Source organism: Enoplosus armatus, chromosome 5, assembly GCF_043641665.1.
Source record: "Enoplosus armatus isolate fEnoArm2 chromosome 5, fEnoArm2.hap1, whole genome shotgun sequence".
NCBI classification, from domain to species: domain Eukaryota; kingdom Metazoa; phylum Chordata; class Actinopteri; order Centrarchiformes; family Enoplosidae; genus Enoplosus; species Enoplosus armatus.
Window position 1 is genome coordinate 12,241,796 of NC_092184.1, and position 137,026 is coordinate 12,378,821.

Sequence of the window (137,026 nt, forward strand, 5' to 3'; positions counted from 1 at the left end):
GCTAATAACATGGTGATCCATGACAGAAATACAGCAATGCTCAAACATTCACATTATCTTTAAACCATCTCAAAAACTTATATGGCCAGGTGAGCACCCTCAAAAGGTGACAGTCAGATGTCGGGGTAGCACGTCAAAGCATAAGGCATCAGGATTGCCCAAACAGGAACAGTCTGCTGACTAGCCAACTCAGGATGGGCAGATAGCAGCCAGCTCAGGACAGGTAAAGGTAAGTGCCAGACCAGATGGGTGGATCCCCTCTGGAGGTCGGTGACAAAGGAAGATCCCCACTGGAGATCGCCAACAAAGGCAGGACCTCTCTGAGGATCGGTCCGACAACCGATGATCCAGCCATAGGTCAAGGCATGGTGCAGGATGGGCGGACCAGTGGAGAGCTGAACAGGAGGTTGGTGACAGGAGTGCTGAGAAGGAGACTGGCAGTTGGAGTGTTGAACAGGGGCTGGCGGCTGGAGTGCAGCACCAGGGCTGCAGCTGGAGTGCTGGACTGTGGGCTAGCAACAGGGCTACAGGACTGGGGCTCGGCGACAGGGCTTCAGGACAGTGGTCCAGTGACAGGGCTGCAGGACCTGGGCCCGGTGACAGCTGGGAAATAGGTGACCTATGGAGCCAGTGAAATATGATGCTGCTTCTGCTCAGAAACTGGTGACTGCTGCAGTTCAGGAACAGAGAGCTACTGCAGTTTGCGAGTTCATGACTCTTGCAGCCCAATTGGGAGCAAGTGTCGGCCAGGGCCACCGACTGGATCCCTAACCCAGGAACAAGAGTTCATATAAGGATTGAAGGATTCAGGGAAGGCAGGCATCAAGATAAGGCAGCTGGCTAACCGACTCAGTAAAGGCAGGGTCAGGACAGACAGGTGGCGGACTAGCTACCTCAAGACAGGAAGACCACAGTCTCACGAACCCGAGCCTAATTTACTTAAGTGCAGGCTGGTTGCTAGTTTGCTGGAGACTAGCAGACTGGAGGCTAGCAGGCCAGGGTGCAGACCGGAGGCTAGGGGGTTGGAGGTAGCAGGCTATGGCTTGGGCTGGTAACTGGGAACCTGGGGCTGAGGCTTGGGCTGACAGCTGGGAACCATCGGCTGAGGCTTGAGCTGGAAGCTGGGAATCTGGGCCTGAGGCTTCAGCTGGTAGCTGGGAACCTTGGGCTTGGGCTGAGGCTTAGGTGCAGAAGAGACTGGAGTGATCGGCTCATGAGAAGCAGGATGAGGGGAGGTGCTGGGATACAGCTTCCACCTGTTAAATGCCACTATTTGAGTAAATTCACGGTCCCACTTCCAGAAGATGATGGCCTTCGGTCTGAGTCCTCAAAAAGGACCTCCTTTGGCAAAGTCTTTCCCGATAAAGAACTGGCTGGGAAGGCGAGAATCTGCTGAGTCCAAGTTTTGCCTGTTCATTCTGTCACAACTCAGGAAAAGTAGGCAGACAATATAGGACTGGATGCAGACAATGCAAGCAGGGTGGTAGAGTTAATATATTTATTTTTCAATAGGTGGCTTACAGGCAGGTGCAGGCAGGTACTGGTAGGTAGGCAGGTAGGCATATAGACAGGCAGACAAGCACAGGAAGACAAGCAACAGGCAGACAGGCAGGCAGGTTCTGGTACAGGATCGGGTGACGAAAACTCCAAAAGCAAAAACTCAAAGGACGATAGTAACTGAAATGAACTGGTACTGGAACAAAGGATGTGGACCGGTATTTGTAGTTAGTGGCTGATGAGGGGAGTGAGAAAAGGTGAGCAGGTGAACAAACAGAAGTGAAAAGAAGTGAGAACAGGCACATTCAATCTGAAAACGGTGTGCACTGTTTTGCTACGTTTTCTGGATTGAATGACATGTTTCCTTGAAACTGTGTGAAATGGTGTGCAAGGGGCTTAGAGGTGCGTTTTCTCTCATTTGATGGGTATGTCAGAGGTGTTACCCAATCAGCAGTGAGGTGCAATTTAAGATAAGCAAAGAATGGCTTTCTCAGCTGTACATCTTAATGTCCTTGTTACAGTTAACACAGTGACATTTTATGAAAGGATTAAAACAGACAGTAATTCAAAATATAACTCATCCCACCTCTGCCATCTTTGGGCAGACATGAAAACACTGGAGCGTACATGTCCAAAAACATGTGGCAAAATGAGTGCCACTATGAGGGGCATAATGAGATTATACAGAAAACGACATGTGCCGTAACCGTCTCTTTAAATGTTTTCTTGCAAGTTATATTATAATTCTTGATACTATCAAGAAATGTGCCCAGTAAAAAATAGTTTTTGACAATTGTTGAATTCCAAGGTAACCAAGGGGTGCTACTGTAAAGACTAACAACACATGTACAGAGAAACAATGTTCTAGATTTGAAGTGTGGTACCCTGGAGAAACGTTATGTCCTCGTACAATCTATACTTCTTATATATGCAGCTCATGCACATCTTCTATACTGGACCACTGGATGCACAATAAAGTTTATCAACTGCTTTGCTAAAGGACACTTAAATGGCAGTTGATGATAGGGGAGATACTGTTTTGGGTTTCCTATTTGTTCACTTTTACAATATTTCTTACTCTGTCCTAAACTGAAGTTAACCCTAACCCACTAAATAGTTTTATGACAAGTTGAAAGATTTTGGCAGAATGTCATTAATGAAGCATATACAGAAACAAACTTTGTGTCCAACATAAATGTAGTGCAATTACAAACTAAATCCTATAATCAAATGATCAAATGAAAATGGGGGGAAAATGCAACAATATCGTGTATTTCTACATTATCTATTTGAATATACAATAATGTTGGTTTATTTGTTGTCACACGGCCATTTGATGGACACTTTAATTAAGATAGAGTTCTTGCTGGTATTTTCACCATCAAATGTTTTTTTGAGTTTAGTTCTGGCCTAAAGATAATAATATAGCATTTCGGGAAGAAAATGCATGCCAACAAACCAAAACTGGAAGCCAGGATGGCAAATATCTCCACAGCTACAGTGAACTTCCCAGGAGAGCTGACATATGCTGGGATAAATGTGATCCAGACTGCACAGAATATCAACATGCTGAAGGTGATCAGTTTGGCTTCATTAAAGCTGTCTGGCAGCTTCCTCGCAAGAAAAGCAAGTAAAAAACACAAGAAAGCAAGAAGTCCGATGTAACCCAACACAGCCCAGAATCCAACAGCTGAACCCAGGGCACACTCTAAGATGATCTTTTCTTTATAGTACTTCATGTTCTTCTTTGGGAATGGGGGGTTGATTGTTAGCCAAAGTATACAAATCACAACCTGAATGAGGGTGAAAGTCAGAACAGTGAGTCTCTGCTGTGTAGGACCAAACCATTTCATGACATTACTGCCTGGAAATGTGGCTCTGAAGGCCATTAAAACCACTATAGTTTTCCCGAGAACACAAGAGATACAGAGGACAAAGGTGATCCCAAATGCTGTGTGTCGCAGCATGCAGGACCACCCAGATGGCCGGCCGATGAAGGTCAGAGAACACAGGAAACACAGAGTCAAAGAGAAAAGCAGCAGGAAACTCAGCTCAGAGTTGTTGGCTTTTACAATGGGAGTCTCTTTGTGAGTCAAAATAATTATTGATGTCAGAACAGATAGAAATACGCCAACACAGCCAAATGTAGTTAAAAGTGCCCCCATGATCTCTTTGTAGGAAAGGTATTCAGTAGGTTTTGGAAGACAATTATTTTTCTTTTCATTTGGCCAAAATTCAGGTGGACAGATCAAACAGTCTGGAGAATCTGTAAAGGAAGTGAAATCATACAGAAATACAATCATTACATTAAAACATAACAAATATTTTTCGATCTATATTTTCCTATCACTCTTTTCATTGATCCTTGCTACAATACACATGAATTAATTCAATTTTGAAATCCTTACTTGTCTGATTACTTATTGTCCCCTCAGGGCAATCAAAGCAGTCAAAGCAGCACACAGGCTTAAACTTGTTCATGGCCTTACGAGCCCCTGGTGGGCACGGTTCTCTGCAGACAGACCTGGGAACCTGATTAGGCAAAACACAGAATGTAAAAACTCTGACAACCTGGGTTACACAAGCAACCTTCCATTCACTTTACCTTATTACTGTTTCCTCCCCAAACTATTTTGGTGTTGTCTTTTAGTTTGAATTTTTCCCCCTCTGGAAAAGAGGTATCATATTGACCAATACTGACAATCTCAACAGAGCCATCTTCTTTCATCTGCCAGTTAACTAGGTCATACTGGGCAACCGAGTCTCCATTTTCATCAAAGAAAACCTTGGCCCCATTCTGTGTCGTAAAGTTCACAAATTTAATGTGTTCCAACACCTATAAAGATACATTTTACCATACATATAACTTACAAGCAAAATAGAAACCATCAAAACACTTCACATTCAAATGAAACCCTAAATAAATACATAACATTTTATTTTTTGCATTAACCACAAAAATAGAAACACTAAATGCTAAATAAGTATACTATGCCTGGATAAATTTACTAAAACTTACTAGCTTAGGCTGAACTTCACTCTTGTTCACACAGGACTTTCCAGTGGTGGGATTTGAGCCATTTTTACATTGCAATAGTGCATGAAGGGCATATGCCACCAAGTACACAGCTTTGTACACATTATTCTCAGCTCTGAAATGTGTCACGTCTGTGTAGTAACTGGAGACTGTCCTGAGATCTTCTGTGCCAGTGCACAAAGCAGAGGTATTTGATGGAGAGAAGCTGCAGTCAAAGAATTTCTCCCAGAAAGCTTTAACTATAACACTCTGTGGCTCATCAGAAGGTTTAAAGCTGAGTAAGAATTCACCAAGACCTGGTATGGATGCCTGAGGGAGGGCAAAGCCCATTGCCCCCTGTAAAATGCTCTTTCTCTCGACAGAAGCCAAGTCTGCTTGTGTGATCCAAGACTCGCTGCCAAGCCATTGCTTTCCAGTTATGTTATAAGTCTCCATTGCTGACAGGAACAATTTGGTGACAGACAAGGACATAAACAACAGGACCACCTTTGATGAGGATTCCCTTATGGTCTCTACAATACCTTCCACCTTGTTGATTTTATACGTCTTAGAGTAAGGTAATGTGTATTCAACACATATGCCCTCTTTCTTTGCTTCCTTAGTGAATTCAGCTGTACCTTTTTCTGAGTACAGACCTTTAGAGAAAATAATGCCCAACCAGCGCCAGCCAAAGTGTTTCATAAGCTGCACCAGACCGATGATTTGGAAGCGGTCACTTGGCACAGTTCTGAAGAATGTGGGGTAAAGTCTTTTGTCACTCAAACAAGCACATGTTGAAAGATGGCTTACCTTCAAAATGAAAAAAAAACTTCAAACATCAATCCATATATTTTTTCAAGATGAAATCTAAAACAAAAAGCACAATGAAAAGTGGACAGTTTGCAGGTATTTCTCAATCATTTCTTCTCACCTGTGGAATGGATAGCGGGCTTAGTATAAGGTTTATGTCTTCACTCACTCCAGAGGATGAATGGCCTAAGAGAGCCTGGACCTGACCCCTGCAGCCCTTTGAATCATCTCCATTTACAGCTTCTACGGCTGCTCGTATCAGGTTTTCACTCCCACAGCCATTGTACAGCCTATAGCCCAGACTCACTCCCGGAAGAAGCTTAGTATTTCTGTTGATCTCCTCCACAGTAAAAATCACTGTCCGGGCAAATTTCAACTCCCTGTCATTCCACCTGCAAACACAGTGTTAAGTGTTGATACACAAGTTATTACAGCTGATCATTTTGCAACACATCAGATCACCACATAAAACATGCTATTTTCATTGCATTGCAAACAATTTTTACATATTTTAAGTCAATAGTCACTTACTTTTTGCAGTACGTAGATGGTAAAGCCTGGTAGCCATTATGTATCAGTGAGCGTGTACTAGTCATAGAGAAAACTCCCCCTATAATAAGATCACCGTCTTGTGAAAATTCCATGAACCCTGTCTGCCCAATCACTTTGCATGTTTGGTTTTCTGACTGTGTCCTTGTCAGCAGAATGAATAAGATAATAATGATCCAACCCATCATGAGCCACCCTCCCCTTCACTGAAGCAATTCTGACCTGGGAGCTGACCTTTATAGCTTTTTCTACCATAAGAGAAACATCATCAGACAATGTGAGCACACTCTCAATTCTCGAAAGATTAATTTAGTTTTTCATCGCATTGCATTTCTAAGAAACTGATCAGAAGGCCTGATTTAGTATTGAATATGTTGTGGGAACACGCTGTACTGTACAGTATTTTGTACAGTACATTTTATTTAATATGATGTGACCAGTTCTGTATGAGATGTCAAGCTTTGCTATATAATCATGTATTTGATTACCTGAATGTGCAGAATCAATGTTTTCTGTCTCTCTGAGATCTACTCCTCAGTTTGATGTACCACTTTACCTGCGGGTGCACAAACTATTATTAAATAATTAGTAATGAATGAATGGCTACAAGTTCAGAACTAATCAGGAACGACTAATGAAGAAAGTGATCATTGTTATTATACATCAAATCATTACTTAATAATTCATTAATATAGCATCACTCAGTTTGTTCTTTAGTAACTCATCATCATCTACTATATAGTCCCCAATTCAGAGTTATTCAAGAACTACTCATTAACAATTCATTAATTATCAGGTTCTGTCTTATTTGGTCCTCTCTCGTTCCTTAGTAACTACTCATATTTTTGTGTACCGTATTGTAACATGTACTGTAAGTTAATTTGTTTTATTAGACCTCTTAATACTGCAATAATAAAAAGTTTGTGTTCTGCCTTCTCTATGTAGTGTAGGCTAGGTGTTAGTATCCATAATACTGCAAGAACCTGCACAGGAGCATGAAGGCTCCCCTTAATGGCCTCATTCAAACCACAGCATCTTTGAAAATGTACCCTAAACTTGATATGGGTGAGTGAAATTATATAAAATGTGATTCATATCAGTGACAAAATTGTGGCTGTTAATCAAATAAATGCCAAGAAAATCTGCCCACTGCTTCAGGGGATGGTTGTATAAATGTCATCAGATCATGCAGTTAACATCCTCAACCACATCAATTTTACACATTGCAAGTGCATTGATACTTTGACCCAAACCTCATGCCAGTGTACCACACCAGAATCAACCACATAACCTTTACTACATTTACCCTGTATACTGCAGGAATAGTTGGTTTTATTTTAAATAAAACAGTTCCACATAAACACAGTGAGTAATCTGCCAAATAAAAAGACTTCCATGCCTATAGAACAATCATCATTAACAGCTTGGTATAAGAAGCTAACACTTTCAATTCAGTGAATCCCCTTTTAAAAGGATCATCTTTGTGCTCAAAACCACCACAACTTTTTTCTGGTCCTTGCCATGGCGTCTGTATTCCTGTGTCATGCTCCATGCCCCTCCCATCTCTTAATTTCATCCCCAGGTCATGATCTAAAAGCTTTCTTTCTTTCTATCTTTCTTTTTTTAAATCAATCTAAGTTTCTCTACAAACAATTAACTAATAACTGAAATCCCTACACATTTTTGTCTCGAGTTCCCTCAGGACAGGGGCCTGACCGTGTTATAATACATTAGTACACAGTATTTTGTAAATGTCAGTGTCTTTTGGGACAGCTTAATCAATAATTGTGTCATTATTATATTATAGGTTTTCTTGTCTCATGTGTACATTTCTCAACCCACTGACCTTGGATGAATTCAAAATCTAAGTTCACCACAAAAAAATCTTTATTTCTTCAAAATGCACATTAAAATGATAAGCTTCTTGTAAGTATACTCATTTATTCCATTGTACACTCCTCTACACCTGCAATGCTGCAATATTAGTTGCATACAACTGTCAATAAAAAAAAAAGCAAAATAAATCATAATTTGTGAAGACTACTTTTAAACAAACATTGAACATTAACATTTGCCAAAGGTTAACTTATGGTGTGTTACTTCTTTTCTTTTCCCATTAGATGCAATTTTGTATTCTTTTCTGGCTTCAGTAAAATAATGTAACACTTTGGAGCAAACAGGCAGAACAACAAGCCAAAGCTTGAAGCCAGAATGGCAAATGACTCCACTGCATCTGCATAATTTCCAGGGGAGCTGATATAAGCAGGGATGAATGCCAGCCACACAGCACAGAAGATCAGCATGCTAAAAGTAATGAACTTGGCTTCGTTGAAGTTGCCTGGCAACTTCCGGGCCAGAAAAGCTAATACAAAGGACAGACAGGCCTGAAGACCAATATATCCCAGAACGCACCAGAATGCGAGGCTGGAGCCCACACTACACTCCAGTATGATCTTTGAGTGTTCATATTGGGTATTTCGGGATGGAAAAGGGGGAGCATCAATGAGCCAGGCAGCGCAGATAACCACCTGAACCAGAGTGCAACTGAAGATAATGACCCTCTGCTGCTTGGGCCCCAGCCACTTCATGATGTTGTCCCCTGGCCTGGTGGCAGTGAAAGCAGCTAACACCACCAGAGTCTTCCCCAGAATGCAGGAGATGCAGAGTGAAAATGTGATGCTAAAGGCAGTGTGGCGTAGCATGCAGGACCAAGATGTTGGCTCTCCAATGAACACCAATGAACACAGGAAACACAGAGTCAGCGCAAACAGGATGAAGAAGCTGAGTTCAGAGTTATTCACACGGACAATGGCCGTATTTCTATGATAGAAAAAGACTGCAAAGACAGCTATAGTGAGGCAGGCACCCACCACAGAGATCACTGTCAGGGCTATACCCAAGGAATCATAGGCCAAGAACTCCACCTTCTTGGGGATGCAGGCTGTTCTGTCTTTGTTTGACCAGAAGTCCTCGGGACAAAATATGCACTCTATTGAATCTAAAGGGAGGAGGGACAAAAAAAGAGTAAACCATCTGAAATATTCTGTATTCAAATATTACCTGATTACCTGTAATATAAAATATTTTAATTGTTGTGATTTGTATCGCTTGGTTTTGATGTGTATTATTTGATACTAATCATAAAAGGAATCTTTTCATAAAATGATATACAGTACAAAGTTGTCACGTATGCAATGTTCCAGGTAAATAACTAGCAGATGTTGGGGCCCCATACTGATAAGATTCATTATCGTTTGGGTGTCTCCCTTGGAATGTGGGAGTTATGCGATAGAGGTCTCTTTTCCTTGACCCCTAGACTGCTGTCCAAATAACTTGTATATCATAGGTTTTGGGGTACTGAGGGACCCTAGGGAAATATAAGTTTATAGATTCATGAGTTATAGTAGGACCCGATGTATGTCTAAATGTATAAAGGACGAGGTTGAACAGTGTTCGAGGCAGCAGTACTGATTCGGCTACGGGTGCTGTACAGGTCAAGATGCGCATGCCTGTTGATCCTGATCTTTGATGCAAATAAAGAATATTATGTGAAAAGTCAGTATCAGCGGAGTCTCCTTCCATCATCGAATCATCGCCTACATCTGGGGAATGAAGAAGAAATTGACGACAGTTTTAAGCTCACTTGTCTGATTGCTAATTTTGCCACTGTCACATGGTACACAGTCAAAGCAGCACACAGGCTCCCCACGACGGACAGCCTTCCGGGACCCTGGAAAACAGCTGGCACTGCATACAGACACCGGCACCTGGGGAACAGGTAATGGATTTCAGCTATGCAGTGAAATAAGTGTGCTGAAATTATTAGTCAATTACTTGATTAGTCTATTTTCCACAAAAAAGAGACTATTTGTTGTTTATCATATGTAATCACATAAAGTACAATCACAGTGAAATGTAATCCTGCCAGTTCCTTCAATTTGTGTATTCTTTTAAGATCCTAGTGGTATGTTGGTAAAAGCTGCTCCTGGGCCTCTCAATGTTGGCTTGGTGTATCTGGTACCTTCATGATTTTCCTAGCCTTATTCTTGTAGCGCCTGGTGTAAATATCCTTTAGGCAGGGTAGAGCACTGCATGTACGTTTTGCTGAACAAACCAGTCTTTGCAGGGTCTTGCTGTCCTGTTCGGTGCTGTTTCCATACCAGGCAGTGATGTTCCCTGTCAGGACACTCTCGATGGTGCAGGAGTACAAATTCCTCAGTACTTGAGGGGATACCCTGAATTTCCTCAAGCATTTCTGCCTTGTCTTTCTCACCACTGAGTCAGTATGAATTGTCCAGGCAGGCCTTTTCATTGGTATCTGTGATCAGGCGCGCCAAAGATGTGTCGTCAGAAAACTTGATGATGGTGTTGGAGTTGAAAGTGGCTACACAGTTGTGTGTGTACAAGACGTATAGCAGGGGGCTCAAAATGCAGCCCTGTGATGATGGTTGAAGAGGTGTGTTCACCCACCCTTGCCACCTGGGGTCTGCCTGTCAGGAAGTCAAGGATCCACATGCACAGTGACGTGTTTAAACCCAGGTCCTTGAGCTTTGTGTCTGGAGGGAATTATGGTGTTAAACACTGAACTGTAATCAATGAACTTAACTTATCTATTAAGCAAAAACACCAAAATTTGCTGTTTCCAGCTCTGCAAGTGTGAGTATGTGCTGCTTTGTTGAACATCATTGTGAATTGAATGTCTTTGCATTTTGTACTGTTGGTTGAACATATGGGCATTTTGATGGGCATTTTTCAATTTTCTGACATTTTATAGACGAAACAATCAACAGATTAATCAAAAAAATGATTTCCTGATTAATCGTCATGATGTACATTATAATTAGTTGCCACCTAAGAAATGTTCCTAAAAAACTTGAAAACTAAAAAAAAAACAAAAAAACACAGCCAGGAAGAAACAGTGGAGAGGCTTAGCTGTAAATTTGTGCACTAATGACGGGGTTATTGTCCATAAGCTATCTAAGAATATTTAGTTCTATTCAATATGTGTAAAAATAAATATAAAAAGGAAACAATTGACTAATCGTGGTTGTTTCAGAAACATGTAGCCTAAAATTCAGTGTCAGGATTTAACGTGACTTTGTATGTTTGTGTTACAAATGCAGTGTTTAATTTCCACGGTGTCAGTATTCAAATGAAACATGACTAATGCTTTGATTTTAGAAGAATTCCACCATAATGAATGCAACTTAACTCATGAAACATGACATACTGTATGGCAGGCTTTGAATTTCTACTGTTTACTGTATGAATGCAAGGGAACTATCAGATCCAGCTTGTCCTGCCCACCTGACTTACCTCCATCTCAACCTACAGAACTTCAACAGTTGGCATCTGATGAAGGTAAAAACATAGTGTGAGCAGCTTGCCTCACTCTGATGCCCTGCCCACATTATCTTGTCCTCCTGGATCACCAGCTCCTCTCCGGCAGACTTGGTTCCATCAAACAACCCCACGTTGACAAACTCAATGTTCCCGCCTGTGCCTCTCTGCCAGTTGATGATATCATAATAGGGTATGGAGTCGCCCTTCAGGTCAAAGTTCACCTCCTCCCCGGCAATGTTAAATGTCACCTCCTGGAGGTAATATTGGAGCTTGAAAACCAATAGATAATATGAATTACTCTGAAATACTCAATACCTCAATGTAATACTGTAACAGTAGGTGCACTGGATTATACCTGCCAGGGGTGTATGTTGTTTCTTTGAGCACATGAGTTGTTTTGGAAAGGCCCACTGCCTGGTTGACAGAGAAGAAGGTTGTGGAGGGAATGAGCAATTGCATATACAGCCTTATAGACATTATAGGCAACTCGAGGGCTGGATGTATTCATATAGGCTGAATGCTGGTCCAACAGGGACTCCTGCCCTGAGCAGGGGGGCAACTGGGAACCAGAGGGCAGAGAGGGACTGCAACCATACAGAGCCTCCCACAGCTCCTTAACCAGAAGACTACTGGGATACATCTGAGGGTTTACTGTCTGCAGGTAGCCACTGAGTCTGGATATATGACCTTTTCTGATGCCAAACCCAATGGTGCCCCCCATGTAGGGGTAATACTCGCTCCCTGTGAAGACAGATGCTGTGACCCAGGCCTCGCTCGCCACCCACTGGATTCCAGTGATGTTCTGCACCATGTAATCTCTCAGGAAAGGTGTCATCTCCCCCTCGGCTGAAAATACTACCACCACTTTTGCCGAAGAGCTACGCATCACCTTTACAGAGAGGCAGATGATGAAGGGGGAAAGAGTTTCACAAGGAAGAGGTATAACTGTATTTGTGTAAGTCCCTATATTAAGGAGTTGAAAAATTCTGAATCTGTTGACATCTAGTGGTAATATAAAGACAAGACAATGTGGCAGACAGCAGTGCACACAAATACCCCCTTCCCCTCCCCTCCATGGATCCAACCTGGCAACACTGAGATAGGCTGAAAGTAACACATACACTGCAACAATTTTCACTAGGATTGTCACATTGTTATGACAAAATAACATACAGATTCCACACATAGAGGGTTTAGTGGCACTGATATGTAATCAGCACCTATTATAAAAGGGTCTTGAGGTGAAATAAAAAATTTCTGTTGCTATAAAACTTAATTCAACGTGTATTTGTATCTACCTGCATGATCTCCAGTGCCCTCTGGCGATTGTAGAGCAGAGGGATCATTTCTTGGTATGCTACACACACTTTGGTACCCTGTAATTCACTCAGTAAACCTTGCACAGCGAAGCGTCCATATTCATGGTCCCCTCGTACCAGCCCAACCCAAGTCCAGTTGAAGTGTACCAGCAGCTGAGCAATGGCCTTCACCTGGGTTCAACAAATATGTGGCTACTCACTTGGTCTCAAATCACAGACATTTTGAAAAAAAAAGACAGGTAACTGACCTTATTTTAATAATGTACAACACTGTAAGGTAATATGAACAGGTACTATATGATTGCAGTTTAGTGAGAAGATAAATAAATAAGTAAATCTGGTGATTAGCTGCTTTGTTGGTTGAAAAAGTTTTACAAAACTACTGCATAAACTCTAATACATGATAGATAGATAGTATAAAAACAAAGCAGTGATCTTAATAAAAAGTTGATATAATTGGAATTTTGGGGGGTATAATATTTTCACTTGACAACACAGAAATATATTACATTTTCAAAATATGTCTTTTTACTGCTACAGTACTGTACGGTTATTAAACTCTTTTAAATAAGGCCAAATTCTCACCTGATAGTCATCATTAGGGATTACTCTGAAGAAGGTGGGATATTTTCTTCTATCAGAGAGACACGCACACGAAGAAAAGTAGCTGATCTGTGTAAAGCAAGAAAAAAAGAGTACAATACAGTGCAGTGAAACAGATTATATGATGACAAGTTAATGTTTCTTGAGGGGTATAGAGGAATGGAGCCATCATTACCATTGGGATTCTGAATGGCTGCAGGATTCTTGACACCACGATAGACTGAGCAGAACCAGATTCCCCAATAACAGCGAGGAGCGGAGAGGCACCGCTGCACATGGGAGATTTGTCCTCGCTCAGCCCGTTCAGCACAGCTAGAGCAGCCCTCTGGCCGGTCAGTGGATATGCACACGAATCAAAGATTTTGTACCCAAGGGTTATATTGGGCAATAGCTCTGTACTTTGGTTTATCTCCTCCACTGCCAGCCTCATAGTCTGAGCCCAGCGGAAAGCCCTGGGATCAAATCTGTAGTCCAGCAGACACAGATGAACACGCACATTGAACACAGCAGGTATGGAGATTGAAGGTAAAATTAAAGTCAGAGATGTTTTGATTTGAAGTTAGTCTGAATTGAATTTTTACATCTTTTTGTTGTGATGAAGTAACTGAGAGGTTTCTTTTTGCTTTATGCATATTTTCTTGTCCTTCATAGACATGTCTTTGGGAATGCTTTATTTTACAGGTCTGAAATGTTCAAATCATTTCCTAATAATTCCCAGGATGTTATAAGATGTTATTGTGAAAAACCCGTTTGGAACTAATTTGAGAGAAAATTGAAACATTTTTCAACTGGTACACTAACAAGTAATTAATTCCAAATAATGGCTTGTGTAAGGTAGAGTAAATTGATATTTTCCAAATATAAACAATACCAATGTACATATTTCTTTTCAGGAAGGTTCTCTGGGTTTATTTGGGAATAACACACCCTAAAAACTGGTAAATATAAACACATGCTACATCATCCATTCATTAAAGAAGTTTCAAGTTTCACAACATGTTTGTTCTACAAAATCAGACACCATTTAAATGGAAACTGTAAGTTAAATACCCTCACTTTGATTTCAAATCCACATCTATTAAACTCACCCATTGCACTTCACTGGCGGTGGTCTGTAGGTGCAGTTGAGGTCTGGCATCTCCTGGTTATAGTGAAGGGGGAAGATTCCCCCAATAACATAGTCACCCTTGGCCACAAAGCCTGGCTGAAAGCTGTTTTGAAGAGTGCACACTTTGGCTGCAGATGAGGGTGGAGAGGTGACGTTAGAAATTGGTTTATAAGCTCTAGTGAGGACACAGACAGTGCAAAGCAAGTGAGATAAGACAAGTTGAGTCATATTGTTACACACCCCCAAAAACAGAGTGAGAGACAGAGAACAGGGAATTATACAAGTTATATACTGTATGTGACCTTCTCATTCTTGCATCTTATTAATGATAGAGTGACAGTGGATTGGACATCAGCAGTCCCGCCTAATTTACCAAAGTGGGTTCATGCAGACTGAATGACAAAGAGTAAACTATGTAACAAGGCAATGATACTGGAAATGTGTAAATTCTAGCTTACTTGCCAGTTTATTAGATACACCTTTTGAGACTAATGCAGTCTAATGTGGTTTCAGAGAGGTGTTGACTTTATGGTCTTTTTTACAAGTTGTAGTTTGTGGCACTGTTAAATTGTATTGCGTTGTACTGAGGTGTGTGAGGGAAATTCCTGTTAAAATGGTGTTTTTTCCAATATGATCATGCTTTTGCTAGTATGAATAGATTTGTCTTATATATCCACCATTATATTACAATGTTTAAGTTATTGGGAAACATAATACAAATAAATTCATTATAAGTGAGTTTGGCCTGGAGGGGGGGTTGAAACCTCTTTCTGTGTACTTGTGTTCGGAGAATATTAATAATATATCTGCACAACAATGTTTAAGGAGTAGGTGGCGGATGTTTGAGATGTTGTGACGTAGGAAGGATAAGAGATGAACCATGTGTCTATAGCCAAGATAATGTCATGACCAAGTAAGGAAAGGTCGAATAACACCTTGAGCGAAATCATGTGCATGCTGTTGTTGACCACAGTTAATGTCTGTTACCTCAAAGTACTAAAAGAACTGAAGTCAGACAAGCATCTTGCATGGTAGCTTGCTGCCATCTGTGTGAGTGGAGAACAATCATGTTGCGATGTAAATAAAACTTAAACCTGCTGTCATAATGATGGTGAATAGACTGCATTTACATGGTGCTTTTCTACCTTAAGAGACAAAGCGCTTTACAATGTCGCCTCTCACTCAGCCATTCACACACACACTGATGGCGGCAGAGCTGCCAGTCAAGGCGCTCAGTGTTCAGTGTCTTACTCAAGGATACTTCAACACATGGACAGAAGGAGCTGGGGATTGAAGCGTTAACCCTAGGATTAACAACAACTGAAGAGCTGATTATGAAGATGCATTTTTTTTCACTGTGTATTCACCCTAGCCCAGGAACGTAAGGTGTTACCTTTTAATAACACAATTACTGCAACTGGGCGGTCCCCTCACCTTTATGTGTGCTAACCACAGTATATAAATCAGCAGCGTCTTTAAATATCATAATCCTTTTGTATGTGACAAGAAAGGGCACCTACTTTTGTATATTCAGCCGTTAAAATATTTAACATTGCTGAGCTAGAGCTTTCCTTTAAACCCAGGCTAGCCATGGCAATGTCAGCTGCAAAGGTTCTTATGATTCTTTCTCTCTTCAGCGGCAAACCTGCCTCAGCTGCTGCTCTGGATAACTGCGTTTTCTTGGGGGAAGAAGAGAAAAACAGTCTGTATGAAGATGGAGATGTAATTATTGGGGGCTTATTCCCTCTACACTACAGCCCTGTGTCTTCTCTTTCAACATACAAAACAAAACCAGCACCTAATATGTATAAGTAGTAAGTGAATATTTGAATGTATTTGATAGTAATTGGCTTGTGTAGTGTAGAGTAGATTTCATTTTATTGAATTTGTGTTTAGGGTATTTTAATATACGTATATATTTGTGCTGTGTGATGAACTACTTTTCACTTCTGTACAGTTTCAGCTCCCGTGCCTTGCGCTGGATGCAGACGATGACCTTTGCAATCAAAGAGATCAACCAGCGCAGTGACCTCCTGCCACAGCTCAAGCTGGGTTTCCACATTCATGACAGCTGTGATGACATACCTGTGTCTCTGAGAGCATCTTTGCTGTTGGTGAACGGCCAGCCAGAGAGAGGCTCCAGGGCCGAGAGTGTGAACAGAGACAAAGGTCCGGAAAGTAACATTAGTTCTAATTTAGGCTGTGCTGCTGTACAAAGGACTGTGTCCCCAGTAATCATAGGAGATGCTGCCTCTGGGGTGTCTATGGCTCTGCTAAGAAGCCTGGGTTCTTTCCATGTCCCCCTGGTGAGATTGTCCGACTGTCTGAACACTTTTGTTGTGTTAATGTTAATAATACTTGTGTTTTTGCCCTGTTAATTCAGTCTTTTACAGTTTCATATAATGTGGTGCCATACAGTTGCAAATCTACAGAAGCAGAGGACAGCCGTGATTGCAACTGGGTTTTTTTTATGCCGTTAGCACGAGAAAACAAAAAGTTGTTTCCTCTTATTAGCCTACTTTATAATTTGCCATGCCGGCATGCATAGATGGAGTCTCTGTCGAAATGATTTAAGCTGAAAATGTCAAAACCCTTATTGATTTATGTATCAGACTGTACTTCAATCAAGGTCTAACACAGGCAGAAATTGCATTGCGTCTTTCTGTTAGAGATAACATTCAGATCAGACATTGTCATTTAAGGAGAAGACTGAGATAAATTAACCTGTTATCACAAGAAAACAAGCTTTTGTTATCTCAAGATAATGGTATTTAAATGGTGTTAAATCAGCTGAGTAGTTAAGCCACAAGACTCCAAACCCCTATAAGCGCAGGGAAAAGTCTGCACCACTGAATGCTTGTAAAGATGGTGGTATTGTTTGGTGAAATCTGATGCTTGTTCAACAGCCTTTTACGTAAGCCAAATTGCGCAGAAGGTGTTAATGGGTACTCCTTGATTTGACATTATTGTTTGTGATAATACCAGGTGAGCTATTTTGCATCCTGCAGCTGTCTGAGTAACCAAAGGGAGTTCCCCACATTTATGCGCACCATGCCTAGTGACGCCTTCCAGATCAGAGCCTTGGCCCGGCTTGTTAGCTATTGTGGTTGGACCTGGGTGGGAGTCATTGGCGTGGAATCTGATTACGCTCGCTTTGCCATCCAGCTCTTCTTGAAGGAATCAGTGCAGTATGGTGTGTGTGCTGCCTACACTCACTTCTACCCTGTAGTCCTGACTCAGCAGGCTCTAGATGAGCTTCTGAATTTTATTGAGGTACATGTGTGTCAATACAAATGTGATCATCATTTATTATTTACATTCATATTACCCTTGCAATTAACACATTAATTAAGACACTTTGTGTCTTCCAGAAGTCCAACAAAAGAATGAGAAATATGTCAAAAATATTTTCTACACTAATGCTGGAAATTATAGTTTGTTTCATTGCTAGTATTAATGTTGTATTTACATCTCTAACCGCAGACAACAAAAATGAAATCAATATACATTCATTGAATAAGACTGAAATGTAGTTTTAGTCACTGAAATTGATTATTCACATCATAAAGTTTGGGCTCACAAAGCTTAGCATTGCAACACTACAAACTATGTCTGGAAAAAATTACCATGAAGTTAACTTGACACTTTTCGGATACAGTTCTTCAACATCATTTGAAGCATTACACATACGTATTCATTAATATACTATTTTAAAGTGATATAATCTATATTATTATATTATAGAGTAGAAATGAGTAGTAGAGGAGGTCCAACAAAAAATTTTATTAAATATTAACTATATCTACATTTTCACTGTTTAGATGTCATCCTCAAAGGTCATCATTAACTTTTCTGGTGAGTCAGAGATGAAGGGCATTCTCAGAGAAATCCGACGTCGGAATATTACCGGCCTGCAGTGGATTGCCAGTGAGGCTTGGGCCACTGCCAAATCACTCTGGGAAAAGTTTGGAGATCTCCTGACAGGAACACTAGGATTTGCCATCCAGAGAGCCGATGTGATTCCAGGGCTGAAACAACACCTCGCTAGTCTCAGACCATCCTATATTCATGAATCAGCTTTCTTGGCAGAATTTTGGGAAGAGACGTTTAACTGCCGACTGAACCGGTCAGTGAACAGCCACTCTCATGGGGGCGACAGCTACCTCGACAGATTGCCATGTAAAGGGACAGAGGATTTAAATGATGTTTACTCTCCTTATTCTGATGTGACACAGCTAAGAGTGTCCTATAATGTCTACAAGGCTGTGTATGTGGTGGCCCATGCCTTGCAAGATATGAGTAACTGCAAAGTCGGGCAAGGGCCTTTCCTGAATAGCACCTGTGCAGACCCAAAGAATTTTAAACCATGGCAGGTGAGACTAGGTTAAATATTATACTCAAATACAAATTAAGAACAGGATGAGAAAGAAGTCAAATCTGTCATAGTTTGTGTTTAGATAACCTGTTTTTCTTTCTCTCTTAGCTAATCCACTACATGAAGCGTTCAAATTTTTCTGCACTGGGGGAGAAAGTCAACTTTGATCAAAATGGTGACCCCATTGCTTATTATGATCTCTTGAACTGGCAAAGGAGGCCTGACGGTTCATTAAATTTGGTAAAAGTAGGTTTCTATGATGCCTCTTTGTCAGCTGGACGCAGCCTGGTCATAAATGACTCAGTGATTCAGTGGCCTGTTGGGAAGCAGGTGTGTTCTCTGCAAACGGGCTTGAGACCATGTTCAGCTCTTAGATTGTTCTATGTACTGTTGATCAACACATCAGCTAATCTGTTATTATTGTGCAATATACTTTAACTGACATCCCCCATAATAACCCAATATAGTGATGAACAATTAGCAGAATAACTACCATTGTAATAGCAAAGTTTGTGAATGGATATCAGCTGAGGTGATTACAGAGGTTACAGATTGTTTACGAGAAAAAAAAAGACATGTTTTGTAATTATGTCATTGGGAATTGTATGATGTCAACTATGGTGTTACATCTGACAAAGGCATGAGCATCAGTTCTCTGTTGATCATCTGGTGATTGAAATAATTCACTCTTTGTGTAATAATTTGTATAGGATTGTTACACTATTACTCCATCATAATCTTGTTGATTATTTATTACAATAATGGGTAGTTCACAGAAATGTAATTAGTTTTAGTTACACAGCTTTTATAGATCACATTGAATTTGGTTTGCATACTTTCACCTTTTAGTCTGTAACTGAAATAGAGGCTGCAGAGGCCAGCATTTAATGACAAAGCAGAGACAGAAAACCATAGACAAGCTGGTGAATATTGATTGAAATTTGTGTCATTCTGAGTGGCTGAACTTTGCCTCTCAGGCTTCCCGGTCTGTATGCAGCAACAGTTGTCCTCCAGGTTCCCGCATCGCCAGGAGAAAGGGGGAACCCATCTGCTGTTTCGACTGTGTCCCCTGTGCAGAGGGAGAAGTTAGTAATAAGACTGGTGTGTTGTGTTTTTAATGACCCTTTTTCTGCGTTATCCAAATATAAACTCCTAGGATCTACATGTACCTTCTCTAAACTAATAAGCTCTCCTTTCTCTCCATCGCCAGATTCTTTAGAGTGCTCACGCTGCTCAGAGGACACATGGCCCAATGAAGCCAGAGATCTCTGCATGCCGAAGACCATTGAGTTCCTGTCTTACCATGAGTTAATGGGTATTGTGCTGTGTGTTGTATCTGTCCTCGGAGCTTGTATTTCCCTCTTCATCCTTGCCATATTCTTCAGATACAAAGGCACACCACTAGTTCGGGCCAACAACATGGAATTGAGCTTCCTTCTCTTGGTGTTTCTCGCTGTCTGTTTCCTTGTTGGCCTGTTGTTTATTGGTGAGCCTTCAGACTGGCTTTGCCGTATCAGGTACCCAGCATTTGGGATCAGTTTTGCCCTCTGCATTTCATGCCTCCTGGCCAAGACAGTAGTGGTCCTAATGGCATTTAGGTCCACACTGCCAGGAAGTAATGTCATGAAGTGGTTTGGACCCAAGCAGCAGAGAGCCAGTGCTCTTTTAGGAACAGCTGTCCAGGTAAGAACACTTCTATAATTCAACTCTATAACTCTATATAACTATCTTTTTTTCCAATTGTGTCGATTAGAAAAGAACATTGTGTTTTCCTCTGCGCTCAGGTAATAATCTGTCTAATCTGGCTGCTCATCAGTCCGCCTCATGCCAACAACAACACTGATTACCACAGTGCTACCATCATCATCGAGTGTGTTACTGGTTCAGAGGTTGGCTTCTGGTGTGTTCTTGGATACATCGGCATCTTGGCCTGCATGTGCTTCCTAATGGCTTTTTTGGCTCGGAAGCTGCCTGATAATTTTAACGAGGCAAAGTTCATCACCTTCAGCATGCTGATATTCTTTGCAGTGTGGATAACTTTTATCCCAGTTTATGTGAGCACAGCTGGGAAATACACAGTGGCTGTCCATATTTTTGCTATTTTAGCCTCAGCTTTTGGTCTCCTTTTTTGCATTTTTGCTCCAAAGTGCTATATCATAATCCTGAAACCAGAGAAGAACAGCAAGAAAAACATGATGCAAAGATGAAAATATGTTTATTAAATATATTATAGAATGTGTAAGAAAGCCATTTTGATGAAATATCTTTGTTTTGTGTTGAAATACTGTTGCCACAATGCTAGCTAACACATTATTCTCACTTTAAAGGTTTTCTTTAATAATGTAACTATTGGTAGTATGTTGCAACTAAGTAGTTAAAACTGTTAAAACATACTTAATTCGATTTTTTATTGAAATTTCTATTGTATATATCTTTCTTCAGTATATCATCAGTATATTGCAAACTTATTCTGTTAATATAACAGAATATTAAATTAAGTGGAATACATCTATCAGTGGTTAAAAAGGTTATTTTTAACCCACTTGTTATGTTTTCTGTACTATTTAAAGTGTGTTCGTTACAGTAAATGATAAAGACAATAATGAACATCTGAAAACAGAAACATTTTTTTAATGATGAATGTAATTAACACCTTCAAAAAATTATATAGTAATACAGTAGATTTTATAGTATTTATATATGGAGAATTATTCATTATTTGTATTCAAGATGAATGCATATTTACAATTAATTAATTAATTAATTAAAATGGCTCCCCAAATATATCTTATCTATCTATAAAATATTTTTTGTTTTCTGTGAACAGCATAATTAACAGTTACAACTTAGTTTTACACAGCACTTGCACACATAAAATATTTTGTTATGAAATAGTAAATGAGGCATGATAATAAATTAATATTAAAAAATAATTTCAATCCATTTAGTAAATATTGTGCATCTTTAATGTTATATTATGTATGGAACATGTATTAATTATATATCAGAGTTCTAGATGAAATTCTGCGTTATATAAAATTCTACAAAATATTGCTTTTCTTATATGCTACTGCTTCTATTGTACAAGCAGTAAGCATGTAGTAAGTAAAGTAGTTTCATCTTTGAAAATTAAGAAATCATAATTTTTTGTTCACAGTTTTCCCATGACATGTTTCTTAGTATTTTTCTCTGGCTTGATCAATATTATGTAACATTTCGGTGCAAAAATGCTAATCAGTAAGCCAAATGCTGAAGACAAAATTGCAAATATTTCCACAGCCACAGTGAACTTTCCAGGAGAGCTGACATATGCTGGGATAAAGGTGATCCAGACAGCACAGAATATCAGCATGCTGAATGTGATAAATTTGGCTTCGTTAAAGTTATCAGGCAACTTTCTTGCTAGAAATGCCAGGACCAAACATATTATTGCAAGGATACCTATGTACCCCAGCACTACATAGAAAGCAGCCTCAGAGCCTGTGTTACATTCTAAAACTATCTTTTTATTGCTGTATTTGAAAACCATGTCTGGGAAAGGTGGGTTTAACTTAAGCCACAACACACATATCACTATCTGAATCAAAGTGCAGGAGCAAACTATGATCCTTTGCTGTGCAGCACCAAACTTTCCTGCGACTTTGTTGCCAGGAAATGTGGCTTTGAAAGCTGTAACAACAACAATAGTTTTTCCCAAGACACAGGAAATACAAAGAGCAAATGTCACACCAAAAGCTGTGTGGCGCAGCATGCATGTCCAGACTGTGGGTCTGCCCATGAAGGTCAGGGGACAGAGAAAACACAAAAAAAGAGAAAACAACAGGAAACAGCTCAGTTCAGAGTTGCTGGCCTTTATCACAGGAGTGTCTCTGTGGTGGATAAACACCATCATTGTGGCCAGGGACAGAAAGACCCCTAGCAGGGATACAACAGTGATAGCTATTCCCATCGGTTCGTGATATGTCAGGAACTCAAATGTTTTAGGGATGCACTCATCTTTCCTCTCATTGGACCAGTATTCCTGTGGACAGGGTGTGCAGTCAGCTGCACCTGTTAAACATGAACAGAAACAATCTGCTCTTTGTCTGGATATTACATTTAAACAATAAATATATGCAAAGACTAAATACATGCTATGATATTGGATCATTTATGTTTGTTTACTATGGCATACATGCTTTTGATACCTGTTGAATTGGCTATAGTTCCATCAGCACATGGGATGCAGTCAAAGCAGCAGGTGGGTTTTCCTTTTATTTGAGCTTTCCTGGTTCCTACTGGACAAACATTAGAGCACACAGATGTCGGAACCTGAGGAAAAAGAAGTTTAAACAATATAATAGTGCAGCCATATTCAGTTGATTTCATGTTCCAACAGACACATGGTTCAAAATCTATAAGCTTATTGCACAATTACCTTTTTCCCTGTCCTCCATACAATGTCTTCCTCTTGGATTCTGAGCTTATAATCACCATTAGCAGCAGAGGCAAAATGGCCCAGTGTGACATGTTGCACTTGCCCATCTATCAGCTGCCAGTTAATAATATCATAAGAAGCAGGAGGGTCACCATTCACATCAAAAAACACATTATCCCCAAAGTGATTCGTAAAATTCACCCTTTGTAGGTAATCAGTGACCTGAGAAAATTAACAGATTAGTTGTTAGATAGTGTTCATATAAACAAGATACATTTATTGTATATTTGCAGACAGTTGGAGGTATTGCTGATTTTACTTGCACTATTTCTCACCTCTTTGGGCTGAATTTCTGATATATTCAAACACAGCCTCATTGTTTTTTCTGCAACTGGTTGACAGAATACCAGCTGATGTAGGGCATGCGCAATGGCATAAACTGCTTTATAGACATTATAAGACACTCTGAGCTGTGTGACATTGAAGAAAACGTGATGGGAATTCATTAATGTCTCATTGCCTGTGCATATTTCATTTATTGCCTCTGTACCTGAGTGTTTCCCAGGTAAAACAGGTTTACAGCCCACTATAATCTCCCAGAAATCCCTCACAAACGCTGCATTTGGATCAGTATAAGGCCTAATGCCTGTAAGAAATGGTTTTAGATTTGGAATAGCCATCTTCTGCACCACAAATCCTAGGGCTCCACCAAAAGCTTGGTAGATTTCAGGAGTGGAGGGTCGAGTTGCTGTTATCCAGGCCTCACTGGCAATCCACTGAATTCCTGTAATGTTCTGTTTCACAACCTCTTTCATTAAAGGGTAAAAGTCACCCTCTGGAACAAAAGCCAGAATGACTTTGACCGTTGACTGCTTGATCATTTCCACAACATCCATTATTTTCTCCATAGTGTATGTACGTAGAACTGTCCCAACAAATGCAATACAAATCCCAAGCTTTTTAACCTCTTCAGTAAAAGCCAGGATCCCATTCCGCCCATAGTCATTGTCTGACTGTATGGCCCCAATCCACTGCCAGCCAAAACGTTTGACCAGTGCTGCCAAAGCTTTTGCCTGAAAGTAGTCGCTGGGGATTGTCCGAAAAAATGTAGGATATTTAGCTCTATCACTCAGGCAGGCACATGTTGAGAAGTAACTTACCTATAAAAAGAAACAAGCCTGAAAAATCCCTACAAACAAGCACTTCAAAAGTATAAAATATCACAGAACACTAATGCAATAAAACATTTTATGTAATCTCTTACTATTGGCACTTGAAATGGTCCAAGAGCTCCAGCCACAGCTAAAGACTGAGATGATCCTGACTCTGCTATGAGGGCAGATATAGCCGGAGGACAAGGGGAAGTCAATTCTATCTCCTCTGGTCTACTAGCCAGTGTTAGTGCAGCACGTAAAGTATTTGTAGGAGATGCGCAAGAGTTAAGGATTCTATAGCCAAGAGATACGTTTGGCAGGAGAGCAGGATCTTTGTTGATTTCTTCAATTGCAAATATCATCACTTGTGTCCACCGAAAAGCTCGCAGGTCAAATCTAAAAAGGTTTTGGTGATTGAAATAGGTTGTTAAGTTATAGAGCTGCTGTACATGTGCATACAATGGCATGTTTGTAGACAGGAGTAGATGAGCATGTATGCAGTATGGAAAAGTCAGGTGTATTAAAACTTACCCTGCACACTTTGCTCCAGGTGGCTCTCTCTCGAACGTCGACGTGCTACTTATCTCTTTGTTAAAAACCGGGAAAATCCCCCCGATCATTATGTCTCCCTGCTTGAACAAACTTGGCATGTCAAACCGACCGAATAGCTCACAGCCAGAAACTGTGTTCAAGTAGAGGACAAATAGAGACAAGATAATAGCTCCCTGCAGCTCATGCATGTTTGCTTGCTGTTTTTGAAAAGAGATGAGGACACAGCTCTTATAACAACTGCGTCAGATGCAGGTAGATGTATTCTCTTCAGATATTTTTTTTCCTACAGGGAACAGCAATCTTAGTAAATTGGGTAAGATTAGTGCAACAGGGAAAGATGATAACTATATTTAGGACACACACTATGAACACTAACATGCACATTTACACACACACACACACACACACACACACACACACACAAAATATCAAACCCCCACAAAATGCAAATTTTGGACACATCATACACTATTCAAATGCCAGCAATCTGCTGGGCACAGTTTCTAAAATCCTTTGGGAAAATGTGTTGATCTTCATAATGAATGAGACATTTGGAAGCTTTACATTTCCGGAGGCTGTTAAATTAATGCAGTGCCAAGAGTGCTTTGTGAAGTAAAAAATTATGTTGAACAAGAGCGTAGGTTTGGTTTTAACGGCCAACATTTATGTTGCTATGCCATACAGTTATGTATGTGTGCACTATATACACACAATTTACAAAGCTTGATTCCGCAAATCTTTTACTTTATACAGTATATGTCTGCTTATATAACTTGCCTTAAACAGGACTTGTATCATATTCAATTTTCTCTGATATTACAGTAAATAGACATTTAAATTTTATTAATCTGAGACTATAATATTTAAAGTGATAGATTCACAATTAATCACAACATATAAGCATAATAACCGCTAGGTAATGTGCTTCCCTGTTTGATTAAACTGTTGTAGCCGCTGTATACCATTTTCAAAGCTGAGATTCTGTGGTTGTCCTTTTTTCAGTGTGTTGATTTGGACTATGCAACTCGATTTCAATCACTTTTCTGCAGCTGATAACATTGCGGCTTCATTACAGAAACATTTGCATTTACTTTTCATTCAACTCGTGAATTTTTGGCCAGCAATTTCATAGCGACTTCAGAGCTCACCCGAGAGCCTGGAGCTCATCTCTCTATGTGTCTCTGTGCTGCTCAAACTGCTGCTGACAGGATTGTCCAGACAAAATGATGCATGGCATTTACGAACAAATTAATCAGTTGGACATGCTGTGGCCTCGTTATTTTATAAATTCTGTCCATGTCATAGTGACTCATACAAAAATAGATAAATAGAAATAAATCCCTAAGAGGTAGGGATGGCATTAGTTCAATAAATATTAATGTTACACTATAAAGTCAAAGGTTGATTGATTACAGAATATTCTTATTAGTTGAGCTGTTACTGACACTTATTGGTTCTTCCTAAAAAAGGAACTGATGTCCTAATTCGACCCCTGATGGGGTCAGGACCCCATCAGGGGGTCACCAAAGCTCCACAGGGGGTCGCAAAGCCCTCTTGATTTTAAGGGCGTAAGAATTTTTAACACTGCCATAAAGTATACCCCCGCAGGGTTAGGGTTAGGGTTAGTCCAAACAGGCCCCGCTTAATTTAGAAGGACTCAAGCTAAAATTACTAATATATGGCCTTTATTAATTATCACTAAAGATTGTTCAGTAATATATGTACACCTGTAATTGAAACTAGACTTTTAAAGCAGTTGTAAATGACCTAAAACAGATCTGACCAAACTGTGTGTATGCAGCACTGATGGCAAAACAAAGCTTTCCAGAAGACTGAACCATTTTGAAGGAACTTGTACTGAAACAGGTTCATCATTTTGTCATCCTTGACCCAGTTAACACGGTGACATCTGGTGGGCAATACTTACATGACTGTGTCAGTGCATACATGTCCAAAAATGTGACAAAAACAAAATAACATCTTGGTTGGGTTGACTGTGGCCTAATTATAACCATTTCACTTCAAATGTGAGACAATAAGAGCATGATTAGATTATACAGCATATGTGCCATTACCGTCTCCTGCAAAGTTTTTTTTGCTGTTATAGTATTATTAAGAAAACTGCACTGTCAAAAAGTTTTTTCACAATTGTGGACTTTGGTCCGGCACAAGAGCACATTCAGTGGGAGACTCATTCCTCCCAAATGCACAACAGAGCGCCACAGGAAATCATTCCTGCCTGTGGCCATCAAACTGTTCAACTCCTCCCTCTGAGTATCAGACACTCAGAATAAACAGACCTATTTCACCTCTGTCAGCTACTACCTCATTATTTATTCTCTATTTATACCAGTGCAATACATACATCTGCAGACATATACATTGTAATTGTATATATTTTTTCCTTTTTTTTCACTTAAATATTGTAAATATGTATATTTTTTATTTTCTATTTCTTATTTTGTATATCTTATTTTTGTACATAATCTTATTTCTAAATCAGGGGTGTCCAAACTACGGCCCGCGGGCCAACTGCGGCCCGTGGTTCATTTTTAATTGGCTCGCAGCAAATTCTAAAAATATCTAATAATGGAATATGGCCCACACATGAAACTTGCGCTCAACTGTATTGTAGTTCTTAGTTTTAACACCAGGTGGAGCTACTCAGTAGCAGCAGTCAACAAGGTAGCTTCTCCACAAAACTAAATTAATCAAAGAAAAAATTTGCCACGGATGACCAAAGATGGCAGAAACAAAGAAACGCAAGATAGCAAGTGAATGCAGAAAATTTCAGACACGGTGGGAAAATGAATATTTCTTCAAAGAGGTCAGAGGGAAGTGTGTCTGTTTGATTTGCAGTGAAACGGTTGCAGTGATGAAAGATTATAATATACGACGACACTATGAAACCAAACATCAGACCTACACATTCTACACCGGTGCCGAGCGAGAAGAGAAAGTTAAGCAAATGGCAGCTAGCCTGCTAGCTCAACAACAGTACTTTTTCCGTGCCAACAAAACACAAGAAAATGCTACAATAGCCAGCTACGAAGTAGCTCAACTGGGAAACCTTTCTCAGATGGTGACTTCATTAAACAGTGCCTCACTAAAGTCGCAGGAATAATGTGCCCGGAAAAGATGCAAGAATTCAACAACGTGAGCATGTCCAGAAACACAGTTGTGCGGCGAATCGAAGACTTGTCAGCTAACTTACAAAATCAAGTGTCACATAAAGCTTGTGCTTTTGAGCTGATGAGAGCACAGATGCCACAGACACCCCACAGCTGTTAATTTTTTTGCGGGGAGTTGACGATAACTTTTGCATTACGGAGGAGCTGCTTGATCTTAGGAGTCTAAAGGGCACAACTACGGGTAAGGACATTTTTGAAGCCGTGTCAGATGCAATTGACAAGATGGAACTTAAATGGGACAAGCTGTGTGGAGTTACAACGGATGGGGCTCCAGCTATGACAGGCGAGCGCAAAGGAATGGCCTCTATGATGTGCGCCAAGGTGCGAGAGAGTGGAGGTGAGGCTGTTAAAATGCACTGTATCATCCACCAAGAAGCCCTCTGTGCCAAGTCAGTCCAGCTTGACGATGTGATGAACACAGTTGTGAAAACTGTCAACATAATTCGAGCACGAGCGCTCTACCACAGAGAATTTCAAGCTTTCCTATCCGATGTCGATGCTGAATGCGGGGACGTACTGTATCATTCTGATGTGCGCTGGCTTAGTCGCGGCTCCGTGCTGAAGCGGTTTTATTCCCTGAGATCAGAAATTGACCAGTTTTTGAAAGAGAAGGACCGACCTCTTCATGAACTGAGTGACCCTCTATGGTTGGCAGACCTGGCATTTCTAGTTGATCTTACTGATCATCTTAACACACTGAACAAGAGCCTGCAAGGCAAAGACCAGCTTGTGCCACAACTTTACGCACACATGAAAGCATTCTGTGCGAAGCTTCGTCTTTTTGAGACACAACTACGCAACTTCAACGTTGCACACTTCCCTACGCTGTCCGAAATCAAATGTGCTTTTCTAAAGGCCAACATTTCTGCTAAAAAGGGGAAATATGTGTCTGTGATCACATCTCTTATGACAGAATTCAGTCAGCGCTTCCAAGATTTTTCTGTCATTGAGAAAGAAATCAAGCTGTTCTCAACTCCCTTCCTGGTGGATGCAGAAGAAGTGGAGGAGCGTCTGCAATTAGAACTTATCGAAATGCAGTGTGATGATTCTCTGAAGAATCAACATCAGCTTCTCTCCCTACCCAACTTCTACCGGAGCTTGGAAAAGGCCAAGTTTCCTCTGATGCGACGCCACGCAAAAAGAATGGCGAGCCTGTTCGGCTCAACATACATATGTGAGCAAACATTTTCTCTGTTAACTCTGAACAAAAGCAGACTGAGAACCAAAATGACCGACAGCCATCTCTGTGATGTGCTTCGCATCTCAACCACCAAGCTTACTCAGCTTACTCACCTTCAGTCCAAAGCGCAGCATCACTGCTCCCATTAAGTGCAACGCTGTTCCCATTGTAGGTGAGTTAAAATATATTACACAGTATTCATGTGTTCAAAAGCCCAATTACTTAATAAATTCAATCAATTAAAGTTGATAACATTTTCTAAATAAAACGTTAGCTGATGTGTTAACAACCCCAATAACTTATTTACATAACTAGCTTAAATATACCCATCCCCTTGTCCCCTTGTTTTTCCCTCTTTATACAGGGCTGTGAAGGGGGTCACCAGCCTGACTAAGAAGCAATCTAAGGCTGCTGTTTTGAGAATGAGCTGCCAAACCTTTTTGTAAAAATAATAATAAATGAAAACCCATTAATGGAAAGTTGTGATGTAGGCAGTTTTTTTTCTTTAAGCATATTCAGTTATCAAGCATAATCTACCTACATTTGATTGATTTTCTTAACTTTAATAGACTGGAGGTGAGGCGATATACTTCACCTCTAGTGAGTGGCCCAGCCTTTCGTATATTTTTCTGTATGTGGCCCTCAGTGAAAAAAGTTTGGACACCCCTGTTCTAAATGTATGCTACTTTCTACTCTTGAATGGGAGTACTGGTACTGTATAATTTCCCCCTGGGGATCAATAAAGTATTTCTGATTCTGATTCTGATTCTGAAGTCCAAGGTAACCAAGCAATATTACTATAAAGACTGACTACACATATACAGAGAAACAATATTCAATTTATTTAGATTTTCAAGTGTGGTACTCTGTGGAAAAGTTATGTCCTCGCACAATCCTTATTTCTTACATTTGCACCTCATGTACATCTTCTATACTGGGCCAATGATTGGCAGACCTAAAAAGTTTATTAATAACTGTCTAGCCATTAAGGACACCTTAATGGCAGTTTTTGATAAAAGGGAGAATGTTTTCTGTTTCTTAGTTTGTTCACTATTACAATATTTCTTAGTCTGTCCTGAAGATATACCAATTGTAAGTTGAAACATTTTGGTTGAATGCCATTATTGCCATTAACAAACTTTGTGTCCAACATTGATATAATGCAGTTACAAATTAAAATAAATCAATAAATAAATAAATTATATATATAATCCACAGTAATTTAATGTATTTGACACGTCACAACAAGTAAAAGGTCTTGAATTACATCAATGTCTTGTGTTTCTACATTATCTATCAGACTATGCAATAAAGTTGGTTTATTTGTTATCACATTGAGGCCATTTGTTGGACACTTTTGAATTAAGATTAAAGAGTTCTTGCTGGTATTTTCACCATCAAATGTTTTTTTGAGTTTCGTTCTGGCCTAAAGATAATAATATAGCATTTTGGAACAAAAATGCATGCCAGCAAACCAAAACTGGAAGCCAGGATGGCAAATATCTCCACAGCTACAGTGAACTTCCCAGGAGAGCTGACATATGCTGGGATAAATGTGATCCAGACTGCACAGAATATCAACATGCTGAAGGTGATCAGTTTGGCTTCATTAAAGCTGTCTGGCAGCTTCCTTGCAAGAAAAGCAAGTAAAAAACACAAGAAAGCAAGAAGTCCGATGTAACCCAACACAGCCCAGAATCCAACAGCTGAACCCAGGGCACACTCTAAGATGATCTTTTCTTTATAGTACTTCATGTTCTTCTTTGGGAATGGGGGGTTGATTGTTAGCCAAAGTATACAAATCACAACCTGAATGAGGGTGAAAGTCAGAACAGTGAGTCTCTGCTGTGTAGGACCAAACCATTTCATGACATTACTGCCTGGAAATGTGGCCCTGAAGGCCATTAAAACCACTATAGTTTTCCCGAGAACACAAGAGATACAGAGGACAAAGGTGATGCTGAATGCTGTGTGTCGCAGCATGCAGGACCACCCAGATGGCCGGCCGATGAAGGTCAGAGAACACAGGAAACACAGAGTCAAAGAGAAGAGCAGCAGGAAGCTCAGCTCAGAGTTGTTGGCTTTTACAATGGGAGTCTCTTTGTGAGTCAAAAAAATGATTGATGTCAGAACAGATAGAAATACACCAACACAGCCAAATGTAGTTAAAAGTGCCCCCATGATCTCTTTGTAAGAAAGGTATTCAATAGGTTTTGGAAGACAATTATTTTTCTTTTCATTTGGCCAAAATTCAGGTGGACAGATCAAACAGTCTGGAGAATCTGTAAAGGAAGTGAAATCATACAGAAATACAATCATTACATTAAAACATAACAAATATTTTTCGATCAATATTTTCCTATCACTCTTTTCATTGATCCTTGCTACAATACACATGAATTAATTTAATTTTGAAATCCTTACTTGTCTGATTACTTATTGTCCCCTCAGGGCAATCAAAGCAGTCAAAGCAGCACACAGGCTTAAACTTGTTCATGGCCTTACGAGCCCCTGGTGGGCACGGTTCTCTGCAGACAGACCTGGGAACCTGATTAGAAACACAGCATGTAGAAACGCAATGCAATAAAATCTCTTGAAAAATTAAATGATGTTCTTGTGTCGAGACTACCTGTCCACCCTACATATTCCATATGTGCGCTGACTGACCCCCACAGGGGCATCTAAGCTGGATACTCTTTAAGACACATAACCTCTGTTGGCCACAGTAATACGTAGAGTGGCAAGATAGTCTCTCCACTCAGTTACACAACCTTCTGTTCACTTTACCTCATTACTGTTTCCTCCCCAAACTATTTTGGTGTTGTCTTTTAGTTTGAATTTTTCCCCCTCTGGAAAAGAGGTATCATATTGACCAATACTGACAATCTCAACAGAGCCATCTTCTTTCATCTGCCAGTTAACTAGGTCATACTGGGCAACCGAGTCTCCATTTTCATCAAAGAAAACCTTGGCCCCATTCTGTGTCGTAAAGTTCACAAACGTAATGTGTTCCAACACCTATAAAGAGACAATAGACACATTTTACCACAAATATAACTTACAAGCAAAATAGAAACCATCAAAACACTTCACATTCAAATGAAACCCTAAATAAATACATAACATTTTATTTTTTGCATTAACCACAAAAATAGAAACACTAAATGCTAAATAAGTATACTATGCCTGGATAAATTTACTAAAACTTACTAGCTTAGGCTGAACTTCATTCTTGTTCACACAGGACTTTCCAGTGGTGGGATTTGAGCCATTTTTACATTGCAATAGTGCATGAAGGGCATATGCCACCAAGTACACAGCTTTGTACACATTATTCTCAGCTCTGAAATGTGTCACGTCTGTGTAGTAACTGGAGACTGTCCTGAGATCTTCTGTGCCAGTGCACAAAGCAGAGGTATTTGATGGAGAGAAGCTGCAGTCAAAGAATTTCTCCCAGAAAGCTTTAACTATAACACTCTGTGGCTCATCAGAAGGTTTAAAGCTGAGTAAGAATTCACCAAGACCTGGTATGGATGCCTGAGGGAGGGCAAAGCCCATTGCCCCCTGTAAAATGCTCTTTCTCTCGACAGAAGCCAAGTCTGCTTGTGTGATCCAAGACTCGCTGCCAAGCCACTGCTTTCCAGTTATGTTATAAGTCTCAATTGCTGACAGGAACAATTTGGTGAAAAACAAGGACATAAACAACAGCACCACCTTTGATGAGGATTCCCTTATGGTCTCTACAATACCTTCCACCTTAGTGATTTTGTACGTCTTAGAGTAAGGTAATGTGTATTCAACACATATGCCCTCTTTCTTTGCTTCCTTAGTGAATTCAGCTGTACCTTTTCCTGCGTACAGACCTTTAGAGAAAATAATGCCCACCCAGCGCCAGCCAAAGTGTTTCATAAGCTGCACCAGACCGATGATTTGGAAGCGGTCACTTGGCACAGTTCTGAAGAATGTGGGGTAAAGTCTTTTGTCACTCAAACAAGCACATGTTGAAAGATGGCTTACCTTCAAAATGAAAAAAAAACTTCAAACATCAATCCATATATTTTTTCAAGATGAAATCTAAAACAAAAAGCACAATGAAAAGTGGACAGTTTGCAGGTATTTCTCAATCATTTCTTCTCACCTGTGGAATGGATAGCGGGCTTAGTATAAGGTTTATGTCTTCACTCACTCCAGAGGATGAATGGCCTAAGAGAGCCTGGACCTGACCCCTGCAGCCCTTTGAATCATCTCCATTTACAGCTTCTACGGCTGCTCGTATCAGGTTTTCACTCCCACAGCCATTGTACAGCCTATAGCCCAGACTCACTCCGGGAAGAAGCTTAGTATTTCTGTTGATCTCCTCCACAGTAAAAATCACTGTCCGGGCAAATTTCAACTCCCTGTCATTCCACCTGCAAACACAGTGTTAAGTGTTGATACACAAGTTATTACAGCTGATCATTTTGCAACACATCAGATCGCCACATAAAACATGCTATTTTCATTGCATATCAAACAATTTTTACACATTTTAAGTCAATAGTCACTTACTTTTTGCAGTATGTAGATGGTAAAGCCTGGTAGCCATTACGTATCAGTGAGCGTGTACTAGTCATAGAGAAAACTCCCCCTATAATAAGATCACCGTCTTTTGAAAATTCCATGAACCCTGTCTGCCCAATCACTTTGCATGTTTGGTTTTCTGACTGTGTCCTTGCCAGCAGAATGAATAAGATAATAATGATCCAACCCATCATGAGCCACCCTCCCCTTCACTGAAGCAATTCTGACCTGGGAGCTGACCTTTATAGCTTTTTCTACCATAAGAGAAACATCATCAGCCAATGTGAGCACACTCTCAATTCTCGAAAGATTTTTTGTTCGTTCATGCATCACTGCACTTCTAAGAAACTGATCCTGTTGATTGACATGTAGAAGACAGAAGGCCTGATTCACCATTTTTTTTGAGAATTAATACAAGCAGTACTTTTAAGGTAGTGAAGTATGGAGGATGTCATGGGGACATGCTGTACTGTACAGTATTTTGTACAGTACACATTTGTGAATATGATATAACCAGCATGATGAGTTCTGTATGAGATGTCAAGCTCTGCCATATAATCATGCCTTTGATTACCTGAATGTGCAGAGTCAACATATGTTCTCCATTTTCCGATCTCTTTTTCATAATATATATAATAATATTATCTCAATTTGTCCGACAATACATGTGCTTAGTTCATGTTTAAATTGAGGTAAAATAATATATTTAGTGTAATTTCACTCATGCATCATTATTTGATTAAAAAATAGACAGGGCTGCATTTATATACAGCTTCATCCAAAGTGCCTCTCATTCACACACACACACTCAAACAGCAATGGCAGCAAGATACCATGCAAGGAGCTGGCTTAACCATCGGGAGCCAGTGGGGTTCAGTGTCTTGTTCACGGACACTTCAATAAATGTGGAGACGAGGAAATTGAATCACCAACCCTTTGATCAACAGATTATACACACTTTAATTTAGTGTGCGAATCTTCCAAACTCATACCTGTCTTCTTACATCTCTTGCCGTCATTGCATTAAATATTTTTTTAAGTCATTTAAGTCACAAGATCTATTGGTCAATTAAAATAGCTCTTGAAACTTAATTCAAAACTTTGTGTTTTACAACATATATAGTCCAATAGGTTTTTAAAGACTCTCGTTATTACATATTAAGTGCCACACTTCACTTTCAATGTTGTAGATAATCTCAATTTCATTGCTATGATGTGCTGATAAAAAGGCATCAAACAAGATTGATGCAGATCAGTGTTTGTTAATTGTCAGAGACTTGTAAGAGATTGTTTGAACTGAATTGAATTGATGAGTCGGATGTGGCACTTTAATAAGAATTCTACAACTAATAATACATGACTTCCCATAAACAATACATTTTATAAGCAACTAAAGTTAATCTATGACAACCCTTTAACCTCTTTATTCAGATCCACTATATTGTAATTATTGTGCTTATTTGCTGTTGACGTCTCAATCAACACGTTCATTGTTGACAAAGTAACTAAAAACAACTAACAACTATCAATTAGTTGAATTGAATCAACACATCTCTGAATGTCATTATGAGCGTCACAAAGATCGCTGTTTTGGATTTAATTACATTGCAAAAGTTACCTGATCAACTTGAAAACAGGAAACTGTGAAGTTTTACATTACTATGCCATAATAACTATCCTTAAACTATATATATGTGTGTGTGTGTGTGTGTGTGTGTGTGTGTGTATACTACAACTATAAATGAGCACTCAGGAGACATTTCAGTTTTAAAAATCTTTAATACACTTTTAATACATTCTAATACACTACATTCAACTGTCTTGGACTTCAATCACTGTAGAGTGTCTGCTTGTCTTGTGTAAGATTTAAACAAAATATGTTAAAAAGTGAGCACCATCACCTTAGCTCTTGAGAATGTTAATGGGACTGGTACACTTCATTTGTACATGACATGATTTTTTTTGCTTAATTTTTTTCCCTCTCTTTTTTGGGCATGCAACCGTTTGATTGAGACCACCAAAATAAATATTATTCAAGCTAAAATGCTCCTGTTGAAGAAACTGGGTTGGTAAAGCTGCATGCTTATAGGGTGAGAATGAAGGAAAACACATATCATTATAGATTACATTTTAGATTTTTGTATCAGGATTTTTACGTCATATTGAAATGTCGATACAATATGGCAGGTTTAAGGATATATTTTTTTTAAATTAACCTGTGGATCTTAATAACCAGTACATACTTTATTGGTACCCTTGAATTCTGTAGACAAGTTACCAGTTGCACATTTAAGAGGACACTCAAGAAGTTCAGTTTAGTCAGGATGGATTGTAGTAAACTGGGAAGTGAGACAAACACACAGTACAAAGTGACCAGTAGCTCTATCTGCCCAAACACAGGCCAGGATCTTAGTGCTGATCCTAAACTACCCTCGACAAGTATGTGTTCAAACCAGTGTTTTACATTCTTATTTGGAAAAGAAGGGCTGAAAGTCAACCAGATAAACAACACAGTGACAGGAAGAGTCCTAAATTGCTGCTGTGTGGTACAAAACAGTTTCATGACAGTATGAGCAGCCCTGCAGGCAATTGACACATGTACAGTTCTCCCCAGAGCACAAGAGAGGCAGACGACAAAAGAAACCCCGACAGCTATCCGGGACCACTCAGAGGGCTGATGATTAATAACTGATGGTGAAAAACAGTTTAATGTCACTGTAAAAAGCATCACCATTGTGGAGTTACTGTCATGAGCAGGACTGACTCTGCCTGGTGATATTTTTGTTTTTGTCATGTAGATTCCAAGCAGTAACACAGATGCCAGAACAAATCTTGCAATCCATCTGCTGGTTCCTGTAGGCCGCACACTCTCCACCCTGCCTGTGTAAACAGTACATTTAATGCCAACTGTGGAAAAAAAGATTTAGATTGTTATGTAACTCTTTAAGGAAATTGAAGCATGCTTTTCCAGAAATTAATGGCATCTTTGTTTGTTTGTTTTTTTATATTACCTGCCTCCGTTAGAAATGATTCTTTTGGATAGTGTGGTGCATAGAACTTTGATGGTATCTGCTGATAAGATATGAAAATTAGTTACTGCACACACATCACACATTCATGCAAATACAGTTGTTATTTATACCATACCATATACCATTTTTACTGTGGTCACTGCTACAGAATACAATATTTACATTACTGCATATAAATTAATTCAATTAGCCAATAAAATAGATGTCTGTATCCATATCAATAGACGTTTTTTCATTTGAATTTCCAACAAATTACTATATCACAATATATTTCTACAATAGAAATATAAAATTGTATATACTGTGATTTATCCATAATGCCCACACCTTCTGTGCAAACCTTTGGCATGACCTTTTAACATTCCTCTCATCTCAGCAGATTGCTCACAACATCCATCTCTGACAATAATATGTGAAATATATTACCTGCTTTTGTAAGCTTAATTACAACCAATAAATAGCTGACATGGTTGAGATACTTCTAGTTTCAAGGTCTAATGTACCCTTTATATTTGTTACAGCTACTCCAGCAGGGATGAGCACTGTTGGTACTGTGAAACACACTACTCTTGAGAGACTGAGGCAGAGCACAGAAATGCTGTAGGTGTACATGCAAACCTTCACATGGCAGATCCTGACATAAGCCTTCTGTGATTCTTCTGAGGACATCGAGCTCACTTGGCTCTCAGACACGATGAAAATAAGGAATTCTGGAAATGTAGGTCCAAGTTCTCTGTACAAAAAGCATTGCAGGACTTTGACCTCAAGGTTGCATTCCTTACATATGTAGACACAATCCATTGTTTTCCAGTGGTCCACTTGAACAAGTGTAATGTTGTGGGAGCAGTGAGCCACAGATATCAGGAGGACAGATGAAGGACAGATACTTCTGTAATTCAAATGTGTGATGTGATAATCAGTCTTTATCTGTATGAAGGAAAATTACAAACAGATAAATTTCATAATAAATTGGCATGAACAGAAATACATTTTAATGGTTGAGAGCACTGTTCTAAATTCAAAATCAGATTTGATTTCACATGCGATATGATGAATATGATTCCTGTTAACATCTAACTCTGGCGCTCACCTCCATTGTAAGTAGAACCAACAACGGCTGAAATTCACACTTGCAGACATGCCTGTTTTGCTTCTCTCCATTCACAATCTGCTTCGCTCTTTGCAAAAGGTTCACACAGCTATTAATGCAGTTCAAAGTCACATCAGGAAAGAGGGCACAGTCTTTTTTTAACCTGTCCTGTGTGAAAATCCTCTCGAAAGCAACACTCATTTCAGGAGATCTAAACAGGTGAGAAAAACATCAGTTCACATTATGTAGCAAATTATCACATATCCATAAACCTCAACAACTGGCATACATTGCATTAGTCTCCCAACTGCTCATTATCTGCTGCCACACATAAGCCAAACCGGCATTTAAAATGCATTGAGAAATGGCAACATGAAAAGCAATTTTCAAATTTCAAACCCAGTTGTGAGACTGTCACTTTGTATATAATTACAATAGGTTGACTTCAAATTGTAATTGACTCATAAAAGCTCCTCTAGAGATTTTCTAATTGTCTTTCTGAGGGGTCTCTCAATATGGTGTTTAGGCTCCCATAATTCTGGCTGGTTCCCCGCTGAGGAAATCATGAAATTACAAGCTAATTGCTGATGAATCTGTGGGAAACCACACTGGGGTATCCAGGTCCTTGACAAAAAAAAGCAAGTTAGTGAGCAAGATACAGGTGAAGGAAATTAAGAAAACAGAAAACACTGTAATTTACCAACAATTTACTCACCTCTCACATGTCAGTGTCAGTTTTGTTTTTTCGTGAATAACAGTGTTTTTATATGATGCACTTGAGCTGAAGCCCTTTGTCTCTTCATCATGCCCATACTGACAGAGCTCCAGTCTGAGCCATGTGCCAGATGACACCATCCAAGTGAACAGTGTTAAGAAGACAAATGTGACTGTTGTCATCGCAAAGCCTCGCCTTTGGCACAGTCAGGATTCTTGGAAGGACGTTTTTTATAGCTTCCTCTATGCTACTCAGGTGTAGGAGGCAACTTACTGGGTCATCCTCAGAGGTACATGCAAATATTTTTTTTTCCGGAAGACCTAAAGGATTTCAGGCATGAAGAATAGATCTGACAAGAATACACATAAGCCCTGTTTCCCAATAGCGATCAATCATACAGGTTTAGAGTGTTTACTGAGACCAATTTGGTTAAGGCTTTTAATTTTTACAGCTGATTGTATAAACAAGCACTAAATAGTAAGTGTATGTGTTTGATTAAGTGCGCATCCCTGAATACAATTCAAAGAAATCATGCGTTTATTTGTCCTGTAAGCCATTTAGAATATGTCACAAAATACATTATTAACCAAGCATATATGTCACAATTCATGAAACTGCTGTAACTCAGGTTAATTGGTCAACTATCTGGAAGTGATTACATGTATGAAGAGGACAAACCGAAAAAGGATTGTTCATTGGTGAGAAATTATTTCTACAAGAAGAAGGAATGGACTGAACTGTGTGCAGATTCTACTGCGTTCAGTCTGTCGCTACCACAAAGCCGAGTAGCTAGCTAGCTGTTTGGAGAGGCCATAGCTTATGTCATGTTAAACAAAGTGGGAGCAGATGAATTACTGAAAACATTTCCAGTTTCTGCCCGCTGGGTGTTAATATATGATTTTTCACCGGTGTGGCATCTAATTCCACAGGCTACATGAGTAAAAATTGATTATTGAAGCATAATCCCTCCCTAAAAAACCTACTTACACCACCATCTAATGCATGTTCTGTCCACACCCAGCAGTACACGACACAAAATTATTCATTAATGTCATTAATTACACCAAATGTTTGCTTATCATATAATTTCAGGTGCCAGATATGCAATAGAGGTGTTGAGGCAGACGCAGACATGCACAAGTGCTTATGTTACACTATATGTTTGCATAGGTATGTTCCCACATGCAGTGCTGTGCAGTCATTTGGTCCATGCAACAATATATTTTGGGTTCACATTGATCTGCCAGAAACTCCTGCACCCTTGAGGACATAGGCAGATGACAAAATTGATGCCATGCCGACGTGACGTCTGAATCATTTCTGAATCATGTTTTTATGTCTTTTCATATTTGTGGAAGAAAATGAACTACAACTGTAGATTGTCCATAACCTTGACAACAATGTATATTTCTATATCATGTCATCATACCATCTATATCATTAAATTTATTATATCATATATATTTATAAATAATTTACTATAGAGGGAAACTGTTCAGGAGTTCTTATAATATACATGTAAGAACTGTACATGTGCACTGGCGTGAAATAGAAATAAGAAATGTATGCCGATGAGTGGGGATAATCAAATAATTATGCAATGCAAATTGAGATCAATTATTGATTAATTATTAATTATTACATACAATATTACTTACAACATCTTTAATATTAGGATAGAAGTATTTCAGGAGGAATGGTACATGATGGGGGAAAAAAACCTGATTTATTTTTAATAGACACTGAGAAGAAAATTAAAAAGAAAGGAATGACAGCACTGTAAAATTAACAATGAATATCCTTTGTTTTACCCATTATATTCTTTTTGGTATTTTGTTCTGGCTTCAGTAAAATAACGTAACATTTGGGGATAAAAATGCAGAAAAGAAGTCCGTAACTGGAGGCCAGAATGGCAAATATCTCCACAGCTACAGTAAACTTCCCAGGAGAGCTGACATAAGCTGGGATAAAAGTGATCCAGACTGCACAAAATATCAACATGCTGAAAGTGATGAATTTAGCTTCATTAAAATTATCAGGCAGCTTTCGAGCCAGAAAAGCGAGTATAAAACATAGAACAGCAAGGAGTCCTATGTATCCTATCACAGCCCAGAACCACGCAGGCGATCCCAAAGCACACTCAAGAATAACCTTCTCTTTATAGTAGTTCATATTTTTGTAGGGAAAAGGAGGGCTGATTGTCAGCCAAAGTATGCAAATCAAAACCTGTATGAGAGTGAAAGCCAGAACACTGAGCCTCTGCTGTGCAGGCCCAAACCATTTCATCACATTACTTCCTGGAAGTGTGGCCCTGAAGGCCATTAACACCACTATTGTTTTCCCCAGAACACAAGAGATACAGAGGACAAAGGTGATGCCGAATGCTGTGTGTCGCAGCATGCAGGACCACTCAGAGGGCCGGCCGATGAAGGTCAGAGAGCATAGGAAACACAGAGTCAAGGAGAAGAGCAGCAGGAAGCTCAGCTCCGAGTTGTTGGCTCTGACAATAGGAGTTTCCTTGAAGTGAAAGAACAGGAATGCTATCATCATTGTCAAAATCGCTCCCATCACACAAAAGAATGTTAAAATGATCCCCATGATCTCTGCATAAGACAGAAATTCAATTTCCTTCAAGATGCATGTGTCTCCTCTGGTATTCGACCAATAATCAATGGGGCATTGGAAGCACTCCATAGAGTCTGTTTTTGAAAGAGACAAAATCATTGATTAGCTCATATGCTAATCAGGGAGAGGGATAAGCAAATTCTAGATACTGTTTATTTCACATTTAAAATTTAAGTTTTTTCTGAATCAAACCTGTAATGTTGCTGATTTCTCCTTCTGCACACGATATACAGTCATAACAGCAAACAGGTTTTCTTTTCTGCAGGACTTTGCGTTTTCCTGGGGGGCAGCTTTCACTGCACACTGACACAGGCACCTGGTGCATGAATATGTGGAGGAGTTGTATGTGACCTACGGTGTTCACTTTTTTAATTTTATTGGTGTTCACATGTCATTTGAGGTTCATTCAAACACATGAAATGAAGTATAATGCGTCTTTTGCTGCTCTTTTTGTCCTAGTGGATTATGAAATATTGTGCAGTATGACAATGTGACTGACAACCCAGACATGTAAGAACAAAACAATATGAATATGTACCTTATGAATTCCTCCTCCCCACTCTATCTTCATGCCATTCATTATAAATTGATTCTCACGGGGCAGAGTGGCATCAAAAACACCAACTGTGGCAACATGCATGGTCTCTGGGGTTACATGTTGTAAATTTATGAGTTCATATCTGGCAGGTGAATCTCCATTCTGGTCAAAAGTTACTCTTTCCCCCTGACTTGTTGTGAAGTTGATATTCTGTAAATAATGTAGCACCTGTAGAGAAGAGGAGAGACTTAAACACAGCAGGTTCTTTTTTCTTTGTAATCTTGTGTAGTATCAAATTACATCCTTTATGGGATATAAACAAATTAACAAATGATTTAAAAAGATCAACAAACTCTTTTTGTTCTTCCTCACCTGCCATGGTTGAATGTGTTCAGTATCAGCACAGCTCCCATTGTGGAAGGGGCCCTTCCCCTCCTCACATGTGACCAGGTTGTGGAGAGCATGAGCCGCTGCATAAACCGACTTGTATACATTATTAGTGAATCTCAGCTCAGAAACATCTGTAAAATATGATTCTACATTCTGCAAGCTCTCGAAGCTGCTGCATGGCTTTCTTTGTGTGTTTGCAGAGTCATTCAGAGTACAGTCAAACGCATCTTCCCAGAAATCTCTTACAAACTGGCTGCCAGGAAACTGTGAGGGGTGGAGCTGCCTCAGGTGCTCCTCCAGGCCCAGGATTTTGGCTTTGCTGACGACGAAGCCCAGTGAGCCCACCAGAATGCTGTGTCCCTCACTGTCAGTCAGAGAGTGATCTGTGATCCAGGCATCACTGCCAACCCACTGCAGTCCTGTAATGTTCTGTTTGTACAACTCAGTCGCCAGCACATTAACCTCTCTGTGGGACATGAAGGCCACAATGACTTTAGAGGTGGAGAGCTTCACAGTTTCAACTACTTTTGTTAACTCATGAAGAGGACCTGTTTGCTCAAATGCCTGGTAATACTCTATGCACACCCCCTCTTCTTGTGCAGCTTGTATAAATGTGCCGATCCCGTTGATCCCATAGTTATTTTTGTTACTTATTGCCCCTACCCAGGTCCAGCCGAAGTGCTTGACCAGCTTTGCCAGGGCTCTGCTCTGGTGGAGGTCACTGGGAATAGTGCGGAAGAAGGATGGAAACTCCTCCCTGTTGCTGAGACATGCACAGGTTGCAAAGTGGCTGAGCTGTGTAAAGGAAATTTAGAGAAATAGACATTTGTTCATTACACTTCTCTCATAGACAACAGAATAAGAAAGGATCTATAGTATTAATCAAGTTAATATTCAACTTTTTGAAATCCAAAATTACACATATCCAAGATCACTATAACTCAAATGACAGGGATTTGAAAAAATGCTTTTATATGGGCTCTTTCAAAATTGTTTAAGTACACGCTGAATAAAAGTAAAACATTTACCACTGGTATCTGGAACCTTCCTATAATCTGAGCAAATCCCACCGTAGGTGCGGAGCCAGAGTGTCCTAGCACGGCCTGTACAGTGTCAGCCTTTGTACAGTTCCTCTCATCAATGATCTCCCTCTGCCCATTGGCTAAATCTATAGCAGACTTCATAATGTTTGTCATTCCACAAGAATTGTATATCTTGTAGCCCAGTGTGTGGTTGGGGAGAATAGCAGGATTTTGATTTATTTCCTCAATTGCAAAGATCATGGTCTGGGCAAATTTGAATTCTCTCACATTGATGCTAGAAGAAAAAGAATATTTAATTTGCAGAAAAGTGTATTAAACAAGAAAAGCACATAATAGATCAAAACCAAAAACACATACTTACTCCAGGCACATTGGAGGATCTGGTAAGTTTTGAAAGGTGGGCACGCTGCCTCTGTACCCAGTCCGAAAGGTGAAAATGCCACCTAAGATAAGGTCTCCTGCCTTAGTCAGCTCAGGTGGTTGCGCCCTCCCCTGCAGCCGACACACAGGTGTCCCGCCCCTGATCAGAAGAACCAGGAGGACCAGCTTCAACTGTGGCATTGCTTCACTCTGCAGGCTGGCCTCTTTAACTCTGCCTCTCGTGGTGCTCTTTATACCCTGCCAAGGCCTTTTCAACCTAGCTCATGTCCATGCTCAGGGCCTACTGCTTTAGGGTGTAAAGCAAATGAGTTAGGTGCCCCCAGGGAAAGAGAAAAAGTAGGTGTGGTGCCCAACAATCAAATAATTTGCAATAGGCACACTCACAAAACATTATGTTCTTAATTTGTCTTATTTGTTTGTTTTGAAGTATGATACTGAGCAGTTTCTGTGGGGCTTTTTATGGACACGCCATGTCAGTTTCTTCAGCTTTAAACACAATTATTCAGTGAATCTCAGTCACATGATGCTGTCGCCATGATGTCATCATCTCGATGAACCAGCAGAAGTCAAACAATTAACAACTTGGTTGGTGCAAAAAACCTTTGCCATGATTAAAAACTACTAAATATTTCATACATATTAAGGATGATCTCGATTGAGCAGTATATAATTAGGTTCTGTCCTGCTAATTAAAAGAGGTGAAATACAGTATATTCATTGAATTATTGTCAAAGCCATACATTGTTGCTGGTGAATTAATTTCATTGCTGAAAAACAAGACTGTACAGAATGGGGATGGGTTTCTCATCTATTTTCTTCTTTTTCTTTTTTATTCATAACTGTCCCATGTCTCAATCAATCAAAATATATGAGTGATGTGCATATAACATACCTCAACAGAGATTTACAAAAGTTTAATTGAAATCTATTAAGGTGAGATCCATATGTTTTTTAAGTCTATTTCTTTTTCCTTTGACAAAGAGGTCCCATTTTCTGTCCCATTTATTTGTTTATCTGTTTGTTACTTAGCTGGATACCTCAACGTTGGCAGTTAGGCCATGAGTCAAAGAAAAACTGGAAGCAGGTTACAGATTCTGGATTTTTTTTTTAAGATTTCTTTATATTGTGAAAGAGCATTTTTTAAATTGAATTTTACTAAAATTGGTCTCAAATTAAAATTATTGAAATGAAAAAAGAAATCATACATGTACTGTTCTCCATGATTGTCTATCAGTGTTTGCATTTTGATGCAAACCCAGATCGAGATGCAGATTAGATGTTTGTTTGACATTTTCGAATAAAATTAAATCATAAAATTATAAATTTAGTAGAATGTTCAGTCTTTTGAGGGTACGCTCTCTATCAGTGTTTCATAATTAATCAGTATACCTTTATTATACAGTATGTATCGGCTAAAACATTTCTTGTGGTCAAAGATGTAATTTAGAAATACAGACAACACTGACTGATTAGTTGACCACTTTTTCACTGCATACCAAAAACTATGAAATTAAACAACCTAACAAATGTGACACCACATGTTCATTGCTTTGTAGCCAAACAGTGTTGTATGCTCTATAAAAGAGATAAAGGCAGCTGATCGACTAGAGAGGGGCAAAGCTAAAATAATCTAAAATCAACTGATGATTCATTTAGTTTCATTATCATCACTGTTTGGTTGCACTGCTGCTGTCAGTCAACTTGTTCACAAAAAATAGTAACTGTAACCATTAAATCAAGTATAGCATGGCGTAATTGTGATGTGTGGGTGAAGGGGACTGGACCTTTCACTTATCATTCAAAGTTATTTTGTTGTTAGTGATGATGGAAAAATCCAATTTGAATTTAAAACAGATGAAAATAGCATTTCAGTGGTTGAGGGGGTTCCTTATGCCTCCTACCTGGCATACTGTACCTGCACAATCAGAATGAAGAGGACATATGCTGTAATGCATTTGTTGGGGCTATGATTTGTCTTCCTGAAATTTTAGATTAATAAGTCATAATATTGCATGTTTGGAGCCAAAGGACTTGCGGACAGCAGCTGGATGTTGACGCAAATTGAGGGACATTGGACAGGAGATTTATGGCCTCCCAGGGTTCTCTAGTGAGTAATCAAAATGAGAAATCAGGAACATGATCAATAGCTACTTATAATTTTATTATATTGTGCCAAATGGTGTAAAACACAACATTTAATTTAGATGGCTGATAGGGCAAACAATGGCACAGTACAGCAGACTTGAGGTTGGAGCTAAAGGAAAAAAAGAAAAAAACAAGGAAGGAAGAGAGAGATAAACAAAACCCTTAATTGATGTAAGATGTAACATTTACATGTTGTGACAAAGGTGTTAATTAATATAGACCTTATTTTTTCTGCTTGAGGCAACATGCCACCTGTTGTTCATGTTGTTGTGTAAAAGGATGAAGCAATCTGCAATGTTTATTCTCTTGTGTCTGCGTTTTGGGGCTCTGCTGCACTTTTCCCACTGGGTAATGAAGTCATGCTCACAACAGATGGGGACGTATTTATCATCCACTGTTTTTCTTCGGAGTTGTTTTTGTGTATGCAAATGTGTAACGTTTATTTCTGTTGTATTGCATCATTGTATATTTGAAACTCAGCGCCAGTGTCAAATTTATTTTTTATAAATGTCAGGGGAATTCTGGGTTGCAGGCCTGATGTTTTAGTCAGAACCATAGAAGTGCTATCATACAGTTTCTCACTTACACAGTTGTTACACAATTCATCATATACATTTGTTCTGAACTAGGGGTGGTCATTTAGTGTTTTTTTGAGAAGTAAAACTACATATAAATGGTATTAGATTATGGTAAATCCTGCACTCCGCTGGCTACCTTGTATCTAGTCCACGTTCCCATACCATGAGGCTATTACCCCAACATGTTCTGCACAGTGCACATTTTTTGTGTAATGTGTAAAAACCAACACAAAAAAAGACTTTAATATAATTAAATATTTATTCACTGAAACAAATTCATATGTATTACAAATGATTTGGACAATGGTTAATAATGTATAGCATTATGTCTTTCCCATTATGTGTTTCCTAGTGTTCTGCTCAGGCCTAAACAAAATGATATAACATTTTGGCAGAAAAATGCAGGAAAGTAACCCATAACTGGAGGCCAGAATAGCAAATATTTCGACAGCTACAGTGAACTTCCCAGGAGAGCTGACATACGCTGGGATAAAGGTGATCCAGACTGCACAGAATATCAGCATGCTGAAAGTGATGAACTTAGCTTCATTAAAATTATCAGGTAACTTCCGTGCCAAAAAAGCAAGTACATAACATAGAAAAGCAAGGAGTCCTATATACCCTAACACAGCCCAGAACCCTACAGCTGAGCCAAGATTGCACTCTAGTATAACCTTCTCTTTATAGTAGTTCATGTTTTTGTAGGGAAAAGGAGGACTGATTGTCAGCCAAAGTATGCAAATCACAACCTGTATGAGAGTGAAAGTCAGAACACTGAGCCTCTGCTGTGCAGGCCCAAACCATTTCATCATATTACTACCTGGAAGTGTGGCCCTGAAGGCCATTAACACCACTATAGTTTTCCCCAGAACACAAGAGATACAGAGGACAAATGTGATGCCGAATGCTGTGTGTCGCAGCATGCAGGACCACTCAGAGGGCCGGCCGATGAAGGTCAGAGAACACAGGAAACACAGAGTCAATGAGAAGAGCAGCAGGAAGCTCAGCTCAGAGTTGTTGGCTCGTACTAGTGGGGTTTCTCTGTGGCAGTAGAAGACTAACGTTGTTATCATAGTTAGAAAAACTCCCAGCAGGGAAAATAAGGCTAACAGTGTTCCCAGGATTTCATCATATGTCAAGAATTCTATTGCTTTGGGGATGCAGGCGTCTCTCTGCTCGTTGGACCAGTACACCGACGGACATTTTATACAGTGTATTGAATCTGCAAAACAAAAAAGAATACAGAGAAATGTTTAAGTTAAAGTTAAGAGTTAAATCGATGTTATGGTATCAGAGATTAACACTTATAAAACTGTATTTCTTATTTTCTATATTTTTTCTCATTTCTGTGTTTTAAACAGCAAATGAAATTGTTTATTCACCTGTTAAATTACTGATTTCACCTGCTGGACATGGTATGCAATCATAACAGCAGACTGGCTTTTCTTTCTGGAGGACCTTGCGAGTTCCTGGGAGACAGCTCTCACTACAGACTGACACAGGCACCTGCTACAAACATTAACACAGTTCATAAACACAATGTGTAGGCCATCCATACAATATGAACAGTTAAATACACATCAACAATGTAAAACACAACATCCACATCAAGGGTTTTAGAAAAATTTCTGCTTTACCTCAGTCAGCCCAATTCCCCAGACAACTGGGATGTTATTCATGATAAACCGATGACTCTCTGGAAGAGAAGCATCATAAATGCCAATGGTTACTCCTTCCATGGTTCCTTTCTTTGTCATTTGTAAATTAACAAGTTCATATCTTGCCGGTGAGTCTCCGTTATTGTCAAAATAAACTCTTTCCTTTTCCTCAGTGGTGAAATTCACAGAGTTGAGATAGTGCAAGACCTAGTAAAGAAATTATGCTGGGATTAAATTACATTCAATGATTCTTGCTGTTATCAGTCTGTCACACTTAACTGGCAGTTCCTCACCTGCCATGGTTGAATGTGATTTCTATCAGCACAGCTTCCATTTGAAAAGGGGCCTTTACCCCCCTCACATTTAATCAGGTTATCAAGAGCATGACCCACTGCATAAACTGACTTGTATACATTATTTGTGAATCTCAGCTCAGTCACATCAGTAAATTTTGAGTCAACATTTTGCAAGCTCTCAAAGCCGCTGCATGGCTTTCTTTGTATGTTTGCAGTGTCATTCAGAGTACAGTCAAACACATCTTCCCAGAAATCTCTGACAAACTGACTGTCAGGAAACTGTGAAGGCTGGAGCTGCCTCAGGTGCCCCTCCAGGCCCAAGATTTTAGCTTTGCTGACACTGAAGCCTAGTGAGCCCATCAGGAGGCTGTGTCCCTCACTGTCAGTCAGAGAGTGATCTGTGATCCAGGCGTCACTGCCAACCCACTGCAATCCTGTAATGTTCTGTTTGTTCAACACTTTTGCCAGCAACTTAATTTCTCTGTGGGACATAAAAGCCATAATCACTTTGGACGTGGCATGCTTAATTATCTCTATTATCCTCTGCAGGCTATCAGGTGGATCTGACGATGAAAACGTTTCATAATATTCAATGCACACTCCATGTTCTTGTGCAGCTTGGATAAATGCATCCATGCCACTGAGGCCATATTCATTATCCACAGCTAGAGCCCCAATCCAGGTCCAACCAAAGTTCTTGACCAGCTTTGCCAGGGCTCTGCTCTGGTAGTAGTCACTGGGAATAGTTCTGAAGAAAGTGGGATACTCTTTCCTGTTGCTCAGACAGGCACAGGTGGCAAAATGGCTGATCTGCAGTGAAAGATACAAAGATCTTAGAGGCAGTGAAAGAGCAAATATCTAACATTCTTGCATTATCACTCTATAGATTCATGCCAGTAGTATTGCAGAACATCGTAATCAACTGTACATATTTCCAACAGCACACTTAACACAATGGAAATCACACTTCATACTAACTTAAATAACCTTTCTTCTTCGACTTACCACAGGTATCTGAAACCTTCCAACAACTTGTGCAAATGCAATAGTTGGTCTTGATCCTGAATGTCCCAAGATAGCTTGCACCATCTCACTTTTAGTGCAATTGTGGTCACTGACTTCTTCCTTTAGTCCACTGGTCAGTGCCAGTGCAGCTCTCAGTATGTCCATTGTTCCACAGCTATCATAGATCTTGTAGCCAAGTTTAATATTAGGGAGCATATCGGGATTTTTGTTGATCTCATTTATAGCAAATATTGCTGCTTGAGCAAATTTGAATTCTCTAAAATTGAAGCTGTGGTGGTGAAAGATAGAATTAAATAATATATCTTTATGTCAATGTCTCAAGTACAGTACAAAATACAAATAAACCATTCAAAATATATAGGCACTCAATACATACTTATTGCATTTTCGTACTTCTGGAATTGCCTCAAATGTGTCAGTGACATAGTCCTGCCCTGTGCGAAATGAAAAAATGCCTCCAATAAAAAGGTCACCATCTTGGGCCAGTTCAGGTGGTTCTGCTGAGCTTTGCAGTCGGCACACAGAGTCTCCCCTCCCCAATAGCAGAACCAAGAGGAGCAGCCTCAACAATGGCATAGCTCTACTCTGCTCTTCAGGCCAGGCCAATCAGCTCTGCAGCTCATGCCTGGGCTTTATATATGTTCAACAACAAGGGGTTGAACTCAATACTCAGTAGACCAAAGGACACCAAACGAGTTGAGTCAAATATGTTTTTATCTGTGAAAATGTGGATTTTGTTCTTTGATCGCAACTTAAAACCTATTGGGCTTGTACATTTATTTGTACTTAATTGTATATGTATTGGTTGATATATTACATTGTATTAAATGCTCTTATCTTAATATGCTATGTCTTAAATGAAATGATCACAGTGAAAAAAACTACTACAATAGAATAAAGCAAATCTTCAATAAAGATGTATACTTGACAGTCTAATTAACAAATTATTACGTGAAAATGTAATGGCGCTAGAGTGCCTTAGCCACCATTTAAAATTTTTAAAATGATTTTGGTGCCCCCTTCCCCATCATATTCTTCTTTGTATTCTTCTCTGGTTTCAGTAAGATAATATAACATTTTGGAATAAAAATACAAATGAGCAGTCCAAAACTTGAAGCCAGAATAGCAAAAATCTCCACAGCAACACTGAACTTCCCAGGAGAGCTGACATACGCTGGGATAAAAGTGATCCATACTGCGCAGAATATCAACATGCTAAAGGTGATAAATTTGGCTTCATTGAAATTATCAGGCAGTTTCCGAGCCAGAAAAGCAAGAATAAAACATAACATGGCCAGAAGTCCTATGTACCCAAGTACAGCCCAAAAGCCTAAAGCTGAGCCCAGAGCGCACTCTAAAATGATTTTGTCCTTGAACTCCTTAAAATTCTTAAACGGAAAAGGAGGAGAAATTGTTAACCAGAGGATACATATGACAACTTGGATAAGTGTGAAACCCACAACACTGAGTTTCTGGTGTACAGGCCCAAACCATTTCATCACATTACTACCTGGAAGTGTGGCCCTGAAGGCCATTAACACCACTATTGTTTTCCCCAGAACACAAGAAATACAGAGGACAAAGGTGATGCCGAATGCTGTGTGTCGCAGCATGCAGGACCACTCAGAGGGCGGACCAATGAAGGTCAGAGAACACAGGAAACACAGAGTCAAAGAGAAGAGCAGCAGGAAGCTCAGCTCAGAGTTGTTGGCTCTGACAATAGGAGTCTGCCTGTATCTGAAGAAAATTAAAGCCACAAAAGCAGTCATGCATGTTCCAAATAGAGAGGCTGCAGTGAGCAGTGCTCCCATAATCTCTTCATATGATAGAAACTCTGCCTCCTTCTTTACACAGGCATCTCTTCTCTCATTTGACCAGAACTCAGGGGGGCATCGCACACAGGTGATAGAATCTGAAAAATGACATTAAAGCAGGAGTTAGACTTGACAGTACATTTGTCTTTTGTTGTCTTTATATTGAATCTTTTCTGTGTCTACAAGACAGACACTACAAGATAAGATGGTGATATTGTGATAAACAGATAATAAATGGACAACCTTTTGACAGCTACACAATATCCTGATCAAAGATTTGGTACAAGATACAGTATATAAGAGGTATTATTCATTGATTGTTGTTTTGTTTTATTTCTTAATTACTTGTAACACTCAGCTGAAGAGAGAATCAGAGCTATCAACTGATCAGTGGTGATCAGTTGACAGATGGTGGGGGAGGCTGCTGACCTGGTAAACCAAAAACATATAGTGTGGGTGAACTGGGAACATCTGGCTGAGACTGCTGTCTGCAAGATCTTTAACTCGGTTAAAGATCTTCGTTGACCTAGGGGTGTCCTGAAGCAGCGGACAGGTACCGGGAGGCCAGAAGGGCTGAGGCTTCAGTGGTCACAGAAGCAAAAACCTGGGTGTGAGAGGAGTTCAGGGAGGCCATGGAGAAAGAATTTTGGTTTGCCTCAAGGACGTTCTGGCAAACTTAGGAGGGGAAAGCAGGGCTTGGCTCAGGCTGTGTTCAGCAGGGGAGGAAAGGAGTAGAGCGGTGGAGAGAGCACTTTGAGGAACTTTGAATCCGACAAACACATCCTCTATGGAGGAGGCAGAGTTTGAAGAATTGGGGGAAGCCTCACCCATATCCCTGGCAGAGGACTCTGAGGTAGTTAAGAAGCCCCTCCTCAGCAAGGTACTGGGTGTGGATGAAATTCGCCCTGAGATCCTGAAGGCTCTGGACATTGTTGGGCTGTCTTGGTTGACACGGCTCTTCAGTGCTGTGTGGAGGTCAGGCACAGTCCATGCGGAATGGCAGACCGGAGTGGTGGTTCCCATTTTTAAAAAGGGGGTGTCGTCAATTTCTTCTTCATTCCCCAGATGTAGGCGATGACTTGATGATGGAAGGAGACTCCGCTGATACGAGTTATTTGGACAGCAGTCTAGGGGTCAAGGACAAGAGACCTCTATCGTATAACTCCCACATTCCAAGGGAGACTCCCAAACTATAATGAGTCTTATCAGTATGGAGCCCCAACATCTGCTAGTTATCCACCTGGAACACTGCATACGTGACAACTTTGTACTGTATATCATTTTATGAAAAGATTCCTTTTATGTTTAGTATCAAATAATACACATCAGGGGACCAGAGGGTGTGGTGAAGAGGGAGCTGAGGAGGAAGGCAAAGCTTTCGATGTCAATCTACATTCTGCCCCTCGCTTATGGTCATGAACTTTGAGTTGTGACTGAAAGAATACGATCATGGACACAAGCAGCCAAAATTAGTTTCCATCTTAGGGCACGTCCAACTGGTAGGAGACCCTTTGGTAGATATCTCATCTGGTTTGGGAACGTCTTGGGATGTACCACAAGGAGCTGGAAAACGTTGCTGGGGAGAGGGACTGGATTTCTGACTTTATGACTCATAGTGGTTGTACTAAATAATACACTGCTTCTGAAAATGCATGCCACAAGCCCTCACTTCTCCTCCTATGGATGTGACCCAAGAAATCTGAGAATAAATGGCCTGAAAACAACATAGGCTACTCCAATCTTCCATGGGATTTTCTAATTTTTCTATAAAGCCTTTATATTCATTTCCAAGACTGCACATACATTTTTGTAGTTGATTTCAGACTTATGTATCAGTATATGTTTAAAATATTTGAGGCATTGATTTTCGATGTAATGATAGAGATTTTTGGTTTACAAAACACTTACTATATAATCCCTGCAAGTACTCCCCCCATGCTTTGTTAATTAGTGACCGTGAACATGACAACTTTTAGACTTTTGTCTTATAAAATGTTACTACACCTGTGATATTGCTTATTTCTCCCTCTGCACATCTTAAGCAGTCATAGCAGCAGATAGGCTTTCCTTTCTGCAGAACCTTGTGAGTTCCTGGGGGACACTTCGCACTGCAAACTGACACAGGCACCTGCATAAACAACATGACCATGAGAAAAATGTATGGGCAGCTATAATAACTAACAACATCTACTATTATAGCAATGCAAATAGACTATCTTTAACAACTAAAGTGACCACATGGTATCTTACCTGTTGTGAGTTCTGCGCCCAAATTAAAGACTTATTTTGCAGATGCAGCTGTTTGTCTGCAGGTAAAGATGCATCATGAAGACCGACTGTGACAAAGTCCACAATTCCATTTTCTGTTGGCTGCCAGTTTATAATTTCATACTTTGCTGCTGGGTCTCCATTCTCATTAAAGTAGACCTCATCTCCTTCCTTTGTTTTGAACTGAATCTTTCTTATGTGTTGTAAAATCTAAGAAGATGTAAATCATTATTTGACAAACATTTTGTCGGCCTATTGTCTCAACAGCATGATAGACAGACTGCAACAATTTATTTTTCAAAATGTAAACTATTGTCTTTGTTAACATTGATTTGTTAACTTTGATATCATATGTAAAAACTATAATTTAAATCTTTGGTGTTCAACTCACCATAAATGGATCTAGCTGCACCTTGTTGTTACATGTTTTATTACAGCTGAGAATGTTATGAAGTGCGTGGGCCACAGCATACACTCCTTTATAGACATTGTTAAAGATAGGCATGAGCGACATATCAGTGAAGCTGTTTTGCAATCCAGTCAGATCTTCATGTCCAGTACATTCTCTCTGATTCCTTGCTGATGACTTTGACTGCTTGAACTTACAACTAAATAATGTCTCCCAAAACACAGTAAACATTTCATTATTAGATGAATAGAGCAGCTTCACATCCAACATGAACTCTTTCAAGCCACTGACATGTGCTTTGGGGATGGACAGGCCTATGGCACCATCCAGAATGTGATGTCTATCCATGGCTGCAGTTTGAGAATCAAAGATCCAGCCCTCAGTGCCTACCCACTGGTACCCCGTCAAGTTGTGGCGAGACAACTCATGTATTAGCATATCTATGTCCATGTGGGAGAGGAAAGTGACAATCACCTTGGAAGTGGAAGCCTTGATAATGTCAACTATCTTTTGTATCTTTTCTGGTGGATCTGTTCTAAAGAAGGATACAGAGTACTCCAAACAGATGCCCAGAATCTTTGCAGTTTCTGTGAATGTGGCCATGCCATTGTTCCCGTAATCATCATTTGTTCTAATCGCTCCAACCCAAGTCCAATCAAAGTGCCTGACCAACTGGGCCAGGGCTCTGCTCTGGTAGTAGTCACTGGGAATTGTTCTGAGGAAGGATGGGTACTTGGTTTTATCACTGAGACAAGCACAAGTAGCAAAGTGGCTGATCTAAAAGAAAAAAAGGAATGATGTCCTGAGATAAAGATGGAAAATACAAAACATTTGCACAGCATACTACAATTCTTTTAAAACCCCTTTTACAATGACCAGAAGAATTATAGAATAATAATTATTTTTCAGGAATATAATTTCATTTTTACCAATCTTACCCACCAGTGGGATATGAAAGGGTCCGATGACAGTAGCTATAGCCATGCAAGGAGAGGAAGAGGTCTCTCCCATAATGGCCTGCACTTGGGCAGGTCTGGGACATGGTGCCGTGGAGGTTGCAGACACCCTTTCATTACCATTAGCCAACGCCAGTGCAACCCTCACACCTCTGGCAATGGAGCCACATGCATCATAGATCTTATAGCCCAGAGAGATGCCAGGCAGTAGGTCTGTGCTGTTATTAATCTCTTCTATGGCAAAGAGCATAGCCTGAGCAAACTGGAACCCTCTGAAATTTAAACTTGATGAGGACAGTTATAAGTAGTCGGAATTGCAAACAATTTGGCCTTGAAATAGAAACAATAGAATAGTAAATTAAATCATTTGATAGTATTGATATTAATGCAGATATTTTTTTGTACATGTTTTGTATCTTTTTTCACTTTCTCTTATATATTTTAAATCTTAATAGATTTGTATGGTACCTGGCGCATTGCAGTGGCAGTGGTTTCTCCATGTAGGTATCATGTCTGTCTTTCCAGCTGCTGTGGAAAGAGAAGATTCCCCCCAACACAATATCTCCATCCTTAGATAGCTGGGGGTTCTCAGGATCTCCTCTCCGCCTGCACAGCGGCTCTTCAGCCTGAGAGACAGACGCCACCAACAACAGCTGTAAGAGTGCCCAACCCTGCTCTGGCCACCTCTGTGTGGATGTCATACTATTTAAGAGTGCCAATCCACTGGGTGGCATCACACCTTAATGTAAATCAAAAGCTTACACTGATATTTATACATTTTGGAGCAACATGAAAAATAATAATAGAATAACGATGTTTTATCTCTGTGGACCTACAAGGTGGCTCGAGAGGAGGGAGGTGCCCAAACAGAAAAATTGTTTAGGGTCTTAGTCTATTTTAAATATCTTAACAGTATATGTCAACAGATAAGAACATTTATTGTGCTGTACAAAAGGTTTCCCTGTTTTACATTAATATTTTAAATTCATGGAGGCACAATTTATTTTTCAATTAATAATTATATATTGAAAAATAATGCAGAATGAAGGTGATCTTAAGTTGAGAAGCTGAAATTAGACTCATTAGAAGCTCACTGGAATGCCCCACAGTGCAGTCTTAATGAAAATGTGTTAACTGACTTTTGTTGTATTTTTGGGACCACTTGGGGACAGTGCAACAAGCTGTAAACACAACATTTTCAACTTATACAGCTGATGCGGCTAAGCATTTACATTTGTTAGCTTATTTTCACATCAAGCAGACACAGATTGAATCATTAATTTGGAATCATGTTTGTCTCTTCCTGATGAATAAGTCCAATATTCACTCACCTTTTAGCTCTGTTTTGTTCTCCAGCAACACTTTAGCTGGTAAAGGTACAGTGGGTTTTTAGATTTCTTTTGCTGAATACAGCCTGTAAGATTCTACAGTGAGCTGTAAGTCCTTTTTGACTGTTACAATATTATAGCCTGGCATTGCCAGACCAATTTCGCAAATGTGAAGAAGCGAGTGGTGTGTGCAAAGGAAAAATAATAATAATAATAATAATAATAATAATAATAATAAGTACTGGTCCATAGGGGGTGAGAATTCATTTTTATGCTTTCATCTTCCTCCTGCACCCACCACTGGCTTTCATATGAGGTATCTCTGCAGTCTGGTGAGAGATTTGCTGTGTAATGCAAGACATTTGGGGTGTCTGTTGGGAGGGAGGATGGAGAAAAGGGTATCCCTAGCTGACTGATCAAACATGTCCAAAGAGTAGAAGGAATCTGTTTGCATAGTGTATACATGGTATGTGCCTAGGGTTAGTGATGTCATTTTAATACAGAATGAAGGATTATACCTAGCAACCACACCAGGTCTCGGCTTTAAGGGTTCTCTGGAAAGGCACTAGAACACCTTCAATGACTCGTTAAGATTAGGGTTAGCTGATTTGCAACATAGTGTAGGCCAGAGTGTGCCACCATTATAAAAACAATAAAAACATTATTTGTCAAGGGGCAGTTAGCAAATATTATTGGTCCGATCCAGGCCTTATGCACAAATATAAGATATATTCAAGATGAGGCAAACATTGAAAGTCCATGTTTGCCTCATCTTGAATATATCAGAGATATATGTCAAAGATTATTTTTTTATATTTTTTTAACAAACCTTGAGAATAACACTTTCAAAATAAAATATTTCAAAACTGAATTTGACAATTCACAATACATGTTCACAAACCAATTTTAGGGAGGCAAAGATTGAGTCTACTTTTAAGCCCAGAAATTTCAAGAAATGGTTCTCCTCAAAATGAAAGTCAATTTTACCTCATAGGATCTGCAAACACGGTGAGTTATAAATAGCCTTTTCTCAAACTATTATAGAGTCATCTCATTACAGCAATGTCAAAGCAAGAAATAACATATTGAACAATGGCACTGCATCTACAGATCTAAAGATCTACTAAAGATTACTAACAGATGACTTTAATTGGAGGTGTGGCAGGCAGCACTGGCATGAGACTGACTATGACTGGAGCCCTGACATATGTTATTAACATAATTTACGAGGTTCTGCTATTAAAAAGTGCTCACCATGGTTGACATCTGCATTCCAAAAGAAGCTATATTTATGTTGCGTAAATATACGTTACGTTACGTTTGTGCGGTAAACCAACTAGGAAAGGGAAGGCCACGGGCAATATTTTCTTTCCTAGGATGGCAAAGCGAAGGCATGACCCGCCCTTCTCTGCTTCTAATTGGCTTACCCTGATTCTTACTCTAACCCTAACCAACCCTAACCAGCAAAGGCAACGAGTATGAGCCAGTCAGAGGCAGAGTAGGGCCTTTGCCATCCCGGGAAAAAAAAATTGGCTTGCAGCATACTACTGAATGATGCGCATCAGAGGGGATTTAGAAGTGGTTACATGCCGTACACCTGCAAACACCCTGCACTACACCACTGGCTTCGTGTATTGTGTATATGTGATGATAGGTTCAATGTCTTCAGGTGTGGTGCATTTTAAATGTATCTGACCATCCTCGCTGCCACCAATTGTTTTTTTCTATTGCTATCCAGAAGAGGTCACTAAGGTGCCTGGAGGGCATAATTGGTGGTAAAACATCAACTGTGCTTGTTGCAGTTTCTCACCCTGCTTTTGTTGGAAGTCAGTCTGATTCCTTTCTGCATGAATAATGTGCTCCCAGACAGTTTTTAGGTCTGCGCCTTCCCATCCAATGCAGGTTTGAACTGCTGCGGTTCAGAGCTCCGGGCAGAGTCTTCCAATGAAAGCATTCTTGAGTAGATTGTCGTATATGACGTTGTCTGGCTTGAGACCTAACTGGAAGATTTTCCACATGCTCACGGAAATCAGTGGCACGCTCACCTTTGTTCTGTTGGGTACAATGGATCCCGGTCCAGTCATTGCGTATAGGAAAATGGTCCTTCACTGAGGTGGAGAGGGTGTTCATCTGTTGAGGTGGTTGAAAGGGAGTCCCTACTTCTCTTTTTCTTTTTTACACTTCCCTCTGACAGTGTTTTTACATCAAACCTGGAGCAGAGCTTGCCGCTCTTTGTTAGATGTGCAGTAGAAACAATGAGTCTCCTGTTCCCAATAGCAGAACCAAAAGGATTAGCCTCAACAATGGCATAGCTTTGCTCTGCTCTTCAGACAAGGCCAATCAACTCTACAGCTCATGGCTACATGTTTAAGCCATAGAATTATTAACTACAAGGGGGAAGTTATCATGGTTGATCTCAAGCCTCAGGAGACCAAAGGAAACCAAACAAGTTTAATCAAAGATGTTATTTTTCTATGAAAATGTGGATTTTATTCATTGATTACAATTTCATAAACTTTATTATTGTTGCGAAATCAGTAAATAATTAGTGTTAGGCATGTACATTTGTTTGTAGTTAATTAAATATATTAGTTGATATAATTGTATATCATTTGTATTAATACAAACTATTCAATAAAATAAAGATAGATGTCCAGTTAACAAATTATAATGTAAAATTATGATGGAACTAAAATGATTTTGGTGCCCCCTTCCCCATCATATTCTTCTTTGTATTCTTCTCTGGTTTCAGTAAGATAATATAACATTTTGGAATAAAAATACAAATGAGCAGTCCAAAACTTGAAGCCAGAATAGCAAAAATCTCCACAGCAACACTGAACTTCCCAGGAGAGCTGACATACGCTGGGATAAAAGTGATCCATACTGCGCAGAATATCAACATGCTAAAGGTGATAAATTTGGCTTCATTGAAATTATCAGGCAGTTTTCGAGCCAGAAAGGCAAGAATAAAACATAACATGGCCAGAAGTCCTATGTACCCAAGTACAGCCCAAAAGCCTACAGCTGAGCCCAGAGCGCACTCTAAAATGATTTTGTCCTTGAACTCCTTAAAATTCTTAAACGGAAAAGGAGGAGAAATTGTTAACCAGAGGATACATATGACAACTTGTATGAGAGTGAACCCCACAACACTGAGTTTCTGGTGTACAGGCCCAAACCATTTCATCACATTACTACCTGGAAGTGTGGCCCTGAAGGCCATTAACACCACTATTGTTTTCCCCAGAACACAAGAAATACAGAGGACAAAGGTGATGCCGAATGCTGTGTGTCGCAGCATGCAGGACCACTCAGAGGGCGGACCAATGAAGGTCAGAGAACACAGGAAACACAGAGTCAAAGAGAAGAGCAGCAGGAAGCTCAGCTCAGAGTTGTTGGCTCTGACAATAGGAGTCTGCCTGTATCTGAAGAAAATGAAAGCCACGAAAGCAGTCATGCATGTTCCAAATAGAGAGGCTGCAGTGAGCAGTGCTCCCATAATCTCTTCATATGATAGAAACTCTGCCTCCTTCTTTACACAGGCATCTCTTCTCTCATTTGACCAGAACTCAGGGGGGCATCGCACGCAGGTGATAGAATCTGAAAAATAATATTGAAGCAGGAGTTAGACTTTCTCAGTACATTTGTCTTTTCTGTCCCTATGTTGTATCTTTTCTGTGCCAATTAGACAGACACTGTATGATTACCAGATAATAACTGGACTACCTTATGACAGCTACATGGTATCATCATGAATTATTTGGATCTTATAAGTACAAGATACAGTATTTATTACAGCATTTATTGCAGTTTCAGAGAAAGAGATGTCTAAACTTCACCAGATGAGACCAAAACTGTCTGAATGCTGTGAGGAGAAGGTAAGAAAATACCATAGGTATATTTTTGAAAATTGAGTTGACTGACCCATTAATGACTAGTCTGTCAGTAATAAGTTATAAAAAATAGTTTAATAGCATCATTGCACTATCAATTTAATAAAGTAAATCAAAATTAACTTAATAATAAAACATTTCTGACATTATGACTCATACTGGTTGTGCCAAATAATACATTGCTTCTGACAATGCATGCCACAAGCCCTCACTTCTCCTCCTATGGATGTGACCCAAGACCTCTGAGAATGAATGGGATGAAAATGACACAGAGTGCCCCTATCTTACCAGGGATTTTTTAATTTTTCTATAGGAAATCTTTTAGTAATTACAGTAATTTTAAATACCATTGAGTTACATACAATATTCACGTTGAAGCTTTAACCTTGACATGCTTTTCCAAGACTGTGCACAAATTTATGTAGCTGATTTCAGACTTTTGTATCAGTATTTGTTTTATATTGTTTTTTGGTTGTCTTAAAAAAATTACATAATTACTGTATAATCCATGCTTTTGAAATCAAATTACAAAACAATGCCATTTCTTAAAATTGGCATGTGAACATAACAAATTTTAGATTGTTGTTGTCTTTCATTTGATATTACTACACCTGTAATGTTGCTTATTTCTCCCTCTGCACATCTTAAACAGTCATAGCAGCAGATAGGCTTTCCTTTCTGCAGAACCTTGCGACTTCCTGGGGGACACTTCTCACTGCAAATTGACACAGGGACCTGCATGAACAAAACAACTATGAGAAACATGTATGGACATTCACTTTGACAAGGTGTTGTCTTTGTAAGCATCTGTTATTAATTTTGATTTATTGAAACCATTATGTTACCGTAATAACTAATAACTCAAATAGACTGTCATCAACAATTATAGTGATCACATGGTATCTTACCTGTTGTGAGTTATGCACCCAAATGAAAGACTTATTTTGCAGATGCAGCTGTTTGTCTACAGGTAAAGATGCATCATGAAGACCGACTGTGACAAAGTCCACAATGCCATTTTCTGTTGGCTGCCAGTTTATAATTTCATACTTTGCTGCTGGGTCTCCATTCTCATTAAAGTAAACCTCATCTCCTTCCTTTGTTTTGAACTGAATCTTTCTTATGTGTTGTAGAATCTAAGAAGATATGCATCAATGTAAATCATTATCTGACAAACATTTTGTCGGCCTATTGTCTCAACAGCATGATAGACAGACTGCAACAATTTATTTTTCATCTTTTAAACTATTTTCTTTGTAAATGTGACTCAATGTAAAAACTATGATTTAAGTCTCTGGTGTATAACTCACCGTAAATGGATCTAGTTTCACTTTGTTGTTACATGTTTTATTACAGCTGAGAATGTTATGAAGTGCGTGGGCCACAGCATACACTCCTTTATAGACATTGTTAAAGATAGGCATGAGCGACATATCAGTGAAGCTGTTTTGCAATCCAGTCAGATCTTCATGTCCTGTACATTCTCTCTGATTCCCTGCTGATGACATTGACTGCTTGAATTTACAGCTAAATAATGTCTCCCAAAACTCTGTAAACATTTCATTACTCAATGAATTGAGTAGCTTCACATCCAGTATGAACTCTCTCATGCCACTGACATGTGCTTTTGGGATGGACAGGCCTATGGCACCATCCAGAATGTGATGTCTATCCATGGCTGCAGTTTGGGAATCCAAGATCCAGCCCTCACTACCTACCCACTGGTACCCCGTCAAGTTGTGGTGAGACAACTCGTGTATTAGCACATCCATATCCATGTGTGAGAGGAAAGCAACAATCACCTTGGAAGTGGAAGCCTTGATAATGTCAACTATCTTTTGTATCTTTTCTGGTGGATCTGTTCTAAAGAAGGATACAGAGTACTCCAGACAGATGCCCAGAAGCTTTGCAGTTTCTGTGAATGTGGCCATGCCAATATTTCCGTAATCATCATTTGTTCTAATAGCGCCAACCCAAGTCCAACCAAAGTGCCTGACCAACTGGGCCAGGGCTCTGCTCTGGTAGTAGTCACTGGGAATTGTTCTGAGGAAGGATGGGTATTTGGTTTTATCACTGAGACAAGCACAAGTAGCAAAGTGGCTGATCTAAAAAAAAACAAAGAAATGATAAATATATAAAATTTTAAACATTTAAACAACAAACAACGATTTGATGTGACCAGCTGGAAGAATTTCTGAATAAGAATTATTTTTCACAAATATAAATTTCATTTCTCTCACCAGTGGAATATGAAAGGGTCCAATGACAGTAGCTATAGCCATGCAAGGAGAGGAAGAGGTCACTCCCAAAATGGCCTGCACTTCAGCAGGTCTGGTACATTGTGTCTTATTGGGTGCAGATACCAATTCATTACCATTAGCCAAGGCCAGTGTGACTGTTACACCTCTGGCAATGGAGCCACAGGTATCATAAATCTTATAGCCCAGAGAGATGCCAGGCAGGAGGTCTGTGCTGTTATTAATCTCCTCTATGGCAAAGAGCATAGCCTGAGCATACTGGAACCCTCTGAAATTCAAACTTGATGAGAACAGTTATAAAGTGATGACATTGTAATCAATTTGACCTTGAAATACAAACAATAGCATGGCAAATAAAAGCTTTTGACATAATACACACAACATGGAATATTTCCTATTTTAATACTCAGTTTAATAACCTTTGTGTACATGTTTTCTATCTGTACCCACTTCCTCTTAAATCTAAATACATTTCTATGGTATAATTTACCTGGTGCATTGCAGTGGCAGTGGCTTCTGCATGTAGGTATCATGTCTGTCTTTCCAGCTGCTGTGGAAAGAGAAGATTCCCCCCAACATAATGTCCCCATTTTTAGATAGCTGGGGGTTCTCAGGATCTCCTCTCCGCCTGCAAAGCGGCTCTTCAGCCTGAGAGACAGACGCCACCAACAACAGCTGTAAGAGTGCCCAACCCTTCTCTGGCCACCTCTGTGTGGATGTCATACTGTTTAAGAGTGCCAAACCACTGGGTGGCATCATATGTACCTTAATGTAAATCAAAAACTTGTACTGGTATTCATACATTTGAGGGCAGCATAAAAAAATGATAATAGAGCGTGGTGTTTTATCTCTGTGGACCTACAAGGTGGGGCGAGGGGAGAGAGGTGCCCAAACAGAAAAAGGGTTTTGGGCTTTAGCCTATTTCAAATATCTTAACTTGTATATTATTAACTTATTAACTTGTATACTTATATACATCTTATATGTTATCAGATTATAATATTAATTTGTAATGTAGAAAAGGTTTCACTTTTTCACGTTAACATTTTAACATTCTGGAAGCACAATTTATAATTACTATTTAAACATTGAAAAAAAATTCAGGATGAAGGTGATGTAAAATTGAGAAAATTTGACTTTTTAGGTTCCACAACAGTACGGTCTTCTAATTTCTTATTTTGTTTTGTTTTTGGGGGCACTTGGGGTCAGTGCAACCAGCTGTAAATATAACATTATCACAGTTGATTTGGCTATCATGTTATCAGTTACATGGGTTAGCTTATTTACACTTCAAGCAGACACAGAACATTATTAGTCATGGAGTCATGCTTGTGTCCACCTGATGAATGTCAGCCTAATATTCACTATTTTAGCTCTGTTTTGGTCTCCACCAACTTTTTTGCTGCTAAATGCTGTACTTTGTTCACTAGGTAGTTGCTAATTTTGTATGTCTGGCATTGTTGGGCAGGAAGCTTACGGTAGGTTTTTAGAATTGTTTTGATGAATACAGCCTGTTGCGGCTGAGAACGATGAAAGTGAATCAAAACAGTGAAGTTGTGGGGTGTAACACCAAAGCAGAGCAACAGAGACAGGCTGGGGTGGTGAAAGATAGAATAAAATAATACATTTTAAGGCAGTTCTGACAGTTGACAGAGAGACACTAGAGACTCTGAGCTTGGAAACCAGGATAGCTCTGGCCATAACAGTAAGCACAGTCTGCAGGCAAGGCACAATAGACCTAAACTTGCCATATTTGACAGAAATGATGACTGGGTCTCTTTCTTGTTGCCACTTGAGCACCAGGCTAGGAAGTATGAAAGGACTGCTTCAGAAAGAGTGGACAGGCTGCATGAATGCTTCAGAGGAGCTGCTATATGGTATGTATAAGGTAGAGAATTGTCAGCTCAGTTTGCAGAGGGGGTACAAGGGCTCATCACACTTATGTATCCAGGTGTGGATCTCCAGCTGCAAGATGAACTGGCAACTGATGCCTTCCACAAAGGTCTAACCCAGACCCAGACCCAACCTAGACCCAGACTCCCTTGCAGAGGCTCAAAAGTGTGTACTGTAGAGGCTCATGAGCATAACTGCAAAGCTACCTTGGGGTGTGAAACTGAAAGAAAGAGCAGAGCAAGACACATTTCTTGTGCTGACGATGGAGACTGTGATGACTTCACTGCTACCTTTTGTAGGGTACAGACCCCTCAGTATGTAACTGCGGATCAGTTTGCTGCACTGATTGACCAAGTAAGGAAACTTTCATCTGAATTTGTGGTGTGGGGCGAGGTTGAAGACCAAAGGCCAGGTGTGCCAGCTGTACTAGAGCCTTTGAGCATCACAGAAGCTGTAGCCTCTGGAAATGTTGTTACCACCATGGAGAAGTGGGTGCCAGTCAAGCTATGCAACTTCTCAACCAGCAAAGCTGCCCTGCCAAAAGAAGAAGCTTATCCTAAAAGGACATCATGTTCACAGGAGCAAAGTGTAGTGCCAAGCAATCTCTCATCTACTTGAGCATCTCCAAGACCTGATTGGTGCTACTAGTGAGGAGAAATGGTTTATCAAGCTGCTGTTAACTTACCAATCCCTCTTCCCCAAAAGTGATTCTGACTTGGTTTATCTGTCTGCTGTCACTCACAAGATTGACACAGGAGCAGGCTGCCAGCACTCCAAATGCTGGTGCCATTTCAAGGCCAAAGAACACTCCAACAGATGTGACTGTTACCCAGCTGGACAGAACTTGTCTGAACATGTCAAGGATGTACGTACTCCCAAAGACTTCATAAGCAGTAGACAAGGTTTGATGATGACGATGTTGTGCCACTGGTGGTGAGATGAGTCTGGCAGTAAGACCAGTGGTGATAACATACAATTGATGGAAACAGCCATCCATTTGTTCCTAAACTAGAGACTCTTGTAGTTAACTGGCTGCAGTCAGTCAGCCTTGAAGAACTTGCCAAACATCAGAAAGCTGATCCTGTCCTCTCCACCCTCCACACATAGAAAGAAGCAGGGACACTTCCATCTAAAGATCAGGTGATTCTTGAGAGCCCTGCTTTGAGAACGTTTTGGCTCTGCTGGCATCAGGTCATGCTGCGGCAAGGCAACCTTATTTGTATAGCACAGTTCATTCACTGAGGCAATTGAAAGTGTGATAGGAAATACCGTTGTTTCGCATAATTTGAACTAGTGGCAGCATGTTTAGATTTAACAGAAGAGGCCCAAGTATCGACCCCTGGGGAACTCCAGTTCGCTCAGATACGCAATTACTAATGGCTATAATGTTGTTTCTATCTTGTAAGTATGATGTAAACCATTTCAGGATTGTGCCAGACAGCCCTACCCATTTTTTCCGCAGTCCGTATTAAAACAAATCTCATTCAGAACCTATATTAGAGCGGTCTCAGAACAAAATCGATTGGAAGATATCAAGAATATTATTGTGGGTTAGGAAACTGTTGTAAGAAGACAATATTATTATTTTATTATTTTACTTATGAATGGCAGATTCAATATGGGCCTGTAATTACTAATTATCAAGGGATCATTGTTATCATTTTTCAGGAGAGGCTTAATAACTCTAGACTGGGATGTCCCTGAAGCGGTCACAGCTTGTGCGGGATTGGAATAAGGTTTCTGAGACAGATGTCAGAAGGTCTGTATACATTTCTCAATGTATTTTTTGTCTGGACACTGTGGAAAGCGTATTTCAGAAGGTTATTGATCTCTCCTGGCCAGTAGGCAATCCTAACCACAAGGGGGAGTTAGTTTGGTTTGTAGTTGAGAGAGAGGTTTGTTGGTGTAAACTGGAAGTGACCAACAGTAGACATGTGGTGGCAGGTAATGAGGGTGAGGTAGAGTTCAATATTGTGTAAAATAAATTCAAGAGGCTACGAAGTGGATGGACAAGGGCGGACAGAGAGACGGCCGCGGCACTGGTGTAAAGAGCGGTGTGGAGTGGCAGGTCCTTGTGCAAGAGGAGTGCTCAGGTATGGCTGGTAGGGGGATCAGAGGCAACAGTAAACTGGAACGGAAGGGGAGGAAGAGCGGAGGAAAGTCATACAGGTCAAGGATGTCGTACTTGTTTTACAGCTGGATGTTATAGTGCGAGGGTACGTGTGAGGAGTGCCTTCCTCACTTGCTGCAAGCATCAACCAGCTTCCAGGACTTGTGGTGGGATGGAGTGGAGCTGACCAGGGCTTTGGGCTTAGCCCCAAGCCGTAACCAGGAGTCATCAGGGACAGTGACAGAAAGTGATACTGTCAAGGAGTTTTTCGGCTTCCTGGATCTGTTACAATGTGGAAATCACGGCTCATATTATGTTAGAGTACAAGAACATTCATACAGTCTTGGAGATTTGGTACATGTAAAGGATGCCACCAAAGCTTCTAGCACCTTGGAAGGGCCCCTTGACTGTTTCTGTATGCTGTGGTCCTGTCCTCTATGAGATTCAAGAGTTGTTGCACAGCAATATAATGCACCATGCTTAATTTAAACCATACGATAGTGAAGTGATTCCTGCTTGGGTTAAAAGCCAACCTAAAAAAAACCAAACAAAATAGATGAGAAGTCAAAGACATTCAAGGAAAGACTGTTAAAACCGTCAGTGGTCATGTAGTTAATAATCCAGATATATTATTCGGATATATTCAGGAACTAGTTACCAATGGAGAAACAGACAGTTTAGTTAATTCTGCAGCAGATAGTTAATGTATACAGCATATGTCAGAGCTTTATACACATTCAATATCAAGGGGAAAGTTATCATGGTTGAACTCAGGAGACCAAAGTAAACCAAACAAGTTAAGATGTTTTTGTCTCTAAAACTGTGGATTTCAGTCTTTGATTTATTGTATTTATTTTAATTTGTTTGTACTTAATTATATATATATTAGCAGGTTGTCCACTGATCACAGAGTTGGCAGTTCGATCCCCAGCTCCTCCCGTCCACATGAAGAGGTGTCCCTGGGCAAGACACTGACCACATTGTTCCTGATTGTCAGGCATCATGCAAGGTACATTGCTGCCAACAGTATGTTGGTATGTGTGTGTATGTGTGTGTGAATGGGTGAATGAGAGACAAACTTTAAGGGGCTTTAGATAAAAGCACCAATTATACATTGGTGGATATATATATATGTATATATATGTGTGTGTGTGTATATATATATATATAACATTGCTATATTAAAGGCAGTTATATCAATAAGCTATGTCACAAATAAAAGGATATACAAAAATCTACTAAAAAACTACTACAGTAGTACACTGCGAGTCTTTAAATGAAGATATATAGATACTTGACTGTTTGGTTGACAAATTATTATGTAAAAATGTTGATGCCAGCATGTCTTTGCCACCATATTATTTAAAGTTTTCAGAAGGACTTTGATGCCCCCTTCCCATCATATTCTTCTTTGTATTCTTCTCTGGTTTCAGTAAGATAATATAACATTTTGGAATAAAAATACAAATGAGCAGTCCAAAACTTGAAGCCAGAATAGCAAAAATCTCCACAGCAACACTGAACTTCCCAGGAGAGCTGACATACGCTGGGATAAAAGTGATCCATACTGCGCAGAATATCAACATGCTAAAGGTGATAAATTTGGCTTCATTGAAATTATCAGGCAGTTTTCGAGCCAGAAAAGCAAGAATAAAACACAACATGGCCAGAAGTCCTATGTACCCAAGTACAGCCCAAAAGCCTACAGCTGAGCCCAGGGCGCACTCTAAAATGATTTTGTCCTTGAACTCCTTAAAATTCTTAAACGGAAAAGGAGGAGAAATTGTTAACCAGAGGATACATATGACAACTTGTATGAGAGTGAAACCCACAACACTGAGTTTCTGCTGTACAGGCCCAAACCATTTCATCACATTACTACCTGGAAGTGTGGCCCTGAAGGCCATTAACACCACTATTGTCTTCCCCAGAACACAAGAAATACAGAGGACAAAGGTGATGCCGAATGCTGTGTGTCGCAGCATGCAGGACCACTCAGAGGGCGGACCGATGAAGGTCAGAGAACACAGGAAACACAGACTCAAGGAGAAGAGCAGCAGGAAGCTCAGCTCAGAGTTGTTGGCTCTGACAATAGGAGTCTGCCTGTATCTGAAGAAAATGAAAGCCACGAAAGCAGTCATGCATGTTCCAAATAGAGAGGCTGCAGTGAGCAGTGCTCCCATAATCTCTTCATATGATAGAAACTCTGCCTCCTTCTTTACACAGGCATCTCTTCTCTCATTTGACCAGAACTCAGGGTGGCATCGCACGCAGGTGATAGAATCTGAAAAATGATATTGAAGCAGGAGTTAGACTTGACAGTACATTTGTCTGTTTTGTCTCTGTGTTGCATCTTTTCTATGTCTACAAGACAGACACTGCATGATTACCAGATAATAAATGGATAACCTTATGACAGCAACATTTCTCATTTTCCATGAACAAAGAAATTTGAGTAATTTGAAAAACATGTGAGTTAAATACATTTTTCAGATTGAGGTTTTAACCTTGACATGCATTTCAAAAAGCATACAGTATATGTATGTAGCTGACTTCAGACTTATGTATAAATATTTGGTTTTCCACTACATAATTACTTTATAATATTTTGAAATCAGATTACAAAACTATACCATGTCTTCAAATTGGCATGTGAACATGACAATTTTATATTTTTGTTTTGCATTAAAATATTACTACACCTGTAATGTTGCTTATTTCTCCTTCTGCACATCTTAAACAGTCATAGCAGCAGATAGGCTTCCCTTTCTGGAGGACCTTGCGAGTTCCTGGGGGACACTTCTCACTGCAAACTGACACAGGGACCTGCATGAACAAAACAATTATGAGAAGTAAGAATGGTCATTCACTTCGACAACGTGTTGTCTTTGCAATCATCTATTGCTAATTTTGAAACTGAACATTATTGTTATCCAGTAACAATAACCAATAAGTTATACAATTATGACAATTCAAATAGACAGTGATCACATGGTATCTTACCTGTTGTGAGTTTTGCGCCCAAAAGAAAGACTTGTTTTGCAGATGCAGCTGTTTGTCTGCAGGTAAAGATGCATCATGAAGACCGACTGTGACAAAGTCCACAATGCCATTTTCTGTTGGCTGCCAGTTTATAATTTCATACTTTGCTGCTGGGTCTCCATTCTCATTAAAGTAGACCTCATCTCCTTCCTTTGTTTTGAACTGAATCTTTTTTATGTGCTGTAAAATCTAAGAAGATATGCATCAATGCATCAATCAGCTATTTGTTTCCAAATTTCAACCATTTGTTTGTTAATGTGACTTAATGTAAAAACTATAATTTAAGTATTTGGTGTTCAACTCACCGTAAATGGATCTAGCTGCACTTTGTTGTTACATGTTTTACTACAGCTGAGAATATTATGAAGTGCGTGGGCCACAGCATACACTCCTTTATAGACATTGTTAAAGATAGGCATGAGCGACATATAAGTGAAGCTGTTTTCCACTCCAGTCAGATCTTCATGTCCCGTACATTCTCTTTGATTCCCTGCTGATGACTTTGACTGCTTGAATTTACAACTAAATAATGTCTCCCAAAACTCTGTAAACATTTCATTACTTGTTGAATTAAGCGGCTTCACATCCAACATGAACTCTCTCATACCACTGACATGTGCTTTGGGGATGGACAGGCCTATGGCACCATCCAGAATGTGATGTCTATCCATGGCTGCAGTTTGAGAATCGAAGATCCAGCTCTCACTGCCTACCCACTGGTACCCCGTCACGTTCTTATGAGACAACTCGTGTATTAGCACATCCATATCCTTGTGGGAGAGGAAAGCAACAATCACCTTGGAAGTGGAAGCCTTTATAATGTCAACTATTTTTTGTATTTTGTCTGGTGGATCTGTTCTAAAGACGGAGACAGAGTACTCCAGACAGATGCCGAGAAGCTTTGCAGTTTCTGTGAATGTGGCCATGCCATTGTTCCCGTAATCATCATTTGTTCTAATCGCTCCAACCCAAGTCCAACCAAAGTGCCTGACCAACTGGGCCAGGGCTCTGCTCTGGTAGTAGTCACTGGGAATTGTTCTGAGGAAGGATGGGTACTTGGTTTTATCACTGAGACAAGCACAAGTAGCAAAGTGGCTGATCTAAAAGAAAAAAGAAATGTCAACATCCCAAATGAAAGACTCAAAATATAAAATGTTTACACTGCGTACTACAATGATTGCACAACCCCTTTTGCTATGAGCAGCTGGAAGAATTACAGAGCAATAATTATTTTTCATGAATACAATCTAATTTTTACCAATCTTACCCACCAATGGGATATGGAAGGGTCCGATGACAGTAGCTATAGCCATGCAAGGAGATGAAGAGGTCTCTCCCATAATGGCCTGCACTTGGGCAGGTCTGGGACATGGTGCCTCGGAGGGTGCAGACACCCTTTCATTACCATTAGCCAACGCCAGTGCAACCCTCACACCTCTGGCAATGGAGCTGCAGGCATCATAGATCTTATAGCCCAGAGAGATGCCAGGCAGTAGGTCTGTGCTGTTATTAATCTCCTCTATGGCAAAGAGCATAGCCTGAGCAAATTGGAACCCTCTGAAATTCAAACTTGATGAGCACAGATATAAGTAGTTTAAATTGCATTCAATTTGTCCTTGAAATAGAAACAATAGCATGGTAAATGAAAACATTTTATGGCATTAATAAACACAACAAAATTATTTTAATACTCAGTTTGATAACTTTTTTGCAACTGTTTTGTATCTGTACTCACTTCCTCTTAGACATTTTAAATTTAAATAGATTTCTGTGCTATAATTTACCTGGTGCATTGCAGTGGCAGTGGTTTCTGCATGTAGGTATCATGTCTGTCTTGCCAGCTGCTGTGGAAAGAGAAGATTCCCCCCAACACAATGTCTCCATCCTTAGATAGCTGGGGGTTCTCAGGATCCCCTCTCCGCCTGCAAAGCGGCTCTTCAGCCTGAGAGACAGACGCCACCAACAACAGCTGTAAGAGTGCCCAACCCTGCTCTGGCCACCTCTGTGTGGACGTCATAACTGTCTAAGAGTGCTAAACCACTGGGTGGCTTCACATGTACCTTAATGTAAATCAAAAGCTTGAACTGATATTTATGCATTTTAGAGCATCATAAAAAATGATAATACAACAATGATTTTTTATCACTGTGGACCTACCTATAAGGTGGGGCGAGGGCAAGGAGGTGCCCAAACAGAAAGTTTTAAGTTTCACAACTGAAATTTAAACATTAAAAAATAATGCAGGATGAAGGTAATGTAAAGCTGAGAAAATTAGACTCATTGAGCTCACTGAAATGCCTCACAACCATATAGTCTTGTTAAAAATGCATTAACTGTTTCTGTTTCATTTTGTTTTTGGGGCCTCTTATGTACTTTAAAATCGTAAGTGTGTATATTATCACATAACAATATTAAATTATGCTGTACAAAAGGTTTCCCTTTTTTACGATATTAACATTATAGAAGCGCAAATTATACTTGAATTTATAATTGCAATTTAACCATTGAAAAATAATGCAGGATGAAGATTATGTGAAGTTGAAAAATTAGACCTTATTTGGCTCACTGAAATGCCCCACAATCGTAAAGTCTTTTTAAAAATGCCTTAACTGAGATTTGTTTTTAGGGCCACTTGAGGGCAGTGCAACAAGCTGTAAATACAATCATTACAAACATTATCACCTTATAAAGTTCATATGACTGATAATAGCATTCATTTGGAGTCATTTTTGTGTCCACCTGATGAATGTAAGTCCAATATTCACGCTCTTTAGTTGCTAAATGCCCTGCTATGTCCCCCAGCTAATGTCTAACTTTGTCAATCTGACATTTGGTGCTGGGCAGGTATCATACAGTGGGTTTTTATAGTTGTTCTGCTATGCACAGCCTATTGCGGCTGAAAGCGGTGAAAGTTAATCAAAACAGTAAAGTTATGGGATGTAATGCCAAAATAGAGCAAAAGAGAGGCTGGGGTGGTGAAAGATAGAATGTCTTAACATATCTTTATGTTAATGTCTCAAATATAGTACAAAATACACTTAAACCATTTAAAATACATATACCCAACAATACGTACTTTTGGTGCTTCTGGAATTGTCTGAAATATGTAAATTACATAATCCTGCCCTGTAATGAAAAAATGCCTCCAATAAAAAAGGTCGCCATCTTGGGCCAATTCAGCTGGTTGTGCTGAGCCTTGCAGTCGGCACACAGTCTCCCTTTCCCATGAGCAGAACCAAGAGGAGCAGCCTCAACAATAGCATAGCTCTGCTATTCAAACCAAGCCAATTAGCTCTACAGCTTATGCCAGGGCTTTTTATGCGTTCAACAACAAGAAGGAAGTTGTCATGGTTGAACTCAAGCCTCAGGAAACCAAATAAGTTAAACCAAAGATGTTTTTGTCTGTGAAAGTGTGGATTTTATTCGTTGATTTCAATTTTATCAACTGTATTAAATGTTCTGAAATCACTTAGGAATTAGGAATTAGGCTTGTGCATTTATTAGTACTTTATTACATATGTATTGGTTGATATGATTGTATATTACGTCGTATTAAATGCTGTCATCTCAATATGCTACATCACAAAATAAATGATAAACAGTAGAAAAACACTACAGTACTACAATACAAGATAGATGTCGACTTGACAGTCTGGTTGACAAATTATTATATAAAAATTTTAATGGCAGTATATGCCTTTGCCACCATATTATTTTGAGTTTTCAGTATGATTTTGGTGCCCCCTTCCCCATCATATTCTTCTTTGTATTCTTCTCTGGTTTCAGTAAGATAATATAACATTTTGGAATAAAAATACAAATGAGCAGTCCAAAACTTGAAGCCAGAATAGCAAAAATCTCCACAGCAACACTGAACTTCCCAGGAGAGCTGACATACGCTGGGATAAAAGTGATCCATACTGCGCAGAATATCAACATGCTAAAGGTGATAAATTTGGCTTCATTGAAATTATCAGGCAGTTTTCGAGCCAGAAAAGCAAGAATAAAACACAACATGGCCAGAAGTCCTATGTACCCAAGTACAGCCCAAAAGCCTACAGCTGAGCCCAGAGCACACTCTAAAATGATTTTGTCCTTGAACTCCTTAAAATTCTTAAATGGAAAAGGAGGAGAAATTGTTAACCAGAGGATACATATGACAACTTGTATGAGAGTGAAACCCACAACACTGAGTTTCTGGTGTACAGGCCCAAACCATTTCATCACATTACTACCTGGAAGTGTGGCCCTGAAGGCCATTAACACCACTATTGTTTTCCCCAGAACACAAGAGATACAGAGGACAAAGGTGATGCCGAATGCTGTGTGTCGCAGCATGCAGGACCACTCAGAGGGCCGGCCGATAAAGGTCAGAGAACACAGGAAACACAGAGTCAAAGAGAAGAGCAGCAGGAAGCTCAGCTCAGAGTTGTTGGCTCTGACAATAGGAGTCTGCCTGTATCTGAAGAAAATGAAAGCCACGAAAGCAGTCATGCATGTTCCAAATAGAGAGGCTGCAGTGAGCAGTGCTCCCATAATCTCTTCATATGATAGAAACTCTGCCTCCTTCTTTACACAGGCATCTCTTCTCTCATTTGACCAGAACTCAGGGGGGCATCGCACACAGGTGATAGAATCTGAAAAATAATATTGAAACAGGAGTTAGACTTGACAGTACATTTGTCTTTTTTGTCTCAATGTTGAATCTTTTCTGTGCCAATAATACAGACACTGTATGATTACCCGATAAAAAATGGATAACCTTATGACAGCTCCATGGTATCATCATGAATTACCTGGATCTTATAAGTATGAGATACAGTATAAAGATATATTATTAATTCATTTTTGTTCATTTGTTTCTCATTCTTATTTCTTTATAACTAAGCATTATATGTATTGTTTATTGAAAGGTATCATGCTGCTGCATAGATGAAATGTCAGTATTCAAATGTCAAAAACAATTTCATTCAGTCTCAGTGCATTTATTGCAGTTTCAGAGAGCGCAATATCAAAACCTCAGCAGATAATGCTGAGATGCTAAATGATCAGATACCAGGAGGAGGATGTGAGAAAACACTGTAGGTCATTTTGTTATTTGACTGAGCTGACCCTTTAATGACCATTTTGTTTACATTTTTACGACTTGTCTTTTTGGACTGCCAATAGCAGTTTAAGAAAGTGCTTTGTAATTAGTTATATAATTAAAGATTTCTGGCCTTGTGATTCATAGTGGTTGTACCAAAGAATACATTGCTGCTGACAATACATGCCACAATCCCTCTCTTCTAAACTCATTGATTTGACCCAAGATGTCTGAGAATGAATGAATTCAAAACAACACAGGCTGTCCCAAAACTTCCCAGGCATTTTCTCCTTTTTCTGTAAACAGTTAAGTAAGTTGGAGTAATTTTGAATGCCATTGAGTTACAAACAGGTTTTACATTGGGGCTTTATTCTTGATATGGATTTTGAAGACTGTACACAAATGTATGTAGCTGATTTCAGACTTAAGTATCAGTATTTCTTTTGGATATTTGGCATATTGGTGAATTCATAACTACTGCATAATCAATGCTTCTGAAATCAGATTACAAAACTATGTCATGTCTTAAAATTGGCATGTCAACATGACAACTTTTAGACTTTTCTTTTATTTTGCATTAAATATTACTTCACCTGTAATGTTGCTTATCTCTCCCTCTGCACATCTTAAACAGTCATAGCAGCAGATAGGCTTTCCTTTCTGCAGAACCTTGCGACTTCCTCGGGGACACTTCTCACTGCAAATTGACACAGGGACCTGCATGAACAAAACAACTATGAGAAACATGTATGGACATTCACTTTGGCAAGGCTTTGTCTTTGTAAGCATCTGTTATTAATTTTGATTTATTGAAACCATTATGGTACAGTAACAACACCTAATAACTTATACAATTCTAACAATTCAAATACACTGTCATTAACAACTACAGTGGTCACATGGTATCTTACCTGTTGTGAGTTATGCACCCAAATTAAAGACTTATTTTGCAGATGCAGCTGTTTGTCTGCAGGTAAAGATGCATCATGAAGACCGACTGTGACAAAGTCCACAATTCCATTTTCTGTTGGTTGCCAGTTTATAATTTCATACTTTGCTGCTGGGTCTCCATTCTCATTAAAGTAGACATCATCTCCATCCTTTGTTTTGAACTGAATCTTTTTTATGTGTTGTAAAATCTAAGGAGATTTGCATCAATGTAAACCATTATCTGACAAACATTTTGTCGGCCTATTGTCTCAACAGCATGATAGACAGACTGCAACAATTTATTTTTCAAAATGTAAACTATTGTCTCTGTTAACATGATATCGTATGTAAAAACTATAATTTAAGTATTTGGTGTTCAACTCACCGTAAATGGATCTAGTTTCACCTTGTTGTTACATGTTTTATTACAGCTGAGAATGTTATGAAGTGCGTGGGCCACAGCATACACTCCTTTATAGACATTGTTAAAGATAGGCATGAGCGACATATCAGTGAAGCTGTTTTGAACTCCAGTAAGATCTTCATGTCCCGTACATTCTCTCGGATTCCCTGACGACGACTTTGACTGTTCAAATTTACAGCTGAACAGTGTCTCCCAAAACTCTGTAAACATTTCATTACTAGAAGAATTGAGCGGCTTCACATCCAACATGAATTCTGTCATGCCACTGACATGTGCTTTTGGGATGGACAGGCCTATGGCACCATCCAGAATGTGATGTCTATCCATGGCTGCAGTTTGGGAATCAAAGATCCAGCTCTCACTGCCTACCCACTGGTACCCCGTCAAGTTGTGGCGAGACAACTCATGTATTAGCACATCCATATCCATGTGTGAGAGGAAAGCAATAATCACCTTGGAAGTGGAAGCCTTGATAATGTCAACTATTTTTTGTTTTTTGTCTGGTGGATCTGTTCTAAAGAAGGATACAGAGTACTCCAGACAGATGCCCAGAAGCTTTGCAGTTTCTGTGAATATGGCCATGCCATTGTTCCCGTAATCATCATTTGTTCTAATCGCTCCAACCCAAGTCCAACCAAAGTGCTTGACCAACTGGGCCAGGGCTCTGCTCTGGTAGTAGTCACTGGGAATTGTTCTGAGGAAGGATGGGTACTTGGTTTTATCACTGAGACAAGCACAAGTAGCAAAGTGGCTGATCTATAAGGAAAGAAATTATGTCCTGAGATAAAGATGTACAATTTAACATTTACACAACATAGTATAATTCCTATATGACCACATTACTTTAGTTACAGAATAATACTTATTTTTCACAAATATAATTCCATTTTACCAATCTTACTCACCAATGGGATATGAAAGGGTCCAATGACAGTAGCTATTGCCATACAAGGAGAGGAAGAGGTCTCTCCCATAATGGCCTGCACTTGGGCAGGTCTGGGACATGGTGCCGTGGAGGTTGCAGACACCACTTCATTACCATTAGCCAACGCCAGTGCAACCCTCACACCTCTGGCAATGGAGCCACAGACATCATAGATCTTATAGCCCAGAGAGATGCCAGGCAGTAGGTCTGTGTTGTTGTTAATCTCTTCTATGGCAAAGAGCATAGCCTGAGCAAATTGGAACCCTCTGAAATTCAAACTTCATACAGACAGTTAGAAATAGTTGGAATTGCAAACAATGTATCTTTGAAATACAAACATTTGATGTTATTAATACACAACAAGGAATATTTCTTACTTTCATACTCTGATAACTTTTTCTGCCCGTTTTGTATCTGTACTCACTTCCTCTTGGATATTGTAAATCTAAACAGATTTTTACGGTATATTTACCTGGTGCATTGCAGTGGCAGTGGTTTCTGCATGTAGGTATCCTGTCTGTCTTTCCAGCTGCTGTGGAAAGAAAAGATTCCCCCCAACATAATGTCTCCATGCTTAGATAGCTGGGGGTTCTCAGGATCTCCTCTTCGCCTGCACATCAGCTCCTCAGCCTGAGAGACAGACGCCACCAACAACAACTGTAAGAGTGCCCAACCCTTCTCTGGCCACCTCTGTGTGGACGTCATACTGTCAAAAAGAGCTGAACCATTTGGGGGTATCACGCGCACCTTAATGTAAATCAAAAGCTCGCACTGATATTTATATATTTTGGAGCATCATAAAAAATAATACAGAACAATGATGTTTTATCTCTGTGGACCCACAAGGTGGGGCGAGGAGAAGGAGGTGACCAAACAGAAAAAAAGTTTTAAGTTTCACAACTGAAATCTAAACATTGAAAAATAATGCAGGATGAAGGTGATGTAAAGTTGAGAAAATTAGACTCATGAAGCTCACTGAAATGCCTCACAACCGTATTCTTATTAAAAATGCATTAACTGTTTTGGTTTTGTTTTGTTTTGTTTTGTTGTGGTTTGGGGGCCTCTAAGGGGCAGTGCAAAAAGCTGTAAACAAAACATTATCTCCTTGAATATTGTCCTATAACATATCACACCTGCACCTATGACACCTTGATTGAAACAATGAACTATAAATGGTGAATAAACACAAAATTACATAAGATACCAACAATGCAACCAAAGGCATAAGAGGTCTACAAATGTTGCTTTACGCACATTAACTGAAAAACATAAAGCAACTACTTCCCATGGCTTGTGTGCCTAAATCCTGTTTAACGCTTAGACAGGAAGTCACAGGTTATTTCCTGTGGTACTTAATGGAGCCACTAGGTGGCATTTGTGATTGTAGAGTACTTGTGGTTGCTTTTCTCCAAAAGCTGAATACGTCTCTACTTTACGCCACAGCCTAAACTGACTACCCACATTCAAATGAATGGGAGGACTGGCGTTTTCGCCGCGACGCCGGATTTGGTATGAATGCAGCCTTAGACTTAGACTTACATCAGCATACCAATAAGAACCACTAGGTTTTTTCACAATAGTTTTAACACTGCTTAAACATGTCTGAGGCAACAAACACATCTGGGAGCATGAAAATGGTTCCCTTCTGCATGAGAGGAGCCAGACTGAGTATGAATAAGTCATCAGGGTCTGTTGACACAGGAACAATAGGCCCTGAATTTATAATGGCAGCTACTTCTGCAATAAAGTTGACAAGCACTTCTTGAGTTAATTTGGTGTTTTTGAGATTGAAGAACATGGAGTCCGGAATTCTTCTAATGAGACCAATCATCCTTTCCTATGTTTCCGATGCCAAAATGGTATATGGTATATGGTATGGTATATGATTGGAGACTGTTATAGATCAACCAAGAGATCCAAACTGGGAAAAAAAGTCGACACGTGCATTCCATTTGCTATCAATTGTGTCCTCCCCTTCATGAGGACTGGAGTCAATAAAAAGACTGGGTTAGTTGAAGCAAACAATATCGATACTCGGCTGTTCTTGTTCTATCAGTGTTACAGAGTACGGGGTGCTCGGCTGTTGGGTAGGAAACTGTTAGATAATGATTCCTGATTTGCAGCTTTGTTTTGTTCATGTCAAATTTTGTAAATCCTCTGTAAAATGAAGTAGCTTCTAAGTTTGAGAAGTTAGCACAAGTATTGTATACTGTAGGGATTTTACAGGGCAGTGTTGTAAGTGTTTTTCTGTTTTCTCCTCCCCATTGAGGGCTTACTGCCGTATTTGTGCTGGAATAGTACTGGATGTCTTTTCATTTGCTTTGAACCATACCTGTTTCTTTTGGTAAATTGAAAACCATTTCCTTCAGTGGAAACCGTGTGTTACAGCCGCAGTCGTATTTTCAGTATGAAAGTATGTATGATGTGCATCAGGCGTGTATGTGTATGCAGATAGGTATGTTTCCGGGACGAGGAGGTGATTAGCTCCCTCTCGATGACATCCCACTTATAACGAGCCAAGATGGCGGTGATGCAGCGCAGAGCAGAACTCATCTCCCTCTTCTTCCAAATGGCAACAGTCATCTCTGCTGCAACTGGTGACATTGTAGTTTGTAGGAACTCTGCCATGGTGATGGCTTTTGGTCACCAGGAGTTTGAAGGGGTGGGCTGCCGATTCTGTTGACCTTGTTTTAGTAAGGGAGGTAAGATATTGTAGTTTGGTTTCTTTGTTCTTGTTTTGGTTATGTTGTGGTTATATATGTTATACCTTCCTAGCTTGATTTGTGTTATTTTGGCCTTTGCCCAACCTTAAGTCAATTCTCAGCTCTTTGGGAAGAAGAGTCTTATTCATGTTGTGTCTTACCACCCAAAGACAGGGAGTAACACTGGGCTTTATTATATTTTTTATTCCATAAGTAAAAAAACTAGTAGAAAAGACAATCCAAACCCACAACAGCATTTGAAGTTGCAAGTGTGATTTATCCCAGTTTCACATAAAAAAATCAATGTGATCACAAAATGTTACAAATAGGCAACATTAATAATAACATTAATTGCTCTAACCTGCATAAGTTTTATCATGAGGTCAAGTAAAGATGAAAGATGTGAAGGAGAATTCATAAGGACTTTGGAAAAGACAATCACGGTGCAAAGAAAATCCGACTGCACTTGCACGAGGGTACATAATTATGCGATGGTCACTTTAAATGTTGCTAATATACATATGTATACAATACACACATACACTATATTATTATTATTATTATTATTAATTTAGGTATTCAAAATGATTTTGGTGCCCCCTTCCCCATCATATTCTTCTTTGTATTCTTCTCTGGTTTCAGTAAGATAATATAACATTTTGGAATGAAAATACAAATGAGCAGTCCAAAACTTGAGGCCAGAATAGCAAAAATCTCCACAGCAACACTGAACTTCCCAGGAGAGCTGACATACGCTGGGATAAAAGTGATCCATACTGCGCAGAATATCAACATGCTAAAGGTGATAAATTTGGCTTCATTGAAATTATCAGGCAGTTTTCGAGCCAGGAAGGCAAGAATAAAACACAACATGGCCAGAAGTCCTATGTACCCAAGTACAGCCCAAAAGCCTACAGCTGAGCCCAGAGCGCACTCAAAAATTATTTTATCCTTCAACCCCTTAAAATTCTGAAATGGAAAAGGAGGAGAAATTGTTAACCAGAGGATACATATGAAAACTTGGATAAGTGTGAAACCCACAACACTGAGTTTCTGGTGTACAGGCCCAAACCATTTCATCACATTACTACCTGGAAGTGTGGCCCTGAAGGCCATTAACACCACTATTGTTTTCCCCAGAACACAAGAAATACAGAGGACAAAGGTGATGCCGAATGCTGTGTGTCGCAGCATGCAGGACCACTCAGAGGGCGGACCGATGAAGGTCAGAGAACACAGGAAACACAGAGTCAAAGAGAAGAGCAGCAGGAAGCTCAGCTCAGAGTTGTTGGCTCTGACAATAGGAGTCTGCCTGTATCTGAAGAAAATGAAAGCCACGAAAGCAGTCATGCATGTTCCAAATAGAGAGGCTGCAGTGAGCAGTGCTCCCATAATCTCTTCATATGATAGAAACTCTGCCTCCTTCTTTACACAGGCATCTCTTCTCTCATTTGACCAGAACTCAGGGTGGCATCGCACGCAGGTGATAGAATCTGAAAAATAATATTGAAGCAGGAGTTAGACTTGACAGTACATTTGTCTTTTTTGTCTCTATCTTGTATCTTTTCCATGCCTACAAGAAAGACACCATATAATTACCAGAAAATAAATGGATAAACGTATGACAGCTACATGATATCAACATGAATGACTTGACATCGTACATATCGTACTAGTATTTGTTAATCTTTGTACATTTTTTTTAAATGAAGCTTCATGTGCATTGTTTAATGAAAGGCATTATGCTGACCCAAGAAGTCTGAGAATGAATGAACTGAAGATAACACAGACTGTCCCAAATATCCCAGGGATTTTCTATTTATTTCTATAAACAATGAAATTTGAGTAATTTTAAATAATACATTTTTCACATTGGGACTTTGATATGCATTTCCAAGACTGTCCACATATTTATGTAGCTGATTTCAGAGTTATGTAGCAGTATCTATTTAGGTATCTTTAGATATTTGATGTATTGATCTTTAATGCAATTATATAGATTTTTGGTTGTCTCAACAGACTAATTACTGCATAATGCTTTTGAAAACTATGCCATTTATTAAAATTGGCATGTGAACATGACAACATTTAGACTTTTAGAGAATTTGTTTTGTCTTGCATTAAATATTACTACACCTGTAATGTTGCTTATCTCTCCCTCTGCACATCTTAAACAGTCATAGCAGCAGATAGGCTTTCCTTTCTGCAGAACCTTGCGACTTCCTGGGGGACACTTCTCACTGCAAACTGACACAGGGACCTGCATAAACAACATGACCATGAGAAAAATGTATGCACATTCACGAGGTATTTTAATAACTTAGTTGAGAGACTGTCATTTACAACTACAGTGATCACATGGTATCTTACCTGTTGTGAGTTATGCACCCAAATTAAAGACTTATTTTGCAGATGCAGCTGTTTGTCTGCAGGTAAAGATGCATCATGAAGACCGACTGTGACAAAGTCCACAATTCCATTTTCTGTTGGCTGCCAATTTATAATTTCATACTTTGCTGCTGGGTCTCCATTCTCATTAAAGTAGACCTCATCTCCTTCCTTTGTTTTGAACTGAATCTTTCTTATGTGTTTTAGAATCTAAGAAGATATGCATCAACGTAAATCATTATCTGACAAACATTTTGTAGGTAGGTGTATTGTCTAAACAGCATGATAGACAGATTTCAACAATTTATTTTCAAAATTTGAGCTATTGTCTTAACATTACTGTACGTAAAAACTGTACATTTAAATCTTTGGTGTTCAACTCACCATAAATGGATCTAGTTTCACTTTGTTGTTACATGTTTTACTACAGCTGAGAATGTTATGAAGTGCGTGGGCCACAGCATACACTCCTTTATAGACATTGTTAAAGATAGGCATGAGCGACATATCAGTGAAGCTGTTTCGCAATCCAGTCAGATCTTCATGTCCCGTACATTCTCTCTGATTCCCTGCCGATGACTTTGACTGCTTGAATTTACAGCTAAATAATGTCTCCCAAAACTCTGTGAACATTTCATTATGAGATGAATTCAGCGGCTTCACATCCAACATGAACTCTCTCATGCCACTGACATGTGCTTTTGGGATGGACAGGCCTATGGCACCATCCAGAATGTGATGTCTATCCATGGCTGCAGTTTGGGAATCAAAGATCCAGGCCTCAGTGCCTACCCACTGGTACCCCGTCAAGTTGCAATGAGACAATACGTGTACTAGCACATCCATATCCGTAGGGGAGAGGAAAGTGACAATCACCTTGGAAGTGGAAGACTTGATAATGTCAACTATTTTTTGTATCTTTTCTGGAGGATCTGTTCTAAAGACAGAGACAGAGTACTCCAGACAGATGCCCAGCTGCTGGGCAGTTTTTGTGAATGTGGCCATGCCAGTATTTCCGTAATCATCATTTGTTCTAATCGCTCCAACCCAAGTCCAACCAAAGTGCTTGACCAACTGGGCCAGGGCTCTGCTCTGGTAGTAGTCACTGGGAATTGTTCTGAGGAAGGATGGGTACTTGGTTTTATCACTGAGACAAGCACAAGTAGCAAAGTGGCTGATCTAAAAGAAAAAAAGAAATCTCAACATCCCAAATGAAAGACTTAAAAAATATAAAACGTTTACACTGCGTACTACAATGATTGCACAATCCCTTTTGCTATGAGCAGCTGGAAGAATTACAGAGCAATCATTATTTTTCATGAATACAATCTAATTTTTACCAATCTTACCCACCAATGGGATGTGAAAGGGTCCGATGACAGTAGCTATAGCCATGCAAGGAGAAGAAGACGTCTCTCCCATAATGGCCTGCACTTGGGCAGGTCTGGTACATGGTGCCTCGGAGGGTGCAGACACCCCTTCATTACCATTAGCCAACGCCAGTGCAACCCTCACACCTCTGGCTATAGAGGTGCAGGCATCATAGATCTTGTAGCCCAGAGAGATGCCAGGCAGTAGGTCTGTGCTGTTATTAATCTCCTCTATGGCAAAGAGCATAGCCTGAGCATACTGGAACCCTCTGAAATTCAAACTTGATGAGCACAGATATAAATAGTTGGAATTGCAACCAATTTGTTCTTGAAATAGAAACAATAGAATGATAAATGAAAGCATTTGGTGGCATTAATACACACAACAAATATATTTTATTTGAATACTCACCTTTTTTTTATGTCCACTTCCTCTTAGATATTTTAAATCTTAATAGACTTTTACGGTATATTTACCTGGTGCATTGCAGTGGCAGTGGTTTCTGCGTGTAGGTATCATGTCTGTCTTTCCAGCTGCTGTGGAAAGAGAAGATTCCCCCCAGCATAATATCCCCATCCTTAGATAGATGGGGGCTCTCATGATCCCCTCTTCGCCTGCACAGCGGCTCTTCAGCCTGAGAGACAGACGCCACCATTAACAGCTGTAAGAGTGCCCAACCCTGCTCTGGCCACCTTTGTGTGGACGTCATACTGTGGATGAAGAGAGCTAAACCACTGAGTGGCATCATACGCACCTTAATGTAAATCAAAAACTTGCACTGATATTTATACATTTTGGAGCAGTATAGAAAATAATAATAGAACAGTGATGTTTTACCTCCGTGAACGTACAAGGTGGGGCGAGGGGAGGGAGGTGCCCAAACAGAAAAGGTGTTTTGAGCCTTGGCCTATTTTAAATATCTTAACTGTATATGTTATCAGACAAGAATATTCAATTGTGCTGTACAAAATATTTCCCTATTTTTTGTTAATATTTTATCATTATGGAGGTGCACTTCTTTAACTGATTGAATGAATATATGGTATGAAGGGCAATAAAAATAATATTAAAGGGGACCTATTGTGCTTTTCCTTATTTTCAGTCATATACCAAAAGTTGCCAAATAATGAGTTAAACATATGTAAAAGTTATCCCTCTGAGCCAAAAAGCTCAGTCAGGCTCTGAACGTTACGTTTACAATGCTTTTTTCGACTTATTCCTTGTAAGGAACTCTTCTCCAGGCACAGCAGTGACAGCACGCCCACCAAGAAAAAACAAACAAACAAAAAAAAGAGCATGTGAAGTAGAAGGACATACTCATCCGCCCATTCAGTCTGAAGTTATTCAGCCGCTATGCTCAGGACTACTCTTCAAGTTTTTGGAGGTTGTTCAGTATGTCTCGCAGAAAGTGCTTTTTCCGTTGTGAGCGAAAGTTGGTTAGTCTTTTGATGGACAGATGGCTTTACTTGTTGCTGAAGTAATCGCTAACTACTGCTCTTAGCCATTGATTGCCCTAGAAGGCAATAGAGCATGTTGTCACAGATAACTGGGATTGTAGAAGCAGGAGACGGCCGACAAGGGGGAGCACTGGGCAGTTCTAAGAAGTGGGGATGGTAGAATGGAGCTGTCCACATTGCAACTGGAACAGGTATTTATGGCGCTGGAGGCGTTTAAAAGTCCATGGCAATTATTTGACCTATTGCAATTAACAATTTCAGGAATGAGAGAGTTTATAGGGTTAATAGAGGGTCCTGGCTCCTCATGAACAGTTGAGGAAAAAACAAAAATCAGACTGGTGCTGGGCCCCTGTGATGTCAGTAGAAGTGGGACTGGTCAAAATGAGTGTAAGTCTGGGAATTGTTTTGGCTGCCTGATAGTGGGAAATGTGGGTGAGCGACACAGGATGTGTGTAACCCCTAACCCTTTGCGAACAGCAGTTTTGCCCCTTAACAGTCAGGATGCGTGTCATAATTTCTAAACAACTGCCCCAAAAGAGGTTGAAATTATCAGTGTAGGAGACACTTTGGGCAACGCAGGCTGATGACAGCCAGGTGTGCAGCGACAATAGCCTGCAGAAATTCCCACCCGAGGCCAGAGGAGGGGATAGGAATGGACACATAGATGTGACTCATGGATCTAGTCAGTGTGGTGAACAGGTACACAAAATCAGTTTTCAATAGTTCAGACTGCTGTTTATAGATATAATTTGTTGCAACATGGACAATGTTCTTGGCAAGGTTCATTAGCTAGGACCTCAAGGGCTTTATCGACTCTATCGTGGACAGTGGCACCTGGGAAACAAGTTATTGTTGAACTTGCTCTGACATTCCTGATGATCGAGTCACCTATAACCAAAGATGTTAGCTAATGTAGGCATTGACTTGTGGACTTGGAGCTGGTTATCCTGAATAAGTGCTCTGCCGTACATATTTTATGAAGTTATTATAAATAAGGTGCAAGAACAAGACCACGCCTCTCACGCTCACTAATCCAATCACCTGTGCCGTGTAAATTCAACCACCTGTGCCTCACTATTTCAATCAACCATGCATACATACATAACACATTTTGTCTCAGTTCTCTCAATGTTGTGAGCTGATGTAGGCATTGACTTGTGGACTTGGAGCTGGTTACCCTGGAGGAGGAGGAATGCCTGGTGCCTGCTGGACTAGGGGCTCCACTCGTTCCTTTCTGCAGCTGCAATGCATTGGCTATAGGCTCCAGGTTATCTGTGGATGGGTGTTGCTCCAGCTTCCCCAATACCTCAAACCTGTTTCCTACTAGATAGAACCAGGTTTAGCATTAAGCCCTCTTCCTTGTGGATCGAGCTGACAATAGGCGGCTCTAGATGACAGAGGGACCAAACTAAGGAAGGGTGGTGTTATTGTCAGGGAAGTGGGAGAAGCAGGTGCAGAATCAACTCTATAAGAAAGATCCAGTATGGGATAATCGAGGCACAGGTAAAAATCAATTAAAAGTTAAACATCCAGAGATATGAAGTTTTAAAAAGGGTATCAAAACTAACAATGATCAAACCAACAACGATCAAGCAACAGCCAGCCACACAGCGTCACATGGTGATGACGTAGAATGACTATCCTATCTACTATTAAATGCTGTACTTGTTCACCAGCTAGTTGCTAACTGTCATTAGACATTTGGTGCTGGGCAGGTAGCGGACATAGGATTTTAGATTTGTTTTGCAGAACAAAGCCTGTTGCAGCTGAGAGCGGTGAAACAGTAAATCAATAAATAGTAAATCAAAACAGTAAAGCTGGGCGCTGTAACAGTAAAACAGAGCAACAGGCTGGGATGGTGAAAGGTAGAATGAAATATATCTTTATGTTAATATCTCAAATATAGTACAAGATAAACATAAATCATTATAGGCCTAAAAATACGTCCTTGTTGCTTTTTCATACTTCTGGAATTGTCTGAAATATGTTAATTACATAATCCTGCCCTGTGAGAAATCAAAAAAGCCTCCAATAACAAGGTCCTCATCTTGGGCCGGTTCGGCTGGTTGTGCTGAGCGTTGCAGTCAGGACACAGTCTCCCCTCCCCAATAGCAGAACCAAGAGGAGCAACCTCAACAATGGCATAGCTCTGCTATTCAAACTGGGCCAATCGACTCTGCAGCTCATGCCAGGGCTTTTTACATGTTCAACAACAAGAGGGTAGTTGTCATGGTTGAACTCAAGACTCAGAAGAGCAAATGAAACCAAACAAGTTAAGCCAAAGATATTTGTTTTTGTTAAAATTTGAATTTTATTCTTTGATTACAATTTTATACAGTGTATTATATCTTCTGAAATCAGTATGCCATGTCCTAAATGACATGATATACAGAGGAAAAATACTACACTAGTACAAAGCAAGTCTTCAATGAATTGAGGTTAGACATCTACTTGACAGTCTGGTTAATAAATTATGTAAAATTTTAATGGCAGTATATGCCTTTGCCACCATATTTTTTGAGTTTTCAGAATGATTTTGGTGCCCCCTTCCCCATCATATTCTTCTTTGTATTCTTCTCTGGTTTCAGTAAGATAATATAACATTTTGGAATAAAAATACAAATGAGCAGTCCAAAACTTGAAGCCAGAATAGCAAAAACCTCCACAGCAACACTGAACTTCCCAGGAGAGCTGACATACGCTGGGATAAAAGTGATCCATACTGCGCAGAATATCAACATGCTGAAGGTGATAAATTTGGCTTCATTGAAATTATCAGGCAGTTTTCGAGCCAGAAAAGCAAGAATAAAACACAACATGGCCAGAAGTCCTATGTACCCAAGTACAGCCCAAAAGCCTACAGCTGAGCCCAGAGCGCACTCTAGAATGATTTTGTCCTTGAACTCCTTAAAATTCTTAAACGGAAAAGGAGGAGAAATTGTTAACCAGAGGATACATATGACAACTTGTATGAGAGTGAAACCCACAACACTGAGTTTCTGCTGTGCAGGCCCAAACCATTTCATCACATTACTACCTGGAAGTGTGGCCCTGAAGGCCATTAACACCACTATTGTTTTCCCCAGAACACAAGAGATACAGAGGACAAAGGTGATGCCGAATGCTGTGTGTCGCAGCATGCAGGACCACTCAGAGGGCGGACCGATGAAGGTCAGAGAACACAGGAAACACAGAGTCAAAGAGAAGAGCAGCAGGAAGCTCAGCTCAGAGTTGTTGGCTCTGACAATAGGAGTCTGCCTGTATCTGAAGAAAATGAAAGCCACGAAAGCAGTCATGCATGTTCCAAATAGAGAGGCTGCAGTGAGCAGTGCTCCCATAATCTCTTCATATGATAGAAACTCTGCCTCCTTCTTTACACAGGCATCTCTTCTCTCATTTGACCAGAACTCAGGGGGGCATCGCACGCAGGTGATAGAATCTGAAAAATAATATTGAAGCAGGAGTTTCTCAGTACATTTGTCTTTTGTCTTGTCTCTTTGTTGAATATGTTCTATACCTACAAGACACATACGGAATGATAGACATATATCATAAATGGATAACCTTATGACAGCTACATGGTATCATCATGAATGATATGGATAAAGTACAAGATACAGTATGAAGAGGTATTATGCCAATTTTAAATGCTGTAGCAAAAGTATGAAGTCATTCATGCTTAATGCATTTTTTCCAGTTTCAGAGAGAGAGAGATGTCAAATCCTCGGCAGATAAGACCAAAACTATCTGCATGCTCAGATACTATGAGTTGACCCTTTAATGACCATTTTAATGACCATGACCATTGAAATAGTATTTTTAGGAAGTACTTTACATTAACTTTTTAACTTTAGAGTTTCTGACGTTGTGATTCATAGTGGTTGTACCAAATAATACATTGCTGCTGACAATTCATACCACAATCCCTCTCTTCTCATCCCATAGATGTGACCTAAGAAGTCTGAGAATGAATGAGCTGAAAACAACACAGACTGCCCCAAACATCCCAGGGACTTTCTCCTTTTTCTATAAACAGTGAAATTTGAGTCAATTTTAATGCAAATTAGTTACTTTTTTTTGCCTTGATATGCATATCCAAGACACAAATGTATGTAGCTGATTTCAGACTTTTGTATGAGTATTTGTTTGTAATTGTATTTGAAGACTACACAATTACTGTATAATCATTCACAATGTTTTTGAAATCAGTTGACAAAACAATGAAATTGGCATGTGAACATGACAACTTTTAGACTTTTATTTTGTCTTGCATTAAACAATGCTCCACCTGTAATGTTGCTTATTTCTCCCTCTGTGCATCTTAAACAGTCATAGCAGCAGATAGGCTTCCCTTTCTGCAGAACCTTGCGACTTCCTGGGGGACACTTCTCACTGCAAACTGACACAGGGACCTGCATGAACAACACAATTATGAGAAACATGTATGGGCATTCACTTTGACAAGATGCTGTCTTTACAAGCACCTATTGTTAAATTGTATGCATTTTATGTAACTAAACATTATGATTATCCTGTAACAATAACTAATAACTTACACAACTATGACAATTCAAATAGACAATAACTAATAACTTAGTTGAGAGACTGTCATTAACAACTACAGTGGTCACATGGTATCTTACCTGTTGTGAGTTATGCACCCAAATTAAAGACTTATTTTGCAGATGCAGCTGTTTGTCTGCAGGTAAAGATGCATCATGAAGACCGACTGTGACAAAGTCCACAATTCCATTTTCTGTTGGTTGCCAGTTTATAATTTCATACTTTGCTGCTGGGTCTCCATTCTCATTAAAGTAGACATCATCTCCTTCCTTTGTTTTGAACTGAATCTTTCTTATGTGTTGTAAAATCTAAGAAGATATGCATCAATGTAAATCATTATCTGATGAACATATGGTAGGCATATTGTCTCAACAGCATGATAGACAGACAACAGGCAACAATTTACGTTTCCAAATTTAAACCATTTGTTTGTTAATGTGACTTAATGTAAAAACTATAATTTAAGTATTTGGTGTTCAACTCACCATAAATTGATCTAGCTGCACCTTGTTGTTACATGTTTTATTACAGCTGAGAATGTTATGAAGTGCGTGGGCCACAGCATACACTCCTTTATAGACATTGTTAAAGATAGGCATGAGCGACATATCCGTGAAGGTGTTTTCAACTCCAGTCAGATCTTCATGTCCAGTACATTCTCTCTGATTCCCTGCTGATGACTTTGACTGCTTGAATTTACAGCTAAATAATGTCTCCCAAAACTCTGTAAAAATTACATTTCTAGATGAATTGAGCGGCTTCACATCCAGTATGAACTCTCTCATACCACTGACATGTGCTTTTGGGATGGACAGGCCTATGGCACCATCCAGAATGTGATGTCTATCCATGGCTGCAGTTTGGGAATCAAAGATCCAGGCCTCAGTGCCTACCCACTGGTACCCCGTCAGGTTGTGGCGAGACAACTCATGTATTAGCATATCTATGTCCATGTGGGAGAGGAAAGTGACAATCACCTTGGAAGTGGAAGCCTTGATAATGTCAACTATCTTTTGTATTTTGTCTGGTGGATCTGTTCTAAAGAAGGATACAGAGTACTCCAGACAGATGCCCAGCTGCTGGGCGGTTTCAGTGAATGTGGCCATGCCATTATTGCCGTAATCATCATTTGTTCTAATAGCTCCAACCCAAGTCCAACCAAAGTGCCTGACCAACTGGGCCAGGGCTCTGCTCTGGTAGTAGTCACTGGGAATTGTTCTGAGGAAGGATGGGTACTTGGTTTTATCACTGAGACAAGCACAAGTAGCAAAGTGGCTGATCTAAAAGAAAAAAAGGAATGATGTCCTGAGATAAAGATGTACAATGTAAAACATTTACACAACATACTACAATCCTTTCACAACCCCCATTTTCTTTGACCAGAAGAATTATAGAACAATCACATTTTTTACTAATATAATTACGTTTTTAAAAATCTTACTCACCAATGGGATGTGAAAGGGTCCGATGACAGTAGCTATAGCCATGCAAGGAGAGGAAGAGGTCTCTCCAATAATGGCCTGCACTTGGGCAGGTCTGGTACATGGTGCCTCGGAGGGTGCAGATACCCCTTCATTACCATTAGCCAACGCCAGTGCAACCCTCACACCTCTGGCTATAGAGCCACAGGCATCATAGATCTTATAGCCCAGAGAGATGCCAGGCAGGAGGTCTGTGCTGTTATTAATCTCCTCTATGGCAAAGAGCATAGCCTGAGCATACTGGAACCCTCTGAAATTCAAACTTGATGAGGACAGTTATAAATATTTGAAATTTAATATATTTCTTTGTTGTTTGTACCTGTTTTGTATCTGTACTCACATCCTCTTAGACATTTTAAATCTGAAAAGTTTTCTATGGTATAATTTACCTGGTGCATTGCAGTGGCAGTGGTTTCTGCATGTAGCTATCATGTCTGTCCTTCCAGCTGCTGTGGAAAGAGAAGATTCCCCCCAACATAATGTCCCCATCCTTAGATAGCTGGGGGTTCTCAGGATCCCCTCTCCACCTGCACACCAGCTCCTCCGCCTGAGAAATAGAAGCCACCAACAACAGCTGTAAGAGTGCCCAACCCTGCTCTGGCCACCTCTGTGTGGACATCGTAACTGTCTAAGCTAAACCACTGGGTGGCTTCACATTTACGTTAATGTAAATCAGAAGCTTGAACTGATATTTATACATTTTGGAGCAGCATAAAAAATAATAATAGAACAGTGATGTCTTACCTCTTTGGTAGGTAGGACGAGGGGAGGGAGGTGCCCAAACAGAAAAATAGTTCCTCCTCAGGGAGTCTTCTCATATCACTTTTACTATTCTATGCAAACTGTCTTTAATTTAAGAGTGGGCCTAACTAATCAGCCTTCAGTTATTTGCATACAGGGTATGAAGCACTGTGAGTACATGCCGTTGTGAGCTTCAGCGTGGTACTGACAGATCAGTATTCAGCTGCATCTCTTCGGCTTGAGTTTAAACAAGTTTTGACCTAGGTCAAGAAGCTTTCCAATCTTTTGATGTGGTTGTAGGGTTTGTAAGCAGTACTGAAATCAACAAAAATGTATAATTTACCATAGTATTGACTGATTCAAGGTGTTCAGAAGTAAGGTGGAGCAGTTAAACCTTTATAAGCAGATGTTAAATGCTTTAAAGCAAACGAAAATTCATCCATATATAAACAGTCTCTGGCTGAGAATTTTCACAGCAGAGAGGTTTGAATGATATTTTATAATTTATACTGCATTATGATATATTCAAGACTGTACAGAAGAAGTACAAGAAGTACAGTTCATACTTTAACTTATATACAGAGAGGCCCAACTTGCCTGACTATCATATGCTATATGTCTTCAGCTTAGATACAGTATACATTCCTAGACATTAGATTTTAATTCAATTCAGTTTTATTTATGTAGTGGCAAATCATTACAAAAGTTAGGGCACTTTTCATATCGAGCAGGTCTAGACTGTACTCTTTATATTAATTAATTATGTTTATGTTTAATTAAGAATTCATGATCACCTAATACATTGAATCATACTGACTGATACAATCTGAAATGATTATCTCTCTGTAATGTGTACTGCACATGTACATGTTTTTACTGTAATCTGAAACCACTGTGGAGTTAATGACTATATTTTTATGACTGTGAAAAACAATACAAAAAAAGAGTGCACATTTCATAGAATATTTAGATTTTATTTCTATTTTGTTAATACATGTTGTATAAATGCAAAAATGTACTATTTTAAGTTATTCAAATATTGTACGTGGAGTACCATTCTAGACGCATAGACAATGATAAAAATATAAACTCAAGGTTGAAAAATAATTTTTCTAGCCCGTTACATGAGAAAGCTTTCACACACATTACATGTTTTGTTTGTGTTCATCTGAGTTGTTGGTGCCACCATAAAGACGTTTTTGTGCAGTGCTATTAATTGCTTTTCATTTAAGCTTTAACACCACTCATATTTCCTCAGAAATTACAATATTTAAAGTATCTATGTTTAAACTAATTGACATGAGACATAGACTAAAATTATACAAATAAATCTATTGTTGTGATTTAACAAATAACTCAAAGGGCTTTTGGGGTTGCTTTACCCAGCAAATGTTTCTTTGTATTGTTCTCAGGCTTTAATAAAATGATGTAGCACTTGGGCAAAAAAATACAAAACAGCATTCCATAACTGGAGGCCAGGATGGCAAATATCTCCACCGCTACAGTAAACTTCCCAGGAGAGCTGGCATAAGCTGGGATAAAGGTGATCCAGACTGCACAGAATATCAACATGCTGAAAGTGATAAATTTAGCTTCATTGAAATTATCAGGCAGCTTTCGAGCCAAAAAGGCGAGTACAAAACAAAGGATGGCTAAGAGCCCTATGTATCCTAACACAGCCCAGAACCCCACAGATGATCCCAGAGCACACTCAAGAATAATCTTCTTTTTATAGTGGTTCATATTTTTGTAAGGAAAAGGAGGGCTGATTGTCAGCCAAAGTATGCAAATCAAAACCTGCATGAGAGTGAAAGCCAGAACACTGAGCCTCTGCTGTGCAGGCCCAAACCATTTCATCACATTACTTCCTGGAAGTGTGGCCCTGAAGGCCATTAACACCACTAGTGTTTTCCCCAGAACACAAGAGATACAGAGGACAAAGGTGATGCCGAATGCTGTGTGTCGCAGCATGCAGGACCACTCAGAGGGCCGGCCGATGAAGGTCAGAGAACACAGGAAACACAGAGTCAAAGAGAAGAGCAGCAGGAAGCTCAGCTCCGAGTTGTTGGCCCTGACAATAGGAGTTTGCCTGTAGTGGAAAAATATCAGGGCTATAGTCATTGCCAAGCAGGCACCGAAGACAGAAAAGGTGACCAGCAATATCCCCATCAATTCTCTGAAGGTGAGGAACTCAATAGCTTTCAAGTCACAGTTATTCCTCTCTTCGTTGGACTTGTACTCGGGAGGGCATTTGTCACATTTTACTGCATCTGAAAGCATAAACATGTTTAGGCTGTACAGCACACACATCTTCAGATAGACCAGTAAAGTGCTGGCAGTGATTTTGCCCAGCAGAAACACGATGAGTGCTAAAGTAAAGGCTAGTAATCCTGCTGTCTCACTTGTACTGTTGCTGAACTCCCCATCAGCACAGGTGATGCAATCAAAACAGCAGATAGGCTTGCCCTTGACGAAAGCCCGACGGGTCCCTGGCAAACAGCTCTCACTGCAAACGGACCTTGGCACCTGAATCACAGTGACAGCATTAAAAAACAAAACATCCATAATAACGTCCAGACTCATAACCATGTTAATATGGTAATGGGCAGAGCAATTTATTAATTTATTTTGGAGATATTTAATGATCAAGAGTGTCAAAGAATTGTTGATAATTGATGATAAAAAAGAAGAATGTTAAGTCCAAAACAAGATTTTAAAAAGCTCATTAGGAAAAGCTGTCTACATTTACTTACCTCAAGATTCTCGCCTGCCCAGATGGCTCTCACACCTTCTTTCATCTCAAACTGCTGACCCTCAGGCTGGGAGGCATCATAGTAACCAATGGTCTGAAAGAGTATGTAACCTGTTTCATCCATCTGCCAGTTTACCAGTGCATAACGTGCCACAGGGTCACCCAACTCATCAAAGAACACATTTTCACCAATTTTAGTGGTGAAATTGACCTGCGTAAGGTAATGCAGCACCTGCAGGGATACAGTGATGTTGTTATTTGACTACATAATCATTAATCAGCACTTTTTTTATTTAGGCACATCATTTTGTTTTTTATGTGTACCTTCCATGGTTGTGCATTCTGCCTATCAGCACAAGTATTGTTCTCAAAAGGCCCCTGTCCATCTGTGCAAGTAAATAGCATGTGCAATGCATGAGCGACAGCATATGTGGCCTTGTAAACATTGTTCAGCAGACTGGCATCTGAAACATCTGTGAAGCGAGTGTTTGTGTCCCACAGAGACTCCTTCCCAGTGCAGGCTGCGACCGAACCCTGAGCTTGAGTCTCTGCTTGGGGAGTCAGGGAGCAGCTGAACACTGTCTCCCACAACTCCACCAGTCCCTGGTCTCCCAGTGTGGTGGAGGGCCTGCTGTTTGCCAGGAACTCCTGCAGTCCGGGGATGTGAGCATTTAGTGCTGCAAAGCCCACTGCCCCCTGCACCACAGCATAGTTCACTGGGGAGGCAATATAGCGATAAGTGATCCAGCCCTCACTGCCCACCCACTGCAGGCCTGTCACATTCTGAGCATGAAGCTCCTTAATAAGTATGTCAAGGTCTGTGCCATCAGCAAATGCCACTATTACCTTAGAGGTGGATTTCTTAATGATGTCCGCCACCTCTAAGAACCACTTCCTGGGATCAGTTCTGTAAATAGCCAATGAGTACTCAACACACACACCTTCCCTTTCTGCTGCTTCAAGGAAAGTGGCCATGCCACCATTCCCATAGTCACTATTAGTTCTGATAGCCCCTACCCATGTCCAGCCAAAGTGTTTCATAAGCTTTGCAAGGGCTTTGCTCTGGTAAATGTCACTAGGTATGGTTCTGAAGAAAGAGGGATAGTCTCTTCTGTTGCTAAGACATGCACAAGTGGCTGAATGACTGATCTGAAACAGAAGCAAAACACAGAAATAGCAACATTTCTGAGGTGGTCAATACCTAATATGAATCACACATGTAATAAAGCATTTTCAGATACCACATTACTTTTCATTCAACGACACTTGACAGTTCATGTGTGCAGAGAGTGTGCATGCCCCAAACACTCACCACAGGTATATGGAAGGGTCCCACGGTGCGTGCAATACCTATTGTAGAGGTGGAGGTGGTTTCCCCTATAACAGCATGCACATTGGAGAGTTTGTTACAGCTGTCTTCTCCACTCTCATACCTATTCATCAGGTTCAGCGATGCCCTGATGGACAAAGGGATACTGGGACAAGAGTCAAAGATCCTGTAACCAAGTGTCACTCCTGGCAGGAGCTCTGAGCTGTTGTTGATCTCCTGTATGGCAAACATCATAGTGTACGCGTACTGAAGCTCTCCTGGATCCAGTCTGAAAAAAGGAGAGGTACCAAACTGTACAATATGTCAAAAGTAAAATAAGTAACATACATAAGGATACGCAAAGATTTACACACATGAATAAACAACACATATGGTAATAAGATTTACATTTATCCCTCTCTTACCCTTCACACTGGATCGATCCTTGGTTGACTTGGAGAGCTGGACTGACACTGACTGGGTTCTGATGGAAGGAGAAAATGCCTCCAATGTTGATGTCTCCCTCCTTTGAAAACTGAGACACTTCTTTTGTCCCATATGTTTGACACATATGCTTCCCTCCTCTGACAGCCAGAAGGGAAATAAATAGCAGATCTGCTATCAGCAGCATAGTTGCTCTCCTCAATATTTACCACCCAAGGCCCTCAACTCTGAGTATTTTATAGGGATTTTCTTTTAGCTACTACAAAGCCACATGGGCTTGGTTGAGTTTCTCTCCACCAGTGACAGAGCTTGTGGTGTGACTGACAGATGGATGGGCCTATTAGAGGGCCTACAATAGTATGTACTCTTTGTTTAATAATTTCAGAAACCTGAGCATGTCTTATGGGATATCAGAGTTGTTGTTACATTGTATATTTCATTTCATTTTAGAATTTTAATTTCAAGCTGAAAAACTAAGTAATGGAAACTGTGTGTGGAGGGAGAGAATTGTAATTGTAACCTTAAGTGTTACATTAAACAAGGAGCTAAACTTTATTCTTTTTTTTTATTGACAATTTTGTCACAGGGAAATCATTCTGCAGAAAATATAACTAAATAAATTATAAATTATAAATAAATCGTATCTGAAACAGACAGATGTCGATGTTTTAATGAATGCATCTGTGTTTCCCTGTTATTGTATTATAAATCCAAAGCAAGTTTTTTGTTTTCCCTAACCCTTTTTCAGGGATTTACTGAAAAAGTAAATTACACAATGCACACAAATGCACTGACATTTTTTTTATTACAAATTACAATTACAAATGGCTCAGGCGAAAAACTACACATATGGCCAGTCCCCAATTAGTAGGTGCAATATTTCCAAAGAAGCAAAGAACTACATATGAACAAGCAGGTAATCTGCATATTGCTTAATGTCCAAAGGAGGCAGAAAAAAACTGTTGAGGTAATCATTGGACCTTTCTCTGCTCATAGCCTGCAATGTCATGTTCAATCATAGCCTTTAATAAATTCATATTAAATCGCAATTCAGACATTTTAGCATTCTGCATACTTATTTATAGGGATTTTTATTGGTTTCTCCCCATCATATGCTTTTTAGTATTTCTCTCTGGTTTCAATAGTAAAATATAACATTTTGGAGCAAATATACAGAAAAGCAATCCAAAGCTAGAGGCCAGAATGGCAAATATCTCTACAGCTACAGTAAACTTCCCAGGAGAGCTGACATACGCTGGGATAAAGGTGACCCAGACAGCACAGAATATCAGCATGCTGAAGGTGATGAATTTAGCTTCATTGAAATTATCAGGCAGCTTTCGAGCCAGAAAAGCAAGGATGAAGCATAGCATAGCCAGGAGTCCTATATACCCCAACACAGCCCAGAACCCTATAGGTGAACCTAAATCACACTCTAGAATAATCCTTTCTGTGGCATGAGCTGTATTTTTGTTAGGGTGTGGCGGAGCATGATTTAACCACAGCGCACAAACTAACACCTGCAGTAAAGTACAGCTGAGGACACTTGTTCTCTGAAGTGGAGCAGAACACTGAGGAACTGTGTTTGCTGGCCTTTTAGCCTTAAAGGCGATCACCACTGCTATGGTTTTTGCCAAGATACAAGACATGCACAAGGCAAAGGTGATGCCAAAAGCTGTGTGTCGCAGCATGCAGGACCACTCAGTGGGGCGGCCAATGAAGGTCAGAGAACACAGGAAACACAGAGTCAAAGAGAAGAGCAGCAGGAAGCTCAGCTCAGAGTTATTGGCTTTAACAAGAGGTGTGTGACGAAACCGAAAGAAGACACATGACACCACCAGTGTTAAGCTTGCTCCAAACAATGAGAAAGCAGTGAGAAGGGCCCCCATGGTTTCCCTGTAAGATAGGAACTCGATCACCTTTGGAACACACTGGCTGTGATCTTCATTTGACCAGTACTCCAGTGGACACCGTGAACACTCGGCAGAACCTGAAGGGAAAACATGAAACATAGAATTGTGTTCATGCTCTAAGATGCAAGTTGTGAGGGCAGAGCTCATGCAAAAATAAGCACTGGCTGTATTTGGTGATGTACAAGTGAGATACTGGAAAGCATTGATTTTGTGCAAATATTACATAATAAATTACAGTTAGGAAAGCTTATCTACTCACTGCTGGAGTTGCTGATCTCTCCAGCAGCACAGGCAATGCAGGAAAAACAGCAGATGGGTTTACCTTTGATCACAGCCTGCCGGAAACCTGGCAGACAACTCTCACTGCAGACAGACTGTGGCCTCTGTAACAACACCGCAACTAATTTATTCATAATTTTTTGCTCCTGTAATCCAAATACTTAATTGTTAAATTTAATCTAATCAGCATCAGGGCAATATATAAAAACTCTAGTACCTTACACATACAGTCTACACTTGGCATGTCTAAATACAATATACACAGACACACACACACACACACACACACACACATATATATATATATATATATATATACATATATTTTCTTTGATACAACTTCCAAAACAATGCTGAACTGGCCTATTTTTAATGATGTAGATGGCTCAGGGAATACCCTGAGTATTTCATACATAACACGTTTGATACCTTTGGGGATTTGGCCGCCCATGTTATGTTTATTCCGTTTATGGTAAACTGCTTTCCATTTGGTAGTGAAGCATCATAGCTCCCTACAGCAACAAATACAGTATCTCCTGCTTTGTTTCTCTGCCAGTTCACCAGCTCGTAAGTCGCTGCAGGGTCTCCATTTCCATCAAAATTCACTCTTTCTCCTGACTGAAGAGTGAAATTCACATCTTGGAGGTGTTTCACAACCTACCAATAGAGAACAGTGGTTAATAAGTTAAAGTAAAGGGAATAGTTTATTATTCAAATTATTTTCTTACCTGTTCTGGCACTAAATCCTCTTTCCAGATACATGACTGATTCATCGCTTCACCACTTTGTCCACATTTTAACATGTTATGCATGGCATGAGCCACAGCATACACAGCCTTATACACATTGTTAGATATCCTTAGCTCTGACACATCTGTGAAAGGATTGTTGATGTCCTGTAGTCTCTCTGAGCCAGAGCACTGGGTCTGACCATCCAGACTGGATTGGAAACTGCAGTCAAATGTGGCTTCCCAGAACTCTCTCAGCAGATTATTCTGAGGATCCGGACTTGGGTTAACCTGCAAAAGAAACTCTTGCAGGCCTGTGATCTTTTTCTTTCTGATGGTGAAGCCCAGAGACCCTGTCAGTATTCCAGAGTACCTTTTATTGGCCAGATGACCTGCTGTAATCCAGGACTCACTGCCCACCCACTGCAGCCCAGTCAAGTTCTGTTTCAGAGCTTCCTCAAGCAGAATGTCCATCTCGCCCTGGGCAAGGAAAGCAACTAAAACCCTTGCACTGCCGCTTTTAATCACTCTGACCACTCTGGCTACCTGCTCACTGGGGTCAGTCCTTGAGATGGCCTCAGAGTACTCAATGCAGAGCCCCTCCTGACTTGCAGCTGTGATAAATGTTGCCATGCCATTGTTACCATAATCATTGTCACTTCTCACTGCCCCAACCCATGTCCAGCCAAAGTGCTTTACCAGTTTTGCCAAGGCTCTGCTTTGATAGTAGTCACTAGGGATGGTTCTGAAGAAGGAAGGGTACCCCTTTCTGTTACTCAGACAAGCACAAGTGGCAAAGTGGCTGATCTAATAGAAAAGAAAAAGAGGGAAATGCTAACCCATTTATAACATCTGAGTGGCCAAAGACTGACATACAAATATTAAGTGACATGTAGACAGAATGTTGTTTGACTCAACATCTGACGTTTGACTCACTCTGCTGCATCTGGGCAAACCCTGTGAACCTTAATAGCATAGCCCTAAAATTAAACATAATGCCACCAGCTTTCAGTCTTTGTTGACAGTCACTTTATAGTACATTGATCATTAGCTCTTGGATGTCCATATAAAGTTTGAGCAAGCCTTTTGGAAAAAGGAACATGGTGAAATCAGTCATAAAAAGAACATCTATACTATAAATATTTACCACTGGTATTTGGAAAATCCCTGAAATTTGTAGCATCACTATGGTTGAGGAGGACTCAGATGCTCCGATGATGGCATGAACAGATGACTGGCTGGAGCAGGTTTTTCCCAAAGTCCTTTCCTGTCCATTCATTAAACCCATTACTGCACGCGTTGAAGACAGTGTTGAACCACAGCTGTCAAATACCTTATAACCAATTGATATATTAGGCAGCAGAGAGCTGCTTTTGTTGATCTCCTCAATGGCAAAAATCATTGTTTGGGCAAAACGAAATTCTCTGAAATTTATCCTGAAAAGAGTATGAACAGTTTTCAGACTTTATGCAATTTTTCCTCTGTTCAGAAACCAACAAATGAGAAAGGACACAACAAACAGTACCTGGAGCATATGAGAGGTTCTGGAGTATCTGTGAAGGAGAGCGATGGCTTTGAGATTTGGCTATGGATGGAGAAAGCTCCTCCAATAGTGATATCTCCTTCCATAGATAACAGAGGAAACTCTGGGCTCCCGAGCATCTCACAGAGCGCAGTGTCCTCCTCTGCTTCAAGGGCTCCCATAAAAAGCACCAACAGTAACATTACATAGACACAGTCACACATTTGGTACAAACAGGCTCACACATGCACACATAAGCCTATACTCTGTGATGACTTCTTCTATCACTGACCAAAACATGTATCTCCTTTCATAGGCAGAGCTTTATACTTCTGAGGATGATGATGATTGAGGTTGTCTTATCAAATCACAGTTTGATGATGTCAGACCTTTTGGTTTTTTTATTTGCAGCAATTAAGTTGTACCAAATCCACAGCACTGAAAAGCCTATATAAAAGAACTGTTATTCAGACAAATATGTGAACCAAAATCTAACTTGGGAGTGTGGATCCTGTTACTGACCTGCAATTAACGTTCGCATTTTTATTAACCTCATCCAAAATCTTTCCCAAACCTCACCAATCTGGTGTTTTACAGAATTAAATACTGACAATTATATTGACTGATGGAGTTACATATGTATACACTATAGATGTATAGTATATGTACATATTAAAGATGTAGATTTATTTGAAAATATGTATCACAATTAAAATATATTTAATGTTCAGCTGGTGGCAGTGAAGAATGGCCTAAATTTAAGCATGCTAACATATGCTGAACATCATCATGTGGTTGTTTGCATGTCTGTGAATGTGGAAGCACATAAGCATGCTTGTATGCTAACAAAGCATGCTAACAACATCTCAAAGAGCTGAGCCTGACAAGCCTAATCTGAAATATCCAAATTAAACTGTGCATGGTCTTTCTTCAGCTCCCCCTAGAACAAGCCTTACATATTTTCCTTACTAAAAGGACCTAAAAAAAATGCTGCTGCAATTTTTCATCCAGCTAGTTTTTTTTCTGGTGTGTACTGAACATTACAGACCTAATTCTAGCCATACTTTTTGGAATGAAACCCTGAAGATATGCTCGGTAAAAATCACTTATCTTATATATGATATATATATGATATATCTTATGCTTGTTTGCGATTGTAGGTTGCTGGTTCAATCCACAGACCACCCTTGAGCAAGGCCTTTAACTCCCAGTCCCCCTTCAGTGGAGCTTTATTTGTTTTTTCATTAGCCATGTTTTTGGTAATAAAGACAGAACCGACAGACAGTCTGAAGGAGAGGTCTCACTGTGCAGGCTCTAATTGTGCAAAGACAGGTAGTCATGGATAGCCTTTTAAATCTTTTTTTATTATGGTGAAATAAAATAAAGATTAATACTGTGCAGCCAAATTTATTGTGAAAGACAATTACTAAAACAGATTTGAAAAGATTTTTCGAATTTAACCCTTTTTTAACTCTCCTGATGTATTGTACTGAAGTACCAGATAGATAGGATTCAATATATCATGAAAGTATCTAAAATAAAAATGCAAATGGTTAACTGCCAGTCAACAATGTTGAATTTACTTATTAAGTGTTATTGCTTTTCTAGCTTTTGTCTAGATTTTGATACAGGAAAAAAGAATGCTAAATTATATTTGTGTTTAAATGAATAGTATGATCTGGTCACACCAAAATTTAAGTAATTAAAAGTAATTAATTGGATTGTGTTTTCCCCATCATATGTTTCTTTGTGTTCAATTCAGGTTTGAATACAATAATAAAGCATTTTGGTGCAAATATACAGAAAAGTAGTCCATAACTGGAGGCTAAAATAGCAAATATCTCCACAGCCACAGTGAACTTCCCAGGAGAGCTGACATACGCTGGGATAAAAGTGATCCAGACTGCACAAAATATCAGCATGCTGAAAGTGATAAATTTTGCTTCATTGAAATTATCAGGTAACTTTCTTGCTAAAAATGCAAGTACAAAACAAAGGACAGCAAGGAGCCCTATGTATCCCAACACAGCCCAGAACCCGACAGGTGATCCAAGGGCACACTCTAGTATAACCTTCTCCTTATAGTGTTTTATATTTCTGAAGGGAAAGGGAGGGCTGATTGTCAGCCAAAGTATGCAAATCAAAGCCTGTATGAGAGTGAAACCCAGAACACTGAGCCTCTGCTGTGCAGGCCCAAACCATTTCATCACATTACTTCCTGGAAGTGTGGCCCTGAAGGCCATTAACACCACTATTGTTTTCCCCAGAACACAAGAGATACAGAGGACAAAGGTGATGCCGAATGCTGTGTGTCGCAGCATGCAGGACCACTCAGAGGGCCGGCCGATGAAGGTCAGAGAACACAGGAAACACAGAGTCAAAGAGAAGAGCAGCAGGAAGCTCAGCTCAGAGTTGTTGGCCTTCACCAAGGGAGTGTCCTTATTGATCAAGAATAGAGTGGCCACAATTAAAGTAAGGAGCACACCAAACAAAGTGAAAAATACAAGTGTTATACCCATAACCTCAGTGAAGTAGAGGAACTCGACATTTTTCAGCACACATGCATCTCGGTTTTGATTGGACCAATACTCTTCAGGACATTTCTTGCAGTCATTAGAATCTGTAATAGAAATATTATTACTATTATTGTAATTTAATCAGCTACATACTAAGAATGTCGATAAGAGATTGTACCATAGCTAACTTTAACATGAAGCACAGAGTGTGGCAAGCAAACATCGTATGCAGATTGCCATATCTCAGGTCTGTGGTACCTGTGCTGGTGCTGACTTCTCCCTCTGCACACAGTATACAGTCATAGCAGCAGACTGGCTTTCCTTTCTGAAGGACTTTATGAGTTCCTGGACGACAGCTCTCACTGCACACTGACACAGGAAACTACGAATCAAAAAAATGACAGATGTTGAGTTTCTTAAAATAATCATTCAAGATGAAATATTGTCAAACTGCATGGCAAACCCTTGCATTATATAAGTGTGGATTTTACTGTCAATTGTGATATTTGCCTCTGTCTGTCCATCAGGCCACATTATGGCTTCAGTCTTGAGGACAAACTTCTGTCCAGGAGGCAGTGAGGCGTCATAGTAGCCGACAGGTTTAAACTGGACTGAGCCGTCTGATCCATGCTGCCAGTTCACCACTTCATACCGAGCCACAGCTGCTCCGGTGCTGTCAAACCACACCTGATCCCCGTTCTTAATGGTAAGATTCACCTGCTTCAAAGACTCCACTACCTATAAAGCATTATAACAACTCACTCAACTCATAATAACTCAGTATATTAAATTACAGAACTAAGAAATAAACACTTTAGTTATCAAATCTTTTTACCTGCCAAGGAGTAACCTTTACAGTCTTATCACACCCCTGACTTTTGGAGCACTTTAGGATGCTGTGTAGAGAATGGGCCACAGCATAGATGGCTTTGTAGATGTTACTGGAGTACCTCAGCTCTGCCACATCATCATCATAATCTTTAAACTCAATAAGATCCTGGTTTTCATTGCAAGGTGCTGCTTCTGTCATAGTGTTCCTGTTTGTCTCCTTGCACTTAAACTCCGTCTCCCAGAAATCTTTGATTAAAAAATTACGCAGGCCACTGATATTGGCCTTTTGCACAGCAAAACCCAGCGAACCTCCCAGCACACTAAAGCTGGTGGGAGTTACAAGACTGTCAGCAGTGATCCAGGCCTCCACACCAATAAACTGCCGGCCTGTGATGTTGTGCAGACTCAACTGCTGTAGAAGGTTGTTCATCTCTACGTGGGCAAGGAAACCAACAATGACCCGGGCAGTGCTCCTTCTGATAACTTCTACCACTTTCATAAGTTTGTCTGGTTCTTCCCTGTGAAATTTCTCTGTATACTCCACACACACTCCTTCCTCCCGGGCTGCAGCAAGGAAGATGGCCATGCCGTTGTTGCCATAGTCACTGTCGCTGTTGACTGCCCCGACCCAGGTCCAGCCAAAGTGCTTGACCAGCTGGGCGAGGGCTCGGCTTTGGTAGAGATCGCTGGCAATGGTTCGAAAGAAAGAGGGATACTCCTTCCTGTTGCTCAAACACTCACAAGTAGCTGAATGACTTATCTGAGAGTACACAAAGAGAGAGGCAAATCAAGGAGAGTTTGCATATAATATACACATTGATACACATAGACATCCTTCTTACCACTGGTATTTTGAAGGGTCCAGTAGTGCGCGACAGCACAATGGTTGAAGAGGATTCAGACTCCCCAATAATAGTATGAACAGATGACTGACCAGTGCAGCTCTTTCCCACAGTCCACTCATCACCGTTCATCAGGGCCATCACCGCACGCATTGAGGATAACGTTGAGCCACAGTTGTCATAAATACGGTATCCAATAGAAACATTGGGAAGAAGAAATTCACTTTTGTTTATTTCCTCAATTGCAAATATCATGGTCTGGGCAAATCGAAACTCCCTGAGGTTGACACTGAGACAAAAAGAGCAAAATACAATCTTGTATTCACTGTGACAAAACCTACGAGAAATTATTTTTCAAACAGCACTCAAAATTACCTGGAACATGTGAGACGTGTTGGTTTCTCTGTAAAGGAAAGTGGAGGTTGTATGATTTTGCTGTGGATGGAAAAGGCTCCCCCTATCATGACATCTCCCTCTTTAGACAGCAGGGGGAACTCTGGACTCCCCAGAATCTGACAAAAAGGAGCCTCCTCCTCCGCTCCTCCAAATGCCAACAAGAGCCCCGTGAAAACCAGCCCTGTTATCATTTGTGACATTTTCCACTCCCAAATGCTGATGGGGTAGAGCCACCCAGGCCAGGTCAAAGCAGACATAAATGTGATGTTTTATAATCTCAGCTGACCAATCGGAGATGAGCAAGATAGGACAGTAGTTATTGTGCCTTGACATGGAATTATTGTACGAAATGATTGTTCCATGGCAGGTGTAGTTAGTAGTTACTTTGCAGTTCTTTGTAGTTCTTTGTTCACAACATATGATCAATTATTAAATATGATACTTTGTTATAGATTAAACTGCATATGAAATAAGAAAAATAATACCTTCACAGCCACCAACTGCAAAATTTAAATACAGGTAAATGCATAATAAAGTTAATAATACAATTTAACACTCTGAAAGGGGCCATTCTACATAAGTACTTTTACTTTGGATACTCTAAGGTTAATTGTTGACAATACTTGTCTGTACTTTCATTTAAATAAAATTGTAAATACAAGACTTTCACTTGAGTATTTTGATGTATTGCTACTTTTACTTAATTAAAGGCTTTGAGTGCTTCTTCCACACTGACTGCCACAGGCTTGAAAACTGAATTACATTCACTATAATGTACTGCTTGGGTCTTAAAATACAGTCAACAGGGGAAGGTTTGTGAAAAAACATTGAATGAATATAATTACTATATATAACAGTAACATATAATAATTATTGTAAAATTCACATTATTTAGTAAATTATACTCACTTGCTTTTTTCCCACAGTACAGTATTAGACATCAAAAGCAAATTCAGTTTGAGAATGTGAACAGGCATTAGGGAAAGATGCAAAACCCAGAAACGCAGGCCCTGCTATTTGGTCTGTGTGTGGAGACATAAAACTCCTTCATACTTTCAGACAGAAATTCAGTTCCGACTTCATTTTTGGCTTCTCATACTCAGAATCAGAATCAGAATCAGAAATACTTTATTGATAACTCACATATTCCTATTTTATATATATTTTGACGGACGTGCTGGCAATAATGACACGGCTGCTGTAAGCCATAGTTCCTACAGTATTTAAATTGTACACACACATATTTTTCATGATTATATCCAGCTCTTCCCAGTTTTGCTGAAAATAGAAGTAGGTAAGTGATACAATTCAAAACGAAATGATACACGTTATAAATTGTAACTGTTCATTTGACACCAATTTTTGAATGTACTCATTAATTTCTTCTGTGCTTATATGAAAATTGTGATGCATGTTTATGTATTTTAAAATCAATAATCAAATCAATAAATCAACACCCCTCCATTACTACGTACAAATATTATTTAATAAAATGCTTGCCTAGTTAGGAGTAGTTACGCCTATTTGAAAACATCTACCGGTAGATCATCAGTAGAACACAAAACTGTGTAAGATAATACAGGTGAGGAAGACTATAGACTTCCTGTCCTAAATGGTAAATGGACTTTGGGGAGATTTAATGCAATAATGTACTACAATCTACTACTGGGCTGATTTTTCTTTCATTCTGTAATTTTCTTCTTTTTTTCCAAAGAAATCTGTACTGGCCAGTAAGATTTAACTATGTAAATAATAGAAGCTGTAAATATGAAAAAAAATCCTCATCCATGAATTACTTTAATTATTTTAGCATATTTACATTTGATTTTCTATTATTTTACCTTACATGTCACATCATTGTTAGGGAATTGTGCATTTGGATACGGGAATTAAAGTTACACTTTTGACAACTGATCAAAATAAACAATTCAACACACCTGATTTAGCAAGGCATTGGGCCATGTGATGTTTAATTTGGTGTTATTGTTATTTTTCAGCCAAAGGGGAGTTTAATAATCAGCTGATATGCCTCTTAGGCCCTCTTTAATTAAAATTGAAATTGTTGTTTGTGTGTTTGTAGAGATGCCTGTTAGTTTATGAAACACTTTATAGCTCTCCAGGGGGTATGTCTTTTGGGGGCTGATTTAGCAGGAACACATGTGGTGAAGTGCAGGTGCCTCAAGCCAGACAATGACTTACACCTCAGGCTCTTCCCATTCACAAACATAACACACTCTAACGAACTAACAAACTCCCTCTAGAGTTCACAGTGTCTCCAGCCTGCCTACACACCTCTCATCTCGCTTTGCACAGGAAACTTCCCTTCGGTGGTATTGCATCATAATCCCCTTAAGAGCCCTACTGGAGAACTTGAGGCTTTTGTCAAGACGATGCCCTGGAGCCCAAAATCTGACACTTCTGTTTGACCATAAACTCAACAAACTTCAATATTGAATGAAAACTTTACATGCTTTTGTTTTTAAAATGTGAGAAGGGGAATCAAATCTTAGTGTGATGTGCTGAATGGTGGGCAGAACACATCCGGTTAGATCAATTCCTAAAATAGACCCTACAGTTTAAGTGTAGCAATAACCTCACAACCAATAACAAATGAAAATCTTATGAAACATTTCACAATGTTTTAGAAATGTAATTTAAACCAAGTGAAAGTCAAAAAAAGGTGACTCTTACAATAAGATATGTTTTGTGGATCTATAAAATTCAACTACCATTCTCAAAGAAAAGAGATTTTATTGCAATTTGAAGTACAAAAATGTATAAACAGGGATGGCTAGTACAAATGAATACAATTTAAAAGCACAGTTTATCACGGGGGTCGGCACAGTGGTCGGCTGAGTAGTTGTCACTGTCACCTCTCATTAAGAAGGTCAAACCAATATCAAAAAGGAAGAAAGGACCCAACTCTGTGGCTTTCTATATATTTATCTATCTATATATCTACATGACATGGCCAAAATGATGTGGTTGAACAAACATTACACCCCCATAAAGTGTCATGAGATAACTTTTGTTGTGATTTGGTGCTATATAAATAAAATTGAATTGAATGAATATGACTGTTGAACATCTCGTTCCAAAACCATGGGCATTAATTTGCAGCTAGAACACTCTTCTATGACTGTCTACAAGATTTGTAAACTTGGCTGCAGGGATTTCCTCCCATTCAGCCACAAGAGCACTGGTGAGGCATGGGCACTGATGTTGGGCGATATGGTCTGGCGCACAGTCTGTGTTCCAGTTCATCCTAAAGTTGTTTGATGGGGTTTAAGTCAAGGCTCTGTGCAGGCCAGTCAAGTTTTTCCATACAAATTTTCCATACAAATTTCCATTTTCATGGATCTGGCTTTATGCAGGATAACTTTGTCATGTTAAAAGAGGGATGAAGGCCCTTCCCCCTAAACTGTTGCCCCACAGTTTGAAGTACATTATTGTCTGTGATTCCCACAGGAATCAGGGCAAGTGCCTCATGGGGAACTATTACAGTTGAGGGTACATGGAAAGATTGTGGAGAAACTTGAAAAAAAAAAGAAAATGTATTTGGATTTAAAAAATATATCCATGTGTTTGAGGAAAATCAACACATACAAGGATAAAACAATGGTGTGTATATTTATTATCACAACAGCAATGAACCCTCCAGTTACAACAGGCCAACTGCACACCTGAGTCAGTTGAAACACCTTACCACCACATGTTGATTGACAGTGAGTGCAAACTAGTTAGCAAGGGAGAAGAAAAGTCTAAATACATAGCTAAAAGTAATGGCTAAATGGCTAAAGTCCAGCTTTTGCCACCCATAGTGTTAGTAATTTGATTGTAAGCTTGACTGAATCTACTGAAAGAAAAGAACGACATTTAATGATTAACCTTGTAAATGTTTTGTCCCCTCAATCTGATTAATGCAAGTACACTCACAGAGGGACACAATCACACACTTTGCTTTGTAAGCTATGGAGCATAGCCATACCATGGACAATGTTGCCATCTCCTGGCAATATTTTGCAATTGCTGAAAAGCTGTAATAATGACAGAGATGATGATCCTGCAGTGATGATGATAATGTTTATTATTATGATGATGATTATTATTATTAAGAAGAAGAAGAAACAGTGATCCTGCCATCACAATGAAAGCACAATACTCAAAGGAACAAAGTAAGGCAACAAAAAAACACACATTAAGAGACAAACGTAAATATAAATATGAATGTATACATAAATTCAAAATAAGAGATACCAGACAAGCACACTGGCTCATAAGGGGTTAATATGTCTATTATATAGATTGGAATTGGAATTAAACTTGTCATTAGAGTGTTTTGTTAAATCCTAAAATCAATTCTGAAGCTTACCCGGAAGCAGTAAAGAGAAGGTAAATTTGAGTTAACGTGTTGCTCCATTCTGAACCACTTGGGGCAAGACAGTAAATGCATCATGGAAACAAAGTGCTGCTAAAGAGTAGCAAACAACAGTTGTCAGAAAGCAGGTGAGTGCAATGTTACAATGCTGTTAATGCAAACCCAGCTCTACCAGCAAATACCTACATTAAAAGGCTTACAGTCAAAAGAGTTGAGAGGTTATTTTCAGGGTAGCTTAGCTTAAGTCAGTAAGATTATAACCAAGGTTAGAAGTTGGTCTAAATCTATATTTGGACTTCACCTGTGAGGTTCAACCTGAGCCTTGTGAAGAATCTGAGAAAATCCTGACAGTGGCTCACAGTGATCAAAAAGGTTCTTTTATAAACGTACAAATACTTTAAACCCAGGTGTTAAGACAGTTCATTTCGTATGGTTTATAGTGTGGCTGCACTTCTTAAAAATGATTTTAGACTGACTGTTTTCCACAATAAGATGCTAAAATAAAGGTCACTGTATACCAGAAGACAGCTTCTGCACTGTGCATATCCTTTCAACTGAAGCACAGTGCTCTGGTTGCCAAAGACCAGCAGAACCATAAGGACTTGGGTAAGGTCATCTTTTGTGATGGGTCTTTTCACTCTGCCCAACACTTGGCGGCCTGGTAATTACATGGACTTGAGAGGCCCACAAGCCTGTCTCTTGCCAAATATAACATTTGGCAGAGGGTTTTCTGATGATTTGGGGGGTGCTTTTCCAAAGGTTGCAACCAGGCTGATTCATCTCTCTGAAGGATGTATGACTATAACAACATATGAAGGTCCTTGGAGAGGAAAACCTATGCGTCCCTCACCACTCATGACCAGATATTAAAGCAGGGACAACTATGTGTGTCATATAGCCAAATTAAATTACATTCAAAGTGTAGATGGAGGAACATCCAGACCCTATTTGGTCAGCCCAGATGTACTTTAAACCACATTTAAATGTAATGGTATCGAGCAGACAACATTAAAACTCAGTGAACAAAACCAAGTTGTTTGAACTCTAGGGCCAGAAATGAGAGAGTCAACCAGAGGGACCTGTGAGGGGTGTTGGAGGCCAAGATGCATTAAAGCTGCATTAAAGCTGTAATAAATGTTACTTTCCTCAAAATATGATGTTGATGTCTTACTAAGCAAATGCAATTTATGTAATTTATTTTCTGAATATAGGTTTATACTTTATTTATTTTGTGTTAATGTGAAAAGTATGACTCACTTTACACATTCTACATATTTTGTTAGTTTTGCTTATTGTATATATGGCTTACACTTGACAAAGATATGTGTGTTATTGAAAGTGTGTAAATGATAAGAGAACTATTTGAAGAACCAGTTGAAGCTCTGGAGTGTTTTTATTTTTTGTGTTTTCAATAAAAACCTTGTGATTGTACTGACAGTCATAGTATATAAGGACAAAAAGCATCTAAATGGGAAACCCCAATAGAACTATTTTTGCACTCAATGTGTTAAACAGGCTTTGACATGCCAGATTTGTCACATTTGACATAAAGATTATATTTTATTCTCTCCAGTATCAAACTAATTAGTGTAGCTGGTACTGAATAATGAGTCTGCTGTAGTCTTGCTAATTAATGTGAGCAGCTTGTATAGGCAGGATCACCTTTCATTAAAACTCAAAATTAATTAATTTCCAACACAACACCTGGTGAGCTCCTGTTTCACAGCCTCAGGCCCAGATGTCATCAGTCTTGTCGGAAACACTTGCTTGTCTTTGCTTGCCCAGCTGGCCCCATGTTCCCCCCTCAACCCCCCTGGGTAAAAGGTAAATTGGCAGGTTTAGGATTATGACACGCTGCCACCTCCCTTCCAGAATATACACAATAACAAGTTTCCCCAAGTGTGTGTCACACTTCAGTGCATGTTGTTATTCATGACTGATTAAAATTAAAACAACACTTTATGCTCATAGATTATTCCTGATGCACAAGTTCACAAACAAGTCACCCCCCCAAACACACCACCCACACACACATACATATCTCTCCAGGTGCACATCCCAAAAATTTAATCAGGTCTTTTGTTGTTTTTGTCTGTAGCTACTCCAATAAAAAAAGATAAAAGTAGGCCTAGATTCTGATGTGACTAGCGTTTGCGTTTGCTCTAGCAAATATCCATTTTATAATAAATATTCAAAAACAAATCTGCTGCAGAGTGATAATTAGGATAAAGCAGAGTTCTGACAGTGTTTTCTGAACTCGTATTTGTCTAGATTAGCAAAAGGAAAGATTTCTCTCCCTAAAACGAAATAAAACTAAATTAATAATAGCCTTAGGCAGAGACTATATTAAGGTTAAAGACTATAGGGACAAAAGATTTGACAGTGACAATTCAGCATTTTGTAAAAGTTCTTATCTCAAAGATAAAACAACTGCATGTGAAACAATCATGACTCATTTCAAAAACTAAAATAAATATTCTTGATGGAGATGTTTTTAATCATGGCCTATTTTGTTGTGACACACTTAGGGAACCCTCCGAGTGGGTACTTGAACTTTATATATTAGGAAATGTAGGCCATCCTTCGATGCCTTTGTTGTCACTATCAACTTATTTTGTATGCTCAAACTTTTGAAAACAAATCCACATTGTGAAACTCATAGTATTATAAAGCATGTTCATAGAAAATACAGGCTTAGATTTAGGATGGCAACTGCTTACTTCCACAGAACACACAAAGCATGAATTAATGAATAATTGAATTATTAGTGAAACAAATGCACAACCCTTGAGTGGCCAGGCAAGCTTGATAAGACAAACAGTTTCAGATGTGTGTTCCTCTTTATGGCAATGCATAGAGATTAATAGATATGTAAGGGTCAGCATGTGCCATCTAGTCAGTGGAGGAAAATAAAAAAAATCAAAGCTCAACCATACATTTTTCAGAAGACCCTGCATGACCCTAACCCTAAGTTCCAACATCTTTTTGATGTATCTTAAGGTCATTTGTCATTTGATAGTGGCACTAGAGATACAAGCAGGAAACAGGAAACATGGGGAGAGATGGGTATGACATACTGCACAACAAAGGTCCTTGGCTAGAAATGGGGTTGTTATGGTTACATGATATGTGATTTAAACACTTGGCAATTTTGTAGTTGAAAATATGGTGCAAATAAAATATTGTTCTGAAGGTACATGGAGAGCAATCAAATGTTGTCTGTCACACTCTGACCATTCAGGAGGGACGCCATCCCAGAATGGTCAGCACCCACCACTTTCCACCAGTCATACTAATGAGCAAGTATGTGAGGCAGACTCATCTGCTGGTCATACTGCAGTGCATTGTAAGACACAGAACCTCTCTCCACTGCAAGTGTCTGCGCCCCACTCCAATGCCAATTCAAGTGGCTCATTATATCAGCATAACCAAAAATGGGAAGACAGTGACATCACACAGCTTCTGCTCTAATCTGCCAACAACATAGATCCACAGATGGTAAACAATGTCAGACCGCTAAACCTGTAAACCAATGTAGAAGGCATGGACAGTGAAAGGGGCACCAGACACATATTTCCCATATCAAAATGTGTGTGCACCATGTTCCAAGATGGCGCCGCGGATGGCTGCCTCGGTCTGTTGGAGCGCATTGTTTTGCCTTGTTTTGGTTGTAAATAGCATTTTTTGTTTTGGTTTACGGAGCTCTTTCACCAGAGAAGAGCTCATAAACATCAGGGGAACAACTCCAGTGGATTTGTTTCCCGAATTTGTTGCACCCTCAGCTGTTTTGTGGGACATTCTAGTCAAAGGTGCTCTCACCTTTGCAGCTCTGCGTCGACGTAGACGGAAACGTGCCAGTGCGCTCGTGCATCTTCGCCGGCGAGGACAACGCACACCGCTACCCGGAATATTTCTCTCTAACGTGGATAACGTAATGCTTTTCACGCCGTCACCCGCGCTGCACTGGGACACTCTGACCACGACATGGTTCACCTGATTCCTGCATACAGGCAGAAATTAAAACTTTCTAAGCCTGTTGCGAGAACATCGAAGAAGTGGACCAGTGAAGCTGCAGAGGACCTGAAGGCGTGTTTGGACTGCACTGACTGGGATGTAGGATGTGGGCTGCTACCAACAGTCTAGATGAGTACACAGAGGCTGTGACGTGATATATCAGCTTCTGTGAGGACTGCTGTGTACCATCTCGCACCAGGGTGAGTTATAACAATGACAAACCCTGGTTCACAGCAAGACTGCGACAGTTGAGGATGGAAAAGGAAGAGGCGTTTAAGAGTGACAACAGAGCAGAGTTTAAGGAAGCCAAGTACAGGTTTAGCAAGGCGGTGAGGGAAGCTAAACGACTGTACTCGGAGAGACTACAAAATCAGTTCTCCTCCAGTGACTCTGCTTCTGTGTGGAGGGGGCTCAGGCAGATCACCAACTACAAGCCAAGAGCCCCCAACCCCCCCCCCCCCCCCCCCTCCTCCAACATCGACACTTCTGTCTGTCCTTGAAAGAGATGTGAACAGGCTCTTCAAGAGACAAACCCCCTGGAAAGCTGTTGGACCAGACTCCATCTCTCCATCCTGCCTGAAGCGCTGCGCCGATCAGCAACATGCCACGTGCCAGCCTGCTTCAAGGCCATCATCCCCGTCCCCAAAAAACCAGGGCCCACAGGATTAAATGACTACAGACCCGTCGCCCTGACCTCTGTGGTCATGAAATAATTTGAACGCCTGGTTTTGTCCCACCTCATTCCATCACTGACCCTCTGCTGGACCCCCTGCAGTTCCCCTACAGAGCCAGCAGATCTGTAGATGACGCCGTCAACATGGCCCTACACTTCATCCTCCAGCACCTGGACGCCGCAGGATCCTACGCCAGGATCCTGTTTGTGGACTTCAGCTCTGCCTTCAACACGATCATCACGGCTCTTCTTCAGGACAAACTCTCCCCCCTTAATGTGCCTGACACCACCTGCAGGTGGATCACAGATTTCCTGTCTGACAGGAAGCAGCACGTGAAGCTGGGAAAACATGTCTCAGACTCGCGGACGATCAGCACCGGCTCCCCTCAAGGCTGCATTCTTTCTCCTCTACTGTACAGGGAGAAGGTACACCAACAGCTGCACCTCCAGTCACCAGTCCGTCAAGCTCCTGAAGTTCGCAGATGACACCACCCTCATCGGACTCATCTCTGGTGAGGACGAGTCTGCCTACAGGTGGGAGATTGACCATCTGGTGACCTGGTGCAACAACAACAACCTGGAGCTTAATGCTTAAAAGACAGTGGAGATGGTTGTAGACTTCAGGAAGAGCGCAGCCCCACCCGCCCCCATCACCCTATGTGACTCTCCAGTGGACACTGTGGAGTCCTTCCATTTCCTGGGCTCCATCATCAGCCAGGACCTCCGGTGGGAGCTGAACATCGTGTCATCCGCTCTGCAGAGAGGATGATTGGCTGCAACCTCCCATCTCTTCAGGACCTGTACTCCTCCAGGACCCTGAGGAGAGCAGGGAAGATCACTGCCGACCCCTCCCACCCCGGACACTATCTGTTTGACCCCCCTCCCCTCTGGCAGGAGGCTGCGGTCCATCAGGACCAAAACCTCCCGCCACAAAAACAGTTTCTTCCCCTCTGCAGTCAACCTGATGAACATGGCCAAAGACTTGCACTGATCCACCCCCCCAACACAAACACAAGTCATACGTTATATTAACATACACCGCCCCTGTCCCCCCTGCGTTACATTAACGCACCCACCCCCTACTGTACACTTTATTTGGTCACTGCACTGTTTGTTATTTATCTTATCTTATTTTCTTTCTTTACCTTTATATTTTTACATGTTTGTTGTCAAAACAATAGCACCATCAGACCACGGCAAATTCCTTGTAATGTATGTTACTTGGCAATAAACAGTTTCTGATTCTGATTCTGATTCTGATTGAATCAGGTTAAAGCCACTACTCCTTATCCATTGGCTGATGAGGAAAGATGGAGTGGCCAAGCAGTTAAAATCCCTTAAAATTCTACTGTGCCAGAAATGAGTACACACCTGGAGAAGGACCCAAAGACATCCAACAAGTAGAAATGAACAAAAAGGCAAGACAAAGACTGAGATGCCATAAAAACAAGTCTATTACCACTGAACAGTGGGCACAGAATGGCTCATAGTAAGAGCTCTGGTACCCCAAGCTTCAGCAATATCCCCCACCAGGAGCATTTCTAGAAGTTGACTAGGTCTGTGGCTAAGGCCACACCATCTGGGGTTGAGGTCACGGAGTGTGTGAAATTTGTCAATTGTTTTTTGGGTGGTCCCTGCTGTTCTGCCTGGAACACTACTACATTTAATTTAATTTTACTGCATTGTATGACTACTAAAAACATTATATTTAATTTTACATGTCATTTTTAATACTAATGTTAAGACAATTACTCAGGACAAAATGGACATCTGCAGGGCAGCTGAGAATTCTCAAACCTAATGCTACTTTACTTTTTACATTTATTTTGTCTGGCACTTTGTGTTGTACAAATAAAATAAACCAGCAGTCTGATGACACTAGATAGAACTGAAACAACTCCCCAAGTATCCTATATCCTTTAATTCATATCATCTATGCCTACATGACAAAATCAGATGACCATGTTTTACCAGGGCTTAATTTGTGCCGAATCCTGCAGGAACAGAAGGAGGAAACGGGACGGAGGAGATGGATAGATAGATAGACAGAACATGGTTTCTTAACCTGCTTGCTTTTCGTTTTTGTAAATAGAACCTTTGATGTGATACCCCAATAGTTGGAGCCAATCACCAACCTGGGCTGCCAGGCCACAGGCACTGTCCCAGACCTCCAGTTGACACTGTCAGCATCTCAGGATAAATTTCATTAACCCCCGGTGTCTTGACCTCCACCAGAGAAATGGACCAGCTTTCTGATCCTCAGTCCGGGTCAGCAGTTCTCTTCCCCTGATGAAAACAGCCTGGGCTATGTCCTGTCTCCCCTTCCTGCATTGTCTGATGGTTTGCTAGAAACTCAGGCCCTTATTCACCTCCTTGACCACAGGTGTGCACTAGTAGATTCTTTGGCTGACCTTCTGGACATGACTCAGAGCAACCACCTTTGATCTTGACCCATTCAGATGCCCATGTGCTCAACCTACCCTCAGTTTCAAAACACTGTTACAATTTCTGTATTGGGGACATTGTTTTTGTATCAAAGCAGAACATAGTAGTAGTAAAGAGAGAAAGTTTTGACATTGGGTTATGTCTGGGTTTTCTTAGCTGTTGGGTTATATATATACATTACACATTTTCCAACGAGAAACTGAGGAATAAAATTTAAGAAGACTTGACAATAACCTCTAACACCTAAATATTTCACTACTTGAAATGACTCATGATATTCTTTCTTTGATCCCCTCTATTTGTCTGTACCTATCCCCATTTCTCTTCCTTCTTCCTGCTTCTTTTCTCCAAGTCATTGTCTGTCTGCTGTCTCACAGTCTGTCTGCATGTCAACAGCAACAACTGTTTGTATCTCTCTCTCTCTCTCTGAATCTCTGAATCTGTCTGCCTATTTTTCTTTTTCTGTCTGTCTTTTGCCACTTCATCCCTCTGCACATTCAAGGACTGAATATAATACAAAGAAACAGCCAATACTCAGGGGCTTTAATTATCTTGAATCGCATATCCTCGTGAGGACAACTGTGATACAATTACAATCTCCTTTTCACCTCTAATCAGCTTGTTTTCAAAAATAATAGGGCTTACCCCTTTCCCCTGAGAGCATGAGATCCTTTGAGTCTAAGATCTTATTAAAGGCTAACTTACAGGAAAAGGAAATGACTGTATCACAATACTGAGCGCTCTGTCTTAGGGCCCCTCTGTCCTTCGTCTTCTGAGAGTCACACAGGGACATATTAAGTGAGTAAGGCAAACCATATGACCTGAGGCAGCACAACATACAGCATGTAAAATTATCTTAGCTACACACTTTGTGATGCTCTGTTTTGTAGCCTGCAGGATTTGTCCTGATAATGATATGTGCAACACCCAAATAGCTCATTAATTTCACCATATTAAACCTGTTTAACCCTAGGGACAGATATTTTACTCAAAAATAAAATAGTAGAAAAAAAGAGTAAAAATAGTGAAACATTAAGTAAAATTTTAAAGACATTTCTGGATTCTGGTGAAGTTGCATGATTTTGAAAGCAAATATCCACATAACAGTTCCACTGTCTGTCAGATGCCACTACAATGTAATATGCTCACATTAAATGTACATTCGCAATGATACAATAATGCACCTTATGTCCCTCTTTCTGTTTATCACTGTGAACAATATTTATAAGGTTTTGATACAGCTTTGAAGTTTTCTGATTCTGATTCTGATTCTTCACTGTGTGTATCAAGTTTGTTTGTGTGTGTGAAAGGTATGTAACTTAGTTTAGCAGCCCCTTGTGACATGGGTCTACTGCCTGCCTCTTCACATCACTGAAGGATGAGTTAGGCCTAGTCAGGCATGACATTGTGACATGACACAGCTCATGTCTTTCTCCATTATGGTCAAGTGCTCATGCCAGTTCTTTGTTATTGTTGTTACTTGCTGTGAAATTGGGGGCTCTTTTTTCCATTGATCAGAAGCCCAGGAGAAATTAGGTCAATTTGACAGTTGTGACATGAGGGAGGTAGCATATATAGACTACAGGCCAGCCTCTCCGGCTTGACACTAAAGACTGGATAGCTTGTCTGTGCAGTGTTAATGCAATGAAGATGCAGCACTCCAAAAGTGTTTGAGAGGCTTTACCTTGAATATACAGTGGATGGGATGCTTTTTTACTAATTGGTTTGAGTTAAAGATGATTTTTGTATACTGACTTTACTAGACATTTTGCACTTCAAAATTTCTAAAGATAATGTGTTTGTCTGAATGGGGTCATAATGTATTATTTTCTGTGCACTAGCTCTTGCTTTTTACTGACTGACAACTCACTGACAAATTGTTTGATGCTTTGTCAGCTTACAGGGTTCTTGTTTGGTTCATTAATCACTATTACTTATCTATTACTTGAACTGGTGCTGTATACACATACATTTGCTATGACTGGTATATGGTGACTTAGCTTAAAGAAAGGATGAATCATTTTTGGATGAGATCAGTAGATCTCAGTCTTTTACGGAGAAGGACCGTGTTTTTGAGTCTCCTGTGGTGTTTGATTTTTCCCTACAACTCACACCAAGATCAGAACAAACAATGCAAAATAATCCCAGGTTCTGTGTCCCTGCCTGTGCTGGAGAAAAAGGGGGACATCATCTTGGGGGGACTCTTCTCCCTTCATGACGCAGTGGTGGAGCCCAGTCTGTCCTTCACCTCTACGCCTCCTCCCACACAGTGCACCAGGTAAACCGTTTTTTGGCTAGTCCTCAAATTACTGTTGCTGCGAAATTGTGACCAAACAACTGTAATCTCTGCTCACATGACAAATATAGCGCAAATCTTGCTTCCATCTGTGCATCCATGTTTTGTGTTGTTGTTATTTTTTGGAGGGCTTCACAATTATGTTGAGAATTAAATCTTCTTCTCAACTTCCAGATTTAACTTTCGGACATTTCGTTGGATGCAAACTATGATCTTTGCCATCGAGGAGATCAACAGAGATGGCAAACTCCTTCCCAACATCACACTGGGCTATAAGATCTATGATTCATGCAGTACACCCTATCAGGCTCTGAAGGCTGCCATGGAGTTAATGAGGAGTGAGAAGGGTTCAGGGGTTGAAGGAGAGACACAGAGTAAAGTCACCTGTCATGGCACCGTACCAGCAGTGATAGGAGACGGAGGATCTACTCAGTCTCTCGTAGTGGCCCGTTTCCTGGGAGTCTTCCAGGTGCCACAGGTAAGTTAGTCATAGTTATTCAACAACTGTGTGCCAGTGATTTGGGCAGGTTAGAGATAGCATTGTGCATCACTTTTTGCCGCAATATTTTTTGTTGTTAGTACCACTGGGGATGGTCAAAATCAACAGTCTCAAATTCAACACACAGTGGCGTTAACCTTTGGATACTGTGAGTTAAGTCCAACCAATGATTTGAGAATGTTTTAATATTTCATTTTGTTTTCTTCCATTCAGGTTAGTTATTTCTCCAGCTGTGCCTGTCTCAGTGACAAAAAGGAGTTTCCTGCCTTTTTAAGGACAATGCCCAGTGACTTTTTCCAGGTTAGAGGTTGCAGAAGCTCAGTCAGATTACTCACAATGTGACCTAACCTCTATACGCAAACAATAACATGTCCACCTTTTCGTTTCTGAAACAATATTAATGATTATCTCTCTCTGTCTCTCCCTTCCTCTTACTGTCTCTAGGTAGATGCACTAGTACAACTTGTCAAGCATTTTGGCTGGACTTGGGTGGGTGTGATTGCAGGAGATGATGCCTATGGCCGTGGTGGGGCAAACATCTTTGCCGATGAGGTGGGTCACACACCCATACATTTAATGAACTTCCATTTTGCAATTTTCAGTGTGTAACTTATTGAATATACTGTGAACAGAGAAATTAAGTAAGTTGTCATGTATCTCCCCTCGTGCTCTCTTAGGTTAGAAAGTTAGGTGCTTGTGTTGCCCTCCATGAGATCATCCCTAAGAACCGAGCACAGGCCGCTATTTCATCTATCATTTCCAAGATCCTCTCCTCTGGGACTCGGGTGATTCTAATGTTTGCTGTGGAACAAGATGCAGCCGCATTGTTTGATGAAGCACTCAGGCATGACGTTTATGTACACTATAGCATTTATATTATGATAAAAACACATTATCATCTTTTGGTTTTGTTATTTTGACTGTTTACTAATTTAATTACTACAGGTTTACTGAGTTTAATTTCTGATATGTTTGTCATTCCAAAAATGCCATCTATGTATCTCTCAAATTTAGAGAGGGGCTCACTGGGATACAGTGGCTGGCCAGTGAGGCCTGGAGCACAGCAGCCGTCCTCTCCACCCCCAAAAAGTACCACCAGATCCTCCAGGGTTCTATGGGATTTGCTATTCGACGAGCACACATCCCTGGATTGCAAGATTTTCTTCTTCGCTTGCATCCGTTGAGCCCAGATGCCCTTGAAGATCCCTTCCTGATACCCTTCTGGGAAGAGGTGTTTCATTGCAGCCTGGGTGTGAAGGCTGAAGGTCATGTTGAGGGTAAACCTCCATGCTCTGGAGCAGAAGAGCTGGGGAGCGTGACGAATATCTATTCAGATGTGTCACAGCTAAGGATTTCCTACAATGTCTATAAGGCTGTGTATGCCATTGCCCATGCACTCAAGGCTATGAGAAGCTGTGTGAAAGGAAAAGGGCCATTTCCTCTACAGGCCTGTCCAGATGCAGACAATATACAGCCATGGCAGGTACGATCCTATATGTTCACTAATTCAGTCCAGATTAACAAAGGTTATAGTGATGCTAAAACATTATTTAGAGGTTTATGATCATATGCACTTTCTTTCCTTAGCTTCTTCATTACATAACACGGGTGGAATACTTGAACTCATTTGGTGATGAAACCAAGTTTGATGAGAATGGCGACCCTGCAGCCATGTATGACCTGGTCAACTGGCAGCTGAGACCAAATGGGGAAATGGAGTTTGTCACTATTGGCAAATTTGATGAGACGGCCACAGTTGGAAAGCAAAAACTCCAGATCCAGGAACAGAACATTGTATGGAATAGCAACCAAACCAAAGTAGGGATCTCAATAGAATTAAACAATGTTTTGTGAATTGCATTGTTCAATATTATTTTCATTATGTGACTGTGTTGTGACCAGTGTAGTATGTGTTTCCTCTTTTGCTTAGGTTCCCTTGTCAGTATGCAGCAGCATTTGTGCCCCAGGTACCCGGAAGGCAATCAGACCTCACTTCCCTATCTGTTGCCATGACTGTGTGGTTTGTACAGCTGGGGAGATTAGCAATCAGACAGGTAAGGAAAGGAACTAACTTCCCACATTATGTTTGAGAATCTGACCTAGTTACAGTGGAAAAAACACACTATAGCAGCTAAAGACTTCTTCTGCCTTTCCTTTAGATGCCATAGAGTGTGTGCGCTGCCACCCTGAGTTCTGGTCCAATGCTGAGAGGACAGCCTGTATCCCCAAACAGGTGGAGTTCCTCTCCTTTAGCGACACTATGGGCATCACCCTGATGGCTATTTCCCTTATTGGCTCCTTCTGTACCTGTGTTGTGGTCTTCATATTCTCCTGTCATAGAACCACCCCCATTGTCAGGGCCAACAACTCTGAGCTGAGTTTCCTGCTGCTCTTCTCCTTGACTCTGTGTTTTCTGTGCTCTCTGACATTCATTGGCCGGCCCTCTGAATGGTCCTGCATGCTGCGACACACAGCATTTGGGATCACTTTTGTCCTCTGTATCTCCTGTATTCTGGGGAAAACTATTGTGGTGTTAATGGCCTTCAAGGCCACACTTCCAGGCAGTAATGTCATGAAATGGTTTGGGCCTGCACAGCAGAAGGCAATCATTACCTTTTGTACACTCATCCAGGTAAGGACCTCTGACTTTTTATGTGCTTTGAATATTTTGCTGAGCATTTATTCAAATGTTTAAAAAATACATATTGTCTTTATGCAGGTAATCATCTGTACAATATGGCTGGTTGTTGCTCCCCCCACTCCACACCAAATGATACCACGTGAGAGCGCTCTAGTTATTCTCTTGTGTGACGAGGGTTCACCCATAGCATTCGCTCTCGTCCTGGGCTACATTGGCCTGCTGGCCTGCCTCTGCCTTCTCTTGGCTTTCCTGGCAAGGAAACTCCCAGACAACTTCAACGAGGCCAGACTCATCACCTTCAGCATGCTCATTTTTTGTGCAGTGTGGGTAGCCTTTGTTCCTGCCTACATCAGCTCTCCAGGGAAGTACTCCACAGTCACAGAGGTGTTTGCTATCTTGGCTTCCAGTTATGGACTGCTCGGCTGCATCTTTGCACCAAAGTGCTACATAATCCTACTAAGACCAGAAAAGAACACAAGGAAACACCTCATGTACAAAGCTGGCTCTGACAAATTTTAGATCATCTTTATTCCATGCACATTTTATGGACTTATTTTACTGTCCTTTTCCCAGATTAATAAAAAAATAAATGTTGACCCTTCACTTCAAAATGTGTGACTTTGTAGAAAAAGTCCCCTGTCCTTGAATTTGAATAGTTACTTTTGACCACCAGATGGTAGTAGTGTGCTGTTGATGCTGCCTTCTGTCATTCATAAAGTCCTTTCAGGAAATGCTCAACCACGCTGTCACACACCTTACTCTTACCAATAACTTTCACCAATGTCTTTTCCTGGATACCATTTTCACTCCTACACTACTGCACATTCTTACCTTTGGTGTAGTTAAAGATCTACCTCAGCTTTATTAATTCATGTGATCAGTGGTGTAGAAATAAAGACAGGCAGTATGATTACAGACACAATACAACAGTTCATCATCAAAAAGAGGTGATGTTATCCTATGTACCCCACATATAGTCTGTTTCACCCCCATATTCAAGAATCAAATGTTTTCCAGCTACATGACGTTCTCAGTGGGAATGTGAAGGATGGTCTGAATGGGATTTGGCAGCAGTGTCCATGCTGATTTGACCTGAGATAGAATGATGAGGCCCAGGGTCTCTGAGGTATGCTCTGTGGAAATCCCAGCTGTCATTGGTTAATTAAATCCTCATACTCCAGAGGCCTTTACATATAAACATCACGCCTGGCTGTTCCCTGCAATAACAAACTAAAACATCAGACATTTTTCCTGCTCGCCACAGCTGGTCTCAGGCTAACATTGATTATCCATCACTGATTGATCTGTTGTTCCTCCTAGGGCTGAGAAATAAATTGGAAGATGGAGAGACATCGGTTATCTGACGTCCATCGGGGACAGACAGAAGGAAATAGTCTTGGGAGGGGCAGATGGACAGCAGTATTTTATTGACACTATATTACTCGATTTACATTTATTTCCAACCTTCACTCTTCTTACCCTTTGCATTTTCAACCCTTGTCTTTCCTCTCTCCTGGTAGATGACCATAAGATTGGTTTTTCTTCATAGTGCGTAGCCTGTCTTTGTTTCATTTCAAAGAGTAATGCTTCAGATTGTAACACTATTTGCTTTATTTAATTAGGGAAAACAGAATAGATCCTCTCCATTCAAGGGTTAAATAATTTGAATGAGAAAAAACGGTGCAGTCATTTCTTCAATAAAACAAATAGGCCATCAAATTACAGGCACACAGAAATAAAAGAAGTGTTTCATGGCTGTGACAAAATATATTAAAAGAGAGACTGAATGTAGAGAAGAAGTCCAGTATTCTCAGAAATCCATTCCTAGAAAAAGGATAAGTTGAGATGTGACAACATTGGTTTGCTGACAGTGTAGAGGTGAACACAGGAGGGAAACTGAAAGACGTAATAAGGGCATGACTTCTACTTACATATGGCTATTTACTCAGTCTTGTCATCAATTAGTTTTTTATGGGGTTATAACGCTGACCAGATGTTTTCCTTTAATGAACCACTTCACCAAAAACAAAGGTAAGAGAAGTAATACAAAATACTCTGTCATGAATATGAAGGTGTGATATGATATCTTGAGGTGAAAGGAAGTGTTAGCAGTGATTGGGCTTGAGATACAGTGGTGGATAAAACAACACCTTAAAATTTAGCAACCCTGCAGTAGAGATTTGGTGCAGCCTGTAATGTTTGGTTTGTTTTGACAGTATCAAACATGTTGCTTCAACTTAATAGTCTTATTTTGTTAAGCAGTTGTTAAGCAAATATTCTGTTAAATGTCTTTCAGTTGGTGCTGTTAACGATCCACTTGTGACTTCTACTTGACAATTGTACTACTTGAGACTTTTCCTCCCACCCAATTGTGAAGTGTTTGCAACTAACACCAGCAATTTACATGGCAAATCACAATTACAAAAGCAGCTAATTGCTGAGTTTGTAATTGTGTGTGATTTGCCTCCTGATTAAGGTGCCATATGTGTCAGTTTCAGTCTGACAAGCACCATTTCTGTGAGTTTTCAAAGCAACATAATTGGCAGAGGTAAAAAGATGTCAGGTATCTCTTGTCTGGATTGCTGATGCATCAGTTATAAACACTGAAAATGTATATAATATGGCAAAGGGAATAATGGTGAAGTGGTGTGAATGAGTATTCACAACTAGACCCTTACCAACATTAGGCAAAATACAAATAACTGGATATTTGTGTAAAAACCCTACAAACTACCTAAAAATGTCCATGAAGTTGAATCAATAGCTCCAGTAGCCTGAAAACAAGCAGAACATTTAGAGCCATTTAGTGCAGCTGTAGGGCAATTGCATCTTACCGTGAGCTGCAATATTTCAGTTATCTTCTCCACCTTTCGTAAATGTACCACTGACAATAGCATTAGAGGACATGATGTAGCATGACAGAAAAGGGTTTAAAGGAGTAAGGTAAGTGTACATATCAGTGACTTTGCATAAACATTATGTAAGGCTAGAGAGTTGAGTGAGTAGATATTTCTACCATGACCTAAATTCTCTTCTCTTCTCTTTTCATGATCATGTCATCTCTTTCACCATAATCCTGTCATTTTCCCTCTTGAAAGTAGCTCTTTTCAGGTAGCTTTTTCTCCAACTTTCTTTCAACTATTATGTAGAGAAACTCTGTAGAGAGATGGGCACCATAGAAACTGAAGCCAAAACTAATGGTCTCTGCCATAATAGCACCATTCTCTGGGACCCATGTGGTTGTCTGCATTATATAGGGCAGAGAATGATCTGAAGGTCTCAGAAATCCCTCAAAATTGAAGTAGCGGTAGTGATCTTTTTTTTAAATATATATATATGGTATGAGTCAATGTGCTAATCTAATTAGGCACCAGATCTATGTTGGGCGTTCTAAAATGGGAGGACAGATAATAAATGTGTTGACAGGATGCAATCGAGGAACAGCAATACAGAGTTTCTAACACTGAATAATATGTGTGAGAGTGAACAATTCTCACAGTGTGCAACACAATCCCTCACACATCCACTGTCTGATGAGTGAATGTTTATGATGGGCTGTCAGGGTGGCACCATACTTACTCATGAGCTGATAATATGATGAGATGTCTATTTCCATTTATGCAGACATACCACTTGATATGCAGATATTATTCTACAGTACATTTAACAGCAAGCCTAGATCAAGTTATGTAAAGATAAGATGAGCACAGAAGAAAGGTGATATTTTAACATAAAGAACATTGAATATCATTAATTTCAAGAACAATTACTCTTTATTTATGTATTATTGTGTTAGTATTGTATTATTGCAGGATCCTGAAGAAGACACTAAACCTCTATTGTATAACTGATACTGTCCTAATAAGGAGGGGGTTGTGAAAAATATAATGTCATACATGAATCCCTACAGTAATTAATGATAATAGAACTGCCATGTATTAAACACAGAATCACCTGAACCAGGGTGCAGATGGAGATGCCCACCTTCTGCTGACCGGGGCCCACATAATGCATCAGGGTCTCCCCCGGCGGCATGGAACTAAAGGCCACCAGGACCAGTTCAGCAGACAGGAGGCACACAACACAAAGCTGATTCCAAACAACATATGTCTTAGCACAGGACCAAGCCGCTGGCTGACCAGTGCACATGAGAAGCAACTTGAGCAACAACAGGAGCTTGAATCTCATTTCTGAATGGTTGGCTCGCAGCAGTGGAGGGATTTTGAAGTAAGGAGATACAAGGATAAATTACTGCATGGTGTTGGATGTGGTCTTTTTCTTTTTTTGTTGTTGATGTAAATGGATCACGAAACTGCATCATCAATGGTGTCATTATCATCACACCATTATTCTGCTGGGATGATGAAACTACAATGTAATACTCTCCAAAATGTGGGATGGTGCTGGACTTTACCAAAGATGTGTGTCGGTAGTGAAGTAAGGTGGCAGCTGTCAGTGCTGCCCCCAACAGATGAGATGACGGAGAGGACGATTCCCATGGTGTCATTGTAAGAAAGGAAATCCACCTGCAGGGCAATGCCGACTGTGTGGTTTAACTTAGACCAGAACTGATCAGGACACCCAATACTGAGACAGAGAAAGCAGATGTGTTATTATAATTTTCCATTTATTTATTATCATTTAGTGTTTCAACCTAACAAAGCAGAAATATAAATGAATTTGTCCAAGAAATGTCAAGTGTTAAAAATATTTTTAGGTGGTAAACAAATAACAAACTTCCCTTGATCAAAAAATATATCCATAAAAAATAAATCTATGTACATTTCCCACACAGGTCTCAGGTCCCACTGTCCCATAATCTGCAAGATCAAAAGGCTGCTTTAATAAAGCACAAATACACACCTTATGTCTGCTGCCTCCTCCTCAATGTGATACTGGCCATCTGACCCTTGAGAGGACACAAAATGGCCAACAGTAACAAACTCTATCGTTTCCTGAGCTGTCACATGCCACTTGATGATATACTTGTACAGGCTGCAGCTTCCAGACATCAGGACAGTGGCCTTGCAGGAACGGACCTTTTCCAGGTTCACAGGCCAGTATACCTTTTGCTGCATGAGCGATGGCATACACAGCCTTATAGACATTATAAGTGATTCTTAGCTGGGACACATCTGTGTATGAACTTTCCCAACGCCTAGAAGTGACACATCACAGACATCTATAGTAAATAAATATATATACATTTCAATTTAAAAGTTAAAGTTAAAAAAATATGTGAATGATGTTTCAAATGATTTTGTCTCTTTTTCCATAAATTTTGTTCATCTATTACCTCTGAGCCTAAAATCCTATGGTCCCAGCCAATGAGGGAATGTTACGAGGGACTGAGACAGTCCCGTACGTAACCCAAGCCTCATTAGCGGCTTATCTGTTGGACCACTTCCTCAAACAAAGCCTGACAAAGAGATCAGAAGCAGAAGTGCACCATGTTCCTGGGTGGGTGCATCTAGACTTAATAATATCTGTATGTCCAAATGATGTGAAAAGTAAAGCTAAAAGCTTTAGTGATTAAATGACTTTTGCATCCTGAGCCATAAGAAATATTACCACAGCTCTGGAAGTGGATTTCTGGATGGTTTCAACAATGCTTTGCATTGTCATCTTTGGATAGTTCTTGGAATGAAAAAGAGAGATATTAAGAGTCAAAGAGAGAACTGCAGATGGGACGGTAAGAAAGAGACAAAATGGTAAGGGAGAGAATGATAAAGAAAGAGAGGGGATATGCAGTGACACTTTCAAAATGAGGAACTATAGTAAACACCCAAGTCCATCCATCCCAAGTGCATCAGCCATGGCCAACGCTTTAGCAGCATTGCTGGCCGTTGGGTGAAAGAACAGCTGGTACCTCCTGTTGTTACTTGAACACACGCTTAGGCTAAGTAGCTCACCTGTGAAGAATAAGAGTGGTTATTAGACAATTAGAGATAGACTAAGAGACAGAAAGATAGTATAGAGTGACAGTGAGCATGAAAAACAGAAATAGACACATAAGTATATTATTATTATTATTATTATTATTATATAGTTAAGTAGTCCCAGCAATAAACTTTATCCTCTGCATTTGATCCGTTTTAACTATTTGGGAGCAGTGAGAAGCTACTGTGCAGTTCCCAAGAAACAGTCCCAATTTAGGTAACACTGTGCGGCCCAAATGTGCAAGAAGAGAAGACATATGTTACTGTAATACAATATTAGAAATACTTTTCAACAAAACTAACAAGCACATGAATCATTATTATGTATTATTATCCTCACCATGGGGATATCAAACACTGCAAGGGTGTTTGCCACAACAATGGAGGCTGAAGTGCATGCATCACCAACAATAACTGGCACTTAGGCACAGATCCACATTCTGAGTTTGCCAAATTAACTTGTCCAGTTACCATAGTCATGGCTGCTAACTGAGTGGTGCTCCCTGCTAGGCAAGTATCAGATGCCAGATAGCTGAGGGTGAAGTTGGGCAGGAGGTCTGGGTTATTGTTCATTTCCTCCACTGCAAAGATCATGGCCTGAAGCCAGCAATACGCTCACTTGTTAAAACTGCAGCAGGCGAGACACAGGAAAATAATAGCAGGAAAGATGAACATCAGAAATCAAGACATATGATGAAACAGGCTTAGTTCAGCTAAACTTGCTCAAGAAAAGAAAATATTTCATATCTATTTGTTCAAATTCTTACATTTCACAGGAGGCATTAACGTTAAGGCTGTAGTGCCTTCACATGAACAGGGAATAGGCCCCTGATCACATCTCCTGCCTGATAAACGCTACCCGGAATAGACTATAGTTGGCAAGGCTCCCCTCGATGAACCCCCTGGATCATCCCAGCGAGGCAGCAGAGGAGCAGAGCACAGATATGCATCACTTGGAAGATAGAAGCACAGCCAGGGAAATCCAAATGAAGGACAAAGTACAGAGAACACTGATTAGTTAACACATGAGCATGTAAATACAGCCAGACAAGAGTGATGAATGTAGCAAGAGCCAGAAAAACATAACATCCTGTGGAGAGGATCAGCGACCTTTAAATCGAATGCTCTTTCTGTTTTGGTTGACGAAACAGAGGGCAATCTAACAGTTGTGCTGGATATTTACTTTGAGCAACAGTGGTTGCAGGTCATGTCTCGCCACACCAAAGGAAGGAAGGGGAAGGACGATGCATTTGATGAACAGAAATCACTGTCAGACTGTGGCTTAGCAGGGGGAGAAAATGAGTTTGTTATTGAAGGCAGAGAATAGAGGGTACAGTCGTTTAGAGTTAACACAGTAACCCAGGTGTGTTCATTCACATCGCCTAGGATAGCAATTTCAAAATAGATGATGCAATTGCAATTTCTATTATCTTAATATGAGATACTGTGGCTTGTAGTACAAGCAATAGCCTTTCTCTCATTATTGCACTTATTTGGAAAGATCATACAAAACACCTGAGGAAATTCTGGATCTGGTGGTCATCAACAACCAAACAGCCAACCAAAACAGGGGTTGGGTAATTCCATGCAATTATGCAATTTGACCCCAAATGTCACCATACTGGTGATGGGCTACATGTGGGCATATGAGTGTGCTTGAGTAGATGTACAAATAGATTGGAGAGGCCTATTAAAGATGAAAGAGGTTAGAGGGAGAGAGAGAGAGCTGTCATTTTCAGGAGCAGGCCCTGTCAGTGACAAGTGTTCATCCAATTACACCACGAGAGTCCTCTCTTTTCCGTTCTCTCTTTCTTCCCTTCCTCTCATTCTTCCTGTGCTCTCCACTTTCTGGACCACCTGATCTCCCTCTGCTCCTCTCCTTCAGCCTTTGTGTGTCCTTAAATAGTCTCTAGTAATTACTGCTCCTTTCCTCTCCTCTCCTCCTGTCTGACATCTTCTTAGCCTTTAAAGGAATAGTTTGACATTTTGGGAAATATGCTTATTCATTCAGAGTTTACGATGGAATATTAGGGCCACCAAAAATATATATGACACGTCGATAAAAAGTTGTAATATTTCGACAATAAAGTCGTAATAGAATAGGTTGCTTCGAGTCATATAATATGCTTATAGGTTGATTAGATTACATGTGCATGTTTCAGCGTTTCCTGACAGCCTACAGTTATTTTGACTTGTGAAAAAAAGCATGACGTCTCCTGTGCTTCCCCCTTGCTTACAGGCACCTTTGCCCTGTCTTACTCCAGGATGCTTCCCATTGAAAAGCTCAGGGAAGCAGCTGTGAGCTGCACTTTAGTGGAGGTGAGATTTATGCCTGATCAGAAGTGTTTTGAAACTGTTTTCGCCTTGGTTTTCCATGTCCAATAAAGAGCAGCGCACTTCCCTAAACTGTGTCTCACCCAGACACAGTCCCAAACAGGGTTAGGTGTCTGTCAAACGGTTTGAATGGGATATCATATCATTAGAGTGCAGAGCAATAACATAGTCTAATGCACAGCAGACTATAGGACGGGTAGATTTTGGCTGCCTTTCATTTCATTTTCATTTGCACAAAGCCCACTGAGCTTTAATCACTTTTTGATGCCATAGCTGAACTCTGGTCTCAGCTGTCTGGAGAAAACCAGGTCCCCCAATGAACTCCGGCTGCTGCCTTAGATTGACTCATACATCATGTAACTGGTTTCATTTTCTCTGATAGCAAGATCAGGTGCTTATTGCTGAAACCTGTGACTGCAGGTCATCAACGTCACTCATTTGACACAAGGACAGACAGCTCACATCTGTCCACTGATTTATTTTTTCTTATGCCTGGCACTAATACCGAAAGTTTGACTTTATCGATACTTTGTTAGTCTCCAAATGCAAAATGCAAAAAATCTTCCTCCTCTCATTTTTATTCCCTTATGCCTAGCTTTAATTCTATGTAGAGAGTTAGATGAGGGGGGTTGATACAACTCTTATATCTTGTATCGTTCAATATGAATCTTTAATAAGACCAGGACCTCTAAAGCTCACTAATTAACATGTTATATCTCCTTTGTTTCTGTTTCTACACAAAAACCAAAGTGTAATAATGATTTTAAATGGTTTTAAATTTACCAAAATATCAAACTATTCCTTTAAAGCTTGTGCATGGTTTCCTCTAAGTACCTTGGTCAAAATTCACATAAGACACTTTAGACACTTTTTTATGCTTTCATAAAACTGAATTTTGACTGACTAACTGAAGAAGACCCAGTATACCCTCTAGAGACAAAGTTGCTGGCCCCAGCTGCAGCAGCTCCCTGGGGGGATACAGGAAGAGGAGCCCTGGGCCTAGCACAGCTGGGACCACGTCCACAGAGAGAAGGATGTGATGGGAAAAGCCTCACCTCCAGAAGATAAATAATTTGTAAGTTTTTCTCAGTGATATAATGCTTTTTGTAAATGTTGGGCAGAACAGGCTAAAGTCAGATAAGACCGATGAAGGGCTAAGGATGGACTTAATTCCAAGTCCACCAGATATGTTCCTCCTTACCCTGCCGGATGCCAATGTCCACTCTTCACAGCACGGAGCCTGGCGTTGCACCCATCACAACAAGAAGATTAGAGCTGAGAGAGGTGCCATGTCCAAGAGAGGTAAGAAACCCACATTCCACTCAGAGGGCAAAGTTTGACCCAGAGTTTATATTAATAAATCTTACCCTCCCAACACTTTGTTATTGTTTCTATATTTGTCTCTAGATGTGGGTCCAACAGCTTCGTCCCACAAACTCTTCCCTGTTCTGCTGATCGTGGGATGGATTGCTGGCTGCACAGCAGTTGTCTACTTTGTCTTCATTTTTGCTTGGGTACATGATTCCGTCTTTGAAGTATATGATATGCTGGTATATATACATCTGTCAGTGTATGAACAATACAGTAGGTGCATCCTTCTCATACAAAGATGTGTCTGTATATGCCTAAATGGCTGTATTTTTTATGTATTTTTAGCCACTCTACTGGCAAGGCTCTGGGGATGGCAATGTTGGTCTGTCAGACTGTCAGTCGGTCCATCACTTTGATCCAGACTGAATTATCTCAACAACTATTGGATCGATTGCCATGGCAATCTAAACGTTCAGGGATTGCAATGAACCTTTGCATAGACATTTATGTTCCCCAGAGTATGAATTCTACAGACTTTGATTCCATCATTTTTCATGCGTCATCATCAGGTTCAAATTACATCAGCCTCAGTTAGTATGCTAAAACACTAAACTAAGATGCCAAAAATGGTAATCTAGCATTTTAGCATGCTGACGTTAGCATTTAAGTCAAAGCACCACTCTTCCTAAGTACAGCCTCACAGAGCTGCTAACGTGGCTGTAGACTCCTAGTCAGCATATATGTAGCCTACACTCTACACTACACTTTAATCTGCATCCTCATTCAGTCAGTGTATAGTAGCATGTAAAAAAAAAATGCTAGAAAAGCTAGTAAATACTGCTCGTTTTTCAAAACTTACCAGCCAGACTGCAGCCTCAGCCTGTGTGATTGTTCTACTAATGGATTTTGATTTTCTTTCTTTGGCAGAAAAGAGGTGTGCGAGGAAGAAATTGAATTCATCACAGAAATTAAGTTCTCCTTCCAGGGGACACAGGGAAGAAAACATCATCATTTTGTTTTGATATAAATGTTCTGTTAGATACACACTGTTGGCAATTTTCAGGCACGCAGAAATGCTGGTATAAAAGTGAGCAATGGATTGCAATGGATCTCTGCCATGGTCCAGTGGTAATGATGTTTATCTCTGAAGAAAGTTTCCTTTGGCATGAATAATTGTCTTTCCTGTTATAAATTAATAAAATAAACATCTATCTCCCCTGCGATTTATATAATCTTCTCTACACTGTGAATTATAATTCTTTTAGGCATCATGGATAGAAATCCATTAACTCTACCATCAAATAGATGTGAGAACACCTATGAACAATGTGAGATGTGATGCATTTCAGTTTTTGTGCATTCAGGCTGCTGCACTCCACTCAGCAGAGCTCTTCAGAGCTAGAGTAGAAAAAAAACAGACTGTTTTGTAATCAAGAGGCAGTAAAATGAGCAATGGATATACCTGTGTGTGTGTGTGTGTGTGTGTGTGTGTGTGTGTGTGTGTGTGTGCGTGTGTGTGTGCGTGCGTGTGTGTATTTAGTAAAATTACAGGGCATCAAAAATATTAGGTGTTAGGACTGGCAATGTCGTTGCCAAGGCTACCGCAAGTCCGTCTTTTTCATTTTGAGTAGTCCCGTACTCTCATAGGATTTGAAGAGAAAAACAATGGAAAGAAAATTGGGTGGGGAGCTGAACTTTCTTAAACACTTTTAATTGTTAAGTGCTGAGATGGCTCGGTGGGATTTTTTTCTCATAATTTGTTTCATCAAACATAAGCACTTGATGAACTGTTTTATTTTTGGCACATTACTGAACTCAAGATTAAAGTCGAATTAAGCACAACCTCAAAGATTTCAGCCAGTATTTGGATTCCAGCTAGAAGCAATCAAACAACTAATGTTTGCCCGACATGTCAGCTCATAACTTGCCATTACAGCTGAGCCTCCAAATCCGTAATAGCGTTGTCAGCTTTAAGGAGCATTTCGAAGTCTGCATTTAATAACAGGGAATTAGATTGTCTGGTTGTTACTGCAGGTTGTGCCACATCCATTTTCCAGTAAGCAGGAGGTGCAAGCCTTGTGAGACTGCACATGCCAAATAAGCCAATACACTTGGTGTCATGTTGAACATGTGCACCACATGCAAACATCAGTCCGACAGGGTAATGAGGCTGAGATGGAAACTTTCTGCACCACAGCAATGCAATAGGGTTAGCAGAAACATATGTGATCCAACAAACATTTCCACACACATGTTCATGCAGGTAAACATACTAACACACACAATCACTCTCAGTCATGCACATGCACATACAAGCTTGTATTAAACACACACACACATCACTAGTAGCATCATGTTGTTTGTAACTGGTAGAATAATTATGTGTTCAGGCTGTTAACGTGCCTAATTTGTTTACTTCAAAAACAGCAAAACAGTACCTCTAAGCCTCAATTGGCATTTCTGTCCTCAAATAGATCATTACGCAGGTACGCCACATGGTGCTGTGTAATAAGATGGCTTCCAGGTGTGGTGCATTAACTCTGTGTGTCTGCTATTATATATGCATGTTTATTGCTGTACTGCTTACACAGTGAAATGGTGGAATGCACTCCTTTGGTGAAAATATGGGAAATAGTTGATTAGGACCCAAAGGTGACAGATGTTCCATACTAAGATGAGGCTAATGGGTGTCATTAAGTGTTTAAACCATGCTAAACAACAAAATTAGAGTAATAATAATTAATGTCATAATTACTTTTTTGTTTTTTTCATATTCTTATGGCAGTGGCAATATTGGTAATAGCAGTATTAGTATTAGCAGTACCAGTAGTGGTATTTGCAAACATGGCCTTGGAACAACCTGGTCTAAGGCAGCCTGTTTCAAAGCCCAGGACTGTTGAGGGCAAAGTCAGGTCGGATGTGGTCTAAAACTTATTTTTGGACCTTGCATGTGAATCTGATGTTCTTCCCTGACTCATAGGGAATTGTCAAGTTGGTGAACACAGAGCACACAGCTTTAGGCCAGATCCAACTGATCTTTAAAAGAAATCAATAAAACCTTCTAAATAAATTCAGATACCGTAAGCCACAATTGGAGTAATGTGGCTTACGGTATCTGAATTTGTTGTGTAACTTCAAAGATGCTACATTTTGATGGAAGAATTACAACCAGTCCAAACGTCAGCACATTAAAGTACAAAAGACTTTCTTCAGATAATTGGACCAGCAAGATCGCATATCTCTCTTTAAAAAGCCACATTTTTCCAAATATCTGCAAGTTTATGTCTCTATTATATTGAGGAAGTTAAGAGTGAAGAGTGACTCATCATTTTAGCCAACTGTATCTCTGTACCAACAGTGTGTAATGATGAAAGAGACTACTGAACTACTGTGTTTATGGATTATGATTGATATTATTATTTAACAAGAGTATCGAAATGGAAAGCAAAATGAAGCCTGTAAACTAGAGAAGCCCCACAGAGTACTGCATGTCAAAGAAGTGGCATTTCCCATTGTGACAGAAAATGTGTTATATAAGCTGAACCAATTAAGTGCTGTGACCTTCATGCCAGTTCCGAACTTGAAGCAGTTAATCAGAATTGCATAGTCTACAATGTCACTGACTGTACGAAAATGTGAAAGTAATGAAACTGGTCCTTCACTGGTCTGCTGCTAAAAGAGAATCAATGGTTACTTTAATGGCGGCTGTCTCTGTAATTGCACAATACCCTCAATCAAGAGGGCTTCTAGATAAATGTTGTTTTGATTCATTAAAGCTATTTGCTGGTTGGAAACTATTTCTAAACTTGTGAGATAAAAGCTGTAATTACTGGGAGAAAAAAAAGCATGAATGACTTTGTCCAGATTGCTAAATTATGCAAATGGCGTCAGTCAGCTGCCAGTGCCAGTACCTGCGCCTTGAAATGCATTAGACCAAGCAAACATGCAGCTTAACCTGTGAAGAAGAAATGAGTTCCAACGCAGGAATCAACAGATTTAAGTTTATATTTGCTATTTCAGGGAACAAAATAATGTGTAATCCTTAAAAGAAATTGAATCCCATATTTTTGATATAAGTAAATGTTTGTATTAAGTCAATCACCACAGGCTCAGCTGAGCAGCACAAATATGTTGAACAACCACAGGATGTCACTGTTTTACATTCATCATAGAGCGAGCGTACTGTTTATCTTTGTCGAGGCTCAAACAGGAGATATAAAGTGTATATTCTGAGATAGATCTAGTGAAACTTGCAGTGCCTAGATTCTCACTATCAATTGATAATGACAAGTTGGCCATTAATGGAAAAGGGTTCATCATAAGTCATGAATAAGCATTTGTTTCACTGTCTGTCGTTGAATGTAGACAGGACGTAAATTTCAGCATTTTTAGCGTAAATGTTGATTATTTGAGGCTCACTGTGTCGCTTCTGGTTATATCAACATTGTCTCATTTGACAGGCATACCACTAGGTACAGTGTCACTTTTTTCAAATACATAAATCCAAAAGGACAGATTAAAAGGTGTACTGTTTTCTTTTGCATTCAATATGGGCAAATCTTGGGCAAAGGACAGAATGATTCTTTATTTTTTTTTTATACCAATGCGTGAAAGAGTATTCAAAGTATTGGTAATAAAGTTGTGGCAATTAAAACTTTTTACAGAAAATTCTGCCTCTTTGAAATCAGAACGGCTGGTTATCAGTGGCCTTTAATAATGAGAGCACAGTGAGAGTGCACTTCACAATAAGAGCTGCTTTCAAATCAAGTGTGCAATAGCACAGTGCCCATTCTAATTACTTACCTGAAATACTTTCTCACATATGATCCAAATACATGCATGTGTATACGCATGCGTGCACATGGGGCTTTTGTGCACATGTTCTTTAAGGTGTGCATGTGGTGTGTGTGTGTACACATTTGTGTTGTGCTCCCCTTTCATACACCTCAGTCACCACACACTGGCCCAAGCACTGCCACACACACACTGACAGGCATTCCAGAGGCTGCATGCCCGTCCCCCACACACACATACCACTGGACCCACTGTTAGGGTCGCCCAAAGGCCACATGAAGGAAAACTGAGTAGTTTTATGTCTAGAGGGCAAGAGAGGGGAGCAGAACTTTGTATTGAGAGCAAAAACAAAAGGTCTAGTGTGGGTGACTTTGTAAAAACTGTCAAAATCAGAGGTTTAATGTGCAGAGGTGTTAATTATGTTTTTCCACTGACAGATATGTTTTCAATCAAGTCATGTTTCTCATTCGTAATAAGTTTAAAGGCTCCAAACATCCCCCATGCACCATGTTACTTCAGGGCAAAACCTCAGCCGTCTATAGTGTGCAAAGTGCAAAACACTCTGTTCAGCCTCCCAGGAACATGCTGAGTTGTTGTAATGTTAGCTGTGATGTTAGCAAGCATTGCCGCTAATGACAGGGAGGGTGAGAGCACGAGGAAAGTGGGTGGTGTGAACCTTCAGTTATCTGCCAAAGTGCTACCAGCTCGCGAGAGCAAAATGGGAAGCCAGGCAGTAAATAAGCAATTGCAACTGATATTCAGTTGAAAACAATACTTGAATGAGTCTCAGAGAGTTTGGAATGGATTCACACAGAAGACTTGTTTTTTATATATGTATGTATGTATATGTCTTTTACCCTACAGGAGTTGTTTAGTTGAAAATATGTGGGGTAAGCCACTAATATGTTGAAATATATCAGTTGTGGTAAAACTGTTT

General features: G+C 40.0%; 15 protein-coding genes and 2 pseudogenes across 15 annotated transcripts; 2 read left to right on the plus strand and 15 right to left on the minus strand.

The window, feature by feature from the left end:
* Positions 1-2,846: 2,846 nt before the first annotated feature.
* Positions 2,847-5,919, minus strand: LOC139285441 (extracellular calcium-sensing receptor-like). Its single transcript, XM_070906007.1, has 6 exons — positions 5,855-5,919; positions 5,445-5,715; positions 4,517-5,323; positions 4,103-4,333; positions 3,906-4,029; positions 2,847-3,763 (listed from the first exon to the last, which is right to left on the minus strand). Exons 1-6 carry the CDS (start codon positions 5,917-5,919, stop codon positions 2,847-2,849), a joined length of 2,415 nt encoding a protein of 804 aa, XP_070762108.1.
* Positions 5,920-7,968: 2,049 nt separating this feature from the next.
* Positions 7,969-14,473, minus strand: LOC139285159 (extracellular calcium-sensing receptor-like). Its single transcript, XM_070905648.1, has 8 exons — positions 14,226-14,473; positions 13,313-13,601; positions 13,120-13,206; positions 12,514-12,705; positions 11,571-12,104; positions 11,260-11,484; positions 9,516-9,639; positions 7,969-8,870 (listed from the first exon to the last, which is right to left on the minus strand). The coding sequence occupies exons 1-8, from the start codon at positions 14,471-14,473 to the stop codon at positions 7,969-7,971; spliced, it is 2,601 nt and encodes an 866-aa protein (XP_070761749.1).
* Positions 14,474-15,835: 1,362 nt separating this feature from the next.
* On the plus strand, positions 15,836-20,827 carry LOC139285158 (extracellular calcium-sensing receptor-like). The gene is made up of 8 exons (XM_070905647.1): positions 15,836-16,059; positions 16,203-16,551; positions 17,231-17,518; positions 18,067-18,618; positions 18,729-18,950; positions 19,598-19,721; positions 19,831-20,303; positions 20,405-20,827. The coding sequence occupies exons 1-8, from the start codon at positions 15,836-15,838 to the stop codon at positions 20,825-20,827; spliced, it is 2,655 nt and encodes an 884-aa protein (XP_070761748.1).
* A 944-nt stretch (positions 20,828-21,771) lies between these two features.
* Positions 21,772-24,874, minus strand: LOC139285819 (extracellular calcium-sensing receptor-like). Its single transcript, XM_070906474.1, has 6 exons — positions 24,723-24,874; positions 24,302-24,587; positions 23,373-24,197; positions 23,038-23,259; positions 22,808-22,931; positions 21,772-22,664 (listed from the first exon to the last, which is right to left on the minus strand). Exons 1-6 carry the CDS (start codon positions 24,839-24,841, stop codon positions 21,772-21,774), a joined length of 2,469 nt encoding a protein of 822 aa, XP_070762575.1. The 5' UTR covers positions 24,842-24,874.
* A 5,608-nt stretch (positions 24,875-30,482) lies between these two features.
* LOC139285445 (extracellular calcium-sensing receptor-like) lies at positions 30,483-33,775 on the minus strand. Its single transcript, XM_070906010.1, has 6 exons — positions 33,663-33,775; positions 33,253-33,523; positions 32,325-33,131; positions 31,902-32,132; positions 31,539-31,662; positions 30,483-31,396 (listed from the first exon to the last, which is right to left on the minus strand). Exons 1-6 carry the CDS (start codon positions 33,773-33,775, stop codon positions 30,483-30,485), a joined length of 2,460 nt encoding a protein of 819 aa, XP_070762111.1.
* Positions 33,776-40,296: 6,521 nt separating this feature from the next.
* Positions 40,297-43,668, minus strand: LOC139285447 (extracellular calcium-sensing receptor-like). The gene is made up of 6 exons (XM_070906012.1): positions 43,469-43,668; positions 43,093-43,381; positions 42,047-42,859; positions 41,675-41,902; positions 41,329-41,452; positions 40,297-41,210 (listed from the first exon to the last, which is right to left on the minus strand). Exons 1-6 carry the CDS (start codon positions 43,666-43,668, stop codon positions 40,297-40,299), a joined length of 2,568 nt encoding a protein of 855 aa, XP_070762113.1.
* Positions 43,669-46,534: 2,866 nt separating this feature from the next.
* On the minus strand, positions 46,535-49,767 carry LOC139284855 (extracellular calcium-sensing receptor-like). Its single transcript, XM_070905196.1, has 6 exons — positions 49,568-49,767; positions 49,171-49,459; positions 48,163-48,975; positions 47,849-48,076; positions 47,594-47,720; positions 46,535-47,433 (listed from the first exon to the last, which is right to left on the minus strand). Exons 1-6 carry the CDS (start codon positions 49,765-49,767, stop codon positions 46,535-46,537), a joined length of 2,556 nt encoding a protein of 851 aa, XP_070761297.1.
* A 422-nt stretch (positions 49,768-50,189) lies between these two features.
* Positions 50,190-55,416, minus strand: LOC139284885 (extracellular calcium-sensing receptor-like; annotated as a pseudogene).
* A 3,239-nt stretch (positions 55,417-58,655) lies between these two features.
* Positions 58,656-62,924, minus strand: LOC139285132 (extracellular calcium-sensing receptor-like). The gene is made up of 6 exons (XM_070905610.1): positions 62,611-62,924; positions 62,103-62,400; positions 61,173-61,967; positions 60,771-60,998; positions 60,474-60,597; positions 58,656-59,569 (listed from the first exon to the last, which is right to left on the minus strand). The coding sequence occupies exons 1-6, from the start codon at positions 62,922-62,924 to the stop codon at positions 58,656-58,658; spliced, it is 2,673 nt and encodes an 890-aa protein (XP_070761711.1).
* Positions 62,925-65,999: 3,075 nt separating this feature from the next.
* LOC139285448 (extracellular calcium-sensing receptor-like) lies at positions 66,000-71,264 on the minus strand (annotated as a pseudogene).
* A 1,624-nt stretch (positions 71,265-72,888) lies between these two features.
* On the minus strand, positions 72,889-77,310 carry LOC139285133 (extracellular calcium-sensing receptor-like). Its single transcript, XM_070905611.1, has 6 exons — positions 77,003-77,310; positions 76,511-76,808; positions 75,567-76,361; positions 75,163-75,390; positions 74,845-74,968; positions 72,889-73,802 (listed from the first exon to the last, which is right to left on the minus strand). The coding sequence occupies exons 1-6, from the start codon at positions 77,233-77,235 to the stop codon at positions 72,889-72,891; spliced, it is 2,592 nt and encodes an 863-aa protein (XP_070761712.1). The 5' UTR covers positions 77,236-77,310.
* Positions 77,311-79,811: 2,501 nt separating this feature from the next.
* On the minus strand, positions 79,812-83,784 carry LOC139284873 (extracellular calcium-sensing receptor-like). The gene is made up of 6 exons (XM_070905210.1): positions 83,468-83,784; positions 82,974-83,271; positions 82,005-82,799; positions 81,603-81,830; positions 81,369-81,492; positions 79,812-80,725 (listed from the first exon to the last, which is right to left on the minus strand). Exons 1-6 carry the CDS (start codon positions 83,782-83,784, stop codon positions 79,812-79,814), a joined length of 2,676 nt encoding a protein of 891 aa, XP_070761311.1.
* A 3,189-nt stretch (positions 83,785-86,973) lies between these two features.
* On the minus strand, positions 86,974-91,192 carry LOC139285888 (extracellular calcium-sensing receptor-like). Its single transcript, XM_070906561.1, is given in 6 exon segments — positions 86,974-87,887; positions 88,737-88,860; positions 89,092-89,319; positions 89,497-90,291; positions 90,457-90,754; positions 90,882-91,192. Coding segments are annotated over 6 exon segments (2,670 nt in total).
* A 1,397-nt stretch (positions 91,193-92,589) lies between these two features.
* On the minus strand, positions 92,590-95,925 carry LOC139285250 (extracellular calcium-sensing receptor-like). Its single transcript, XM_070905779.1, has 6 exons — positions 95,720-95,925; positions 95,298-95,583; positions 94,310-95,134; positions 93,987-94,217; positions 93,636-93,759; positions 92,590-93,503 (listed from the first exon to the last, which is right to left on the minus strand). Exons 1-6 carry the CDS (start codon positions 95,923-95,925, stop codon positions 92,590-92,592), a joined length of 2,586 nt encoding a protein of 861 aa, XP_070761880.1.
* A 904-nt stretch (positions 95,926-96,829) lies between these two features.
* LOC139285898 (extracellular calcium-sensing receptor-like) lies at positions 96,830-100,404 on the minus strand. The gene is made up of 6 exons (XM_070906571.1): positions 100,184-100,404; positions 99,806-100,094; positions 98,659-99,465; positions 98,360-98,587; positions 97,911-98,034; positions 96,830-97,728 (listed from the first exon to the last, which is right to left on the minus strand). Exons 1-6 carry the CDS (start codon positions 100,402-100,404, stop codon positions 96,830-96,832), a joined length of 2,568 nt encoding a protein of 855 aa, XP_070762672.1.
* Positions 100,405-101,892: 1,488 nt separating this feature from the next.
* Positions 101,893-104,896, minus strand: LOC139285251 (extracellular calcium-sensing receptor-like). The gene is made up of 6 exons (XM_070905780.1): positions 104,745-104,896; positions 104,370-104,658; positions 103,532-104,287; positions 103,207-103,434; positions 102,955-103,078; positions 101,893-102,800 (listed from the first exon to the last, which is right to left on the minus strand). Exons 1-6 carry the CDS (start codon positions 104,831-104,833, stop codon positions 101,893-101,895), a joined length of 2,394 nt encoding a protein of 797 aa, XP_070761881.1. The 5' UTR covers positions 104,834-104,896.
* Positions 104,897-118,287: 13,391 nt separating this feature from the next.
* LOC139285249 (extracellular calcium-sensing receptor-like) lies at positions 118,288-122,230 on the plus strand. Its single transcript, XM_070905778.1, has 10 exons — positions 118,288-118,553; positions 118,746-119,049; positions 119,284-119,370; positions 119,515-119,622; positions 119,748-119,914; positions 120,085-120,553; positions 120,658-120,888; positions 121,001-121,124; positions 121,230-121,702; positions 121,790-122,230. The coding sequence occupies exons 1-10, from the start codon at positions 118,288-118,290 to the stop codon at positions 122,228-122,230; spliced, it is 2,670 nt and encodes an 889-aa protein (XP_070761879.1).
* The last annotated feature ends 14,796 nt before the right edge of the window (positions 122,231-137,026 follow it).

What these genes read in the sequence shown, in the direction of transcription:
- LOC139285158 (XM_070905647.1), top strand. Translation starts at nt 15,836, where the DNA reads ATGGCAATGTCAGCTGCAAAGGTTCTTATGATTCTTTCTCTCTTCAGC. An exon ending in AGTGGCCTGTTGGGAAGCAG is followed by an intron (nt 18,951 to 19,597) that starts GTGTGTTCTCTG and finishes TTTGCCTCTCAG; the next exon opens with GCTTCCCGGTCTGTATGCAG. An exon ending in AGAAGTTAGTAATAAGACTG is followed by an intron (nt 19,722 to 19,830) that starts GTGTGTTGTGTT and finishes CTCCATCGCCAG; the next exon opens with ATTCTTTAGAGTGCTCACGC.
- LOC139284855 (XM_070905196.1), bottom strand. Translation starts at nt 49,767, where the DNA reads ATGCCATTGTTGAGGCTGCTCCTCTTGGTTCTGCTATTGGGGAGGGGA. An exon ending in GAAGGTTTCAGATACCTGTG is followed by an intron (nt 48,976 to 49,170) that starts GTAAGTCGAAGA and finishes CTTTCACTGCAG; the next exon opens with ATCAGCCATTTTGCCACCTG. An exon ending in TGAAATCAGTAATTTAACAG is followed by an intron (nt 47,434 to 47,593) that starts GTGAATAAACAA and finishes TTTGTTTTGCAG; the next exon opens with ATTCAATACACTGTATAAAA.
- LOC139285132 (XM_070905610.1), bottom strand. Translation starts at nt 62,924, where the DNA reads ATGTATGAATACCAGTACAAGTTTTTGATTTACATTAAGGTACATATG. An exon ending in TGAAACTAGATCCATTTACG is followed by an intron (nt 60,999 to 61,172) that starts GTGAGTTATACA and finishes ATATCTTCTTAG; the next exon opens with ATTCTACAACACATAAGAAA. An exon ending in AGAAATAAGCAACATTACAG is followed by an intron (nt 59,570 to 60,473) that starts GTGTAGTAATAT and finishes ATTATTTTTCAG; the next exon opens with ATTCTATCACCTGCGTGCGA.
- LOC139284873 (XM_070905210.1), bottom strand. Translation starts at nt 83,784, where the DNA reads ATGTATAAATATCAGTGCAAGTTTTTGATTTACATTAAGGTGCGTATG. An exon ending in CTGCCACTGCAATGCACCAG is followed by an intron (nt 83,272 to 83,467) that starts GTAAATATACCG and finishes GTGCTCATCAAG; the next exon opens with TTTGAATTTCAGAGGGTTCC. An exon ending in GGGTGCATAACTCACAACAG is followed by an intron (nt 81,493 to 81,602) that starts GTAAGATACCAT and finishes TTGTTTATGCAG; the next exon opens with GTCCCTGTGTCAGTTTGCAG.
- LOC139285445 (XM_070906010.1), bottom strand. Translation starts at nt 33,775, where the DNA reads ATGGAATTTTCAAAAGACGGTGATCTTATTATAGGGGGAGTTTTCTCT. An exon ending in CCATCTACATACTGCAAAAA is followed by an intron (nt 33,524 to 33,662) that starts GTAAGTGACTAT and finishes CTGTGTTTGCAG; the next exon opens with GTGGAATGACAGGGAGTTGA. An exon ending in GCCCGCTATCCATTCCACAG is followed by an intron (nt 33,132 to 33,252) that starts GTGAGAAGAAAT and finishes TTCATTTTGAAG; the next exon opens with GTAAGCCATCTTTCAACATG.
- LOC139285441 (XM_070906007.1), bottom strand. Translation starts at nt 5,919, where the DNA reads ATGACTAGTACACGCTCACTGATACATAATGGCTACCAGGCTTTACCA. An exon ending in CCATCTACGTACTGCAAAAA is followed by an intron (nt 5,716 to 5,854) that starts GTAAGTGACTAT and finishes CTGTGTTTGCAG; the next exon opens with GTGGAATGACAGGGAGTTGA. An exon ending in GACAATAAGTAATCAGACAA is followed by an intron (nt 3,764 to 3,905) that starts GTAAGGATTTCA and finishes CTTCCTTTACAG; the next exon opens with ATTCTCCAGACTGTTTGATC.
- LOC139285898 (XM_070906571.1), bottom strand. Translation starts at nt 100,404, where the DNA reads ATGTGTGACTGTGTCTATGTAATGTTACTGTTGGTGCTTTTTATGGGA. An exon ending in GAACCTCTCATATGCTCCAG is followed by an intron (nt 100,095 to 100,183) that starts GTACTGTTTGTT and finishes TACTCTTTTCAG; the next exon opens with GATAAATTTCAGAGAATTTC. An exon ending in AGAGATCAGCAACTCCAGCA is followed by an intron (nt 97,729 to 97,910) that starts GTGAGTAGATAA and finishes TTTTCCCTTCAG; the next exon opens with GTTCTGCCGAGTGTTCACGG.
- LOC139285133 (XM_070905611.1), bottom strand. Translation starts at nt 77,235, where the DNA reads ATGACGTCCACACAGAGGTGGCCAGAGAAGGGTTGGGCACTCTTACAG. An exon ending in GACCCTTTCATATCCCATTG is followed by an intron (nt 76,362 to 76,510) that starts GTGAGTAAGATT and finishes CTTTCCTTATAG; the next exon opens with ATCAGCCACTTTGCTACTTG. An exon ending in GGGTGCATAACTCACAACAG is followed by an intron (nt 74,969 to 75,162) that starts GTAAGATACCAT and finishes TTGTTCATGCAG; the next exon opens with GTCCCTGTGTCAATTTGCAG.
- LOC139285249 (XM_070905778.1), top strand. Translation starts at nt 118,288, where the DNA reads ATGAATCATTTTTGGATGAGATCAGTAGATCTCAGTCTTTTACGGAGA. An exon ending in TGCCCAGTGACTTTTTCCAG is followed by an intron (nt 119,371 to 119,514) that starts GTTAGAGGTTGC and finishes TACTGTCTCTAG; the next exon opens with GTAGATGCACTAGTACAACT. An exon ending in CAAACATCTTTGCCGATGAG is followed by an intron (nt 119,623 to 119,747) that starts GTGGGTCACACA and finishes GTGCTCTCTTAG; the next exon opens with GTTAGAAAGTTAGGTGCTTG.
- LOC139285819 (XM_070906474.1), bottom strand. Translation starts at nt 24,841, where the DNA reads ATGCCAAGTTTGTTCAAGCAGGGAGACATAATGATCGGGGGGATTTTC. An exon ending in CCTGGAGCAAAGTGTGCAGG is followed by an intron (nt 24,588 to 24,722) that starts GTAAGTTTTAAT and finishes AAACCTTTTTAG; the next exon opens with ATTTGACCTGCGAGCTTTTC. An exon ending in GACCATTTCAAGTGCCAATA is followed by an intron (nt 24,198 to 24,301) that starts GTAAGAGATTAC and finishes TTCTTTTTATAG; the next exon opens with GTAAGTTACTTCTCAACATG.
- LOC139285447 (XM_070906012.1), bottom strand. Translation starts at nt 43,668, where the DNA reads ATGCCACAGTTGAAGCTGGTCCTCCTGGTTCTTCTGATCAGGGGCGGG. An exon ending in GATCCTCCAATGTGCCTGGA is followed by an intron (nt 43,382 to 43,468) that starts GTAAGTATGTGT and finishes TTTTTCTTCTAG; the next exon opens with CATCAATGTGAGAGAATTCA. An exon ending in AGAAATCAGCAACATTACAG is followed by an intron (nt 41,211 to 41,328) that starts GTTTGATTCAGA and finishes TTTCAAAAACAG; the next exon opens with ACTCTATGGAGTGCTTCCAA.
- LOC139285251 (XM_070905780.1), bottom strand. Translation starts at nt 104,833, where the DNA reads ATGATAGGGGGAGCCTTTTCCATCCACAGCAAAATCATACAACCTCCA. An exon ending in ACACGTCTCACATGTTCCAG is followed by an intron (nt 104,659 to 104,744) that starts GTAATTTTGAGT and finishes TTTTTGTCTCAG; the next exon opens with TGTCAACCTCAGGGAGTTTC. An exon ending in GACCCTTCAAAATACCAGTG is followed by an intron (nt 104,288 to 104,369) that starts GTAAGAAGGATG and finishes GTGTACTCTCAG; the next exon opens with ATAAGTCATTCAGCTACTTG.
- LOC139285159 (XM_070905648.1), bottom strand. Translation starts at nt 14,473, where the DNA reads ATGACTCAACTTGTCTTATCTCACTTGCTTTGCACTGTCTGTGTCCTC. An exon ending in CCGCCAGTGAAGTGCAATGG is followed by an intron (nt 13,602 to 14,225) that starts GTGAGTTTAATA and finishes GCTGGACTACAG; the next exon opens with ATTTGATCCCAGGGCTTTCC. An exon ending in TCCCTAATGATGACTATCAG is followed by an intron (nt 12,706 to 13,119) that starts GTGAGAATTTGG and finishes TGTTGAACCCAG; the next exon opens with GTGAAGGCCATTGCTCAGCT.
- LOC139285250 (XM_070905779.1), bottom strand. Translation starts at nt 95,925, where the DNA reads ATGCTGCTGATAGCAGATCTGCTATTTATTTCCCTTCTGGCTGTCAGA. An exon ending in GGATCGATCCAGTGTGAAGG is followed by an intron (nt 95,584 to 95,719) that starts GTAAGAGAGGGA and finishes TCCTTTTTTCAG; the next exon opens with ACTGGATCCAGGAGAGCTTC. An exon ending in GACCCTTCCATATACCTGTG is followed by an intron (nt 95,135 to 95,297) that starts GTGAGTGTTTGG and finishes CTTCTGTTTCAG; the next exon opens with ATCAGTCATTCAGCCACTTG.